This window comes from Phyllostomus hastatus, unplaced genomic scaffold, assembly GCF_019186645.2.
Source record: "Phyllostomus hastatus isolate PE091 unplaced genomic scaffold, TTU_PhHast_1.1 phas_contig_58, whole genome shotgun sequence".
Lineage (NCBI taxonomy): Eukaryota > Metazoa > Chordata > Mammalia > Chiroptera > Phyllostomidae > Phyllostomus > Phyllostomus hastatus.
Window position 1 is genome coordinate 25,077,559 of NW_025333916.1, and position 144,179 is coordinate 25,221,737.

Sequence of the window (144,179 nt, forward strand, 5' to 3'; positions counted from 1 at the left end):
ATGGCTGGCATTTACCAGTTTTCTTCATGTCAGGCACCATGCTAAGTTCTTTACATAGTTTTTGCTCCTCATTTAATCCTCCTAACACCCTAAGAAACAAGTATTATTATTATGCCCATTGTATAGATAAAGAAACCAAGTCTCAGGGAGGTTAAGTGAGTTTGTAGCAAATGTGTTACATTTCAGAATGCTCTAGCTGATTCCTGTGGAGAAGGTCCCGATGGCAGGTTAGTCTCAAACCCTCAGTGTGGTCAGTCCCCAAACTAAACTTCAGGTACAAAGATGACAGAAGAGAAACTATTCTAAGTGGTCTGTTGGCAGGGTGAGTAGGTTATGTGATGTGTGTGGGAACAGCACAAGACACAGAGCCACAGTCTGCCTGTCATGAGACTGTAGGGTCCTCCTCCTTGTCCTTCAGTCCTTGGTCTCTTCATCTGGAAAATGTAGTCATTGAGCTATATTACTTCCAAGAATACTGTCTACTGTGGAAGCCTATGATTATACCAAAGTAATGTTTTGGAAAAGCTAAGGCCCCACTTGCCCCTGACACCTGTGCCCTTTCTGTGTTTGTAAACACGGAGCCAAGGCTTAGCGCTGGATGGGCAGACCGATGGGGGATATGGCCTGAGGGAGCCCCATGGCTGGACCATTCCTGCCATGACGGGAGAACTTAGCTGCAGGAAGAAGCATTCTGACAGAAGTAGTTTGCTAAGAATCATATTCCAACTAAACCCCTAGTTTATTGTCCTGCTGATAGGGGTTGCTTACAGCTCTGACATCTGCTTCTCCTCTCTGCTGTGGTCTGTGCTGGGAAAACATGTTCTGCATCCAAAGCCTTGAAAGCTTCCCTCAAACCAGGGATTTATCAAGTGTGGGATGATCCAGTAGCCACATGGTATTTCCTCGTTCATGAAACCAAGGACCTTCTGCAAATGGAGGTGGCATTAGAAGAAAGTTGTGGTAAAGGGAATATGGAAAGAGAAGTCATGGGCACCATGGGCTTCCTTCTCTGTCCAAAACTTTCCTCCAAGCAGCTGGGAAGATCTTGGACCACGTGAGAATGACAGGTCACTAACATAATTGTGAGTGAAAACCAAGCATCTAGAGTCATCATCTTCCCATTATTACTTCAAAATACTCTTGAGAGAGAAAGAAAGATGACCAGAGGAAGACTGAGGCCTAAAGAGAGAGAAGGAAAGGAAGTTTGGTTCGGGAAGATCATGTGCGTTTTCCTCCCCCCAGCTCAGCTTGCGAGGCTCGGGAGCTCAGGATGCCCATGGCAATAAGGCGCTTATCTTTGCTCCCAGTGAGAGGCTACAGACCTAAGCTTGCATCTGCTTGAATACAACTCAGCCTTGTGGTTAGGCCGGTGATTCCTGCCCCTGGGGCAGGGAATGAGCGGAGAACCCTGGCGTCTTTGCTCTGAAGCCCCAATGGGACAGCAGAGGGCCAGGGTAGAAAACAGCCCAAACTAGAAATGAGATGATCAGGGGTCCCGCCGTGTGGACCTTGCCAGATTTCCTCGTATCTCTGAGCCCGTGAGCTCTCGACTGTGAAGTATAGATTGTTACACCTGTTTTTCCTACCTCACATAGGCTGGTTGTGAGGAACATCTAAGACAATAAATTGAGAGAATGAGCATATTAGTGTATTTAAATTAATGGCTTCCCCAAACAATAAACATGTGTTACCTCACACCATTGCAGTAGGGCAGAACTTTGGGGGCCGCAGGCCGAGTGGCTCAGGTCTGAGGACTCTTAGGAGGTTGTAGTCAAGATAGCTGCCAGGGCTGTGTCATCTGAAGGTCTGACTGGGGCTGGGGCACCTGCTTCTCAGATGCTGCACTCACCTGGCTGGCAAGCTGGTGCTGGCTTTTGGAAGGAGGTCTTAGGTCTTCAGCGTGGGGACCTCTAGGTGGGACTGCTTGAATGTTCTTATGACATCTCACAGGCTTCCCTTGGTGTGGGTCTTACCTTAGCTGAATAGACCAGCCCTATTCCACACTAAAGGGACTACGTAGTTGCCCTGCCCGGGAACTGGGTCAAGATGGAAGCATCTCAGAGGCCATTTTGTAAATTGGCTACTGTGGTGTCATTGGACTTATTGAGCTATCTCAGAATGTTGCTGTAAGTTGGAATTCCTTCTAGCTTAAGGGGTGATTTAGGCTCAAATTCGGGCTCTCAGCCAATAGCTCTTTCTGTTCTCCGAGCTTCTGACTGCAAAAGGCAATTTTTTAAAGGACACCTGGGAGAGCAGGGGTGGGCAGGGAGGTAGTGCAGATGATAGGAAAGAGAAGGAAAGTGGCATGGATGCTTAACAAGAGCGATGAGTAAAGATCGGTTAAGAAGTTCAGAAGAGTCTCAGGAAAGCTAAGCTGAGAGTGTCTCAGTCAGCCCTCACTGAGCCTGTTAGGAGATGGAAGTAGCAACAGAGTCCCCTGTAACCAATAGTTTCAAGTTTCCACCCCAGCCTACCTTTGGTTAGTCTCACCAACAAAAAGCAGATGTAAGTTTCACTTCTGGTGCTGCTTCCTGCTCGGCCTCCATATGGGTGTCAGCTGTCACAGAAATGGTCAGGCAAGGTGGCCCAGTCCGAAAGTGGTAAGCTCAGCAGCCTCCCTTATGCTCTGAGCTTTGCAATTTTTTTTTTCCACAATAGTGAAATACAGTCAAATCTTGACAGAACTTCTCAAAGGTTTTCTTTCACTTTCAGGGAAATGTCATCAGAAAAAATTTTACGAAATAAAATGTCAAAAAACATTTCTTGTGTTTCTAGGTATTTTATACCTAATAAATTCAATTGTGCAGGTATTTATACACTACCAACAATGTGCCTCAGAACTTGGCAAGATAATGATGAGAGCGGGGAGGGAGCACAATAAAGAGGGAATTAGCCCTGACTGGTGTGGCTTGGTGGGTTGGGTGTCATCTGTAAACCAAAAGCTTGCCACCAGTTTGATTCCTGGTCTGGGCACATGCCTGGATTGAGGGCCACGTCCCTGGTTGGGGTGTGTGCAAGAGACAATCCATCAATGTTTCTCTCATGCATTGATGTTTCTCTCCCTGTCTCTAAAAGTAAATAAATAAAATCTTTAATTAAAATATTTTTTACAAGAGAGAATTAAAAAGTCTCTGCTCTCAAGAATGTTATGATCTATGTGGAGTGACAAAGGATTTCTAAAAAGAGAGGGAGAGACTACAGCACCACAATGGCCGACACTATTGACTGGCAGACCTGGGAGCCGTTTCAGTACCTTTCCTCGCCTGCCTTCCACTACAGACACAGCAGTGAGGTGCCTTCCTCCTTGGCCTCACAGGGACCCAGGGTAGCCACACAACCTAGGCTTGGCCCAAGTCTGCTGAAGGCATTGGGCAGGTTTCCTTTTCCTTCTAAAAGGGACAGATGTGAGAAGAGAGCTCACTGGCACTACCCGCCCCCTTCCTTCCTGCCTTGAATATGAATGTGATGGCTGGAGTAAGGCAGTTATCTTGTGACCATGAAGCAATAGCTGTGAGAGCCAAATGTCCATATGCAGAGCAAAGCAATTCCAGCAACTGCCTACCTCTAGATTTCCAGTAATATGCATTCTGCCACTTTCAAGTATTTTTTCTTTTATTTGCAGATTAGTCCTAACTAATATGGAAGATACAACTTAAGACCAAATGAGTGTGTTAGAGAGTAAATGGCGTGAAAGATGAGGGGGAGGTGGATTCAGTGAGAGTGGAGAGGTCAGGAAGGGTTGGTTAGAGAAGTCAGGGGCCATGGCTAGATGGAAATGTAGTAGATGGGATGCAAAATGATGTTCTAGACGGGATGCACCAAGAATCTCTGTGCATCGCTGTCGCTGAATCTGCATTTCTAAAGATAACGTGGTAGGTCCTGTTCCCTGAAATGTAACACATGGCTGCAGACATCCTGTGTAACTGGAGGCAATGTATGGTTTGTGTGTGACCAAGGGCTCCGGCATTAGATGGACCTGGGCTAGGGTCCCAGCTCTACCACAAATGAGCTGCACAAATTTGAGCTCTTTGCATAGTCTCCTTACAGCTCCAGCTTCCTCATCCCTAAACCAGGGCAACAAAAAATTATTTAAGATAATGTGTAAAGCACAAAAACATTCCTCATTACATGGCATTCAATAACACGAGTGTAGTTATTATCATTTTTGCTGTCATCAGGTATTAATTATTTTGTCCATTTTTACATGCCACCACAGGGATCCCTTCTTAACCCTCTAGAACCTAATTGTCCCATCTATCAGATGGGAATGGCATCTCTCAAGTCTGTATTAAATGTTAATGAGGATACTTGTGACATTGTTTTTCTTTGAAACAAATTTGCCTGGACTGTGTAAATAACATATAGCATTTTGTTATCTTTAAGCCCTTTAAATATACTTTGAGCTCTAAATCACTGTGTGATTTTTTTCCCCAATAAAGTATACAAGAAAGATGTAAGGCAAGGATATCAAAACTTTAAACAATGAATGACCCTTAGACTCAGTGAAGGCTTCAGAGTGGCCATAGCCTGGAGTAAACTGGCTTAGACTCTGACAATCTCTAAAGAAGTTTGGACCTCAGGCATGGCCTGAGAAGTTCAAGGGCATGAAGCTGTCTCTTTTAGTAACTTTCTTGTGTTACACACAGTCCTCACTGTCAATAAAAGATGAGGAATCAATGGGAAGATTGAGGGTATGTGAAGGATTACTGGCCAGCAGTATCCATCTCGGCTGCGGATGTTCATCAAAACATGCTAAAAAACATACACAGAGACAACCAGGTCCTGTGGGGAAATAAGAACAGCAGGACCACTCCTCACGTGGGGAGCGCCTTGGCCACCCTCTCTCCTGGAGGGCACCATGGCCACTCTCTCTGGTGGGGAGAGCCCCTCATTCCCCCTCCGGAGAGGCTTTTTATTGGTTTTGTTTGCATAGGGATTCAGGTAAAGGCTCATTACTCATTGCTAGGAAGTAAGAATCAAACAATAGGTAACAAGGAAGTCTGAGGTCCTATTTTGAATCAGGATCAAAGGGCTGTAAAACTTTAAAGAACAAACCGTACTTCTTCCTTGGACCCTTATCATTCAACTGAGAGCATTCTAAACAAAGCAGGTTTCACAGGAGTTTACATATTCTTTCTTAGGCCTGATCACCCGGGGAACCGCCCTTTTCAGCACAGAGCTGCACCACCCTGTCATTGTTTCAGGCTTAGGGAATTCAGGTATTGTTTCAAGGGAACTAAGGCAACCAAGAGATAAGGAGATTTTCTCCCAGACACGAGGACTCAGGCTATATCACAGCCGAGGAGCCAGGGTCCATCACCCCTTTTTGCTGTAGCCCCCAAAGTCCTTTCTTGGGGGCCTCCCATGTGATCGTGCCTGTCTTAGATCGTTCCCCCCCTTGGGGAATCTTACCCATCATTGGCTAACCGACCAAGCTTTGGGGTTCACTTATGAATGAAGTAGCAGAAGCAGCATTCCTGCTAGGAAGATAAGCTTTTGTCTCCTTGCTGGCTTACAGTCCAAGGCCACTCCCTCAGCCTTAGCCTTGGCAGGGGTTACAGCTTCTGATACCAGGCAGGGCAGTTCCCAACAAGGGTAGGACAGAGATAAAATGTCAAAAAGAAATCTGGAAGCTGCCATTTAAATGTGCTTTTGAATTCTTGAAAATTCCTCTCCTTTTATCTAGCTGGTGGCTCTTCAATTAAGTGGACCCTCTGAGCAGGCACAGGAACCAACTCATGTGTACACACATGTGTACTCGCTTCCACACATTTCTTCTTGCTTCAGTTTGGATGCCTTTCCAAACGTCCCCCTCCTTATTTGTTATCTCTTAAAAGGCTTTCTGACACTCCTGGTCAAAATTTACCATTCCTGTGTTTACTTAGATATTTACTTTTAACTTTTAAAAATTTTGTAGGCTTTACATGCTCTCAGTGAGGGGAAGAAAGGAAGGCGGGAAGGGGAGATAGTAGGGGGAGAAAGAGAGGTGGTAGAGGGAGGGGGGATAGAAAGAGAGAGAGAGAGAGAGAGAGTGAAAGAGAAAGAAATAGCACTGAAGGCATGACCCATGAAGGAAAGGATTGATAGGGTGGACTCCTGCTCTGCAAAAGACAATATCAAGAGAATAAAAGACAAGCCACAGACTGGGTGGAAATATTTTCAGAAGACACATCTGATAGATGACTGTTATCCAAAATATACAAAGACCTTTTGTAACTCAATAGTTGGTGGCGGGGGAGTGGGGGGCGTTAATTAAAAATTAGGCCAAAAATTTTAACAGACATCTCACCAAGAGGACATACAGATTGACAAATAAGCATATGAAAAGACATTCCACATTATAAGTCACTAGGGAAATGCAAATTAAAAGAACAATGAGACTCCACTACACACCTGTTAGAACAGCCAAAATCTAGAACGCTGACAACACCGAATTCTGGTCAGAGGTATGGAGTAACAGGAACTCATTCATACCTGGTGGGAATGTGAAATGGTGCATTTTCTTTGGAAGATAGTTTGGCAATTTCTTAGTAAATTAAACATACTCTTACCACACCATTTAGCAATTGCTGTCCTTGGTATTTACACAAAGTTGTTGAAACTTATGTCCACACAAAAACCTTCACACAGATGTGTATAGCAGCTTTATTCTTAATTGCCAAAACTGGAAGCAGCCAAGATGTTCTTGAGCAGATGATTGGGTAAATACACTGTGATACATCCTGACAATGCAATTTATTCAGTGGTGAAAGGAAATGAGCTAGCAAGCCATGAAAAGATATGGAGGGACCTTATATGCATATTGCTTAGTGAAAGAGGCCAATCTGAAAAGGCTCTGGCGTACTATGTGATTCCAACTATGTGATATTCTGGAAAAGGCAAAACTGCAGAGACAATAAAAAGATCAGTGGTGGCCAGGGGTTAGCAGGGAAGGAGAAATTAATAGGTAGAACACAGAATAATTATATTGTTATTTATTCAACAAATTGTTTATTTAAATGAATTCCAATATTTATTATTAAAAGGAATGTATCAGTATGTCCATTCTTTCACATATGTCCAATTATCCATTACTGCCCCCAGCCCTCCAGATTATTGGAACATCTTCACTTTTATTCTATATTTTCTTTTTCATCACAATTTAGTTAATATTACATATATTCTCATTCAATAATTATTTTGTTACCTTCATTCTTTTTCATAGACATGTATATGTTAATAACAACAGTTTGAATGTTAACTGTTTTTACTGTTGTCACTGTTCTCTGCCTTTTTTTTTAAACAATTTTCCCATATTTGTGTTCTTTCTTTTGATTTACTTTGCTTTTGGCCAGGGATTTTTTGAGTAACTTTGTTTTTCAGAAAAATGTCTGCCCCGTGGAAGAATGATGAGAGAATGTGGTACCTCTCGAGGCTGGGCTGCAGACCAGACCTAGCTGATGTCTGGGTGAGGGAGTGCAGCATCCGAGCCTCCAGAGCTTGAGACTTGGCGCTGCCGGAGACGTCACAAGCACCAGCACTGCTTGAAAAGTTGCATTAACCGACTTCTGGCCTTAACTTTTATTATCCACACACCCAAACTAACAGCAAGTGGCAAGAGGGAGTTGGCATTGAGTTTCTGGCCTGGGACCGTCTGGCCTATAAGCTGCAGCCTATCCTTCTGAAGATCCTGCAGGTCAGCGTTGTCAGGGATGGTGAAGGGCAGCCCAAAGAGGGCCAGGAAGTGGACGTGTTGCACCAGGAGCAGGGTTTCAGAGCCGAGCCACAGAATCTCCTTTCTAGAACTATATTCAGCTTCTGACAGGGCTTGAATAAGAATGCACAATGTGGGGAATATTTCTAAAATAATTTTTAAAAATCAAGAACATTGTGTGAGAGGCACTGTCATTTACAAAGACTCCTTTGACAGGTTCCTCTCAAGTGGCAGAACGAGGGAAGTGTTTATCTCACAGTGAGCTAACAAGCTCCTCCTGTTGGAGCATTAGGACCATGAAACCATTGTGTGGTCCTTTTTTCGCCTGTCTGATAGGAAGCTCTGTTTTCCTTCAATTATTGGAACTTTCCTTAGACATGATTTGATTTTTACCTTCAATAACTTCTCCCTTCCCTTCCCTTCCCTTCCCTTCCCTTCCCTTCCCTTCCCTTCCCTTCCCTTCCCTTCCCTTCCCTTCCCTTCCCTTCCCTTCCCTTCCCTTCCCTTCCCTTCCCTTCCCTTCCCTTCCCTTCCCTTCCCTTCCCTTCCCTTCCCTTCCCTTCCCTTCCTTCCCTTCCCTTCCCTTCCCTTCCCTTCCCTTCCCTTCCCTTCCCTTCCCTTCCTTCCCTTCCCTTCCCTTCCCTTCCCTTCCCTTCCCTTCCCTTCCCTTCCCTTCCCTTCCCTTCCCTTCCCTTCCCTTCCCTTCTTCCACTACTTGTTTTCCATTTATGTTGATCTTTAAAAAAAAAGTCTTGTTATATTTGTGTTTAACAAAATGTTATACAGTATTTTTTTTTTCAGAATAACTACACAAATAGAACAGCCAAACAGTCAGGAACCAGTGATTCTAGCATGTCAGATTGAGTAATCCAATGTTGCATTACCTAACTGCCAATAAAGGTAAAAATAATAAAAATTTTCTGGATGTTGATAAAGGTATAAATAAATATTTTAGAAGCAGGTACATTTCAAGTGGGTCTACCATATGTCCAGTCCTATGCTAAGAAGTATAATAAATCAAAAGTTGTAGTTTCTTGAGATGCTAATTTTATTGGATAGGAAAGCCATAGCAACAACCATAATTATTGGCTTCTATTTATTACTTGCCAGCCACATTCCAGGGGCATTCTATACATTTTCTTACCTAATCCTCACCCTTAGGACTCCAATTCAACAGATCAGGTTTGCTACTAAATTGCTACCCTGGTGATTCTGATGTATAGCCAGGGCTGAGAATTTCTAATCTAATTATAAAAATAAGTATTAGGAATGTAATTTACAACACAATGGCTGTAGTTAACACTGTATGGTATGTTCAAAAGTTAAGAGAGTCAATCTGAAGGGTCTAATCATTTCAAAATACATGCAAGTCAATTCATTATGCTATAGACTTAAACTTATACAGAGCTGTATGGCAATTATTCCTCAACACGATATAAAAAAATTTAAAATCCTCTAGTGTTATCTTGTGTAAATAGATGTTATAATTGTTTGCAATATGAACTTCAGATAATGTTTTTAAAAGACAGCACTAGATTATCTCCAGCTTGGTATTATGTCATAAATCAGCTCAAGAGAAAACTGCTCCGATGCTTTTGAAAAAAAGAAGAAGAAAAATGAGTAACCACCAACGTGCTTATCTGCTTTTGCTTTCCAGAAGGAAGTTTAGAAATTCCCTGCTCTCTGTAGCATTCAATCACAACTGTCTGAAGCATGACCTCAGGCTTAGCTTGTTGTTAAATAAAGTATTCTAAAGCTATACCTCTCTTCACACATGTAAAGTTTTGGCCTTTAGTACAAGAACAGGACAGTCCACTTCCACAATTGCCACTCATCATATTAGCAGCAAAGTTCCAGAAGAACGCCATTCATCACCACGACTGCTCATTAGAATTATGGTTTCAACTGGAAAATACACCATGCGTTCTATGACTAACCTACTGGAATGAATTTATTTATGGAGCTCTCATTTCAGAGCTCAATGATTTATAGTCCAAGCCTTCACGGACTAAAAAATATGGATAACTTCATCATAATGGAGAAAATGTGCTGGTCACTCGATTTCATATTTCCTGTTGCCTTAAGAGAGGCCCTGTGCCACATGGCTCAACGGTAAAGAAGACAGGTGGCTGCCTTCGAAGATCTCAGCATGCTGGTGAAGGAAAGCTCTTAAATCATTGCCATCCATCGCAAGACGCAGAGTAGAGAGGAGTGAACAGTAAGCCTCAAAAGGCCAGAGGGAGAAGTTAGGCAATTAACTTCTCAGAAAGGCTCTATCTTAAAATGTTACATTAGAAAAACCCACCCTATGCCTGTTTGCTCCTCCGTAGTTGGCTCAAGCTGCCATCACAAAATATCATAGACCTGGCAGCTTATAAACACCAGAAAACCAGAAATGTATTTCTCACCAAGCTGGAGGCTGGGAAGTCCGAGATCACAGGGACGTCAGGACGGGCTTCTCGCCAGGCTTCTTCTCGTGGCTTGGAGGAGGTGCTTGATCCTGTGTACCCGCTCCCGCATGCATGGCACATGCATGGAGGGACAGCACTCTGGTGTCTTTCTTATAAGGGCGCGAATCCCACGGAGACTCCCACCCCTGTTACTTTATCTAACCCTAGTTACCTCTCAAAGGCTCCATGGCCAAATACCATCACACTGTTGGGGGTTGGGGGGCAGGGTAGGGCTTCAGCTTATGAACTGCCATGCCCTGAAAGAGGGGAAAAACCCTTAGTCCACAACACTCCTCCTTCCTCTGGAAAGCACAAATCTGATATCTTTTTCTATGAGTTTTGTTTGGTTGTTTTTAGATTCTTTGTACGAGATCACACAGGATTTGCCTTTCTCTGTCTGACTTCCTTCACTTAGCATAATGCTCTCGAGTTTTATCCATGTTGTTGCAAATGGCAGGATTTCCTTCTCTTGCTTTATTAACTTTTAAAAAGATTTTATTTATTTATTTTTAGAGAGAGGGGAGAGGAGGAAGGGATGGAAAGAAACATCAGTGTGTGGTTGCACACCCCCTACTGGGGACCCAGTCCTCACCCAGGCATGTGCCCTGACTGGGAATCAAACTGGCAACCCTTTGGTTTGCAGACCAGCACTCAGTCCACTGAGCCACACCAGCCAGGGCAGGATTTCCTTCTTTATGGCTGAATTATATTGGGTTAGCCAAAAGGTTTGTGTGTGTTTTTTTCCATTAAAAAAGAAGGCACGCTTTTCATTTTCACCAATAACTTTATTGATTTGGATATTTTGAATATTTTGTCTATCTCTCAGGTATTATAATGTTGATTGTTCTCAATTAATGTCTTCATTTGATTGCTGTCAACTTCAATTGGTCTACCCGACCGTGGAGTACCATCCAGCTAGAAATCTCCACCCTGGAACTTCACAAACCACTTTTGACATGTTTGAACAGTCACAGCACCTTCTCCATACACTGCACAAGTCTTTTTGTGCATTTCAGTTGTATTTTTACCTTTCTTGAAATAATAAAGCATAATATGCTAAAATGTATATTTTCTTCCATCCTCAATATTAAAATGGCTACACAAATATTCACTAATTTTGATGTTTTTTTAAATGCACACTGATATGACAGCTGTCACAATACCATCTAACAAAATTGTTTCAAATGAAATTAAAGACAACTAAGTGCTACTAGAGCCATCTTAGGGAAAAAAACAAACTTTGTCATTAACCCAATGTTTCATTGTATGTATATACCACTACTTTATCCATTCGTCTGTCAATGGACACTTGGGTTGTTCCCATGTCTTGGCTATTTTAATAATGCTGCTATGAATATGAGGATGAAGATACCTTTCAAATTTGTGTTTTCATTTCCTTTGGATCTATTTTTGGAAGTAGAATTGCTGGATCATATGGTAATTCTATTTTTTTATTTTTTTTTTGAGGCACAACCACACCATTTTCCATAGTAGCTGTACCTGTTTGCAACCAACCAACAACAGTACACAAGGGTTTGCTTTTGTCCACACCATCATCAGCATTTGTTATCACTAGTCTTTGTTTGTTTTGATGGCCATTCTCTCAGGTGTGAGGTGATATCATTGTGGTTTTTATTTGCATTTTTGTGATAATTAGTGATGTTGAACATCTTTTTATGTACTTATTGACCATTTGTATACCTTCTTTGAAAAAAATAGCTATTCAGGTCTTTTCCCCATTTTTAACCTGGATTATTTTGTATTTTGCTTTGAGTTGTATGAGTTCTTTATACATTTTGAATATTAACTCCTTAGTATATATATGGTTAGCAAATATTTTTTCCAAATTTTGTAGTTTGTCTTTTCAGTTTGTTGATTGTTTCTTTTGCTGTGCAGAAACCATGTTTATTTTTGATTATTTTGCTTGTTCTTTAGGTGTTACATCCAAAAAGAATAATTATAAAGATCCATGTCAAAGAGCTTTTATTCTATATTTTTTTCTACAAGTTTCTTCTACATGTTTCAGGTTTTACATTTATGTTTTAATGCACTTCAAGTTAATTTTTGTAAGTGGTGCAATGTAGGGTGCAGCTTCATTCTTTTACATATGAATATCCAATTTTTCAGCACCATTTATTGAAAAGACTGTTTTTTATTATTTTTTAATTTTTTTAAATGTATATAATCACAACTATTTTTTTAAGATTTTATTTATTTATTTTTAGAGAGGGAAGGGAGGGAGAAAGAGAGAGAGAGAGAGAGAAACATCAATGTGCGGTTGCTGGGGGTTATGGCCTGCAACCCACGTATGTACCCTAGCTGGGAATCGAACCTGGGACACTTTGGTTCCCAGCCCGCGCTCAATCCACTGAGCTACGCCAGCCAGAATGAAAAGACTGTTTTTTAACAAATACTATATGATTTCACTTATATGTGCAATGTAAAGAGAAAAATAAATAAACAAACAATATAGAGACAGACTCATAGATACAGAGAATAGACTGCTGGTTACCAGAGGGCAGGGATGTTGGATGGCTGAGTGAAAAATGTGAATGAATTAAGAAATACAGATTGGTAATCACAAAAAGGTCCTAGGAAACTAAAGTACAGCATAAGGAATATAGTTGATAATATTGAAATACTATGTACAGTGCCATGTAGGTACATAAAATATTGTGGGACTGCTCTGTGAGGTATATGATTGTCTGATTACTGTGCTGTGCACCTCAAACTAATATTGAATGTAAACTATAATTGAAAAATAAAATTAAAAAAAGAAATATCTTTCTTTTCTCCATTGAATATCCATGGCTCTTGTCAAATATTAGTTGACTGTCTAAGCTTGGGTTTTTTTCTGAACTCTCAATTCTGTATCATTGGTCTATTTGTCTGTTTTTGTACAAGTACCATGTTGTTTTTATTATTATGGCTATATAGTATAGCTTGAAATTAGGAAGTGTGATGCCTTCCACTTTGTTCTTTCTCAGGATTGCTGTGGCTATTTGGGGTGTGTTGTGGTTCCATGCAAATTTTAGGGCTGCCATTGGAACCTTGGTAGAGATTTCACTTAATCTATAAATGGCTTTTGGTAGTATTAATTCTTCCAATCCATGAACATGTGATACATTTTCAGTTATTTGTGTCTTCTTTGATTTCTTTCAGCAATGTCTTATGGTTTTCAGAGTAGAGATCTTTCACCTCCTTGGTTTAGTCCTAAGTATTTTTTATTATGCCATTGTAAACTATAACGTTTTCTTTATTTCTTTTTTAGGTAATTTGTATTCAGTGTGTGGAAAAACTAATGATTTTTGTATGTTAATTTTGTATCCTGCAATTTTAGTGAATTTGTTGATTAACTGCAACAATTTTTTAGTGGGTTCTTTAGGATTTTCTGTCCATCTGTGTTGTCACAGATTGCAAAATTTTATTCTTTTTTATGGTTGAATGATATTTCATTTTATATACATACCATAATTTCTTTATCCAGTCATCTATCAATGGACACTTATTTAGGTTGTTCCATATCTTGGCTATTGTAAATAATGCTGCAGTGAACATAAGGGGGCACATATCTCTTTGAATTTATATTTATATTGTTTGTTTTTTTCTTTTTAAATTGAAATTGACATACAATATTAGTTTCAGGTATACAACTTCATCATTAGACATTTATATAACTTAAGTGATCACCCTGATGCATCTAATACCCATCTGACACTTTATATAGCTATTACAATGTTATTGACTGTATTCCTCATGCTATACTTTACATCTCCATGACTCTCTGTAATACCATTTTGTACGTCTAAATCCCTTCACCTTCTTTACACTCAACACCTCTCTCATCTGGCAACCATCGAAATGTTCTCTGTATCTATGGGTCTGTTTCTGTTCTGCTTGTTTATTTTGCTCTTTAGATTTCATAGATAAATAAATCATATAGTATTTATTTGTCTTTCTCTAATTTCACTTAACATAATAACCTCTGAGTCCATCCAGGCTATTGCAAATGGTAAAATTTCATTCTTTTTTATAGCTGAGTAATATTTCATTCTATATATGCATCAGTTTTCTTTACCCATTCATTTACTGATAGACATTTAGGTTGCTTCCATATCTTGGCTATGCTAAGTAATGCCACAACAAACATACAGACATGTATGTCTTTTTGATTTAGTGTTTTGGGGTCTTTGGATAAATACCCAGAAATGGAGTTGCTGGATTATTCTTTGTCTCTTGTTATAGTTCTGTTTTAAAGTCTATTTTGTCTAGTATAAGAATTGCTACCCCAACTTTTATTTTGTTTTCATTTTCATGAAATATATTTTCCATCCCTTTACTTTCAGCCTGTGTCTTTCAATCTGAAATGACTCTTGTAGGCAGCATATGGGAGGATCTTGTTTTGTTATCCATTCAGCCACCAAATGCCTTTTGATTGGAGTATTTAACTTGAATTTAAAGTAATTGTTGATAGATATGTATTTGTCACCATTTTTTAAAAGATTTTATTTATTTATTTTTAGAGAGGGAAGGGAGGGAGAAAGAGAGAGAGAAATAAACATCAATGTGTGGTTGCTGGGGGTCATGGCCTGCAACGCAGGCATGTACCCTGACTGGGAATCGAACCTGCGACACTTTTGTTCGCAGTCCGCACTCAATCCACTGAGCTACGCCAGCCAGGGATATTTGTCACCATTTTTTAATTCACATTTTTATCTTTTTTTCCCCTTCTTCTTAAAGAAGACCCTTAACGTTTCTTGTAATACTGGTTTGATGGTGATGAACTCCTTTAGCATTTCCTTGTCTGGGAAGCTCTTTGTATGTCCTTTGATTCTAAATGATGGCTTACCTGGGTAGAGAAATCTTGTTTGTAGTTTCTTGTTTTTTATGACTTTGAGTATTTCTTGCCAATCACTTCTGACCTGCAAAGTTGCTGTTGAGGAATCAGCTGAGAGATTTATGGAAGCTCTCTTGATGGTAACTATGTGCTTTTCTCTTGTTTCTTTTAAGATTCTCTCATTGTCTTTAACTTTTGGCATTTTAATGATAATATGTCTTGGTGTGGGCCTTTGTGGGTTCATCTTGTTTAGGACTCTCTGTACTTCCTGAACTTGTATGTCTATTTCCTTCACTAGGTTAGAAAATTTTTCTGTCATTATTTTTTTTAAAGTTTTCAGTTTCTTGCTCTCTTCTATTTCTGGTATTCCTATGATGTGAATATTGGTGTGCTTGAAGTTTTTCCTGAGGCTCCTTACACTATCCTCATTTTTTAAAATTCTTTTTTCTTCTTGCTGTTCTGATTGGGTGTTTTCTAGTTTCTTATATTATAAATTCCTGATTTGATTCTCTGCTTCATCTACTCTACTGTTGATTCCCTGTAATTTACTTTTCATTTTCCTGTAATTTACTTAGTGTAGCCTTCACTTCTGACTGGTTCTTTTTTTATGGTTTCCATGTCCTTTTTATGATGTTAAATTTCTCATTAGGTTCCTTGGGCACCCTTGTAACCATTGTTTTGAATTCTGTATCTGGTAGTTTGCTTGCCTCTATTTCATTTAATTCTTTTTGGAGGTTTCTCCTATTCTTTCATGTGGGACCTGTTTCTTTGTCTCTCTATTTTGGATGCTTCCCTGTTTTGGTTTCTATGTGTTAGAGGTAGACCTGCCATGTCTCCTAGATTTGGTAGAGTGGCCTTGTGTAGTAGGTGTCCTGTAGAGCACAGCCTCTCTGGGCACTGGAGCTAGGAGCTCCAAGAGCATCCCCTGTGTGGGCTGTGTGCACTGTCCTGTTGTAGTTGAACCTTGATTTCTGTGGGCACATCACTGGGAGGGATTGACCCCCAGGCTGATTGGCTACAAGGACTGTTTGTGACTGCAGTGGAGGAGCTGCTGTATAGGAGCTGACCCCATGGACCAGGACTTGCTTCACTGGAGCTTTGCTGCCCAGTGAATCCACCCATTGAGTATATCACTTGTAGAGGTGGTTGGGTTATAATCTAGTGTGGTCTGAAACTGTCCACTAGGTCTACTGGCTCTGGGATGCCCTGAGAGGTGTAAAGTCAGCTACCACATGTGCCCTGCCTGGGACCATCCAGCATGAGCTACGACACAGTCTTCAGATGGCTGCTATTTTTGCTGGGCTTAGAGGTGCCCAGGAGAGACCAAGCAGCAGACTGTAACCAGCTGCCAGTAGTGCAAGGTCTGGGTCACTTAGCAAGAGGTATAGAGTACACCAAGGCCATATGATGCTTGTTTGAGAGATTTTAGGACAGTCCCAAATATGAGCCAAGAGGGGCCATTTGTATGGAGAAGCCACTGGAAAAGACCTGGGTGGGTCCAAAATTTGGGTTGGGCAGGGTGTCAGGGAATCACCAGAGCAGGTCAAACAGTGTTAGCCAGGTTGATTGACACACAGTTACGGTGACTGCCTGCTAGCTCTGTGTGTGCGTGCGTGTGTGTGTGTGTGTGTGTGTGTGTGTGTGTGTTGCAGAGTGGGGGGAAGAGGGTTCTAAGAGACATGGGGGGTAGTGTGGGATCAAGGGTGGGAAGTGGGTATGGCTGGGGTCGGGGGAGTGGTTGGGGGTAAATGGAGGCAACTGTATTTGAGCAACAATAAAAAAAAATTAAATTAAATTAGAAAGAAAAATAAAAGAAACAGCAGCCTCTGCTAGAACTTCTATCTGGGAGAATGCTGGCCTTCCAACTCTTGCCCTGATGCTGGACAATTCAGTTCCTCCCCACAGGTCCCTGGTACTTGTTAAACTGCTGCCCTGATGTGGACTCTGGTCAGCAGGGTCCGTGTGTTGTGGCGGCTATGAACGAATTCACATGGGCTACAGAAGTCCTGTGGGGAAAAAGGGATGGCATGGCCACTCTATAAGTGAGAGAGGGCCTCCACCCTTGACTGAACAGGCTTTTATTGCTTTTCTGGGTATATTACATCAAGGATGGTCCTCATTTACTATGCACAGGTTTGCTTTAGGTGGTTACCTTTTGCAGATAACAAAGGAAAGAGTTAATTACTTCAAAGAAAAGGATGTTTGCAAATCAAGAGGAAAAGTGGTTAAACTGGTTATACTCCCTCCTTGGGAGGTTTAGCACAGATTTTAGGAAGTTACTTTAAAGATATGCAGTAAACATTTGCTGCCTCAATTCAGGGTAAAGGAGTTTTTTAGCAAAAAGCAACCCTCAAAGCAGCTTAAGTACAATGCACAATTCCCTATAGGAAAACTGATCCATGGGCTCAATTCCTGTGTGCTGACTTGCTCCCCACCAGTTTTCCAAATGAGGGGCTGGGCTACATTCGCCACTGCCATGCGGATAGGTTCCCTATACTGCCCCAGTGCCAGAGCTCAGAGGGAGTGAGTCTGAGTAAGTCTGTGCATGAACCCTTTAACTTCCCAGGACTCCAGAAGCCCTCTGTCTCACTCAGCTACAATCTCCACTGGTTTTTACACCCAGAAATTATGGGGACTTCTCTTCCCAGCACTGGAACCCTCCACTGGGGGTTTTGATGTGGAGATGAGACCCCTCAGTCCTTAGGCAGGTCCTCTGAAGCTGAGAGAGCCCTCCCTTTTTAATTGTCTTATGTGGGTGTGGGACCAGCCTATTTCATGTCTCTGCCACTTCTACTAGTCTCAATGTGGTTTCTTCTTTATATCCTTGGTTATAGGACTCTGTTCAGCTACATTTTAGGCATTCTGCATGATGGCTGTTCTATAACTTAGTTGTAATTCTGGTGTTGGTGTGAGAGGTTCTGAGTGCCACATTTAACTACTCTGCCATCCTCACTGGAACTTAATGTTTTTTATTTTTAAGATAAATACCCATAGTGGAATTGCTGCCTCATATGGTAGTTCTATTCATATTTTTTTAAAACTACATATTGTTTTCCATGGTTGCTGCACTAATTTTATATTCCCTCCAACTGTGTACAAAGGATCCCTTTTTATTTACATCTCGACAAACACTTATTTCTTGTCTTTTTGATAATAACCATTCTAACAGGTATGAGGTGGTTTTAATTTGCATTTCTCTGATGATTAAATGATATAGAGCATCTTTTCATGTACTTCTTGGCCATCTGTCTTCTTTGGAAAAATGTCTATTCATATCTTCTTCCCATTTTTTATCAGTTTTTTTCTGCTATTGAGTTATGTGAGTTCTTTATATATTTTGGATATTAGCTCCTTGTTAGATACATGATTTTCTCCCATTAAATAGGGTGAACTTTTATTTTGTTGATGATTTCCTTTGTTCTCTGTGTAGAGGCTGTTTAGTTCGATGTACTCCCACCTGTTTAATTTTGCTTATCTTGTTTTGCTTTTGGTGTCAGGTTTAAAATACCGTTGCTAAGACCTGTATCAAGGAGCTTACTGCCTATGTTTTCTCCTAGAACACAGGTGGCAAACACAAGGCCCATGGGCCAAATCCAGCCCTCCACCTTGTTTTATCTGGCCTGGCACCTTTTTTCTACCTGGCGGCAGCACCGAGCTCTCACTTAACTGCTAAGGAGTAGTTACATTTACACAGTCCTAAAATTACATTCAGCCCCCTGAAGGCAACTGCAAGGCTGATGTGGCCCCTAGTGGAAATGAGTTTGACACCCCTGTCCTAGAAGTTTAATGGTTTCATGTCTTTAACCCATTTTTAGTTAATTTTTGGGTGTGGTATAAGATAGTGGTCTAGTTTCATTCTGTTGCATGTGAATATCCAATTTTCTTAACACCATTTATTGAAGAGACTATCTTTTCCCCATTGTATATTCTTGGCTCCATTGTTGTAAATTTGCCACATAGGTGTGGATTATTTCTGGGTTCTCTATTCTGTTTCATTGATTTATGCGTCTGTTTTTATGCCAATACCATACTATTTAAATTTTTTTTAATTTATTGACTTGAGAGAGAGAGAGGGAATTGTTGATTTGTTGTTCCACTTATTTATGCATTTATTGCTTGATACTTATATGTGCCCTGGCCAGGGATGGAACCTGCAACCTTTGCATACTGGGGTGATGGTCTAATCAACTGAGCTACCCCACCAGGCGAGCTCAGTAGATTAGACCATTCTAACAGGTACCCACCTCATACCTGTTAGAATGGTTATTATCAAAAAGACAAGAAATAAGTGTTTGTCAAGATGTAGATAAAAATCCTTTGTACACAGTTGGAGGGAATATAAAATTAGTACAGCAACCATGGAAAACAATATGTAGTTTTAAAAAAATATGAATAGAACTACCATATGAGGCAGCAATTCCACTATGGGTATTTATCTTAAAAATAAAAAACATTAAGTTCCAGTGAGGATGGCAGAGTAGTTAAATGTGGCACTCAGAACCTCTCACGCCAACACCAGAATTACAACTAAGTTATAGAACAGCCATCATGCAGAATGCCTAAAATGTAGCTGAACAGAAGTCTTATAACCAAGGATATAAAGAAGTTTTATTACTATAAAACTATAGTAATTAGATATTTTAATTACTATAGCTTTCTAATATAATTTGAAATCAAGGGATCATGATGCCTATAGCTTTGTTATTCTTTCTCAACATTGCTTGGCTCTTTGGGTTCTTTTATGGTTCCAAATAAATTTAGAATTGTTTTATTTCTATAAGAAATGCCATTGGATTCTTGATGAAGACTTCAGTGAATCTGCTTAGGTAGTATTCTATACATACTTTGAGTAGCATGGACATTTCAGCCATCTTAATTCTTTCAATCCATGAGCAAAAAATAGCTTTCCATTTGTTTTTGTCTTCTTCAATTTCTTTCATTAGTGTCTTGTAGTTTTCAATATACAGGCCTTTAACCTTTTTGGTTAAAATTATTGCTAGGCACTTTTTTGATGCAAATGTAAATGTAATTGTTTTCTTAATTTCTCTTTCTGGTTATTGATTATTAGTGTATAGAGAAAATAGCATATTTTGTGTATTGATTTTGTAGCCTCCAAAATTTGTCTATTAGTTCTAACAGTTTTTTGATGGAGCCTTTAGGGTTTTCTATTTATAATATCATGTAATTGCAAATAGTGAGTTTTGCCTCTTCCTTCCAATTTGGACTCCTTCTCTTTCTTTTCCTTGCCTAATTGCTTTGACTCCAATACATACTGTGTGCAATAAAGGTACTGATAGTGCACATTCTTGCCTTGTTTTACTTTTCACCACTGACTATGAATTTAGCTGTGGGCTTGTCATATATAGCCTTTATTATGTTTAGGTACATTCCCTCTATAACCTCTTTATTGAATTTTATCATAAATGGATGTTGAAGTTTGTCAAATGCTTTTTCTACATCTATGGAAATGATTATTTGATTTTTATCATTATTTTGTTATTGTGGTATATATACTAATCTGTGGATATTGAACTATCCTTGCCTCCCTGGATTGAATACCATTTAATTGTGATGTATAATTATTTTAATATATTGCAGAATTCAGTGTACTGATATTTTGTTGAGGATTTGTTATATCTATGTTTATTAGGAATATTGGCCTGTAATTTTCTTGTCGTATCCTTGCCCAGTTTTGGTATTAGTGTAATGCTATCTTGTAAAAGAGTTTGAAAGGGTTTCCTCCTCTTTTATTTTTTGAAAGAGTTTAGGAAGGATTGATATTAACTTTTCTTTGGATATTTGCAAGAAATCACCAATGATACTGTCTGGTCTAGACTTTGGTTTGTTGAGAGGTTTTTGATTACTGATTACTGTATTTTGCTAGGTATAGCCACACACTTTTTTGCTCAAATTTTTTAGGGAAAAGTTAGGATGCCCATTGCATAGGGTATAATGATTACATACCATGGGTGTAATAATGGATATAGTAATCCCATGTGTAATGCACACAAAAACCTGAATGAGCCCTGGCTAGCGTAGCTCAGTGGATTGAGCGCAGACTGCTAACCAAAGTGTTGCAGGTTCGATTCCCAGTCAGGGTACATGCCTGGGTTGCAGGCCACGGCCCCCAGCAACTGCACATTGATGTTTCTCTCTCTTTCTCCCTCCCTTCCCTCTCTAAAAATAAATAAATAAAATCTAAAAAAATAAATAAAAATAGCACAATATTTTTTTTTAAAATCTTAAAAAAAACTGTGAATGAGCATCATATATATGGCAAAATACAGTAAATCTTTTTACCTGTCTTTGGTCAGTTGAGATTTTTCTATTTCATCATGATTCAGTCTTGGTAAGTTGTATGTTTCTAGGAATTCATCCATTTATTCTAGGTTGTCTAATTTATTAGCATATAATTTTTCATAGTAGTCTCATCATTCTTTGTATTTCTGTAGTATTACTTGTAATATCTCTTTTATTCTTGATTTTATTTATTTATTTGGTGAGTAACTAAAGGTTTGTCAATTTTGTTTATTTTTGTAAAGAACTAGCTCTCAGTTTCACTGTTTTTTTCTATTGTCATTTTAGTTTCTACTTTATGTATTTCTGTTCTAAGCTTTGTTATTTCCTCTCTTCTACTAATTTTGAGCTTCATTTGTTCTTTTGCTAGTTCCTTGAGGTATGAAGTTAAGTTGAGACTTTTCTTGTTTCTTGAGGTAGTCATTTGTCATTATGAACTTCTATCTTACAACTGCTTTTGCTTCATCCTATAAATTTTGGTACAATTCCATTTTCATTTATCTCAAGATAGTTTTTGATTTCTCCTTTAACCCACTGATTGCTCAGTAGCATGTTGTTTAATCTCCACATATTAGTAAAATTTCCAGTTTTCATGTAATTAATTTCTAATTTCATACCATTGTGATCAGAAAAAATGGTTGATATTATTTCAATACTCTTAAGTTTATTAAGACTTTTTAATGGCTTAACATAATCTATCTTGGAAAATGTTCCGTGTGGAAAAAGAACATGTATTCTGTTGTGATTTGATGGAATATCTTAAGTTTATCTAGTATAACTGATGTTTCTTTAATGATTTTTCTTTCTGGATGATCTAGGCATTGAACTATGTGGGGGATTAAAGTTCCCCATTACTATTATTTTATTGCTGTCTATATCTTCATTTAGGTCTGTTAATATTGCTTCATATATGTTGGGCATACAATTACAAATGTTATATCTTGTTGGATGAGCTCCTTTATCATTGTATAATGCCTTTCTTTTCCTCTTATTACAGTCTTTGTTTTTAAAGTCTATTTTTTTATATAACTATAGCTCCTCAAGCTTTCTTTTCATTTCCATTTGTATGGAATATCTTTTTCCATTCCTTCACTTTCAGTCTGTGTGTGCCCTTATATCTGAAGTAAGTCTCTTATAGGCAACACATAGATCATCCTTTTTAAAAATCCATTTGGCCACTCTGTGTCTTTTGATTGGAAATTTTAGCCTATTTAAAGTAATTATTGACACGTACATGCTTATTGCCCATTTGTTAATTGCTCTGTGGCTGTTTTCATACTTCCTTTGCTCTTGCCCTTTCTTTGCATGTTAATCACTTTCTTTAGTTGTATGCTTATATTTCTTTCTCCTTCTCTTTTGTGTACTTACTGTAGGTATTTGCTTTGTGGTTACTATGAGGATTACATATAACACCTTATATCTATAGCAGTCTATTTTAAGTTGGTAACAACTTAAGTTCTCTCTTTTCCCTTGGGGCATTTAAAATTTTCTTTGTTTTTTAGTTTTGACAATTAAATTATGCATCCTGGTATAATTCTACTTGGATTCAGTCTATTTGGTGTTTGGATTCAGTCTTTGAGCCTCTTGGATCTGTATGTCTACTTCTCTCCCCAGATTTGGGAAGCTTTCAGCCATTAATGCTTTAAATATATTCCCTGTTCCTTTCACTCTTCCCCTTCTAGAGTTACCACAATATGAGTGCTGTTTCTTTTCATTGTGCCCCCTAAGTCCAATAGGCTTTCTTCACTCTTTTTCATTCTTTTTGGTTCTCTGACTGGTCACTTTCAAGTGTCTTATCAACCAGGTAGCTTATTCTTTCTTCTGCAGGGTTACATCTGCTTTTGAAGCTCTCTATTGAATTCTTCAGTTGAGTTGTATTTTCAGCTCTAGGCTTTCTTGTTTTTTTGTTTTTTTTTTAAATAGTTTATATTTCCTTGTTGAACTTCTCATTTTATCAATGCATTGTTTTCCTAATTTAATTTAGTTGTTTGTGTGTTTTTATAGTTCACTAAATTTCTTTAAGAGAATTATTCTGAAATCTTTGACATTTCATAGGGTCTCCATTTCTAGGGTCATTTATTAAAGCTTTATTCATTTCCTTTTGTGATGTCATATTTACCTGATTTTTCATGATGTTTTATTCCTTACGTTGATAACTGTGTTTGAGTAAGTGATCTCCTCTTTAGACTCTGCTGGTTCCCTTTGGCAGAGACAGTTTTTCACCCTTCAGCTTAGTCTGGGTTTCTAGACATGTCTGTTGGGAATGTCAGGCAGGTGGGGCTTGCTACTAGGTCTTATTTTGGTGTGAGGCAACTGTTTGACCTCTGAGGTTGGTTATGGGGAGTATGTGCCACTTTCTGAGAACTGCTGGGTAGGGCAGCTGGCTCTGGTTCCCTGACCAAGTGAGGCTGTAGAATGGGCTTCACAGTTACCTGGATTCTCTTGCCAGGCTTATTAGATAGTTAGCACTGATTACTATACTCAGCAGTGGGTGGGGCTATGAGTTAGCTTCCCTGTTCTGGCAGGGCAGCAGGATGGGATCCAGGGACTGCACGATGTATTGTTTAGGGACCTGAATCAGGCAAGAGCTTGCATTGAATATTCTAGTCAGGTGAGGCCACCAGTTTTGCTCTGAATACAGGAAGAGCCATGGGCTGTAGTCTCTATTTGAGTTCTACTGTAAACAGGGCTGTTGGATGAGCTATGCAGCTTCCTGTGTGCTCTGTTAAGATTCCTGGGTCACGCAGGCTGACAGCTGTATTCAGTAATAAGAGCTTTGAATTAGCTTCCCTGCCCAGGTGTGGTGGGAAAAACAGCTCCAAGGCTGCTCAGGTTCTTTCTTTGTAGTCTTGATTCAAGCTGACCTGTGCCCCAAATTTTCTGGCTGTATAGGGCCACCTGCTTTGCTCTGAGGGCAATCAGCTCTGTCTGCCTGCCTCTTGGCTGGAGCATTGCTTGGTTGCAAAGCTTCCCGGTGTTCATGCCAGCCCTTCCTCTCAGATGAGGCTAGGGGCCCGCACTCTAGAGTGGGTGGAGCTGTGACTCAGCTCTTCTGCCTGGGTGTGGCAGACCCAGCTCTAAGGCCAGCAAGCTCCTCACTTAAAGACCCAAATCAGGCATACCTGCCAACTACTTTGGTCAGACTGCACCACTGCCTTAGATTTGCAGAGAGCAAAGCTGCTGGTTGGGGCTACTATTTGGGCTCTGCAGGTAGAAGCTTGGTCTGCCAAGATCCAAGTGCTGGTTGTTGGAAGGCCCTCTTCTCCTCTCTGTCATAATCAGATGCCCAGTGCTAGAGTCCTGCAGATTGCCCTGTGGGGCAAGACCAGAGTGAGGGCTCCCACGAGTGATCCGCGATGCTAGGGTGGAGGCTAGATGTCCCCTCTGGGCTCTCCTTTCCCACTGGAGGCTCAAGGGAGACTTCTTGGCGCAGTACTGCACGGGCCTAGGGAAGGGGCAATGCAGTCAGCGTGTAGCTGTTCCTCTCCCCTTGTAACGCAGCCTCTCTTGGTCTCTGTGGTGCAGGGTTGCTTCCGCCTCACTCCCAGTCAGTGGTTTTTCTTTTTTTTTTTTCTTTGCTATGCAGGAGCTTTTTAGTTTGATGTAGTCACTCTGGTTTATTTTTGTGTGTGTGTGCTTTAGGTGCCATATCCAAAAAATCATTGTGAAAAGCCATACCAAATAGCTGTTTCCTGTTTTCCTCTGGGAGTTTCATGGTTTCAGGTTTTACTTTTAGGTCTTACGGACCTAAAAGACGGTCTTACGGTCAGACGGACTTTTTAAAGGGCAAGTTCAGTAAAAAGTTTTCGTTAATGAGTTGACACAGGATCAGGTCTTATCATGGAACTCTTACCTGCCTCCTGCCACATTCCAGGGCATTCAGTAGGCCAAGCTCTCTGACTCAGTGCCCTGTGCTTTAGACAGAAGCACAAAGTGTCATCTCCAAGCATATTCCGCTTCACATTATCAAGAACCTGGCTGTCCATTTGGATTCACCTAAAGTGTGGCTTTAAGACGTCATCAAGACAAACAGACCCTAATTCTGCTAATGCTTTCTTGGCTATTGTCACTGACAACACAAAGTGTCAGTCTCAGTCAACGGCAGTGGTCTGCAGGCGCCAGTCCCGTTGCGGGTTGTAACTGAGGTCAAATTGTGAGTGCAGAACTGGGCTCAAGCTCTCTCATTCAGTTCACCTGTCACAACACATGCCCTGGACTAGAGGCAGTCCTGGAGACATTCACACTCATAGCCTTATTTCACAGACAGGGGGCTGGAGGCCTAGGTGGGTAAACCGAGTTCATTACTTTTCCACAGCTGGTTAAAGACAGAGCTAGGACCAGCCTGAGCCTCCTAAGCTGGAAATCAGTCTATTTCTTTCCTGTCTACTCTGAGCATAAATTATATGAACTAGAAGGACTATTTTTCAGCAACCAGGTGACCTTAAGTAGTCTCAAACTTTAGTGTGGATTAAAATCACCTGGAGAGCTTGTCGAAACAGATTTGCTGGGTCCTGACTTGAGAGTTTGTAGGCCAGGGGTGGGGCCCTGGAGTTTGCACTTCCAACAGGGTTCCAAGCAATGATGCCAACACTAGTGCTGTCACTGGGGAACACGCTTGGGGAACCCCTGGGATAAAGCAGGCCCATGCCATTTCCTGCCATTCATCACTGCCCACTTGTGCACTGTCCTCCAGTTGGGAGCCACATGGTCAGATCCTCAGTGGGAAGGGTGACCCAATGAACTTTTCCTTGAGCATCTTAACAGGGTGTCCAACCCATAGCCCATGGGCCACATGCAGCCCAGGATAGCTATGAATGCAGCCCAACAAAAATTATAAATTTACTTGAAACATTTTGAGATTTTTTTGTGAATATGTGTTACAATGTATTTAATGTGTGGCCCAAGACAACTCTTCTTTCAGTGTGGCCAAGAGATGCCAAAAAGCAGGACCCCACTGTACCCGGTGGGTTTTCCACTGCGGGTTTGTTTCGGCACAGGGGCCAAGAGCTCTGGCCTGAGTCGGACCGCTTAGGCACTCCGCTCTGTGCACTAATTGCTGTATGGTCTGCATGATCGTAAGTCATTTAACATCTAAGTTTCAGTTTTCTCACCTGTGGAAGGTAGTGGGGGTGGGTATTATCTTCTAACTCAGTTGTGGAAGGTTTATATCACATGCTGCATATGAAGTGTTTAATGGAGAAAAATCAATTGCTATATCAATCAGAGACCAGTCAGGGGAAAAAAAAGAAATGACTTTAGTACTTACCAAGTTGAATAAAGAGAAATAGTTACTCAGATGATGGAAGGGCTCAGAAACCAACAGGGGATAATGAGGAAAACCAGAGGTTTAACAAGGACAGAAAGCAGCCACCCACCCACCACCTCTGAGGCTACAGTGAAAATGCAAGGAGGCCAGGTTGCCAGAGCTCAGAAGCCAGAGGCTTCCACTGAGAGTGAAGGCAAAGCAAGACTGCAGAGACCCCAGAGAGAAGGAGTGTCTGAGGGGCTGGAGCCGCACAGGAGACTGACTACCCAGAACCCAGAGTGCAAACAGCCTGGGAATACAGTTCTCTGCAGTACACGACAGAACAGGAGAAAAGCGAGAAGCGAATCTCAGGGCCATTGCCATGCGCAGAGATGCCACTGCTGCCATGACCGCAGTTATTTGTGTGCTCCTCTCATCTCCATGACTAGACCATGTCTCCATGCCCAGGGCCCGCACTGTGCCTACCTATAAAGTAAGCACTATACACATGCCAAATGGCATTGCCATAAATTCACTTGGCAAGGAAAATGAGATGGGAGCGTTATTTCAGATTAACTAGGTGCTACAATGTGAAGCCTGAATCTGGAGGGTGCTTAGCTCCCAGTCTACAAGCCCATGTCACACTCTGCATGCTGCACAAAGCCTCGTGCTGTCCCTGCACTGAGCGTTCAAACTATGCAAACTGCAGGGCAGAGACAAACCAATTCCTTAACCAGCCATAGCTTGTAGAGAGTGATTCTGACTGTCTGGAGGTGGGTGGTGGGGGACAGGCACTGAGGGACGGTGGGCAGTCTTCCGTTCTCTCACAGCAAGAACACGCCTTGAAGTGACATCACCTCGAGGTGTTTCATCGTTAAGCATGTGCTGTAATTATGTAAACAACACGGACCCATCATTCTCGTGACCACTCTTAAGGCCCTTCTCACGTTACAAAAGTGGGGTAACAGGATGAAAGGGGGTGGGTGGGAGACTACAGAAAGGGCAACTTTTGATAACCAAAAGAGCAAGAGAGTGGTTTCAGAGATATTTCTTAGGCAGTAATTGAAATTTCAAACCATCACTTAAGTTTCAAAACAACCTTTATTCTGTTTGAAGACCTAATACAATGCATCAAAGCAACTTAAAACAACAAGACGTAGCTCCATTAAATCTACAGCTTGAACCAATTGTCGAGGAGGCACGCTCCCCCGCCCCGGCCCCGTGCCTTGTGAAGGCAAAATGACCACTGACCATCACATCCTCCCTCTCGTCAAAAGACCAATTTTATTTTAACAATGTCATATAAACAGATTTGTAAAAACATTGAACAGATTGTAGCTTTAAAAAATACACACATATAAATGGAGTCTTTTTTTTTAATAGCAGCATCCTGGGTAGCTAATGCTATCTCATGGTGACAAGTTTAATGTTAAGTTGGATAGTGTTTCCAATGAACCCAATTCCGCTCCCTCCCCACTCATACTAGTATTTTATATAACTAGATTTTTAAAAAATAAGAATTTGGCATTTTGGAACTTTGTCCTGTGTGAGGCATTGTGCTTTAAACTGCCCCTTTCCTAAGTGACCCTGAACTCGGACTTCAGGGTCTGCTTCCCAGCTGACCTGGATACCATGCATAGCAAAAGCATAGTTGTTAAAACCAGCAGAATTTTCTCCCAATAAGGAACATCAGTAGGACTTCCCAAACACGTTACTACTTCATCACCAGCTATATGACAAAGCAATTGGTTCCCTACAGTGACAGCTCACATAAACACATTTTGACTTGACACATTGAAAACAAGGATTTCCAAGGTAAGCGAGTCATCCGGACTAGCTTCTCAAAAGGAGTAACTTTTAAAAACAGGAAAAAGAAAAGCCAAAGAATTATGAACTTCTCACTTCACTTGCAAACAATTTTCACCTTTATAAGACAAAACAAAGCAAATTCACAGGAAAGAAACAACCCATACACATATACAAGAACTGTACTAGACATTTGCTTGTTATGCACTTGAACTCGACGACTGTGGATCTCTTTTGGCTGAAAGGTGTACTGGAAACACAGTCCATGCACATATACATATATACATATATCAAGGGCCGTGAAGTTGTCAGAGGTTGCAAATACATGCTTTTTGCCTTTTCATGTGGTTGCGATTTCTCTCTCTCCTGTCTAATACCGGGTCCTAACGCTCCCACCTCCACAGCCCTGTCACAGTCCCTCTGCAACTCAGCCTCTGGCTTTCATTTCGGGAGGCGGTCTCTCTTGGGTGGGGAAAACCAATGCACGGACAGGAGCATGCACCAGTGTGCCTCTGCAGTATCTGTTCGCACTCGTGAGCCACGAGGCAGTGTTCGTTGGAGACGACTGTCCGAAGGGACCCAGGGAGCTCTGAGAGTCCAACATCTAGAAGGCCCACCACATAGGTGGTGGGCACGCTACATGCACTCAAGGCACCTGGCAGAGGTGTGACATCACAGGTGTGCTGTGAATCACTGTCACAGGGAGTTAGGAGTCCTGCCTTTGCAGTTCAAAGAGAATCTACCGTTTGTGCTCATGAGATGCAAAAATAAGGCAGATGCCTGATACCGTGTCATCTGGCAGTATGTTGAAGCAAAAACACTAATAAAACTTTTTATGAAATGTAATGATTAATGAAATATTCCATCTTAGATCTAATATTTTAGAAATTAAATGAAAAATATTTATACTTAATAGCATACATGGATGTGCTACCAAAAAACAAAACACCCACCCTAGTTTATAAACTAATATTACCTAGTTGTTAGACTTCCGTGTGATGTGGAAGCATGGTTTTAAATCAGACACTCAGAGACTCAAACCAGGAAAATCCTCAGCTGTTCACAGAAGAGAGGGAGATGTCAGATCCACAGTCAAGTTTGAGGGCTGACTGTCTGCTGTAAGACTATTGCTCTTGGTATGAGTAGCTTCATGTAAAGAGAAAAAAATATATTCTACAATTGACTAAGTCTACAACTGCTAGACGGAGTCTTTCAAAAGAATTTTAAAAGGAACATTAAAAAAAAAGCCCCTCAACCCCAATATTTGAAGGGAAGAGAAATAAATGTGAGTGAATCTAATGTTGAGATAAAAAAACTGAAATTGTAAGATTCATTTTAAACTACCAGCGTAGTGACCATGATTATAATTCTCCTGTTCTCCCAATACGTACACAACTTCCACTGAGCAGAAAGGCTCTGCACACGTGAATCAGGAGACCTCCCCCCATGCCTGCCCTAAATCCTGGAGATGACTCTAGCACTCTAGCAGCCCCTCCCGCTCCCCACAGTGAAGCACGCCTCCTACAATCACTCGGATGAGTGAGGACTGTTACTATGATTCCTGAAATGGTCATGACTTCCACAAGCTCCACACAGCCCAGAGCAGAAACAGTTAACGATCATGCCTGTTTGCTTTATGATGTAACATGAATGGGAAGCTAGGAAAATAACAAATAGCCAGATAAAAATCTTTTTTTCAGATCATGCTCTTTCTAAAATGAATGTTGGTTGTAATGGTAGTCTAACGTTAAAAAGAGACATATTTTCTAAATGTAGCAATTATACCTTGAAATCAGCGTTCCAAACAAAGGTGGGACACTGTTCTGGGCGCCTTCCTTCCTTCCTTCCTAAGAACTGAAAATATCTGACCAGCTACACTGTGTTAGAGTAGACTTGTAGTTGTCATAATTGATAATAACTAGCAAAGTGGGAAAGACTGGAGTATAAAGCAACTTCACTTCGCAGTAAGGTACTTTTTCTCCAATCGTGAGAAAGAGAAAGTGCATTCCACCACACCACCCCCCACCCCACCTGTACATCCCTTAGCTACATCCCCTCCCTAGATTCAAGAAGTTCACAATTCTTTATGAAACACACTTGCCAGGTACCGTATTTTAAGAGTCTTGAAACAACATTGTTGAACTCAGCGATACTTTGTCATATTCATATATCTTTCTCTTTTTTATTGAATAAAGCAGCTTTGAAGCTTATCAGGCACTGCCCAACAAAACATTTAGTTCAAAAAAAATCTGTTATGAACTTTTTAACCTTGGGCTAACAGCCAAGTACTCTGTACAAGAAAAACTGTAAAATATTTCATAGTTTTAATTCTGAAGCCTTTTTTTAAACTGGCATCCTGTACATTTCTTCTTTAAAAAAAAGTAGAAGAATAACAAAATGAATATTAACACAAAAACCAAGGACAACAGTATTTTCAAGCAACAAAAAGTGGGGTAGGGGAAGCTTATTCTGAAGGTACATTGAAAATTGAGAGAATGACTTAATGAAAATTAAGAATTGCATAGCACTGTGAATTTAGCCTTCAGCAAAACAAAACAGAAGCTATTTGGTATTGATTACAAATCCATCTATTTGATAGTCATCATTATGTACATATTTTATATACTGAAAATGTCATTTTAAGTCCTCTTTTCTAAGTTCCATTTTTCCATTGGTGGGTTTTGTTTTTTTGTTGAAAAGTTTAAACCAAACGCCTTCTGGCACTTCGCTACCACAGAATCTCTCTGAACAGACGTGGGCCGACGTTCTCCGGAAGTGTCCCTTGTAAGCCGAAGTGCCTTTCCGCTACACATCGTTCATCTGTTAGAAAGTGAAATAATCCACAGTGCGAAGTGCCTGGGTCCACCGTGCACAGCAACACCAGGCCAAACCAGGCTGGACCAAGCGCTCCCAGGCCAGGGCTCCTCGGCCCCATCCACTCTCTGGTGTACAAGGTCCCAACTTCGAGCTGGTAAAGCTTCAGAAAGCATTAACGAGCACCATGGGTAAAGGCCTCTTTGTCACTGCACGCAGAGATTTTTGCATTTCTTTTTCTCTTTGTGTTGTGTGTTGTGGTGGCTTTAAATTAAACCAAAAAAATTTTAAAAAAGGAAAGGAAGGAAGGATAAGCACTCCAGATGAGAAGCGTCTGGCCATCGCACAGTGCTAGGCTGCACGTCTTCCCCTGCTGCTTTTGTCGAAAGCTCGAGTCCCATTTGGAGACAGACGGCTTGGTTTCCGCAGCTCAATTCGCAGGGCAGGCTGGAGAGGAGCCCTGTGCTTCCCAGAGGCCTCAGGGTGGCTGAACTTCAGGAGGAGGGTCGTAGGGCCCGCGCCTCATCGCCTCTGCTGCGCATACACCGGGTAGGCTAGTGTGACGTTGAGGGAGTCGTTGTGCTGCACCAGGGAGGTGTGTTGGTAATGGAGCACCAGTTCTTTCAGGGAGCCGTACAGGTTGTAGGGCTCGGCAAAGCCATAGCCGGTCGCTGTTTTGTTGATGACGCAGTGCTTCACCTCGCCGTCCACCCTGGGGAGGAGAGAGCACAAATGCATTGGGACCTTGACAAACCAGAACACTGCAGGTGTTTTTAGCAAAATCATCATCATCCGACAGTGCACTTGATGCAGGCCAGTCTCCACGTGGGGAGCAGTGCCCGGTGGTGAACTAACTGTTAGACTCCTCTGTCCCCTACTGGCTGGGGGACTTGTGCAGGCAACGAAACCTCACTGAGCTACTGTATTTTTATCTTTAAAAATGGCTGAAAAGGAAGATGATAGTAATGTATGTGTCACAGGGCAGCTTTGAGAAACGGGATGATGTGCTTGATGGAATGCCAGGAATGCAGTAAGCATGTAGCAAGTGGCAGCTGCCAAGCACCGGCATCAGCGCCGCTGTGCGACCAGAGGCGTGGTGCTGCTGGTGACTGACAGGGTCCCTTCTCTAAGGCTGGCCTTAAGATGTCTGCGTGCCTCTCCACCTTGCCCTTTCCTCTCTACTCTACTCCCTGGCCCTCCCTCTAAGTTCTTCTCACTCCTCCTTTCCTATAGGGCTGTGTCTCTGCTTCCAGGGAGGGAGTCCCGGAACATAACGTGCTTTGAGGAGCCTCACCCTCCTGGGGGCACCTCGCCCTCTGAGGTGCTGCTAGTGATCCAAAACTCATTTTCCATCCCAAGTACTCACCAGACTACTAATTAGCAACAAGAAAGTGTGCCCTATGACAAAAATGTCTTCTCTTGGGTGTAATTATCTCAAGGACAGTGACCGGGGTTCTTTTTGCTTGTCGTTTGCCCCTGTTGCTGATGCGGACTTTTCCCCTGGGGGTGGTGCTCTTATGTGAGTTCCCTCAGGCTCTCACTCTACTAGCCTTGGGAGGCCAGCACTGTCATTCCCATTTTAAAGACAGAAAAAAAAAAGACTTAAAGTAGTTGCAACTAAAACGCAGGTTTCTTCCTACTAGACTCTCTTAACAGACTTCAAAGTACTATGCCTGTTTCATTTCCCCTTCTACATTGTTGTACTGTAAGGAAATTGTCCAGATCCTTGCCCCCTCGGCTGGCTGAACACAACACCTCTCCCGGAGCTGTGAAGGGGACCAGCAGTGTGCTGGAGATACGTACACCACAGAGCAGGCGTAGCAGCCCTGCTTACTGCTTTCCCGGACAAGGAAAGTGCCGTCCCGCTTCCCTCGCAGCAGGTTCTCAGCTTTGTTCCGGTTGCTGCTCCCGACATTCCACGTCTTCTCGTCGTGGTGGGGCAAGTCCTCGTCGTCTTCCACCAGCGAATATTGGCTGAGGAGCAGGAGAGCAGGCTGCTGGGTGAAGGGCATGGGGACCACCAGCCTGCCCCCCTGCCCCTCCCGAAGTGACAAGGTCACTTCGACCTTGTTTCTGCCCCTCCTGCAAGCACCTCAGGCCAGACGTCTTGGGTCTGACCCAACCAGCCTCTCTGGCCTGAGTTTTCCTCTCATCCAGTTGCACCTTCCAGGCAACCTCTCTGGACAAAGAGTCAGCAGCGGTAAGCCAGCAACTAAGCCCAGATACCTGGGAAGGCATTAAATAATCCTGTTTGTCCAGTTTAGATCAGGAAATTGATGGAGGAGGAGGAGGCTTGCCAGTGTTCAAATAATTCAAACAAAACATGGGCTTAAGCTTCAAACATATACTAAGCCTGTGTCTTTTTTTTAATCATTATTGTTCCAGACATATGTTAGGATTTTTTAGATATTTAGGGGCATCCTTATGGACATGGAACAGCATTATGGGAAAAACATACATCTCTATCCGCCCTCCCTCAACTTTCCCTTTAAAAAATTCTGGATAATGAGACTGAGTTTACACGTTTCCTCCTACAAGATGTTCCAAACTCAGTAAAATTCCTCACTTGTTCTCTAAATAAAGCAAGTCAGGCGTTTTCCTAAAATGAAGAGAATCTTGTGCCGCCTCCCATCTGTGGTAAGGACTTACTCTTCGGTGTTTTCGTTGCCCAGCCACTCGTTCAGCTTCTTCTGCCGAACACCTTTCTGAGTCAACCACCTGAAAAAGAGTTTTGAAGGGAAAATGCGTTCAGAACGTATCCTTTCGCCGTTCCCAAGCATCCCCTGACGGGGCTCCGTCCCCGACAACTCACATCAAGTATTGATCTCTGGTCTTTCTCAGCTGGATGAGGTCTGGTTTGATGCTGTTCATGCGTTTGTCAATCTCCCGATACTCAGCCGCCTGCTTCTTCAAGTCTTCCTCCAGTCGTCTTCTGCTGTCCACAATTTCACTGATTCGAGACTTTAACTTTTCATAATTATGCATAATCCTACAGGCAAGACAAATGTATCTGTAACTGCCAAAGTTCATCATGAAGGTTTCCCTCAGGTAAAGAATGCTTTCTCTCCCCGCTGCTTTTTAATCGTGCAAAGCAGCGAAAGTGAGATCATTTTTAAGCAGTTTTAGAAGATTCTGGTGATCTCTAACAAGGACAAAGGGACTACTCATGGTTGACCAACCTTTGTATTTCCTTCTCATTGCCTTCACGTTTAAACTTTTCTATGTACTCTTTGCTGTAGCGCTCCTGGGTTTGGCACTGTTCTTCAAATATTTTTATGGTTTCATTAAATGCTTCAATAGCTGTTCTTTTCATTTGGATTTCCTGCAACACAATTTTAGCAAGACCATGTCACACCTTCGGTAGATCAGGTAATTTCTTATTGCGAGACACTCCCAGGACATGTGATCTGTATAGTTAGTTATCTAGAATGTAAGTCCTTTGTTAGCAAGGTGGGACTCTAATTCATAAAACCCACTAAAATACTGTCACAGAAAAAGCACACATTTCCTTTGGGAATTATTCCAGTCCACAGAGGATGACTGCTTGACAATGTCCAAAGTTTTCATCTTTGTTAATGTCATCCCCCTTTATCAGCAGTTCACGGCATCCACATGGACTTCTGCTCCCCCTGCCGGTCCCAGATGCAGGACGGCCCTGAGAAGACTGCATCTCCAGGAAACAAAACAGTGAGTGCCGCCCTTGTTTGTCAGGGCAGAGCACATAATGGTTAAATGTCTATTTCTGAGATCAGACAATTCTGTGGAACTTCCAATTAGTATTAGCTCCCAATTTAAAAAGAATTGTTCAATCAAGAATGATCTCAAATCAACTTAAAAATCAGCAACCTCTTCATTTATTTTGTGAACTTATTTTTCTGATTCTTACGGGCTTCATTTATAAGGTCCCAAGACACAATGATTCACAAACAAATGATCTCTCCCCCTATTTTATTTACAAAAACTCTCCCTTCTTTACTCTTTTTTTGAAGCTGACTATAATATGTGTTACGTTTTAATGACTAAGACTCCTAAAATTTAATCTGATTTTCACAGAAAACTCACCTGGGAAGTACGGGTATAATCCTCATATAGTCTATCATATTCCCGACTTTTTTCTTGAAATTGAGTGTTATATTCATGTAATTTTTTCCCTACAGCTTCGATATTATCTTCTTTGACAACTTGATCCTAGAAGGATTAGAGAGCATAAGGAAAAGAAATTCAGTTGATAAAGTATTTAATCAATTAAGAACTGTTTAACAAGATATCTAACATGAAAAAAAATCCTTGAAGTATTGTATTCAGCTACTCCAAATGTAATTTTGTGATTACAAGTACAAAGCTTTTCAAATTTCATTACATGTAATTCATCTGCTTCAAAATGTTTCTAAGCATTGAAAGTATCTTATTTAAATAATATAACAACATGAGTATTTGATTACCTGTTGGTATTTGGATACTGGATAAAGTAATTTCACATCCAGCTTGGGATTGTACTGAGCTAGAGATTCATTCCGGTAGTGGTTTATTAATTCAACCACAGAGTTGAAGGTTAATGGGTCGGAGAAGCCATATTTCCCATCTCGGTGGAATATTTTGATTAATTTGTTATTTCCTCCTTTCCTGTAAATACAACATAAACATAATGGCATTACAATTTTCTTTAAAGAAATATGCTTGAATGTCAACCTGAGCCACCCCAATTTTACCTACACTCTTTGGCTTACCTTAGTGTAAGAGTATAATCACCATGCATTTTAGTAGATGCGTCTCGTACCAAGAAGGTCCCGTCAGCTGTGTCTCGAAGTTTTTCATTCACTTCTTCCCTGAGGCGAAAAGAACACAAGACAATGCTCACCTTGAGGGCGTGGTGATTCTAGGAGCATTTTTTTAATAGACTTAATTTTTAGGGCAATTTTAGGTTCACAGCAAAATTGACCAGAAAGTACAGAGAAAGTCTCTATATTCCCTTGCCCCCATAGATTTACATTTATTAATTATTTTCAAAGCTTAACAATTTATTCTGCTTATATAAAAAATGTTACAAGCTCCATCTCATTTATAAACAAGTGCATGGGAGTTGTTTTTTTTTAAACCTACTTTCACTATTGGTACAACTGTGGTACAAAGTTTTAATTTATTTCTTAACCAAACACACTAAAAAATCAGCAAAGCAAGCCATGATCCCAAAGAGGTTTCCTCCCCCTCCTCCTTTTAAAAAGCTAATAATAAAAATACCACTTCATTTCATTATGTGTAGGATAACAATAATGTTAATTCTCAGAGTTTTGCCTGCTAGGCCGTGGGTTTCCCCACTGCTTTTAGGCAGCCTCAGTTCATATCCTGGTGCTTCCCTGATGACTCGGTCGATGACGGGACTTCTCGGGTATTTACAATAATTTCTTGTGACACCCAGCACCTACAGTTCCCCAGTGGCTCAGGGACTTCTCTGATTGCCTTTGGAAGAGAACCAACTATGCTTCATGCTTATGTTGGATGACATCCTAAAAATGCAACTTAGCAAGCTGGTGCTTTTCTTTCCCTTAATGTAACCCCCTCTGCCTCTGGTGAAAACTAAGTGTTTCTGTAGGCTTACCGAGAGATGTCTCCCCAGTACCATTCGGCATCTTGTAAGGACATATTGTTATTCATACCGTTGTTGGCTACAGTAGTGGGTTTTGGTGGTTTAGGAGGCAGTGCTGTAGATTAAGGAGAAAGAAAAAGTTGTTTGCAACCCCAAACTAAAATTAAACATTTCAAAGTACACCTCAATTTCTTTAGATAAAAGAAGAGTAATTGTGAAATACAGCAATCATTCAGCATTCCATGAAACATGATAATTTTCTTCCAAAAAAAAGAAAGAAAAGAGAAAGTCAGACACCTCTCACGGTATGGCTCACAGAGGAAAGAAACTGAAAAAGAGAACAGTTTGGAGAGCAGCACACAAACTGGGCTGGCCACGTGAATGGACTTCAGAGTAAATCAGGAGTCATGCCCTTTGCCACTTCCAGGTTCCAGTTATATCAGAGGTTCATGCCTGCTCAAGTCCGCCTCACACACAAAACCGTGAGCAGACGAGCAGGAGGAACCACACGGGTTGGCTTTAATTTCCCCCTCTTATTTAATTGTCTGAGACAGACTCGGTCTCTGCCCTCCACAAATGCTGCTGAGGCAAAGCAGCTCATCCACGGCAGTATGTCTTAAGAGGAGAATTAGGTTTCTCTGATCTTAGTAACTCAGGCACTGTGCTGCCAACAGCCACTTTAAGAAACTCATCTGTGACCTGAACCTCTTCAGTATTCCTGTTAATATTCTACTGAATAAGCTGAGCTCTATATGCCGACGGATTAAAAACCATATTCCTCTCCCTCAATGTCAAATCAGTATTCAGATACCAACTGGTGACAAACGAAAGGCTACAGTGTTCCTAAAATTTTCTTCATTGGGAGGAGGGCTAAGAGAGGGGTGAAATAATTTAGAAAGCAAAATAAGTCTAGGATTTTTAGCTAAATTCTAAGTCATAAGTTTTAAAGCATGGTTACTATTTTAATGTATGTAAAAATTACTTCAGGAGTCTACCAAGAATATTTTATAAAGGCTAGGACTAAGGAATGAAGAGCCAACTTCTTTTCTCATTACAGTAGCTTAATAGAAGAGAGAGCAGGCAAAGTCTCCCCATTTGATTTAGAATAGTTTCAGGTCACCTGGAACTGAGTTGCAATCACTGCTGCATTTTACAGGCGTTCTAAAGTACCAAGGACTATCGCTGCAAAAGTACACCACTGTTCTCACCCACTGTCAACAGAGAAGAGCAGCACAAAGGAGGCATAATTTTAATTAAAGGAACCATACACAACAATATAACCCAGAGAGCAAAAAATCTTAACAAAAGACACCAGTGAAAACTGGCATTCCATTCATATCCATCCAAGTAAGAATAAGCATTTACCACATACAGCCTCATCTGCTTGCTTCCACAGTCAGTCAGCTGGTTTAATTTTCAAGCTATGATCCAACTAATTCTTATTAAATTAGAACAAATTAATAAAAATAGAAATCTAAAGAGGCTCTGTTACAGTAGCTGTCAGAAACAAAATAAAATGCCACAAAATTAACTAGCGTTCCACAAGAATACTGCAGTATTACCTGGTGGATCCATTTCTATATAAAACATCAAGTCTGTGCCACAATTTATATCTGTCTTAGCATATTCTAAATCCAGGTCTTCCATAGTCCAAACAGTGTTGTACATTTGTGCGAGAGTTTCCTTGGCTGAGCTCAGTTATAAGAAAAGAGTCCGGCTTTCTTTGTAATGGTGTCTTGGAATTCATTTTAAAACCTATAAGGGGCTGCACTGTAACCTATTACATCACACACCCCAGCCAATCAAGTCGGAAAAATGTCACCAGACCACTCCTGCTTCATCATTTCTCTTCTGTACCAGCCTGAGCACAACCCCAACCTCACCGAGAACCTACATTTAATAGATCTGCAATGTATACATGCTCATCGTTTCAAAAAGGTGTTTAATCTGACTGTTCTCCTCCAGCAGTGAGCCGCCTAATTCCTTTTTTATTGCTCCGTGCAGCACGGTCTGCTCCGCCGTGGGCAGGTTGACAAAAGCTGATACGCTGCAGCACGTAGCTTCTCTCCCCCCAGTGCATCTGGGTTTTTAGATAGCCCGGTCACTCCTGGGTTTACATACCTCACAAATGCATCAAAAGGGCACATTTCAGGCATATTTTACAATCCTGAAATACCTTCCCTGTACATTAAAAGCAGAAAGGACTCTGGGTATTTCAGTCCTATATAATTCACGGAAAACTCAGAACTTAAACCCTGTCACAAATGCACCACATCAGAAAGCACAATGAAAAGGAAGCACATAGGAAATCTCCTCTACCAAGCATTGCGAAGTCAGAACTAGACTTTATGAACTAACATGGAAAATTCATAACAGGAATGAAGAAGTCTGTTGGCAGATATAACTGACATAACTGTCAACATTATTAATGAGAATTTTAATGCTACTGCCTAATAAGACTGGTCAAGGTAAGCTGTGCCTTCCAAAAGGAAAGAGACCATATGTATCAGAATGCACAGTTATCTTGGCAAAGTATTTCTCACCGATGAGCCCATCCTTGGATTTACTGTGCTAATACTGCTCGAGGGAGGAGTGATGTAATCATTGGGGGGGGGGGGGCTTTTATCCCCTCTATCTCAAATGCCTCACACTGACGACAAATATTACTTATTCCTTCTCGGCAATATTTAACGTAAAGAAATCAATTCCCCTATAAACCTAGTTATTAATCTTTGTTCTTTAAAGCTGTTCCTGCATGTGATTAATCCTGCTGCTCTTATGGGAGCCTACCGTGCATTCCCCGTGTGAAACGGTCTCTCTTTACATTATGATGAGAGGAGAGGAAGAGGAAAAAAGCCCCCCCCCCCCCAGTAAACGTGGCTGACTTAAAAAACTAAACTGGGCTTTGTAATCTACATCCATATTTGTGTGATTATTTAAAGAGCACAGAAGCCCTAAACATTTCCTCTTAGACTTTCTATCAAATTTGGAATCATAAAATATATAAAACAGCAGAGCAAAGGCAGGCCCGTTCTCTGAGCACTGTTCGCTGGAATCCCCTCTCTAGTTTAATTCATTTTCCCATTAACCAGGAATGCTGACTTAGCCTACACCCTCCCACCCTCTCCCATTCACTTTTCTGTTTGCCTAAGGGTTTAAGTAAACCTAAACCCAAATTTAAATAAAAATGGGAAAAGTGGTGGTGGTGGGGGGGTGCCTTTAGATAAGATTCAGAAAAAAAATCTCCTTAATAAAAAAATATTGGTGCCTCCCCTCCCCCCAAAGAAAGGGAGACAAGCTTCTGGGCTGGTGTGGAGTGTCCCACAGAGGGATACCCCACGCCCCTGGGAGCACCTGGTGCAAACCAGTCCTGCTGCTGGAGCCCATGTGGCACAGCCACCCAGGGAGGAGGGCAGGGAGACAGGTGATTTTCCACGTCTCTCCCAGGCCTGGCCCGTCACCAACTTCCAGCAAAGCACTTTGTAATTACCTCCTTCCCCATTTCCAACCTAACCCCTACCTTTCCCTCACACTGTGCCCCTCCAGGAAAGGGGGAGTTATCTCCCCTAATCTGCCCTCTCCAGGGAGTGCTTACAATCCCCCCCTTCTCTGACACACACACAGACACACACGCACACAAGAACCTTTCAAAGTGCAAAAAAAAAAAAAAAAACACCACCCTAGTGCAACAGCGAAAGAGCAGAGAAGTGCACAAATTAAAAGCAACTTACTTTGCAGGTTATGCATTTCAATGGTTTCTCTTTGAATGCCTGTATCCGACAATGAAAAAAAAAATCCAAGAAGCTATTCTTCCAGCAACCGGGAGCAGCCCCCACGTCTCCCCCCTCGGCTCCGGCAGGCGGTGCTCGCGCCCCCGAGAACGCGCAGGACCCCGGGACAGACAGGACAAGCACAGAGCCCAAGCAGCGCCCTCAGCACTGCAGCTGCGCCCTCACCGCCGGCTCCCCACGGAGAAAGCCGCTGGATGTGGGTACAGTACTGGGGAGGGAAAAGGCCCAGGAGCTTGCACCGCTCTCTTAGATAAAGATCGCGGCTTCATGATTAACTTGGGCAGGTTCAAATATTTGCTGAGCTAGGGATTTCGGGGCGGGGAGGCGAGCCCAAGTCAAAGTCAAAGTTGTCATCTGCTAACAAGTGGCCAATGCCAGCCCAACTCGCTCATTTTCGCCGAGGAAATGAGAAGGCCATTGTGCGGGGACCTAAAATAGTCTAACTGGCTGTGGCAGCGCGCTCGCTGGCTCGCGGGGCTCAAGTGGCCACAGTGAAGCGAGGCACTATGCACAGCCAAACACAGGAAGTGGCTGAGCTAGTTCAGCAAAAAATAGAATCAAAGCCTTGCTTGTAAAGGCCTGAACCTCTTGGAATGGCCCAGAACACCATGCCTTGCTCGGGTCCACCTCCTCCCACACACTAACACAGGCAGCCCGCAGGTGTAACAGGAAAGCCCTATGCAGCAACTGGGCAAGGAACAGGTTTAAAAAATATTTAATAGTCCTAGGGAAGACTATTCTAACTCTGCACGGATACTGCACTCCACCACCACGTGAACACCGAGAAAGAAAAAAACCCTCTCTGCAGCTATTTTTGTAAAGTCAGTTTCAATTCAGGCTTGAACAGCCATAGGACTTTGTAATAATTAAAAGGGGCTCTGCCTTCGGTTCATGTGACGGCCACATGGAGTGCAGGATGGGAGGGCAGCAGCATGGCATATGGGACAGCTTTCTGGAGGATGTTTGTCCTCCATTTGAGAGAGGTGCAGTAACCAGACTTAGTGGGCTGCTATCAAAATAATTAAAATTCCACCTGAGAAAATTTTCACTTGCAGCAGCTTTACTTATTATTCCAAGAACCAAAACCCAGTGTAAAATCACAGAACCACCACCTTTAAAACCAGAGAGCAACTTGGAGATGACTTCAAGCAATTCCCTCACGCTAGAGGCATGCAATGCCGACCCTTAGGGGCACGTAGTTTGCACAGGATTTGTGCACCAGGGCCAGGACCCAGCCTTCTGACATTTGGTCCTAAACTCCTTTTTCTCCCCCCACTGGCCCTGCTCTTCACTTCCCTCTGCCAGAGAAAGTAAAAATTAACAAGTGAAACTGAAGCTAATTTCTTTTAAGCCTCATGCCAAAAATCTCACACCTACAGCAAAACTGACTTTTTGCTTTCTATTTTTAGCTAATTTAAATTTTTAAAAATCTACCCTCTCATTCTCTTTGAAGTAATATGGGTTCTGTCTCAGATTCTGTATGGAAAAGTGACCCAGTGGCCACAGGCAGTGATGAAGAAAGAGCAAGGTGCTGACACACAGTCTGCACAGCCAGGGGCCAGCTCCGGGATTACCCGCAACATCTGCGAAGTACTACTAAACTCACAGCGAAAGTGACTTTACAAACTTTCTTTTAGTGTCATTGATGTCACATGAAAAACCGCTTTACCAAGTGGGGTGGGGAACCAGTGTACAAGTGAACCTTCCAGTTCCCGCTGGCTGATTACAGGGACACAGGGTGAGTTCAGAGAATACCCTTGCATCGAAGCAACATAATCTTGGTCTATTTAAAAAATGGTCTTCCTAAAGCTAGAAACCTTGGAAACGTCAGTCTCTGAAGCATATCTGTCTGGATGCACAGGATGATTCAAGTCAAAACCTTCTATGATTAATATGCTCTCTAGTCCAACAGTATATTTTCTGTTTCAGGGAAAAATTATCCACTGCAAAGCAGTACACACTCTACTTACAGAGAGAAAGTCTTAAAATAGATTTGTAAACTTTGCTTCCAATTTCTCACAATATGTACAATCATCTACCATAGAAGTTCTATTATATTACTGAAAGTGTGAGCTGAGTCTTTTCCCATTCAATTTTCGTCTTGGAAAAGTGATCTATAGGACACATGCTCTTTATTAGCTTAAAAAGGGAGCCCTCTGCTGGTAGAACAGAGTCAGTGACCTCTAACTTGGGGTTGGGGGGATCACGTAAGCTTCTGTGTATTTCATTCACCTCACACTATGTCCAAAATTTCACACAAAATATTTGCTCAACTGTCACTTAACCTGTATGAGTCACTAGCAAATAACTAATAAATCAAATGCACAAATGTCATACAACTTAGGAAATATTTTTTTATGTAGCTGCTATGCTCTTGAAAGAAAACTTGTATGTAAATTTCAGCATTTATCCGAGACCCAAAGACTCAGCCATACTGGAAAACTTACACACATAATTGAAAACTAATTTTAGCCTTCTGAGTTCTTCAAGACAGTATGTGTTACTACTTTTCCTTTCCCCAAAGTCTGGTAAAACTCACTTCAGAGGCAAAAATAGGTCATATTTCACTTCTTAGCAGGTCCCTAATCAATAAAATATGTTTGAAAGTTATAGACTGAACACTGTATTCATATGTGCAAATCACCATCAGATAGTGAATGTTTCACAGCTACCTTTCATCCTGTACTTCTTACATGTTTTCGTGGGCTATCATGTCTGAACAAAAGACCACTTTAAAAAAATCTGTGTGAAAAAAAAATGAACCCAAACCGCCGTTTAAGGGTTAAGTGAATGAATGCCTCCCTTTATACCTCTGACTTAAGACAACTTAAGACAGAAGAAGGGCTTTTCAGGAGGACGCAAATTCATCACTCCACATCCAGCTCTCTTAATGACCCTGAACTGAGAACAGTGTCCATTTGCCTTTCTAAAGAAACTCAGGTTTACACACGCACAAAAACGACACTTCCTACAAAATATCTGAAAAGGCGTGCCCTGTTATTTTCTTCTCAGACACTATCCCTTGAAAGAGAGGCTGCACTGTGAAAACAGAAGTAAAACAGCTACACTCCACCAATACACGCACCCTGAAATATGTCTCTTTTTCAGAGCACAGAGAAAACTTCCTACTTGTCAATGCATAACCCTATATGGCTCGCCTCTCTTTATTCCTCCCCATCTAAATGTACGCATGCATTTTTTCAAGGTTTCATTTCTCACCTTTGAAACAATCCTCTAATGTCAGACCACATTTTAAACTCAATAAAAAATAAATCAGAGAAGAGTAAAACTCTTTGAAAGTCATTTCCCTCTACCTTAGTGCTTGCTTTAGTCTTGGGTGAAAAGCAAGCCCAGAGCATTTAAAACAAGATTTATGAATCAGGCTCTTTAGGATGAATGTTTTGCAATGTGCCAGTGGTTAAAAATTAACTCTGACAGGTGTAGGAGAGCAGGGGGGAGAAAGACGCATTTATTTTCCACTCTGGGCTTGAGGGTGCAATATCAGACTTCAATTATGCTACATTAATATTTCTGAATGTATCCATGAAATCTGAAATATGTAAATATGCTTATAATGGGTTCCATTCAAGGCACCCCATGTTAAACAGTCCTGTTTTTACCTTAGCTGCACTATAGCAATCTACCTTAGCTACCTAAGTATTATAGCGTAGACATAATACAATGATTCCAGAAAACCTGCTCTTCAGCTGTAAATATGTTTAAGATTTTTAGTAACAAAGGAAATAGCACTTACTCTGTGCATAACCCCTCAAACCTTACTTTCCCCACATAAGGGGAGAATCCTTGCTTTGCAGATTTGCTAGACGCATTAAATGACGTGGCATGTCAAAGTTCTTTGAAAGTTGAGGCACTTATATATTTAAAAACAATTCATTTGGATGATTATCATTCTGTGCCCTGTTCTATGCTGGGAAGAGCTCAAAAGGAGTGGCCCTTCTCCATGAGAAATGTGATTGAGCAGCTGAGAACAGTTAAGAGTACAAGGACAAGGGGCTTTGGGGCAGAAACACACTGACAGGTCATCAGCCTGCACTGCAAGCAGGGGGAGGACCCACTTGGCCACAGACAAAGCGGAGGGCACTGTCTGGGGCTGCTGTGTACAGATGTACACTCTGTGTGCTGGGTAAAGGCACCTGGGCAAAGTGGCAGGAGGAGCTGGCACTAAAATCCAGGCCCCTCCATGCAGCACACCACACAGAGAGGAAAGGGCATCATACAAGGGCACCTTCCTGCCTCTAAGCATGCACCCAGGAGGCAGCACCTACCCAGTGAATATCTTTTTCACATTTGCATTAAAGCCCCTGCAGGCTCCCAGGGGCCTGTCTCTGCTGGCTGGGAATGTGGGGTCAGTGGGGAGAATGGCCCGACAGGATTCCGACAGCACTCACCAGGAGTGGTGGAGTCGAACTGCAGGGTGAGGCGAGCTCTGGCAGGGCCTTAAAAAACTGGAGTTGCCGCAACAGACAGTAGAAACATACTCTCAGGTCATGAGCTTCAGTGCCTAGCACCTCATTTAGTTCTCACAACAACCCCAGGACAGAGGCATTATTCCAATTTCACAGACCGGAAAACAGTTTGGAAAGGTTGAGTTACTTGATAACAAACTTGGCAAGTAAGGAGGAAGAGTTGAAATTCAAACCCAGTTCTATTTGACTCACAAGGTTCTTTCCATGGCATTAACCGACAGAGGGAGTGATTTGGAGCCTTCTCCCAAAAGTTATAAAAGCTGCATGTGGCTCTTTACTGTGTGACCCAGGGGAGCAAATGTCACCTCTTCTTAGTTCACGACTTGCTGGAGACTCGGACGCTGGTGACTGGACACTAGAAACAGCACCATTCGTTGCTCACAAAGGTTCCAAAACCCCAGGCAGTGGGGGCAGCGGACGGGGCGGCCGCCAGGAGTCCTTGCACAGGCCTGGCCCTGGCACACGTGGGCTGGGTGACGCCAGGTGAAACGCTTAGCTAGCCCTGCTGGCTTTACCTTCTTCACGTGCGCGCGGAGAGCTGGACACGGCTTTCAAGTCTGGCGTGATGCTTTTTATGATACTGTCACTGAAAATATTTCCTGCTCTTTAGAATCTGATAAAAATTTCAAGCCATTATTTTTGTACTTTGCAATTTATCTTGAATAAATCTTTGAAACTCCTTGGACTGAAAACCTATTTCTCCTTCCTCTATTCAAATTGTACCTATTATTCAAAGCCCATTTCAAGTCTTATTTTTTTCATGAGCTTTTTCTGTCTACTCAATTACTCTAAAAGAGCCCCAATCACATCCCTAAAATTCATTTTGTACTTGCAGTACAGGCCCTTCCATCTAGTATTTAATTAGGTGCCATGTGCTAATGGGTCCTCTCCCAACTGACGCTCTGCCTCAGTCATCATCAGTGTTGTCTCTCCCTGCAAGTTCTACCTGGGAAAAACTCGCCAACATGTCTCTCTGCCCTGTAACAGTCTTGCTATCCCTTCTGACAAATGTCATTCATGTGTTCATTTCTATTCATAACAATAAAGTTATTGCAAGTGAATGATTTGTGACTGGTTGGGGAGATGCTGGGTGTTGTACTTCTAAAGTCCTCTGGTGCCAGCACAGGCAGGGGCAATGATGGAGGACTCTACGAAAATGTCACTTTCCCACCAGGCCTAAGAAATCATTTCTCCGACCCAGGGCCTCCTGCCAATCATCTGCACTGGAGCCATGCCTGCGAACTAAGGTGTTCAGGATGAGGCGGTTTTCCTGGACGGGGCAGTATATTTTCACAAGTGAGAGACACTGAAGTATCTGTTTAATTCCAAAGGGCCTATATAATTTCCAGAACAGCACTAAGAGATATCACACAAAGGGGAAAATGGCTCAGACCAGGGTTTAAAATGACTTGCATTCATTTTTTTTGGATGAAGCTGAATGAATTCTGGGATGGTCTAGCAAACGTTCAAGGCTTTATTTATCATTCTTCAACAGAGCTGATGAAACTAATCTGCCTTTGCAATCAGCACACCAATTTCTTATACAAGCATGTGGGCAGGGTCCATGACATATCGAGCAGTTTTAAGTGTGCATTATGAAAACGGTTGCAGATGAATCTTTTCTGTGGCAGAATTAGGCAGAAACTGATAAAGACATTTAACCAGTTTACACTGGTCAGACTCATTCATCTCCACTATGGATCCTACTATACCCTGTGTAGTGGAGATTCTCAAAAATTCCATGTGATACATTCATTTGTGGGTATCTGTCACACCCTGCCTGGCATTCAGCTTCTACGTCTTCTCTCTTCAGAGGGGGAGCCACTAAGGCCTGGACCGCCACTCAGCCCTTCCCTGCCAGCAGGGCCCTGCTCTCCCTAGGGCCTGAGTCAGACTGCCACACCAGTCAGGGGGAAGTGAAAGATCGTAGCCCAGCCCTTGGCCCAGAGATTTGCTTGGTTCTTGTTAGCCCTCTTCCTCCCCACCCATGTGATTAGTTTAGGGAAGGCCACCAACGAACACCTAAAGCACCACGCTCCACACCTGCCCCAACCCCTTATCAGAGGGTCCTTCTAATGTCACTGCAGTCTTTCCTGCTGAGCCCAGAGGCAGCCTCTGAGCATCAACACAGAGCTCCAGGACCCATAAACAATGACCCAAGTGCTCACAGGAGATGAAATCTTTGGGCCACGCCCTGGACTTCAGCCCCAGGCCATCCCTGTGGACAACCATCTCTGATGCAGTTTACCTACAATTCGGGGTCTACCTACGGGACATCCTGCTTGCTGTGGAACATACCACACATGCCTTACATATGGTTCTGCTGCCCTCCTCTTACTGCTGCAGACCATATCTTGGGTTTGTCCACAGAAGGTCTGCCCAATACCTGCCTCGTTTTAACCCAACCCTACAGGTGGGTTTTCAGCACAGGCCCTCACCTCTCTCAGTATGCACCTTCCAAAAGCAAACAACCAACCCTGGCCATGGAACACCTGAGAGAGCACAGCTCCGGTCTCCACTGCATGGCATTGACACCTGGGTCCCCACGCCTTCACACACAGAGATACATGTGGTAGCTCATAGCAGCCTCCTTTGAGGTTTTATTTAAATTCCAGGCATAAATTAAAATTACAAGCAACACCTTTTACTGGTCCTGAAACTTTCATGTACAGGACCTTAATCACTATTCTAAATGACCTGCTTTTAACCAGTATATATAGCAAACTAAGGTTGTTTAGGCTTTCCACAGTCGAAGAAAAGTGCATCAGTTTAAATTAAGCCCACTGCTAACACGGTCTGTGTTTCCTGCTTTGTTAAATGGCTAGCTGAATGCCAGCCTGCTTTCAAAGAAGTGCCTAGCTTGCTCTGACTTGCCACAGCGAGCACCCTGGTTCCATACTGCTTGCATTATTGAAAATGTTTACTTTGACAGACATTTCTCAGCAGACCTGCTTCCAAAAAACACATTCCCAAATACTTTAAATTATATAGTAATTATAAATCCCCTACTTTCTAAATATTAGAAAGATAAACAAAAATGTCAACAGCTAAAACGAGCTCCATAATTTATGCACGACGAGAAGCATGAAAGGTGATGGGAACAGAGAGCTCTCCCAACAGGCATCATCTAAAAGCAGGACCGTTTAAAATCCGCAGACACTGAAATATGGATGACATACACCAGCCACACTACCATGCAGCTACTTTTTCTTTAATCACGAGAACCCATGTTATTGTGGATCTCAGTTCCACAAGAAACTTATGTTATTTCAGATGAAGTTCAAAGCCACCATTTTTCAGGCTCTCACAACCAACCAATGAGAGAAGCTCGAATGTTCCAAGGGCATCATTACCTGGTGCAGGCTGTCGTTCGTTCCATTCTGTTGAGATTAAGATTTCTACCGCTTTTATGAGGTGTTCAGTATTCTCAGAGCTAAAAAAAAAAAAAGAGTTCTATTAGAAACATTTTCCCTAAATGACACGCTCATTTTCATTTACCCACATCCCAGTGTTAACATGCACATGCATCAGGGAACCAGTGTTTTCAGAGCAAGGGTAACAGCCCGTCAGCCCAGGACCACCCTCACCACCCAAAAATACTCGTTTCTCTTCTCTCACTTACCTGGCTGCTGGGAATCTGAAAAGCAGAGGGCTGAAAAGTTCAGAGAGCACTCTTGCAGTCAGAAGGTTTTTGCTGGAGCTTTGGGAGAGCTTGAAGAAATGTTTCAGCAAATACTGAAGCGTAAGCCAATACTGATGAGGTATGTTAGGTGACCTAATGAGCTTCTTCAACAGCTGGATATATTCTTCTGAGCTTTGAACTTCTACAAGTTAAAATAAAAACAGAAATGAGGAAAAAATAAGAGACTGTTTCTAAGTATCACTGAATAAATGCCTAGAAAATTTCTGTTCTAGCTATAGAAAAAGGAGTCATTCAGAACAAAGTCATCAGGAGAAGCAGACAGTCCATTTGTTCTTCTCATTAGAAAAGGCATTGTGAGAAAGTAGAAATCTCAAGTCAAATGGAAATGTAAGAAGCTCTTGGTGTAAAAAAAAAAACACAAGAGGTTCAGGGTGTTCTGGTAGAAATCTGCCCTCTATGGAGCAGCTGCAAGTGTGATTGGCTGAGTTGGAGGAACATCAGATAAGTATCACAGGTTTTAACTTTGAAGGTTACAAACCACAATTTCCTGTCCCCAAAGCACTTTAACTGAGCATTAGCTCCTAAAACTGAGAGTCCTCTCCCTCAACACTTCTGTAATGGCCACTTGAAGAATATAAGAACACCCCCAGTCACTGGATTCTAGCCCCCATCCCTGAACCCAAGGATGCCACTTGGAACACTGTGGCCTCCACTGACATAATGAGCTTTGTTAATGCTGATAAAGGTTAACAATTAGCCATTTGAACATGTGGACAGTCTCCCTGAGCAAATGAGAATTTTGGGTGTTCTACTATAGTCCTCAACATTTTTGGCACTAGGTACTGGTTTCATGGAAGACAATTTTTCCACAGACCAAGGTTGGGGAGGGGGAGACAGGAGGTGGAGCTCAGGTGGTCATGCTATGGATGGGGGCAGAGGGAGGCTGGGGACCCCTGTTCTATTGGATGCTAATGGAGAGAAGTTGAACTGGTGGGAGTAGGGGGCAGGGTGGTGGGGGAGGGGTCAAGGGTAGGCAGGGGTGGGAGGAAAGACTCTTAACATTTTCTAGAAACTACCTCTTCATATGCAGAAGTTACAAGCACATCATCTCAGTATGTGTTCAATGAGGCTCTCAGAAGAGAAAACAAACCTTGGGCTAAAGAAATCATCTCATTGTAAACAGCTACTGGAATGACGGGATTCGGCAGGTCCAAGAGATAGCGTTTGAAAGCGTCTGCTAAAACTTGAACATCAACTGTTTCCAAGTCCATGGAGGCGGCATCTATGATAGAAACATTTAAAAAAAAATTACTTCAGACATTTTATACGTTGGTTGGGCCAATTTTCTGAATGTCTGACTTCAATATGACATATGAAAGGAAGCAATGAGGACCAGTATGGGTTTCTCACAGGGGCTGCTCCTTGCATTTCGAACAGAACAATTTTTCTTTGTATGGGCCTGTCCCCAACACAGCAAGCATTTAGCAGGATGGCCCTTGCCCAGGACGCCAGGCGCATATTCCCAGACTTTGTGCCCACAACCCATAAGTTGAAGACCCCACTCCCAGTATCTCAGAACGTGACTGTATTTGGGGGCAGGTCTTAAAGAGGCTTTAAGTTAACATGAGGCCACTATGGTGGGCCCTGACCCAATCTGACTGGTGTTCTTATAAGAAACAAGGAAATTTAGATGCACAAAGACACCAGGGGTGCACGCACAGAGGAAATGCCACGTGAGGACACCGCAATAAGTCAGCCATCTGTAAGCCAAGGAGAAAGGTCTCAGAAGAAGCCAAACCTGCCTTGATCTGGGACTTCTAGCCACAGGAATTGTGGATAAAATAGGATGCTATTTTTTAAGCCACTCGGTCTGTGTGATTTTGTTATATCAGCCCTAGCAGACTAATGTAATCCCCCAAAACATTTCCAAATACCCTTTAGAGGGTAGTTTTGCCCCACTGAGAGTTCTGCCTAGGGGTTGGCTAATCATATAGTAAATGCTTCCTAAAACCTCAACAAGAAAATGTGAAATGCAAATCCACAGAATTCTGAAAATTTGAGTTGCTAAATCCTTTATTTCAGAATTAATATAAATTTAACCTGACAGAGAGACTGATTGGACAGTAAGGTATAGAATTTTAGCAATCTCAAGAATATCCATGAAAATAACTTGAGCATCTTTAGAACATCTCTCCCTAATTCTGACAGGGCCTTACAATTAGGGTGTTACTAATCTTTTTTTTTTTTTAAGATTTTGTTTATTTATTTTCAGAGAGGGAAGGGAGGGAGAAAGAAAGAGAGAGAGACATCGATGTGCAGTTGCTGGGGGCTGTGGCCTGCAACCCAGGCATGTACCCTGACTGGGAATCGAACCTGCGACACTTTGGTTCACAGCCCGTGCTCAATCCACTGAGCTACACCAGCCAGGGCGAGTGTTACTAATCTAACCAGTGGGTTCTAACTGTCTCATAAGAATGAGAAGATGAGCGTATCTGTCCAATAAACCCTTCTGCTGCAAAAGAGATCAGGTCATTCAGTAATGCAGTGATGTGGATCGAAGTGTCTCTGTAAGGGCTTGAGCTGGAAGAGACACAGGGCCCAGCAGAAGACGGCAGGAATGGCCATCTAGAAACGAGAGGCATTTGGCTGCTGCTGATGGGTGCACCCTAGTGACACGAAGGGTCACTTGAAAACTATCTGGAGACTCAATGGAGAAAAGGTGAGCTGATGGGCAAAATGCCACATTTTTAAACAAGACATTAGGAATTGTGGTGTTACAAATAAGTTGAAAAGCAGAGCTGTTGGAAGTGAAGATAACACTTTTGTTAATTTGAATTCTGATACAGCTATGAATGTTTGAGACATTAGCAAGAACTAACATACTGTAGTGACTGATTGGAAGAGGTTGGGACCTAGGAGAGAATGAGAAAGAATCAAAGTTTACTCGAGGGCGTTAGAGCATGAGCAGGAGAAGGTGGTATTCTAGATACCCAGACCCAAGTGTGATATTATAAATCACGCTAGGTTGAGCCTGAAGCTGCAAATGTTCCTTGGACACATACTTATCATAATCCAAACTCGCCCAACTAACCAGGCAGATTTTATAAAAGATAACCACACAATACCATATAGCTCAGAGGAGTGCATCTCACAGAAAATGGAGATAGGTTAGTTTGACTAAAAGAATTATTAAACCTAACAGGGAGAGAATCAAAGGGTTAAATCACTTAAATGTCCTACAGAGGACCGATGAGAGGCATGGCATCCCTAACAAGCCCGGGGGAGGTGACACCAGGTCAGTGCGTCAAGCAGCCGCCTCGGAAGGAGTGCAGCTCCTCACCGGGGACTGTCAGGCAAAACCATGCGTGCATCACCACAGGAACATTCCTCCACAGCCCCTGGTGGTGGGCACGCCGCTGCCTGCCCCTCACACTTTGCCCGTACACTTCACTTACCATGTCTCTTTGCTAGCAAACTAAAATTGCTTAATTTGTCATCCTTTAAAGTGTGATACACCCATAGGTGATGTGGTATAAACACTGAGACAATAAATATTCCATGCATCCCTCCAGGAAACAGGGTTTCTGCTACGTTCTCTGCACGAGAGCAGTGCTGATGAGTTGTATCTCTGCGATGACACTTCGTGAACAGTATGCTAATGATGTGTCTCCCTGCCACACTGACAGCACCTCAAGGGCACAGACTGCGGCTCTTACCTGTCCCGCTGGCTCCCCCAGGCCCAGCCCAGCACATAGAATGTGCCTGTTCGACGTCTGTGGACTAAACTATAAAAAGTCCTTAGAGTAGGGCTTTGGTGCATTAACATTGTACACGAGGGGCATCACAAAGAACCTTTGTCGTCTTTGGATGAAATAGCCTTATCTCAAGTCTTTGGCAAGTCTGCATAAGCTCACCTTATGTCAAATTCTGCTAGAGTTTGTGACATAAGATGTTCTATTATCTTTTTAATGTAACTTCCAAAGCTTCTCCGAGTTTCTGATTTCTGTCCTGTGTGTCCCTTTTTGCATTACACCTCTTCCAAGAGCAATGTATGACTTTTGAAGCTAGCTAGGTGAGAGGTATACACTCTTTAGGTCTAGGTCAGGGGAGTGTACATCCTCTCCTCCCCAACTTCACAGTGAGTCTGGTCATGGCAGGGAACCAGTAAACTCTCCAGTGCTTCACCCTTCCTCCAGCTGGAACAGTGTCCTCTCCTCAGCTGATCTCTAGCTGTGTTAGTAGTTCTTGGTTTTGCTGGCAATGTATGGAGACATTTTTGGTCCCAATCAGGGAGACAATGGCATCTAGAGGGCAGAGGCCAGGGATGCTGCTAACCATCCTATCTCACAAACGACAGACCCCTACAACATAGAATTATCCATCCTAAAATGTCAATAGTGCTGAGGTTGAAAAGGCCTGATTTTTAAGCACTGACATATAACTGACATATAATACCGTATTAGTTTCAGATGCACAACAAAAGGATTTGTTTCTGTGTATACTGTGAATGACTGTCCCAGTAAGCCTTGTTAATGTATTTTTTTAATGAAAACTTTTAAAGATAAAGCCTGATTCAGGTTAAGGAAAACCAAAACAGTCAGGAAAAAATTCCAACCTTTAAAATTTAAAAGAGAAATGAAAGAAATAATTCATTTTGGGACAAGATAGTGGGGAAAAAAGCGTAAGGACTTTTGGAGTCAGAACCATTTGGGTGCAAGCCAGACCTTCGCCATTGGTAGAAATGAGTCCTCGAGGCACAAGGTTCAAGTGTGGACGAAGGGAAAGACCTTAGCAGGTGGCAGCCAGAGTGGGCTGCTGCCTTCCTGCCTGTCCTTTCCAGACGCTGGTAATCCACAGGGTTGGTTAAAAGGTCATGTTTCTTCACTTTGCTTAGTGTAAATGACTCATCTATGAGCTTCTTCCAGCACACAACAATATTTTTATGAATTGAAAAATTCTCAAGCTGCAAAGAGCTCTGGTGGATCAACTCCTATATTTAGATAATGTTTACTTTTTTTTTGCCACAAAATTCATTTTCATAGTATCGTATAGAATCCAAATGAGACCAGTGTTCTATGTGTTTTGGTCTCAGACAGGGAAGGAAATCTGTCTGTCAAAATAGATTGTTGACGTGAATTTGGTTGTTTATTCCACCTCACAAGTGGTGTAAAGGTTTTTTTAAAACTAAACTGCATCATTTGTGTTTGGTCACATTTAAAAACTCAACCACTATTTCTCAAATAACTCCCCTTTCATCAGTCTCTGATGTCTGAACATTTCCTGTGACATGTTCAACTTGACCGATTTTCTGACCAAAACAAATGTCACTATTTCAATTGGCTAAAAACAAAATTCAGTGTTTCCTTAACACCCTAGTAAAGCTGTTAAGAAAAAAGAAAAACATGTCTTTCACCTCTAATTTTATGCCAGTTAACTTCTAGTGACCTACTCTGTGGGTAAGACAGGAGACACAGCAGCAAAGAGGATATACCCTGCACAAGGGTAACCTGATTTCCATGTACAAAGGAAAAAAATAAAAGTTAAAAAAATTATTTTTAAGCTTCAAACATTGGGGTGGAGCATTTCAAGTGAAACTATTCACTGATAAAGATCTAATCTCCTTCTTTTTCCCCAGAAACCTCTTTTCTAAAAATTTTCATAAGCTGCCTCATTTTGAAGCTGCCTCACACTTTAAATTTTCATTTGTTAACTACCAGGTAGACCTTCTTTACACACATGTCTCAAAGAGCTTCTTCCAAAAATGGGTTTCAATCTTTTTCATTCAAACATACATCAGTTAAAATAGTGTGAGGCATAAAATTATTTTTCTAAAGTGAAAACCGTTGGAAAGGAATGAAGGATCTGAGAGATTCTAGAAGCTGATAAAAAAAGATGCCTTGCCAGAATGATGGCAAGTGAATGTACTCACATGTGTACAGTTTTATTCTGATGGCAAAGGAGGGAAAGGACAAATAATAGAATCACCACCTGGCTGAATAAATTGATGTCATTTAACCAATGGTGTGCAGGAGCTGGGCTGCACCCACTCACAAGGGCCACTGGCACTGTGCCCGATTCTGCCCAAGTTGGAGTTCAGTGGTAACATGAGAGCTGAAATTGATCATGATGAGGATATTTACACCATGGAAATGGGCAAATGCAACAAACCAGGGTTTTTTCTCCTCCCTCTGAATTTTTAAATTCAGAGCGGGTTTACCGGTACACCATGGAACACAACAATATTGTGATGCTAATGTAAATATGGCATGAACAACAAGCAAATGAGAAAGGAAGAAAGCAAGATAGAATGAAAAGGAAAAAGAGAGAGAAAGGGAAAGGGTCAAAGGAGACATTTGTTAAATGACACAGACTTAAAAATATTTTTTAAACTGATCCAGATGAATTGGATGTAGCCAGATGCAGGGTCAGAGAAAGATGGTAGATATGCAGAGTCACAGAAATCCCAAGAGGCTGTTTCTCTCCCCTGTAACTCCAGCAGGAGCCAGAGGCTCCTGGCTGTGATGACGACCAGCATGTGTACAGGCAGGCACGCACACACGCCCCAGCACAGGAGACAGACATCAAAGGTCTGCATTGCTACCGTAATAGGGCAGAGGGAACTAGGCTTGATTTCTGGGCTCCATTCAAACTTAGAATGTTGCATGGTTTTAAATTCAAGTGTTTCGTGCTTGACCCGACACAGAAAGGTAAGAACTGTCCTTGTCATTTGTATCTGTAGTTCCAAGATACTCACCACAATCAAGAAGCTGTCGTAATTCTGCTGGGTTGCTGGAGCTCTGTGTTCTGTATAGAGTTGAACATTCCAGACCTAGGACACAAAACAGAGCGAGTATGCAAAACACAGCTCTCTGGAGAACCTGTGAGCCGGCTGCCAGAAAGACATTCCAGCTTCCATCCAGTATCTATTCTAGACGTGTACCAAATATTCTTGGAAGTCAACTCCTACTATTCATCTTATCTGGCATGCATGTCAATAATTTTGGCAAAATCTTCTGGCCCCTAAGGAACCAGTTGATTATATTTCTTAAATTATGGAGAACTTAATAGTTCCCATACAGGAACTACACGTTAATATGGAGCTAGAAATCAGACCAAGATTTTGTCCCCCGTACACAGCACAAACCGCTGAGTCTAGCACAGGTATTTAATGAGTGCCCAAAAGACAAACACAAATTTTAGCACCCATGATACAAGGTTTATAACAAGTTAACTCACTCCCTCTACCCGTCGAATTACCTTTCTTTTCGATGGCTTCTACTAGCTTGATAAGAAGAGGTGGAGCAATGTCAGGAGGGGCAAACTGTTCTGCGAGATCCGGAAGGGCCAAAGCTGCAAATAAACAAAATCCGATGACTATGTTTACACTTTGCGGCCATCAAATGCATTAAACAACAATGAAGAAAATTTAAATACAAAATAATGTAATTCTATCTGACAGCAGCAACTCAGGCCCCGGTTAGAGACAGCCCTGTGCCCGGCCCTGCCCTTTAGAAGGCTCCTCTCTGGGCCTCTTCCCACAGTGTCGGGAGTTTGGGGGGCCAGGGAGACACGGCCTTCTCTCCTAGGACACTCTCAGAATACTTACCAGGAATCCCAAAATGCCTTGCCCCAATGGCTTCTCGCGGCCTCTTCCCCAGGGCAGACCTCCCTGCTGGGGTGCCCTCCAGCCCGAGGAGTCAGGATGGAACACGTTTGGATATGCAAGGCCCCTGAAAAGCCACGCTCTGGGGCAGAACTTGGGGCCCAAGAAATCTAAATTCAAATCTGGCCTCCTGGTCATTATGAAGAAATGACTGTCCAGGAAGGAGACTAGAACAGATTTCATCGAACAGTTTGTTAGCATGACTTATAACTTTAACATATTCAGACACAGGGTATGCAGGTCTCCTTTTGTACTCTTGGCCCAAGCCCCACGAATGTCAGGGGTGGGCCAGTAGTGGATCCAGAAGCCAGTGCACATGACCACAGGCCACCTGGCCCTCAGGAGAAGTCCCCATGTGCCTGCTGTCAAAGCCTTGATTTGCTTACATTATTTTGGTCCATAAATATCTTTAGAAACGTGATGCTTTCAGAAACCCATTTTCCAATGCTATATTTACATGGTTTAGTAATTATAATAATACAGAAGAAAAAATCTTATTGGATGACACAAATGTCTGTCAACATTATGTCGATAACTGTATTCTTACTCCCAAAAAATTGAAACCACTTTAAATAAAAGCTTTTTCTCATAATAAACCAGAAGAGGGAGCTAAATATATTCACCTCAAATTTCTCAAATTGCAAATATAGGTAAAATGACAGTATTTATGAAAATAAGTACATGTGCATCAATTAAGAACTTTTTAGACATTACCATTCATCACTGTGTACTCCTATCTAGAAACAGTTTATATAATCTAAGAAAAACTAAATATCTGTGATTTTGTTTCAGTGAGATTGTAGGTGTGTGATTACAAGCCATATGTCATGTTAATAAGCAAATTTCTTATGAGGGCCATCTTTCTAATACTACTACTCCACCAGGACAACGACAGATTTATGATACAAAAGTAAAATCATGTATTAAATTTTGACCTCAAAGAATCAGTGACCTGGTAGCACTTTGCAAACCCTGTACTCTACGGTCAAAGGCCCTTTTAGACTGCAGTATGCCCATGACAGACAACACGTGGTCTTGCCACTGATCTCCATTCGCCACTGCCACTACCTGGGATAAATGCAGAAAAGGTAAACCATGGAACGAAACTGTACAGCAGCACCATCCAGCAGAACTTCATGTGATGATGGAAATGTTCCAATCGCTATCTATGCTCGTTAATAAAGCATATATGGCCACTGAGCACTTGAAATGTAGCTACTGAGACTGAGAAACTGAATTTTCAATTTTTATTTATTTAAATTGAAATAGCTGTATGCGCCTAGTGACCACAGTATCGGAGAGCACAGTCCTGTAGCCTGAGCAAGGGCAAATTCTGTCAGGAGAGATGAAAGATTCCTCAGTTGGCTTTGTGCTAGAGACCTCACTAGAAAGTCATCCTTGAGGTCAGGGCATCTGGACAGAGGACTGACTGACATCTGAACCCTGGGCTACCACGCAGTTTCCTGGGTGACGCTGGGCTACATCACTGAACGCATTTTGGACTTCAGAAAGGCAGATCAGATATGCCACTGACTTTCCGGAGGTCACTATCCAGAGAGTTGAGTGAGAACTTTAGCTCTCCTGGGTTTCCTGTGTCTGCCTGAGCCCATGGACCACCTGGAGAATTTGCCAGGAAATCAAAGTACTGCCACAAACCTCTGGAACTGGAATGTCCAGGAATGGAGTTAGTAATCTGTTTGGGGTTAGTAATTAAGTCTTAGGATGTGCTGTTACGATAAGCAAGTTCATGTGGGTGACTGCCTGAAAAAATCCTGCAATGACACCCCCAAATCTCTAAATGTTACAACGTGAGTGGATCTGAAAACCACTTAAAATACAAATGTCTTGAAAGTTTCACATAGACTTTTTAATTAAAAACACTGCAAAATTAAAGAACAAGTACTATAAAATGAAAGAGCACACCATTTCATTTCCTCTAACTAGAAACTACTTCCCCTTGCCTTCAACGAGTATCAGCTCACAAAAGTGTCCTCCCTGATCAATGCGTTCTCCACCAAATGGGGTGAAATATCCAATCAGCATGGGCAACAGAAGCAAAGCATAAAGGTAGAGCAATGTACAGAAAGGTTATTACTTAGAATTCACTCTAGTGTCTTTTCTTAGCCCTCTCAAACTCACAGGGCTGAGCACATGCCAAGATGCAGAAAGTTAAAGATTAAATTGTAAATACATGAACCCACATATTTATCCAACATTCATCCAATTAACTAGCCCAGTTCCATTTTCTCTTCCCTCATACATTACACAAGCATTATGCCTTTTAAATTAAAAAACAAATCCCTGAAGTTGGCAACTGGAAATGGAATTACTTAATAAAGGTTTATCTCCTTCCAGAATCTTATCAAAACAATCATTTCTGCAGGCAAATATGAAAGTTAAATTAAGTGATAATTAAAGGTTTCACCTCATTGCGATTGGAATATACACCCAACAGCTGTTGTATTACCGGGCTAGCAAATACTACACGTGAAAAGTGTTTCTATCTTTGTATTATACTTCACTGCAGTCTGAAAGGGGAAAAATGATAGTTTACTTTCAGTATCCTGAGTTACAAAGTATCATTTGTTTCTCTCAGAAAAGTGTTACATGAGGTTTAAGCAGGTGACAGCCATCAGGTATCTGGGACTTTTCTCAGAGTGCACAGCAGGATACTTCAAAAAGAAAGAAAATGGGTGTCTACAGTAGGGAGCACAAGTATTCCTTTTGAAAATACTGAATTTCCCACTGAATTTTTAATATTGAAAAAAGCTTTATTACCTAAATGTATGAATCATCATGGCTGATCAAGCTTTTGCAATGGGAGTTGTAAAAGGTAAATTTTACAAGGAGAGGCGATTTTTAAAATAACAATGCAAGGATTTCCTATTCTGTGACTCAATCCATTTCCCCTCTAAAGTATTACAGGGAAAGTGGCAGCTGTACCCAGAAACCTTTGAAGTTCACATCTCTTATTTCGGGCAACAGGATCAATTAACACCAAAAGTCTAAAAAAATATTCTAAAGCACAATATTAATTATTATTAATTATTTCAACGATCCTAAAATCAACTATTCCTTTAATTACACTACATACGCAAGGTCAATATTTACTTTTCCATATCTTATTTTAAGAAATTCCAACAGGAAACAACAATTGCCAGGAATTACCAAGTTTGGCAAGTCGCTCTTTGAAAAGTCCGTGATAAAGCCCCACATCACACAGTTCAATGAACCAAAACATAATGGAACTAAAAATATATATACAAACTATATGGATCATATATAGAGACTTGCACAATCCTCACATAGTCTGCATATAGATTCTCATTAGATTTCATCTTCCAGACAGATTTTTAAACCTTAACGAGGAATGTGTTTTAGCTGTGAATCCTGGGGTAGCCGTTGTATGAGCCTGGAGAGCCAAGCCCACTCTCAAGAATCTGGTGAGTGAGAGTTCTATACTACAACCCAATACCACTTTTTCACTTGGCTGAATCATTTTTTTCATCAGAAGAAATCAGTATCACTCAAGGAGAAAGACGACAAAAAAGAACAGCGGAAGGGTCTAAAAGCGGTGAAGCCAAGATGCATTGTTTCCTTAGAAAAGAGGAATTAGTCTTCCACATTTAACCACGTGTCCCAGGTTGTAGAAAGAATTTTTGATGACACATCAGATTCTGTGTTTTCCACTAGTGCTATTTTCCCCTCTTTGCCCTGGTGACAACCAATCACACGGAACGGAAGGGAGCCTTCTCTCCAAACTCAGGCCCGTCCCAAACCACTAACGTGGACAGGCCTGAACAGCCCCTGGGCACCGGCGGTGTGTGGGAGACAGTGGCATTCCTCGCACCGAGTGGTGCCAATGCTGCTACAAAGTGCAAGATGAAACCAGCACACAGCCGCACCTTTTGGAGGCGTTCTCTATAAAAAAAAAAAAGATATTTTAGACTTAGTGCCTGGCAGGGACGAATGGAAAGTTTAAGCCGAAATTCTGGGACTCCAGAGACTGCTGAAGCCAAGTATTTCATTACTGATGGAAGCAACTTGGAAGTGTATGAAAAACTGCCACTTAGCTTTTAAAATCTAATACAAATATACAGAAAAGAAAGAGAGCATGCAAAGTGTGGATCAGTATTGAATCAAGATGTTTGTCTAATCACTGTTGCTGAATCCAAACTTGATTTCTGTCTGAAACAATCTCTCTCATTATTTCAAGTAAAAAATGTATATTCTGGTGGGCAAGAATTACTTTTCTTAAACCTTATAAGCACATTTATATGCATATAATGGTGATATGCATATAATGGTTAATACCTTGAATATTTAAACTTCGTAAGCTCTAAGGGCAAAGCCATAACAAATGCTAAGATACTACAGCTAAAAAAAAATTAAGCAAAGCCAAAAAACAATTATGGGTTCTTTAATTTTGGAGCACACTTATTTAACTAGCAGTAGAGAAATTATTAAAAACACAGGTTTAAGGCCAAAGAGACCTGGGTTTTACTTGTGGTTTTGTCACTTACTGAACGTAATCTTGGGCATGTTAATTAACTTGAACCCCAATTTCTTCATCTGTAAAATGGGAATAATTATTAGTGTAATACTGATTCAATCAATAATGTAAATCAACATGGTAGGCTTAGTGCCCAGTATGTAGAAAGCACAAATACATGGGTATTTATGATTAATTTAGAATCATTCATATATTCTTTTTCATTATTATTGTTAATGGATTTTTAAAGACTCAACTGCAAAGACATTTTAAGACCAGAAACTATTATTAAGAGAGAATTCTCGATACTTTTTTTAAAGATTAAAATTTATTTTTTAATAATCTTTTTAATCCTTACCCATTGATATGATTATTGATTTTAGAGAGAAAGAAAGGGAGAGAAAAAGACAGAAACATCAATATGAGAGAGAAACATCGACTGGTTGCCTCCCATACATGCCCCGAGCGGGGATGGAACCTGCAACCCAGTTATGTGCCCTGGCTGGGAATTGAACCGGTAACTGGTGTACAGGACAATGCTCCAACCAAGTCACCCAACCGGGACTTGACACTTTTTAAAGATGGCAAAATGGAAGCATATAAGAGGGTAGATATCTGCATTTTGATTTTCATTCTATACATAAATACATTAAATATTTTTCAGAAATCATTTAAAATATCACATTATTTCACAATATATCACAATATATTGCACTTTTCCCCTACAAACACCATCATGCTAATTTATTTAAGTTATTATATTTCAGTTTTTCCAATATAAAAAAATGAAGTTGAAATGATACTGAACTTGTTGGAAACAAGCTTTTATTGGGAGGGGCAGATAAAAAGAGTTGATGTAAAATAAATCTTCAGTCATTACTACATTATTACCAGCAATAACTAGTCAAAAGGAATTAAAAGGAGTTGCCAACAGATTTAAACAAGTCGGTAAATCTTTTCAGATACCCTAAACTAATTAGTCTTCAACATCTTTATCTTTTCCCACTTATCTCTTCTGCTCCACAGCTTAGAAACAAATAAAGGGGATCTGAGATCCTCTGCCCATTTAGTTTTATTTCTAGATACCAGACTGGTATGGAGAACAAACACCAGGCAAAAATCTCATGAAACATAAGCAGAAGTTACAGCTTTGCTTCCGATGGCCTCTGCTGAAGCCTCAAGAGTCTGGAGATAACTGAAATGCAAGGTTACACTTAATCTTTGACAGGCAAGCCTAATTAACTGTGGTTTGTATCACCTAAACTGGAGTTTGATTGGAAGATTACCATTTATAGTGCATAGGAACTTAAAATGTTGGATAAGAGGTAAATGGGGAAGAAAGGGACTCCCCTCTCTCCCCACCAGGAAAATAATTCATAGTAGAGTCTGTGGGATCCAGGAGGTGAAAGATTTGTAAGGGAAGTTGGTCTTTTGGTCTGTTGGCTTTGGAAAGATTCCACAGGCAGTGTGACTATCAGGCCCCCAAAGGGAAAGAAAGAAGGAAAAGTCACATGACACACACAATGGATGCTGGGCCATTTGTTGAATAAATAAGTGAAATTACTGAACATCAGTTAGGAGCCACACCCTGACAGTATTTTATAGACATGCTTCCACTTCTTATCCATAGCTGTTTAAAGGCATCTAGTCCTCATTATCCCCAATTTCAAGGTGAGGAAACTGAGACAGAGAAATTAAGTCATTCGCTCCAGGTAACAAAGCTCATAGGCAGTGACCTTAAATTCAGCTTGGATCTCTTTCCCTCTACCAAAGTCTACATGTAGGCCCCGTTCAAGGAAAGACACCTATAAGGAGTTTGATAAAGATTCCTGCCAAGTCTCCCTCATCTGAAGGGTGAGTGTGATAAGGGGGTTACATGACACACGGGTTATTGGATACTTGATCCCACATGTAAATAAAGCTACCCCGTTTTATTCCACCAAATAAGCAAGTCAGTACAATTCATACAATTCTCCCTCATGATAAAACATTTTCCAATGTAGACAATTAATACCATAAGGAGAAAGCAGTGGGAACCCCTTTAATAACAAGAGGGAGATGGGGGCTCCAGGTGAGCCTTGCTATCTCCCTCAAGGCTCGGGGTGAACCTGTGCAGGTGCTCACTTCTCTCCCATTTATATCCGACAATAGATTTCAGTCAAATGTATAAAGTATAATGTTAGAAATGCTTACAAATAATTAAACAGGGTCTTCCAATGTAACTTGAGAAGCCCAATCTGCGAAGAATTAAAGGGTCCTCCTTCGATCAGGAGAAGGCAGAGGAACTGGACAGAAAGGTATTACTGGGGAAACTGGAGACCAGAAAGAAGCGTTCTGATCTAGGCTGGAGGCTCACTAACTGCGCAGAAGCAGGATGTTGGCTGACCACGGAAAGAGTGCAAAAAGAGGGTGGACTGCCAAGGTGGAAAAATCTGTCCAGCTAGATGGAACAGGCAGTTTGCAGAAAGCCTGGATAGAAATCAGAGAAAAGAGCCACTACTTCCATTCTAATAACTACAGAAAGAGCAGGGTTTTCTCTCTGATGTGTTTAAATATACTACCAAAAGTTGAAAGAACTGTAGTGAATGCCCTTATATCTTCATCCTAGAAGCCAAAAGTAACATTTACTGTTTTATTACATATCTATCTATCAATCTCTTTTTTTGACACATTTCAAAGTAAGTTACAGAAATCGATTGCTATGGACTGAACTGTACCCCTACACACACACACACACACACACACACACACACACAATCCACATGTTGAAACCTCAACCCCCAATGTGATAATATGTGGAAATGGGAACTTTGGGAAGAAATGAAGTTGAGATGAGCTCATGAGGGCAGGGCCATTATTATAGGATTGGTGCCCTTATAAGAAAAGATGCTAGACAGATTCCCTTTTCTCTCTTTGCTATGTGAGAACACAGAAGACACCTGTTTTCCAGCCACCTGAACTGTGAGAAACACATTTCTGCTGCTTCAGCCCCCTGGCCTGTGCAATTTCATCATGGCAGCCAAAACTGCCTAATACATCAATACACTACACCCAAAGAGAGGAAAGAAACCTTTAGTCTAGAATAAAATCAATGTCAAATACCAATTCTACAGGTATTTAGTACACATCTCTTGTTTGCCAGAGTATTCCTAAGGGCAGTACTTCCTAAACTCAATGTGCATAGTAATAACCTACTTCAGCAGGTCAGGGTGCAGTTCAGTGTTTGCATTTCCAACAAGCTCCCAGGTGATGCCCATGCTGCTAGTCCTCAGACCACAATTTAGAGGCAAGGATTTAAGGATGAGTCCATTGATCACAGAGAGAAAATCTAGATCTCAGTGGGAGATGGAATCCTAACCATTAATCTGCATACTTCATACTTGCTGCCTAAATGCCCTGGGCTTTATGGGCTGGTCTTATAACAGGTCCCAGTAGTCTTGCATGTGTATTGGGCAGATGATGCTGATTGATGCAGAGGGTCTAGCTATGAAATCTAATTAGATCTGATATGATACCTAGTTAGTGGTAGAGGCTCTGCTGCTCTGTGCATCTCTGTTCCCATGTGTGGAAAGGGATCATGTGGCCACAACTTGCCTAGTTCCCATTCAAGCCAACAACTAGCACTCAGTTCTCCTGATGCCCACACCAGAGCTTTTCCCACCTCCCACCATATTCAAGAGGACTCAGGTGTTTACACTTTGGTGGGGAGGTAGCTGGGTCGGGGAAGGGGTGGCAGGAGGGAAAGCAATAGAAAATATCAGAAAGGCTGATCTAACAAATTACTAGTAGTAGTACTACTACTGGTAGGAATCATATACTCAACACTTAGTACTGACAACTGTGCTCAGCGCTTTGTCTCCATTAACCGTTACAACCTTGGAGGTACTGCAATTGTGCCCATATTACAGATGAGCAAACTGAGACTAAGAAAAGTGAAGCAAGTTGGCCACAGTCATGCTGGCAGTAAGTGGTAAGGTAGCTCTTTAAAGAACTGATCAACTTCAAAGCCAGCTATGGCCACTCTGAATCTCGGTTGCCTCATTAAGCAGACACACCACATGGCAACACTCTGGTAGTTACAAAGCTGGGGAGAGGGTGAAAAGTCTTTGCAGGATATGGATGGCAGAACACTTGGCAATAGGAGATACACACAATTACAACTTTAGTGATGAGATGTGCGTGTTCCCCTTGAGCCCAGACTGGTGGGCCATATTCTCGCCACCACCTCTGCCCTATCAGGATTGAATCCTTGCCAGCCCACTCAGCCAGGCTAAATATTTTCAAGGCAGCATTTATTAAATATTTTCTCATAAGGCTAAACTAAGCACATTCTTCCCCAAGGATGTAATGGGTTTTATTCAGCTAAATATAGCTGGCTAACTTATCACTTTCAGCAAGGTACAAATGGGCTATTCTGGTTAATCATTGGGTAGACAAAGGGCCCAGCAAGTGATTTATAAATACATATTTTGTAACCTATATTTCAAAGGATCCAAAATGAAATCTTACTATGGTATGCTTAATAAGTATATGAAAGAAGTTAAAGTATTCATGATTAGAGGGAGAGAAGAGGAAAAAAATTAAGTCCATGGGACTGAAGAGAAAAAAAATTCAGTCCATGGGACTGAAGAGAAAAAAAATGAAGACAAAAAAGACAAGAAGCCAGAAAATGTATAAGACAGAAAATTCTCTAACAGCTAATACATAAAAATTACCTGGAAAAATAAGATATAGTCCTTAGTCAGAATTTTTCAATTAAAACATTTTTTAAAAATCACTGATAAAAACTACACTATCCATCTATAATCAAGGGTACAATTTTTTGAGATAATAGTAAACATAACTTTAAACAATTGTGTGAGGAATCAGTTATTTTTTTTAATGAGGCAATATTCTTTCAGTACCTCAGACAAATGTGGTTAATTCTGGTTGGCTAATAAATTTTCATATCTTGCAATATACTGTGATTGTCAGTGAAATGAACAAGAAACTATTCACCTCTCAGCTAAAGAAATTCATGGACTTATCCTGGTTATGATTTTCTTTTTAAGGATAACAATTTTGGATGGGTCGACCTGGGCAGCAGTCGGATCACATTAAATTCTCAAACAAGCTTTGGGAAATATAGCACATGCTACAGACACTTACTGGTGTCAGACCAAACTACCCTTCAACAAAAGCCTAATAGACAGCAGGCCCCACAGATAGAACAGAAGCAAAATAAAAAATATGTATTGATTACAGAAAGAGGACTGCCCATATCCCCAGAGAGTCTCAGAAATAAGCTAAAAAATATAGAAAGTGATAGTAGAAAATTGGGTGTGTTTTTGTAATTGCTTGACAACCAGCAGAGAAAAGGTGGTTTTGTCAAACTAGAGCTAACTGGTGAAAGAAAAGGAGTGAAGTCAAAAACGGAGCTGGAATTAGATACAAAACTACTCAATCAGTCATTTTAATCAACGCTTGAGTTTCTGGTGAGAAAATACATTGGTAACAATTTGTAGATGGCACATGACTACAACTTCCCACTGAAAAGTGGGAATGGTAAGGAAAATGCTAGTTTCCCATAATGCAAATACCTGTGATATTGTTAATGGAAAAGGACCCGGCGGCTCCAGCTGGGCTGGGGGGCAGCCCAGAGGTGAAAGCAATCACTGATCACCACAGGGTGCTCCCTCCTGCACACTCATCTCAGAGTCCCCTCTGTCTTAACAACTGTAACCACCTGGGCTCCGCCTTGCCATTGCGCCACTTGCTCTTCGGTTAAAAGGGAAGTGATAGGGCCTGAGCCACGGGAGGGAGTTTTGTACATTTTGTTCTATCAGATTAGGCTTCAGTAACACTATGAATTATGAGCTGTCAACTTCTTTTTCATCTGCTATAGAATATACTTCTTAGAAATTGTGGCTATAAATAAAACAACAGATGCTTTTTGCTGGCTTCAATAGGAGCTTGGGTAATTTTTAAAAAGCAGTTAGAAGTTAAGCAAATTAATCCAAAAGGCAGTATTAGGTTTCCCCCTGTTGGTCATTTTTTGCATTATCCTTTTGAAGGCGCAGATTCATTTTAGTCCATAAGATCTAAATTGGGGGGGGCCCATTTAATGTTAGCCTATTGAAGAAAGTAGAATGGGGTTCAAAGCACACTAAATCCTTTCTGTGACGTCTATATAAAAAACACTCCTTACCTGTGCATGATTGTTACTACAGTGTATGAAAAACTGTTGAAAAGCCACTGTGCAGTAACAGAAAAAGAAATTACACAACAAATGAGGGCATGAGTTCTAGACCTGTCAATGACAGGTTGGGGAGCTTTGGGGAAAACATTTACTCTCTCTGGGCCTTCACGTCCACATCAGTGAAGTGGTAAGGGTTAGCTAAAAAGATCTAAAAGAGACCTGCCTGCTGTAGTTCAGTGGATTATGGCCCGCCCGAAAACTGAAAAGGCCACCGGTTCAATTCCCAGTCAGGGTACATGCCTGGGTTGCAGGCCAGGTCCCTGTTTGGGGGCTTGTGAGAGCAACTGATCATCAATGTATCACTGTCAAATTAACCTTCTCTTCTCTTTAGGCACTAAGTTGTTGCAAATATGGCAAAAATCACAGGAAGGCACCTGGGAGATGACTAGAGTTGGTACCAAGCAAAAAATTACTTCAAATATTGGGTGTAGGGGGGATAAATTAAATGAATTGCATTAAATAGATTAAAAATGGCAAAATTTTATATTTCATTGGGCTATTTTAACCTATAATTTCTAATGGAGGGAGGGAAAGCTTTTTTGAAGTAATACATAAGGGAGGTACAAATTTTCAGTCTGAAAGAATGAACAAATTAGAAAGGACTAAAACATTTCTTCAATTTCTGTATGTGAATCTAACAGAAGACAACTTAAATGTATACCAAAGTCAAGACTACTACAAATCAGAGGCTGTAACTTGAACTCGGCCTCTACTTAACATGATTGGGGTGGAGGGGGTGGAGATCATGGAACTGAGAGCACCGTGCAAGTCAGGCTGAGGGAGGGAGGAAAACCGTCACTGGCCCAGATGCTGCTGCAGTCACTTCGGGCATTTCCTTGAGTCATGGTACCAACAGCCCTGTGAAGGGCAATAGTCCCACTGGGTGTACGGGGGAGACCAAGAGGTTAGGTGACTACCAAGGTCACTTGACTGGTGTGTGGCGGAGCAGATACCACAGCCCACGTCTGTCTGAAATGATCTCATTAGGAGGAAGGTTCTATTGTCATCCCCACTTTACAGAGGGGAACACTGAGGCTCGGAAAGTTTAAGTGACTTTTCCAGGCTCACACTGCTGGACCAGTCAGAGCCAAGATTTAAGTGACACAGGTTATCTGGCTTAGAGGACACAAAGGCATCTTCCCTCCAAGGAATCCTTATGTAGTATTGAGTGTCATTATCCCACCACACCGCAGAGACTACACCGTTTCTTGGTACAGCCCAGTGAGTTCCTCTGGAAACAGGGGCTGCCAAGAGCCAGACAACGGAGTTAGAAAAAGATCAGAGTTCTCTATTTAAAGAACAGACCTGGAAAGCGGAGAGCTCAAGAGTAGTCACTCCTTGGTTGGCCCATTTCCTTACATATTGTATTTTTAGAATTCTATGATATTCTACAGGATGTTGAGCATATCTGATCTACGCCCACTGAATGAGAGCAGAACTTCCCACCCTGAAAATGCCAGTATGAGGCCAACCATCTTCATGGTCCCACCTTCGACCAATTGATCACTTTGGAAGAAAGGACACAGGTGTACATGAAAAGAAATCCAGATGATGCAGCATAGAATTGTACACTTGAAAGCTACATAATTTTATTAACCAATGTCACCCCAATAAATTTCAAAAGTTAGGAAATTAATTAGATTAAAAAAGAACGAAATCCAACAAAACATACAAATCAGCACTAAGTAGGATTTATACCAGAAATTCAGAGAAAGAATGACTTTCAGTACTCTGTAATGATGGGTTCCAATAAAAGCCATATTTGTAATTTTAACATTTTCTAGTAGCCACAGTACCAGTAAAAATAAACAGGTTAAATCTTTTATTCAACCCTGCATATCCAAAATATTATCATTTTAGTATACAGGAGTGGGCAAAAGTAGGTTTACAGTTGTAATACAATAAATAATACAGAATAAGCTTAGTTTTGCATAGTCACAACTGTAAACCTGCTTTTGCTCACACCTGTATAATCAATATAAAAGTTATTAATGAGATATCTTACATTCTTCCTTTGTTCTTCTACACTCATAGCTCATCTCAGTGTGAACCGGCCACGTTCCAATGGCTCAATGTGACGGTGGCACATCGGCTCCTGGGTCCTGCCCTGGGCAGCACGGTTCCAGCAGACACACCCAGTCTTCTGTTTTTCTCAGTGTGAGTATGGTTCTCTGCAGAATGAGTTAGCTTTGAAAGCAAAACTAAAAAGATATACAAAGAAGAACCATATTCCTTCTATCCTGAGAGGGTCAAATGAGAGTCCTGTGTTCTTTACTCTCAGAGTGCAATGACTAAAAACAGCTTCACGCTACTGCAGAGGTGTTTAGTCCGGGTGGACGGGGAGGGAGCTGGGGCACCAGCAGTGCTCATTATACACTAAGAATCCCAGGAAGCAGGTATCCTGGTGTCCGTCACAATGCCCGGCGTGGGGTGAGGACATTAAGCTGACCTATAAGTTGATGCTTCAGAAATGCTGTGATTAGTAAAGCTGTTTCATCTGATGGCTGTCTGATACTGGCTACCCTTAAAATGAGTATGAAATGTGTCTGTGTGTCTCCTGCTAGAGACAGTCTGTTGACTGCAGCTGACATAAGGTCCCATTACCAGGGAAAGGCTTTTGCTGTCTAGCTATTATGTCAGAAAATCTAAAGACTGCTGATGAGGTTCACATTGTGACAGCATGGGCTGCAATAATTTCATTTACAAAATTAGTGATCATTAACATGTCTGATATTAGCTATAAAATAAGTGAACAGAAGTTAAAATAAAAGGAGTGGAGATAGAAACATGTACCTAGTATTGGAGCCAGAGGCAGGTGCCTTAGAGAGCTGTCTTTCTTCCTGGTAAGATGGTTCAAGGGCCTATATTTTTATACCTCGGTATCTTCAAATTCAAAGTCTCTAACAAATCCCTTCTTCCAGAAGAAGCAACTTAATAAATCCACTCTTATAAAAACTTGGAAACTATTTCTCAACTATGTTGGTAACAGTATTAAGCGCATCCTGGGCTTCAAACTCTTGTTAAAAAGGCAGCACGAGGCGGGGCTGTGGATGAGGGTGGGGCAACCCGAGGGACAGCTAGTGCTGTCCAACGCTGCCTGCCTTGCACCGGGTGCCCGTGCTGCTTGCTCTCTGTCCCAAACCTTCCCTCTTTCCAAGTGCATGGGGTATGAGGCTTAAGCACAGCTCCTAACTGAGACTTCCAAGACAGAAAACATCAGTTCCACAGCTCAAATGTCTGCTTCCACTTTGGGCCCAGAAGGAAAACTCTTAAAAAGTCAAGCAGCTATTGTCTTCTCCAAATGTTAGAGTGTTTTATGCGTGTCAGAACCAGAAGTGTCAAGCAGTTCCCAATTCAGATTATACGATAACATTATAAATCGCTAAAAGGTCCTGAATCAAACATTTTTATTCAGGAAAGGCAGTAAGAGAAGAACAAAGAGTGGCAGTGAGCGAGCTCCTCAGACCTCTGGACTCATTCTGGTGGAAGGGCTCAGAGTCCGAGGTCACTGGCCCTGAACTTCTGAGGAGGGGTTGGGAAGAGCCTACCTTATGAGACAGTTGACATAGAGAGTTTATCGATTCAACAAGATTTTTGATGTGTCAATTTTAATGGTTTGCGGGCTCGGTAATGCAGGTCATACCTTGGTATCATGTGCTGCTTTATTACCATACCCGGGAAACTGACTCTCGGAAGGAAGTGTGCAGTCTGTAAAACTGTGTCCATTCTGCCTGCATTAAACAGCTGGAAAAGATTAATTTCAGATGTAAATGAACATTGTAAAAAAGAAGCTCAAAAATGTAAGCGTTGGGAGGTCACTCATGGAATCTGTCCCAAACTCATGGTACCAAGACACAGAGGGTGTGATCAGTGAGTATCTGTTGACACTCATTTATAAAGAGGCCCATTCCTCCCAACATGTTTGAGAACCCTCGGTCAAAGAGGACAATTTGAAGATGAAACTTAATGCTGGATTATGACACATGTGAGATTCCAAACTAAGAGACCTTAGGTAATTGACTTCATGTAAATGACAGAACGATCACTTCAGATTTTGTCTGGCCTGGGTTCAAATGACATGTCTGCTTCTTCTGCACTTGGTGGAAGTCTCCAGATCAGGGACCTGGAGCAAGGACATTAATCACTGTGCCCTGCACTGTGACACATGGAAGGTTTTTTTCTGATGAACACTGGCTGGACTCCTCTAAGTGGAATCTTTCCGGACCTTGGTTTTCTTAGATGTAAGTTACATGGATTGGGTTATCATTTCTAAGATTCTTTCAAATGCTCTAGGAAAAAATTTTATGAATTGAACTTGTTGCTGGAAAAGAATTAACAGTCGTGTTTTGTATTTCTAATTATATTGACCATACACAGTGAACTAATGTATCACCGAGGTTTTAACGCCCGTAAGTAACAGCCCTTTCCTTAGCCAGCAATTGAGAATATAGCATGTGAATAATTACGAGGTGACTGATGAACAAGAAAAAGATGGTGTGGTGTTAGGAAAAACAAAACCCATCCAACCAACCAAACACAACACCCCAGATAACATATGACGTATACAACAAGTGCTAGAAAATGTTACTCAATCTGTTCTGAAAAAGCTGTCTGAACAAAGGAAGGAGAAGACCATTTTGCAGGACACAAGAAAAAGTACGTGTAGAACGTACTAACTCCATAGTGTGGTATGCCCATTTTCCCAGCCCGAACTGGCTGTCAACTATATTTCTCTTTTTGGGGAGTCTTTCAACAGACAGCAAGCCAAAAGCATAAACAGATCAAGGTTAAATTACTAAAGGCCCACCCATTGTTAACAAGGTTTTTTCCCCTCGGGTTATGTTTACATTTCAGCAGGCTCTGTGGTAAACAGGAGGGGGTGAAATTTGTGGGTAGAGGAAACTTCGCAGCTCCTCCTAACAAAGAGGCAGCTTCTACTGGCCATCTGTCCATGTTTCATTGAGTTATGAATCCCTTTACTTGCTGAAGTAGGAATAGGATGTGGAGGTAAGATGGGCCTGGCTCAGGCACGCAGCTCTCACCTTTTCAGGTGCTCCCACCTCAGACTGTGGGCCACATAGCATCCTGCATCCCTGGTGGCACATCACAGTGATGGCCAAGGAGACACCACAAAGCATGCCTGCCATCCCCTGGTGTGGCCAGGCCCTGAGGAGGACACTCTGTACCCAGGAGGGGTACTAATGCATCATGGCCCCCACTTGGCAGGTCGTCAAGCTCCAACAGTCTGGGTGAATACACTGAACATCCACATAGGGAAAAGCCTGGCAAAACTGAAAAGTAGGAGGCTTGTCCTGAGCATCTCTGTCTTCCCTTCCCAAATGTTCTTCCTGACTTGGCAATATCTTTCTTTTTCCATTACCTCATTTTCTTGCTAATCCCCCTTCCCAATCAGTGAGATTGCTCAGTGCCCTGTGGGCCCCCTGGCGTCCCCTGCTCAAAACAGTCACACTGAAATGGAAATGACCAATGAAGCTTCTGGTGTCATCATAGCAGAAGAATGTGGCAGATTTTAACAGGGTCTCCAGCCAAATGTTGCTACTTGTAGAATTCTAAGCATAATCTTCTCTGAAATCACACATGCACATATATATGACTCTTCACTACTTTGCTATGAATGAATCATTAAAACGTGTTTAATTATGATCATTAAAACACTCCAGTCAATGACAGATGTTGCAAAGCTGAGACCAGATGACCAAGCAGGATACCCAATCATGCTCAGGGTTAGGGTTTCAACAATAATCAGCTTCAGACCACAGCAGTAAAATTAAGAAGTATAACAGTAATACCTTAATTTCTATAGCACTTAAAATACTACAAAATGACTTTTATATCTTTTTTTAAATCCTAAAAACAGAGAGAAGAAAAACTAGTTAAAGAAAAAAAGTGGTGGAGTTGAGGTAGGATGAAAAGGACAATCGGTTAATAAATAAGTTCAGGCTGCTTTCATTAAGAACAGAAAAACATCTAGTTGGGGCAATCAAAGTTGCTTTGAAGGATGTGCTATTTTAAGTAAACAGGCACTTCGTTTTACAGATTTCTGTGAATACGCTCCTATGAATTTAGTGTCCCAAACTTGCAACTGGGTGCTTCAGAAAAAAGAGTAAAACCACACCACAAAGGCGCTCATTTACCAAGCCTGCAAAGCCCACGTCTTTGTGGGTTTTGAAGATGTTATCAGCATTTTAATGTGAAATGTCTTGCAGACCGAAGTCCTAAACCTTAATCATTACTTCTTAGGAATTTTGCAAAGCATAAATAATGTTCCAAGCAACATAAAAACATTCATGAATGTGCATATTATAATCTCTCCATTACAGGAGCAACTAATGACAACAGTTACCAATAGTGGAGAGGAAGTGGCTGCTTCACACTGACAGTATACTTCACTTTTGCCCTCTGATTCCCTCCTGAGATATACAAGCAGTGGGAACAAGTCAGGGTGGGGTCCTAAAAGAATACAGTACCAGGAGAGGAGTGAGGCTGAGAATCAAAAGGAACATACAGCTGTTTATAAGCAAGCTTAAGTGTTTTCCCCAACCCCCATTATCTTTATAAAATCATTAACTCATTTCCCCCAAAGACTATTTCACAGAGCATGACTTCAAATTAATGCTTGGTCCATAAGGGTCATAAAGAAGTAGCTGACAAGTAACATTTGTTTAACCCACTGCTGAAGGAGATGATGAGGCTGAATTGGAGGCTGACCCAGATAAAGATGCTATTCGCCTACAGTCTGGTCGAGGATGAATACCTCCAAAGACCTCGGAAGAGCCCTGAATTCACCACTTGTTCCTGTACAACACTAAGCTCCCTTTATAAGGGAGAGTGGGCTATTCCTTCCACACCAGTAGTATGGGAAAACCCAAAAATTTCAAGAAGACTAAAAAGTGAGTACTTTGCAAATCAGGGGCTGAAACAATTCTTCTTTGGTGAGTTTCAGAAAATTAGAGGCTGTTAAATTTCATCATCCACTTAGCAATCTCAGAAATTAAGCTCTGAAAAGCTCCTGGAGCAGCCCAGTGACTACAGTTCCAGGCCATTCCAGATTCATTTCCCTTGGAGGAAGTTCTCTCCCCAGCAAGTGCAGCCTCGGGCAGTCACATCCATTCACACTCTACACTACATGGCCTGACTACTGTCACCTGGGGAGAAACCCAAGAGAATGATTTGGCGGTCACCCAGTGGAAAATTTAGGAATAAGATCCAGAACCTCAGGAAACCCTGACTTAAGATACTGCTTCCTTTAAAAAATTAAAAAAATATATATATATATACACACACACACACACACACAATCTGCTCTCCTATGTTATATAAAGTTTTTAGATCTAAAAGAAACATGATTATGGGTATGAACCATAGGTAAGCACTTCCAAGTATATCTTTACTTAAACCACATTAAAGTTGTAAAAAGTAAGTTACAAATGGTGACTAACTCAACATTTATCAGTCCATTCGGGCCAGCTCTGCCGTAAAAATGACCTACATAGTCAACCAATGTTCCAGAAACACACATAATGCTATCCTTAGAATTCCTGACACAGGGTCATTTTTTTTCATTGAAGACTTCACTAAAACAAAGGCTTTAAAAGATGTCTTTTTGGACAGAGATTTCTGATGAAATTCAGATGAAAATGCCATAAGATGACTTCTGCTTTATAGAGATTCCAGTGTCCAAATACTACATCATTCACCTTTTTTGGATTTTTTTTTTTTTTGCAAATTGGACTGAATAATCTCTGGTCCTTTTCGAATCTTAAATTCCACTCAAAATCTTTTCAGCAAGCTCTCAATTTTCCGTGGTAATTAAAGTGGGGAGAGAATAACAGAAGGGAATTAACTATACAAAAGAAAACAACTAAAAATTTATGTTTAGATTTATAATACACAATTATTCTTTTGCTGAGATCAGCTCTCTCCTGGTGTAGCTTCATATGTGCTGACAGTAGAGAAGAATAGGAAGTTCACAGAAAGAGCGTCAAAAGTTTGCTCAAACAAAAAAGTTTGGTCAGCTGACTTACATATAACATTTACGTGCCACATTTATGACCAAATGGCAAAAATTTAAAAACCACTCAAGATTCTGGAAAGGTTATAAAAGTACAAAAACAAAAAATGGGATTCATGGGAAACTCAAAGGAAAGACATTTAATAGCCCTTTCTTGGAAATGAAACAGATGGGTTTATAGCTCATTGTTTGTGGTCATTCTGACTGAATAAACATTCCACCTGCTTAGTCAAGTGCTGAGAGAATATGACTAGACCAAAATACATAGGAAGCATGCATTTCATTTGTCATAAAGAACTCTAAAGGCAAATGTGTGCAGCTGGAAGTAACTTGTACCACATTTCACCAATCCCCCCAGCTCATGGTAGGTATTTGCAAACACCTCTGTAAGTCCCAGCTGCTTTTAGTTAATAGCTGATGCTGGGAACATCTTGACTAACTTACTGGACTATCATTTTATTTAAAATAGGATTCTGAACCTTTTCTTTTATAAGGGCTAGATCCATTTATTTTCAAGTCAAATAAATGACCCCAAAAATAAATTTAAGTTTAGCTCTTCTGAAAACAGTGATAATTCACATTGAATGTGCTCCTGAGGCCAGAGGAAATGTTCTTTCCTTTCCTAAAATTTCTAGCCAAGTACTAACAAACCCAGTTTCTTCCCAAGAATATTTGTTTTCTATTTCTCTAAGTCTAGTTTAAAAGGGCTGGAATCTTTCACAAGAAAGAGTTATTCCATTTGCTAGTTGGCTCTTTCTCTAAGTCCAGTTCGAATCCTATGAGACATAAATCCTTGTCTGCAATGCAGGATAAGTGTCATGAAACAGACTTGGAAACTGGGAAACCACAGCTCAATGTATAAACACAAAGATATAAGTGAAGACCCACTTTAAATCAAAACTGTAGCAATCACATATACCACCAACCATTAATGTTTTAATTGAAACAAAAACATTCAAGGAAAAAGTCTGCATATTATTACTAATTTGGGGAGAAAAACGAAAATGCACATAGTACTGCTAGGAAGAAAAGACAGGTAAAAATAAATTCACATTCATCCTGCATTACTTAAGTCATACATACAGTCATTTTTCCCGTCAAATAATGTGTCAGGTATTATGTGAAAAACAAAAACAAAAACAAACAAAACAACAACAATCAAAGTAGAAGGAAATTCAGGGAGAGAAGGCAGAACAAGGTAGATTTTGCAGCCACTAAGTGGTACAGGCAGCCGCCACTGGATGGCAGCGGGCTGTCACGCAGGTGAGTTGCTTTCAGAGTCAGGATGGGATGGGCTTCAGGAAATAACAGGTAGCTCCTCTCCACAACAAAGGTTGGGGGCCTCTGGCCTAGGAATTGTGAACCTTTGCTCTGATCATCAGCAAGTCCCTTGAGAAATACTGATTTAATATCAGAATATGAAATTGGGGACTAAAATTAAAACTTGTAAATAACTTATAGGATTCAACACACACACACACACACACGCACACCGTACAGTGTACTACTGAAACATTATCATCCCAAACCAGTACAATAAATTAAAACCACATTTTTTTCTACTTTTTCTTGTTAACTTGAGGGCTTCACTACACTTAAATGCTACACACTCCCTTCCCTCTCTCCCTTGGCATTTGGTTCTTTCTCTGTGTGTGTGTGTGTGTGTGTGTGTGTGTGTGTGTGTGTGAGAAATCAGTAATCTCACCAGTGACAAGCTTTACGTTCAATAACTCTATCTGCCAACTTAAACAGCATCTCCTAAGGCAACCAAATAATGAAAGACACATGTATGTACTTGCCCGTCATCAGACACAAACTCCTCACGTCCGCCTGAAATTGGGCCTGTAATTCTGCTGGTCTTGGGTTTGGGACAGCGTGCCAGCAGGGGTCTGGGGTGGTCTCAGTCTTTGTCTGAACAGCAGAGCAAAAGACACAAGGGTCTGACCTTTGTTGTCTCCACTGGACTCACTGTGAAACAAGTCACAGCTCTCGTTTCGATGGGGAGATGTGAGGAGTTGCTGAAACATTTGGCAAACATTAAAGTCTTAAAACACCAAATCGTGAATTCTGCCTCATTCCTGTTGGTGAACCGGAGGCAGTGCTTTCCAAGCCCAAACTCATGACCCAACCAGAACACCTCCAAGACCAGCCCTTCACTGTGCACAGGGCCAAGGCTCCACCAACCCCCACCCGGGCGGGACCCAGCACAGCTCTCAGAGCTGAGACTCTCCCTGGACGATACGCAGTTTGCTCCTTTCCCCTCTCACAGTGCTGCCAACTGCGGGCTTTTCCTCTGTGGGTATAGAAAGGCTGTTTTAAAAATTGCAAAGTCTGAAAATTGGAGTAATGAAAAGGCTGGAAGATTTGAAATAAAGAATAGGATTTGTAATTCTAGCCCATGAGTAAAGCTCCCTACTGTTGGAAGCTGGGTCGGTCATCAGAAATCAGGGGCTGATTAATCCCGGTCTGCAGGAACCAAACTTTCCACACACCCCAACCTCAACCTGGAGACTGACTGAAGCACCCCTTCATGCATTTCCTGTGAATGTTAGTCAACTGCTCACGAACATCAGCTCCCTTTGTTCTGCCAAGCAAGTAAAAAGCTTGAGGATCATTAGGGCTCATAAAGACATACTTATTTTAAAAACTTTCTTTTTTCTCTTTAACATAAAATGATATGTTGATAAACCAACTGAGAAAACACTGTTTTCACCTTTCATCTTCTGAACCAACAACCTGAGTCATCTCACACATGATAAGACTACTAGAGATGTGTTGCAAAGGTTTTAGCAAGAGGACATTTCTAGCACACATTAGTAAATCTCGAATTCTAGAATATTTCAAAACCAAATCTGGAATTCAGGAATTTGAACTTCCATAATGACAAAGGCCATGTTAGCCAACAGAACCACTGCATCACCTACCTTAAAGAATCAATGTGGCCAAAAATTTAAAAAACCCTAGAACAGTTTAATCGGGGTCCTTATCTGAAAGCAATAGCAGTAACTCATTGTATGCTGACAGGTGTAAAAGGTGAATCTGAGTACTTAAAAGTTGGTTACTGTGTCAGAAAATTAATCATTCCTCTTCTCTTCTCCCTTGGGGAGTCTCAGGAGCACCAGGTTAATTTTAATATTGCATAAAAGGTACACACGCACCCTTGTCACTTAAAAGGACCTTTTAGGACATGAATTAGGTGTCCCTTTGCTCAGTGGCACTGGTAAGGAGGTTTTGGAATCACCCAATAAACCTTATGAACTCCAAGAGAGTCCATTCGAAGTCTCCCCACAGCACTGCTTTTAGAACAGAAGGCTCGGGCCATGCGAAGCCGGAGTCTCACAGAAGGCTGAAGGGCAATAAGGAAGTCTCTGACTTACATATGGATTGTGTTTCCAAAGCTCATTTGTAAGTTGGTTGTGCAAAACTAGGAACACATTTCCCCCCAGAAATATTATAATGTTTGGTGGTCCCCACATCAGACCACCAAAGTCTGTTTCACTGGAGTTATTTAGAGTAACTTCACTAGTGATGGCTGTAAATGGGCGTATTTGAGTAACATTATGTGCGATACACATTTTAGTAAATAAATGTGGGAACCTAACTCACTCATGATAATCTCTATATCTAACTATGTCAAGACCAATGGGAATAATCTAATCCTCCACCCTTTGCAAATGACATCAGAGGCCAGGGTGGTGACAGAGCAGGGGAAATTACAAGGCATGGGGCACAGGGCACAAAGAAGGTCTGGCAATGGCAGAGAACATCACATGGGTTCCCGCTGCCTTGCCTTATCTTGCCTTGAATGGGGGGCTTGTCGCTGAGATCCCAGGCCCTGTGGGAGGTACTTCGGGAGGGGCACTGTAGCCCCAGCCACCTGGACCTCAGAGAGAAGCAAGGGCAGTGATGCGTGAGAGGATGAAGGCTGGTGCCTCTTTCCGTTTCCAAGGTCCACTGCTCACACAGCTGGGGTGGCATGCGTGCTCGCAGCTTCCCCCCGCCAGGTTCTAAGCTTCCGTGAAGGTGGTGAAGCTGCCTCCTTATTTATTGTGGTGACCCCAGCACCCAGCCCAGTACATGACACAGAGTTAGCACATAATAAATGACTGTGAACTGGGATGCCTAGAGAGTCACCTCCAGTTCTTCAGGGGAACAACTGAAGGTCACTAGGAGGCAGGTATTCATCCATTCATTCCTTACTCACCAGATAGTCTAGCAACTGCCTTCTGTCTGCAATGTGTAAATGGTGGCCTGACTGATAAAGAAAATGTGTTAGCCCTTTTTTTCCCCAGCAGTTTCATTCAAAGAGCACTTGAAATGCTTGGTAAGTGAGGCCTATAAACACCCATTAAAAAGCAGCTTTATGGGGGGGTTAAATAATTTTTACAGTAACAGGAGTTCCTGGGGTATCAGAATTCCTAGAACTTAACCTATGTCACTAGGAGAAAGAAGTTGTTCAGTTACAAAGTCCAAATGCCCAAAACACTGTTCTTTAAAAAGAATTTGCATTTAAATGGTTTAGTCACGTGTGTTTAAGTACTAGATTTTGTGACAGGCCCACCTAGTGCCAGGACAGATAATCTGTCTGGGTGACATTAAAAAAACACCCTGTACATCTGTTTTTATGGAAATATGCTACAAAAAAGACCAAGGAGAGGTACCACTATTCAGACTTGATGGTTGAAAGAGTAGAATTAAAAAAGGGATAAAAGTTGGATCACTGGAAAAAGCAGAAATTTAAGAGGGATAAAAGTTTCACATGTACCTAGTTCTATTCTTCTTTTAATGGCAGGAACATAACCAACCGGAACAGGAAAATGACTCTGAATTTTAAATAATGAGTAAGCATATATTCCTTTTCCCAAAGGAAGGGACAAAAATAGAAGAGAAAGAAGGTATCATTACTGGTAAATGCGCAGGTTTTTACAGAAGGAAATTACACAGACTGATTATAACAATGCATTTCAACTTTCCTACATAAAATGCTCGTGTCTTAAATTCCTTGACAACGTTCACAAAGTCACCTCTTCTCCATCTCAGAATTCCAAATTATACAGCAACACTGATGTAAGCCTACTGCTGACACCCATAGGAATCTGCTGGAATATAAATGTTTTATCTCCCTCAGAAAACATTCCCTGATTTATTATGACCTCAACTCTAACAACACTTCTCTCTGGCTTTTGCTTTTATTGTGCCTACTCATTAAAATTCATCAATATGTTGCTTTATAACAGTTTATACATATTTTCACACATATATAGGTGTACTATGTAAAAATTAAAGCAAATAACATATGGTTCTTGCAGTTTCTCTTGTACTACCTCTTTCTTTAGCTGTTAGAGGACTTAGTTCCCAAATGGGGGGGAGGAGGGTAAACTCTGCCAAATTAATTAAGCAAATATATAATGCCAACACAGGGTATCAAATGGTTATTTGGAAAGTACCTAACATGAAAAAGCTTAAAATTCCAAATACAGGAAAAGTGGTGGCTTCATTCCTAACATGGTTAGGATACATACCAACACACACACACACACACAATCACAGATAAAACACTATCTGTGTGAGTTTTAATTTTCAAGATTTGAAGGGTGTTTAGATATATGGAACACAGAGGAAAGGTGGATTTAAGATGATACAATATTGCAGTAAGAAACTGCTACACTGGTGTTGCATATTTAAATACAAGTATTCTTAATCACTGAATTTATGTATCTATCCAAATATTGGGGATATAATTATTTAAAATTGTTTTCCCCAGTTTGTAACCACTTCAGACTTTTCAATAAAAAAAAAAACAAAGAACCTTTTTAAAAAAAATTATCAAATGCTCCTTACGGATGGAGGTCCCTGTCCCGTGAGTGGGGAGACTCGGTTGCTCAGGGCAGCATTCTCGGCACAGAGCTCACGATCTGGAGAAACAAATCCTGGCAGGCATCGAGTGGTGTGAGAGGCTAATGTCGGCAGGCCCATCCCACTTCAGTGGGACAGGAAACGCTGGGTTTCAAAGCCTGGACTGAATGAAGGCAAGCCCAAACTAACAACAGAGTTTAAAAAGTGTTTTCAAAACCAGGCCTCCAACATCTGTCCACTTAAAAATGCATGTTGTCCACCTAATATCCATTAAAATAAAATTATTTTAAAATATGCTTTTAAAAAGAGACTCTGAGAGCTGCACACTTTCTTTCCCTAAATATATGATATGATTTAATGAGATTGGCTGAGAAATTCAAAGCGCAGAACAAAGATTTCTCATTCAACCATACATTTCCAAATACCTCAACCGAGAGTACTATCAAAATAATTCTCTTATGATCAGATTGGCAAATGATTTTTAAATCATTTAAAAGTTCTTACTTTTAACCAATAGGTGGCAATCTTTATTGCTAAGACTATTTAGGCAAGAGATCCAGTTTAGGAGTAGTTTTTTCTCTCTCCTATCTTAAGAGCGAACTAGCTCTAATTTATTAAGTTACTGTAATTTTGGCCTTGAAAGAGACAAAAAAGACCTGAAGATCTCCTTAAAAAGAAGCACACTAAATAAACAAAAGCAAAATGAGCCTTCTTTTTGGGCCCAGCATGGTTTCAACAGTTTTATTACTCCAAGTAAGGCATAGATTAAGTATAGAATATATTCAGATGGCATGTTCAAGGCTCTGGAATAGCTCTCCACTAAAAAGTACAGGTGATAAAGACATACAATGTAGAAAGGATACAGCAGGTGACTTAGACAACACCTTCCAGGGGACAAGATTTACAAATGCAAATGAAAACACCATCTCAAGAAACAGTGACTGTTCCAGAGGTATTTCTGAGGCAACAAGTAGGAGCTGTCTGGCAAGCTCACTGCCCCTTTCAGAGAAACTGAAGAGAACAGTGTCTTAGAAGGCACAGGTCAGGGCCACCCCCACTGCTGCTAAGTACGCAGTCCTGCTGCCATTTAGCCTTGTTTCTTCTATGGGCAGACTCAGAGAAGCTGGAACAGAGTTCATTGCTACTCTCCGAAAAACACTGCTTCGTGTAATTTTTAAATGTTTAAAATCACCCCATCATCCTTATTTCCTGTGACCAAACAATTCCAATCTTTTACTTTCCTTCAGGTTTAAACATATCACTTAGGTCCAAGAAACAGTTTATGTGTGTGTGTGCCTGTGCCAGATGGTTTTAAAATCATTGAATGGCATCGACAAATATTTGGTTTTCTCTAAGTACCTGGTTTTTAATACTCCAACTAGTTTTTTAGGGACTTGGTTGTGGTTGTGGTGCCTCACTGAAATCCTCCTCTTGGTAGACTGTCATTTATTCAGTTTCACAGACAGGAAAACCAAACTGAGGTATGTTACCATCTTTGGGTCGCAACAAATTCGTCACAGTAATTAGGACTAACAGTTGGCTAAGGGCATTGTTCAAAGCCCTGAGATGCCCTGGGAAGCAAGAACAATGAAAAAAGACGTTGAACAGAAGCGCAATAGCTGCACTTCGGTGCTGCGACACCATCAATCACAAACCCATTCACCAGTGCCTCTTCCACATGCTCTCGCTAGGACCCCAAGTCAGCATATTCGAAACTCAACGCGCTTAAAATGAAAAAGGAAAGAAAGCAAGCACATTTATTGGAATTCCAAACCTCCCAAGAGGTACAACTACTGTTAAATATATCCATTCACAACATAGTAAGTAATCATGACTATAATAAGGATTTGCTAATGTACTCAAGTAGTTCAAAATTTCCCTCCAACCAGAAAGTTCTTTTGATTAGAAAACAGGTGACAGTTAATAAGACCATCACATATTGCACGCTGTGTTCTCTTCGGATCTGAAACATACTTCTTCCTTTTGAGGGTAGCAGCTGAGTCTCAGAGAATCAACCCGAAGCAGAGTGACTTGGATGCCTGATTTAATCCGGCAATTAACTGTGAGTCACTTCACCCCTGTTTTGTTCCCTCGATAACAAAAACAATTCCTGTGCCACAGGGATGTAAAGAGGTGGATAAAACTACACACTGCTTTAGATTTCTTAGAAATTGTCTATAAAACCCATGGGATATATTATGCAATACAATACTACAGAATTTTAGGTGATGTTCAGTTAGAGTTATTATTTCTTACCTCCAGTCTGATTGCCATATTAGATTGGAGAAGTTCAAGCAAGTGCATTTTTCTAAAACACACATTGTCTTAAAACTATTGTTAGAACACAAAGGGGGAAATCTTAAAATTAACAATGGATCTGACCCTTCATTCAGTGAACAGCAACATCAATATATTCAGCATGAGCTACAATTATGGTTCCAGCAAAAACTCCTCACTGTACCACAGAAATTAAACTTATTACTAGATATAAAATATGTGGTTAGAAGAAAAGTTTTCACAGGAACTAGTGAGTGAGCTTAATGTTCTAAATCCAATAAATTGGATTTATTTCTTTTAATGATGACCCCTTTAGGTAAGAAACTTTCAGTACACGCTTTCTGTTAAGCCCCACTGAATGAAAGAACAGAATCCCAAACACACTCTTCACAACTGGGCTTCAGGCTCATTTCCTTTATCTTCTACCTCATTACAAGGAAAAAAAATCAAGTCAAATTATTTCAATTTTACAAGTTTTTAATGTATAAATAAAAGATCAACAAGGATCAGTGGTTAACAGAATTTGGGTTTGCCCTGGACAAACCACACTGTTGCTTACTGCATCTGTCAAATCCACAGGACTGTAATCTTAGTAAAGATATAATTAATGCAGCCACAGAGCACTCTAAATTAATGCTACAATTTAAGATACAGCTGTTTAATCTTCTCATTGTAAGAGACCAAAATATCTAATGCTTGATTCTAGAAAAGCAGGAAATAAACAAGGGTAAAGAGAGGAAACTGAAGTTACTCAATGGTCCATGAAGCTCAAGGAACCATTTCATGAAGTTTCAATTAAATAAGTTCCCTGTCACTCTGGTCCCTGTGGCTGTTCAAGGGCAGACTCCTCAGAGAATCTGGATCCCCGAGCTAACTTGCTTCTGCCCCAGACACCAAAGTTAATTGAGCACTTGCTTCATGCCCTGGCCTGGGAGCTAGACTTGACTGCACTTCTTTTTGGTTAGCAAACTAATCTGCCTCTAAAGTAAAAAGAAGACTGCAACAGTGGGATACGTAGGTTTACCACCGCCGGTTTACAAGTCTGTTGTCTGGCGAACATTTTAGGGAGAAAAGAGAGATCCAACTATCAGCACGAATTCCTCATGGGACCCCAGCCTACCTCTCTCTTCCACTATGAACTGACATCAGTGACTTCTGTAGATATATTTGCTACAAATTATGGAACTGCCAAGAGTGAAATGGTTTCTTCAGCTACAGCTGTAATGGAATGGAACTTTTAGCTTCTGAATTCCACCCTCTTTTAATTCCCTTCAGAAATGTTCTAGGGTATGTCCTCCATCCATTGTTCTTCCCAGAGCTGACTTTCTGAGGAAGAGCCTCTTGTCTAGTCAGAGTTCATAACAGAGGACAGACTGAAAACAAACAGACAAACAAACAAGATACAGATCATCAAAACCTTTCCATGTTTGATGAGTCTAGTCATAGCAGCAAAACAAATCTTTTCTTAATCAAAATTATTACTTTAACAGTTACAGAGCATAGTAGGTTTTACATGCCTACCAGAGAGGTTCAGAAAGAATTCTTCCAATACTTAAGACAGACATGTTATGTTTCACGTAGCACAGAAGCAAAGGCCTCAGAATGGGCCTTCCTCTTTCATCGTGGCCTTTTGTAAAAATTGCAACAGTCGACTAGTGGGAATTCTGGCAGGAAAAAAGTCCCACCAGAGACTGGCTTTTTGTTTAAGAAAAAAAAAAGAAAAAGCCTTGCTTAGGCAGAAAATTCTTGCTTTTTCCATTATGTGGTGTCTGGGGGAGGGTGGGAAGAGGAAGGCTTCTTTTCTATATCTGTAGAGCACTGTAATTTAAAATGAGTCATGTAAAACATAAATGAAAATGTAACCTCTGAGACAGGGTCAGCAAATTTTATTCCCACTTAGATCCCGTCTTCTCTGGCAAACTTGACTAAACCCAAACCAGGGACTTTCCCTATCTATACATACACTCCAACTTACCCAGAAACTGAGGTTCAAGTTCGAAAGGAGGCTCAAGAAGGAGGCTTCCCAAATTGAGAAATCACTGGTTACAGCTCAGCCTTGGGCTATCCTTAGGTCATCTGGTCAACCCAGCATAACTCATATTTCACAGGAAAGATCTTCCCCAATCCCAGCTACAGAGGAGACGCTAACTCCTAAGAAGGGAAGAATTATCTGTCTTAGGGTTAAGCCAGACCAAATAGTACTTCATACTAGAAAAGCATATGAGGGTCAGTCTACCCATGACAAGACCTTTCCAGGCTCCCGAAAAAGGGCCTTGGCTCACTAAAATCATTAAATCTATCTTGATGATTTAAGGCAACCATCTAGCACCTAGGACTTTTCTTCTGACTCTGTACATCATGACTATAACATGAACCAAAGTTTGATTGCTATGTTCCCCGAGCAAGTCTCAACCTGAGGTCACATGGAAAAGTTCAGACTCTGATCCATGTTCTAATCTCAGCTGCTCTCAGTGAAGATTAAACTTTTATTGAGTCAATGAAAACATTCTTCTCAACTGCTATAAAGGAATCTAGTCTAGGTTCAAACACTGATAATGTTCTAATACCACAATACTTTTGCCTGAATGGAATGAGCTCTTGCTTTAAGATATTTGATATTCTTCCCTCAGTATTGCAATAAAAGGTTTAAAGAAGTTGATGATTTCATGCAAAGTCTACACAAACTGTCTCAGATAAGTCTTTGGTTTGATGTATGGTTCAAGTTCATAATCTTTGACAGAAACAAAATCTTGACCAAGCATTTTAAATATCTGTACCTTTAAGTTTTAGATAAGTTTGAATGTAACTGCAGTTTTGGCAAAGATGACAGATATGTGAAACTATATTTAAATGTCTACAATTTATAGGCCGCTACTTCCTAATATTTATTTGGTATTTGCTTTCAGAATCTGTGATTGCTTTAACATGACATGGCATGACCTCTGGAAAAGTGAATCCTACTAGGTTCCTATCTCCCTAGCTCCATTTCATTTTGAGGGTGGTGCAGCGTGACGTCTGCACGCAAGTCCCAGCTGTATGCCATCTGCCACTGTTTGCCTCTGGGCAGTTTTCTTTTCCTCTCCAAGCCTCTACCTGTAAATAGGACGAGTGAGATAACGCAGGCAGAGCAAGCAGCACCGCGCCGGGCACAAAGCGAAGGCTCTATGCATGCCAGCCAGCATATTAATAAAGGATCCTGTTGAAGAAATTTCAAAACTTTCATGTCACAGGTAAATCACTTCATCCTACACGTATTGAAGAAAAGAAAAAGGTAGCATCCAGAGACAATGAACTAAACGCAGTAATATAAAAAAATCACAAATACAACCTTTTTAGCAAATCAAAAATTCATGTCATCACTCAGCTACATGTCCATAACCGAGAAGTCCAGAGTGAGGTCATAAAATTAATCAAAACCTACATTCCTAAACTCCATGAGATGGATTTCTGGGAAATGGCTAAAGCCAATCAGTAATGGTTTCTTCTTTTCAGCTCCTACACAGAAAACTTTTTCCCTTCATTTTAAGAAGCTGTAATAACTATAACTACTTCTACCTCTCAATTACCTTCTTTTGGAAAGTATACATTAATGTGAGACAACATAATCTGAAGAGTACCAACTACATTTGCTAGGCTATAAAATTTAAAACATTTCAAAATGTGAACTAAATGGAGCATTTAACATTGGCATAAGCTGGTCCCTTAGGGATGCAGTGAATCAAGAGACTCTTAAGTGGAAGCCTCAGCTGTATTTTAAATGTGTTCTAGCAAGTGGATTGAGTGGGAGTAGCCTGAGAGGTGAGAGGACAGTGGTTTTATATTTTGGGAAAATATCACTGTGAAACAGAAGAAGAGTGTATGAAAGGCAACTAATCGCACAGCTACACTAAAACTAACCCTCTCCCCACCAACAAAACAAGGCAAAACTATTTTCACTCTTACAGTTACGGAATATAAATTACTCAATATATTAAGAGGATGTAACAACTGGGTTGGAATTCACCAAAAGCAATTATGGAAATAAAGACGGTTAAGTGATGAGAGGCAGAGGTCTTGGAGTCTGCTGCATGGACTCCAGAACCTGGCAAAGAAAACAAAAGTCGACATTTTGTGCATCTTGTGAAACCTTTCCTTTACGTGGGCCCAAGTTAGATGATTCCAGTCACAGAAGAGCTGGAGAGATGTGGTCTGACAAGAAACCAGAGGTTCAGGCTAAACAACTGTGAATATTATGCTCCAGTATGTTTAAACTTCCTCTAAGTGTTCAAGCTCGCCAGGTTTCTCAAGTTTCCCTTCAAGGAAAGATCAGACCACAAATGACAGTTACAATATAACTGTACATGTAACTACAAACAATGATGGCTAGTAAAGTAGCAAGTTAGAACTAGCTTTCAATTCTTTAAAGCTGATTTTAGTGAAATAGCAAAATCAATTATAAAGGTTAGTTTGGGTAATTAACACAACAATGACTTTCCTATACAGCCTGACTTACTGGCTGGAAAGATATATGTTTATATATAAAACATTATACGTAAATACTATTATATACTTATATATGCTTTATGTAAATGTTTCTCTCTACATATGTTGTATGTATATGTGTGTGTATATACAGAGAGAGAGAGAGAGAGAGAGAGAGAGAGAGAGAGAGAGAGAGAAGACACACACTAGACAAGTGAGGACCAACTTGAAGGTTAGTATTTGAATTCTTTAAGCTCTGTAGGTTCCAACATGTCTTTAAACTACTCTCTTCCAAGACTGTTGTTCTGATAAGGCTCTTTTGATGGAAGGGAGAGTAATTTGTGCATCTGCATTATTCTCTTTAGTTTTTCTTGGGTCTATTTCCTGAGAGTGGAAAAATCCAGCAGTTTAATTCATTTTCAAATATCAGGCCATATTACAGGAACTGGCAAGCCAGGGGGATCACCTGCTCAGGGGTGCCCTCCTGGTCAACCAGCTCCCCAGGAATAAAGCCGTGTCACACAGCACAAACACGACCACCAGGGGCCCCTTCACAGTATGACACTGTTGCTGAAGGACACGGGTCAACAGTCAGATGGTGGAGACAAAGCCCGAGGCCCCCACCAGCTGAGTGACCCTGGGCCATCATTCAATTAAGCCGGAATTTCTTTAGCTTTACAACAGGTGTAATAATGAGGACAATGTCACAGAATTCTTCTGAAAAGTAACAAGTTAATGTAGTAAAATATTATCACAGTATCTGACACAGAACTAACATTTGCTGAACACACAACTATAGGTAGATCCAGTTCCATAGGAAATATCCAGTTCCATATTTATGGATGTATACATATGTACACACATATGTTCATATATATATTTCTTTAAAGTGTTCACACATAGTAAGCATTCTCCCCATATCACTAGTATTTTTACACTTCCTCTGTTGCTTCTTTTTTGCAATATATGTTATATTTCTAAGTAGTTGAAAAAAATACATTCCTTATAGCTTATTCTTTTGATAATTGCTGGAAGTTATTCAAAATAAATTATTTTTTTAATCTATGCTTTTCTAATTAGAAAGTTGAAGAATGAAAAGGCAACTTTTAAACCTTCCCTTATGGCACAAGAAGTTTAATATGCCTTTCTGGGATCTTGCTCTCCATGGAATGCTCTCTGGGAATGTCTCTCAATGGACTTTCCACATGAAACATAAGGAAGTAGCACAGTAAGTTCCTGAGTCACCATCTTTTCTCCTCAGAACTCTGCAGAAAGCAGCAGTCTATTATCGTTTGCATTTACTACCACCAAGGAGAAGAGAGCCTGAATTTTGTTCCTTGGTAGTTAATCAGATATTCTGAATGGATGCTTTAATGGTGTTCTTGTAATTTAAAAAAAAATTGCCAAAACATCTCTAGAGCTGGCCTTTCATTGATTTTATGCAATGGGGAGATCGCTTTCAAATCTGTACACACGCACACAAACTTATTTTGCTGCTCTTTTTCACTTGATACAATTTCCTGTTTATCAACACTTTTAAGTCCCATGTTAGAACTTCTTTCTATATATCTACCATTTTCTCCCTTGTTTTTACCTACGTTTCTCCTTTACAACACTAATTTTATTTTCAGCTGTGTTAATTCTACCCTTGACTGCCTCTCATATGGATTTTAATGTGCTGGTGCACTTTCAATTTCTTTACAATCATTCTTCTTAACGGTTCATTTCTATTCAATCCCACGCTATTATTGTCACTTCAACTCATAATCATCCATCTGCTTTCTGCCCCTCTTTCATTAGGGCCACATCTTTTTTAGTAAGGGATCATTGTTGGAGATCTGTTCTGCCTTCAAATCTTCAATATAATCTCCCATTTCCTTTATAGAATAACAATTTACAGCGTGCTTGAATTTATTTTTCCTGTTTATTGATCACTGAACTGAGAGAGATCTACCCAGACCTGGTGTTTGCTCTGAACTACTCTTTGTTTTAGAGTTTTTGTTTTTTATTTTCCCATTACTATTTCTCTTCCAACTCTGAAGCACTCTTGATCCACATGGGTGCTTGCTTTAGACCTCAAGTTGGTCAGCAGGTGGAGATGAATAGTTTCCGGCCAATTCCCAGCATGGTTTTCATTTCAATGTAGTTCTGCTAGCCTGAAAGAAAACCTTCTGCCTCCAGCGCCTGGCTTTCTGAGGCTGTGAGTGATGAAGAACTCAGACAAACAATACCCAAACCTTCAGTAAACACAGGTCTTTCTAACTCTAGCCCACTTACAGCAATTTACTTTTTTGGAGTAAAATTCTCAGGATGCAAGAGTAACAGACCCTGTCCCACCCTCCCAGTGCTGCCTGGCTTTCTGAGCTACAAACTTGTACTTATAAAAAGGTGCTGTTGGGGGAGAAGACAAAGGGAGGGAAGAGCTTTCTGGGACAGCTGCTTGGGTTTGCTGAATTATGGGCAAGAGAGTTGAGGGGCAGATGGCTCTGCCTACCTGTTTTTAGGTGGTCAAATTTTACTCTCCTTGTGTCTTTAAACCCAGCTCTGTTGAGGTCCTGGTAGACATTTCTCTCACTAGTTCCTAGTTTTTATAACTGGTTCGGCTCTCTGTGCTTTTCTCTATCTTCTTAGGGACTCCAGTGAGAAGTCTCAAGAGGCTGTGTCAGGACTACCAGGCAGGAACCTTTTAAAATCGGAACATGTTTACATAAGTTTCTTTTTTAGCTGGAACCACCCCCCGCCAAAAAAAAACATCAGCAAAAACAAAAGCATCCAAGAAGTGTTGCCTTTGAAAGACTCTATGCAATGTCATGCTGTGCCTTTAAACATCTAGAAATAAAATTCACCTGTGCCTTTTACCTGCCCTCATCCACTCTGTCCTTGAAATTCAGGTAACAGAAACACAATGTTTATGTTATAAACTTGGCAGTGACTGACTTTTCTGAGAAATACAGTTTGACATTCAAAGGAATTTACCTCATCTTTTAAAATGGCATTTACTGCTAACTTTGACAGAAGTATAAGACTTCACGTTCATCTGAGACAACCTGAGATTTCTTATGCTCATGGACTTCCAGCAGCCGCTATCCACATGCCAAAACACATACATTTTATGCTGGACACCTTTAGCTTCTTGGCTTTTAAGCTGGTAATAACTATCCCGTGTTGCATTTTAATCAAAATGATATAATTATGAGTCAGAAATAAGAAAATTTGAAACTCAGGGAAACAACTGAAGTAGGTATCGAACTTCAAAAAAATAGAAGGAAGATCATTTATCAGTGGTATAGAACTTTGGAGTATCTATCATGGCACAGTTCTTCCCAAGAGAAGCTGCGCAAACACACACCCAAACTCTTAGTTTCATGGCTGATCAGTCTTTTTGTCACTCAACCCTTTAACATATTTAGCAAACACAAGATAATGTTGTGAGTCACATGTAAAGCAAAGGTTATATGTTATGTGGTTGCAGGAATGTAACAGCCAGTGAAACCCAGAAACAACAGACATAATTAAAGACCACCCCCAAAGCAGAAAATATGTGGTTTCCTTAGTTACTGATAACTTCACAAAGGACTGCTTAACAAGACCCACACTTCTGCCTGCAGGAGGGTTCTTGAACCCTGTGAATGAAACCCCTTCTTTTTAAACATTTACATAATCATTTGGGTGTTCCTTTCTTAATCTGGACAATTATTATGAATAACACCACCTTTGCAAGGTGGTTGAGGAGCAAATGAAAAATATCTAAAATACCTAACAGAATGCTTGGCAAACAGTAAGTCTGCAAATTTTAAAGGTCCATTTTGGAAAGGACATTTTCAACATTTAAATAGGTGCAGGGGGAAGTGTGGAGCAATGACTATAATATATACTTCGCTATGTTCTAACCAAACTCATTAAATCTCATTCTTTGATACTCAGCAGATATTCAGTATTAGTTAGCAATAAAGTCATTTTACTCTACTCTCTTTGAATATCCTTCAAAATGGATAATTTCCTTTTTGCTACCTGGAAAAAAGCATGGTAAGACTCAGAATGTGAAATATGTTGAAATTATAAATAAGGACACAAATATTCAACTGTGTTTCTATAGTTAGGACACACAGACAGATATTTCAAGTAAACTGTTTATTCATTAAAGAAGAAACATTCTTAAACATTAAAAATAATTCTAAGAAATAGGTTAAAGTGTTTAATGCAGATTCACAATAGATTATCTTACTAACAACCTTAAGTAATTCTGAAAATGGCACTTTTCAAACCCAGTCGCCAGCTGGGACAATGGTGACTTTTCTGGCCACCACAGTGGTGCACACGGCCTGGGGTCTGAGGGCCTACGGCAACTTGCCTCCTTGGGGTAGAGCCTGGAAGATGCTGATGGCCCCTCCCCAGTCCTACAGGCTTTACAGTGCAGCCTTGCCTAATGCCTATGCTAATAAATTAATACTTAGATACTTTTAGTTCTTCTGTCACATAGAGTTGAAGAGGTATAAATAAACAAAACTTTATAACCTGAGTAGACAAATGTTATAACCGCCACCCTCTACCTGCCTCGGAAAATTCAACCAAAACAAACAAAAAGCCCCACTAGGAAAATCTTTAGGAACTCTGAAAGCATATCACACCAACAAATTTAGTTATACCACACAGGCGCAGTACAAAGAAGACATTCCATGAATATCTTTTAATTCTCTCACGGACTGCAACGTGTGACACTAAAAGATGGTTTAAATGGTTTGAAACTGAGAAACTGCTGAGTTCTCAGCAGAAGGTAGAACATAAATTCTCATGCTGGTGAAATATATCTTAAAATCATACAGTATGTAAATCTGCAAAATCTTGGTACCAGTTGGGCACTTCCATTATTAGCAATAATTCCACGAAACAATCTCTAATCAGACCTTGCAATGAGGTTGCTGAGTGCATCTGCCCAACCACCCCAGCCTGTTTCTCTATATAAGAGCCCTTTCTTCTGGCTTCAGGGTTGCATTACTGGGGATCCACTACTGGTGAGAACTGAAATTATCTGGGTTTTGTTCTCCAACAATTCTTATGAGTAGGGATGGAGAAACGTTTACCAATCAGGTATAATAGGGCAGAGCCACAACTCAGAAGAGGCAGTGTCTACTTCTTTTACAATAAGAGGACGTTGGGAATAGAATGGTAAAGCAACTTACAGGAAGAAAAGCAGAGTGAAATTTCTGACTCAAATAATGTATCACAGAGGTTGGTATTTCACTAACTAGAGGTTTATATATCATAGAGGTTTATATTTCATTCTGTATTTCATCTTTACACTCTCGAAATCCAGATTTGATCACCAAAATACACAGAGTCTCCTACCATACAGTATAATAAATTCACAGTTGGAACTTCAATACGCATCAGACTGTGACAAGACGGAAGAATCTATAGGCACTGCATGATACGCGCTACCAGCTGAGGACTGGCAAGTAGATGAGTACACACGCTGCCAAGCGAGAAACAGCCCAGAGAAGGTGTTCCTGAAAACAACAGCCATACTGTAGGTGGTAAAAACACCAGGGAGAAAGTTCTGCATACATAATTAAACAAAAAGAGCTGCTGTTTGTTTGTTTTAACTGTGAAGTTATATTCTATCAGAACATTTTAACAAGGTACACTGTATGAAATTATCATAGTAGGAACAAAATACCATCACCCTTTACATAAATCAGTAAGTAGGAATAACACATTTGTAAAGTATTCCGACAATATTTTGTTAAACTTGACATTTTAGGGAAATCGTACCCAAGTAATTCAAATAAAGCCAATGCCTAGTTCCCCTTGACCTCATCTATTCAAATTAATTTCATTGAAAGCCTAAGGACTGTTTTGATATGGAATACTATAAACCCAATCACGACCTCAAAACATTAAGATATAATCCATCAGGCAATTACGCTTCTTCTCATTTTTAGCTATCGCACCAAGTCATTTTCCCCTGTTTCAACCTTCAAACCAGTTTTCTGTTTTTCCTCATGGAAATCTGTTAGCGACAGAGACACACACATACGGGATGGCCAGCTGTACTGCTGACATCTGTTTCCTTTTACTAAGAAAAACGTGGATATGTAAATGGCACCATATACTTGGTATTCTTACTTGCCAGAGTTACAAAATTCTCCCCTTTTTGGATGCTACTTAGCAGATGTAAGGCACCAGTTGTTGTTGAATTTCAGAATTTTGAATGTTTATTTTCTTAAACTCAGACTTACTGGAAAAGTGCTTATTAATCAGATTTTCTCCTGTTTTAGACAAAGATGCGTTCACCTAGAAACCAGAAAAGACTGACATCAAAGTTATCAAAGACTCTACTGAAACTAAGCTAAAAAGGAAACACTTCTCGCATATAGAGTTCTCCTTTTATGACAATTTTATTAGAGTGTCAACACTAGCTTGGTTGCAGGTAACAAAATAGGCTCACTCCACTGACACGGCTCCTGTTTGAACCAGAGGTGTGAGGGCTTTATTTAGGCTGCACAGATAGGGATATCGGACCTATTCTGGAAAGAGAGCATAGAAGCCTTAACAAAAGCATCCGAAGATATGTCTGTCTTAAGGAATAAAATACAACGTTCGTACCACCAGCTCTGTGATTCCAAATGATCCGGGTCACGGTGGCCTGGCAGAAAGGTTTTCATCAAACAATGTCTTGTCTGTGACCCCGAACTTAACTGTCACCACAAGTCCAGGGAAGAGAAATTCAAGTCCCTCCCTGGAGGAAGGAGGGAGGGATGTCGTCCTCTGCCCTGTGGGAGTGCCAGGGGAGCTCCCTACCCACTCGGGGTCTGCCTGTAAATCCTAAGTGGCCCAGCCAGTTCAGGGCAGGAACCTCCTGCTAAAAAGCAGCAAAAGTGAGAAGGGTCTTTTCTCTTCTTGTAAATTTCCTTTTCAAATAACCCTGGATGTGTGAATTGTTCCTTAGGGTAACTTTCCTGTCTCTGTCACATTCCTGGGAAAACAAAATAACTAAATTTAAAATTAACAGGAAAATGTCTTAAAAATTAAGAATTTAGTAAAAAAAAGCTGGTTCTCATGAGAACTGTCATCACATGTAACAATACATGAGGACTGCATTCTGTGGGCATAAGAGGAGAGGTGAGGCTCACCTGACTTTATCAAAACTAATTATTACATTTGTTTTCTCCAGATGTACTTAGTTGTTAATCAATCATACTGTTACATCTTCTGGAAATGTACTTCATGGTGTGCTAAAATACAGAGGGCAAACACTTACATTTTTATACCTGGGTAAAAAATCTTGTGTTCTGATTAATTTTTCTGGTTGGACAGAAGTTAGGGGCAGAGCTCCCAGGCCCCTATTTTCAAATACCCTGAAAACATCTCTGCTTTCTCACAAAGCAGAGCAGTTGCCTGTGTGTGTGTGTTTGGGGGGGGGGGCGGATAGCAGCATGAGTTGGCAACGTGACCCCATCATTCCAGGGGCTATAACAACACAATCCTCCAACTTCAGAGCACAGTCTCATTTAAGTAGGGGAAAAGGTGAGAGGAGTTATGACAAGGCATATTCTGAACGAAACAGAATTCATAAAGGCAGGGGTTTGTGAAGCAAAGCACATTACTTTCACAGACGCTGCTTCTGTGAAGAACAGTGACACATTATGACCATAGGGCCCAGCAAAGATGTGTGATTTGGGAGCAGGTCGCTATCTTCTGTGACCTCTGTCCAGTGTTGCCAATTTATGTGACTTATCACAGCCTTGCTTTCTAGATGGGCAGCAACAACCATGGAGGGACACTCAAATGCTGGGTGTGAAAGACGTAAAATTAACACAGCTAGGGAAACCAGGAAAAGCAAACGCAAATTCCATGCTTTTTTCTTTTTCTGTTTAGAAAGAATTTTTATCCAAATTTAAACTAACTACACCAAATGCACGCTTTACACTTTATGTGTGAAACCAGCCGGGACCTGGGACCCTCTCGTCAAGAGTCACAAGTGCACACTGGGAGGAGCGTGTGGGTGGCGGATGGAAATGGTTATGAACTCAGATTCTTAAGTGATCTCTGAAGTTAGCAGATTTCAACATTCCAGACAAACTATCATGGTCACAGAATCTCACTGGTCTAAATACTCTGCATTAGCATCACTTTGGTGAAAGGATCTCAAAATGCTGTTCTGAGAAACAGCCCCACAGGACAGATTACTAATGAAAGGAAGAAACACGCTTTCATTCCCCTATGCCTACACCTCTACCTCCTTCATTTAACTCACTTCCTTGTGCCCAAGAGGAAATACGGAAGGAGGGATGAATGGGGTTATGTGCATATGAATAAATGCCAGAGTCTCAGCAGCCTAATGCAGAAGCTAGGGTGCTGTCTTTCAATAGGATGTTTCTCGTAAGGGGAAGGAAACACACCTACCAACACCCTTCATCTGCACAAAACACAGAAGAGGTTCTCTCCAAAGAAAGTAAAATGGAGTTTTACTAGTTGTGGAAAAATGAAACGTGATCCTCATATGAAAATTTTAGCTCTATGCATAGGGAAGTTGATAAAAGGAGAGGAAAAGGGCAAAAAACCTGCACCAGAGGAAACTCTCTGACCTTCCTTAACACACATTATACTCCCTCTGCTTAAGTAGTGGACAGAATGCACCATTGTCTTAACACACTTTCCCACCAACAGAACTACCTCTTCTAATCATGGGGTAGAAATACAGTTCTGGAGACATACATAGCGGGCAGTGGTCCAGGTCAAGGCTGCAAAGATACCTCAGATGTGAATGATGCAAATAACAAATACACCAATGCTTCAAAAACAGGAGTGGGCTATCACGGGCTTGTGTGCATGCCTGCTCATGACAGACAGTGCATGTGGCTCATTTCCAGGAACACAGGCCTGAAATAGCTAAATGCTGAGCTTCAATAACAAGCATTAATCCGCTTGCGGAGAACCTACTGCACTGTTCTAGAAACTTGGGATAGCGGAGTGACAATGGACATCCCTGCCCTCAGGGAGCTTGCAGTCTACACAGAACAGGCAACACAGGATTGACATGGTGAGTAAATGAATGTTTACATAATAAACACTTTTCGAAAGCAGGGCAGGTTGCCACATGAAATAAGGACAGCAGAGCCAGCCTCCATGAGAAAAATTTGGGCACGGTGGGAAGAGTGGGTTGGGCAAAGGGATGTCTGAGGAAGTGTCCAAGGAGAGGGGATGAAGCACAGCCCTGAGGTGGGAGGGGGCAGGTGAGGGCCTCAGAGGGCAAGCTGCCTCTCTAGGGTCTTAATTTCATTGTGCATCCCTGCTTCATAGCACAAAACAGGGATGCAGTCCGTGTTTATTAAATTACTTAAATTCCAATAAATACCAGATTACCCAATGAACAAACTGAATCCAAACTATAGGTTAGGGCTTTGTAAGAAAAATGAACACAAAATGTATTGGTGGAACATATGAGTATATTTTCCTGAGAGGAGCTATGTATCAGATTCCCAAAAGGGCTTTTCTGACTCTCTCCCAGGCTCCCCCAAAGTTACGCATCCAGGCGTTATTTCCAGGAACGTACAAGGAAAGTGGAAAAGTGGGTTTTGTTATATAAGGAGGAATCCTTCACACAGAATTTACTTTTGGCCAGAGTCTCACGATGACTTCCTTTTAAAAACACAGAAGGTAGCAGGCAGAGGGAACAAGGTGCACATGATTAGTAGGCAGGCAGGTCCCAGCACCGCTTCCCCCAGACCCATTGGTGGGGGGATGCCAACAATCCACAGGACACTATCTCAACGAGAGACCTGCAGGTAGTCTGCAGACCTCAGAGGTCAGCTCCTAATAAGACAAAGGCAGGCAAACACGAAAAACAGGCTAAGTCACGTGGGGGAGTAAAAGGAGAAAAAGGCCAAAGAATTCAGTTAAAATAGGAGAATAGAACTACCCCTTCTTGCCCTCATACATGTTGTCACTACAAAGGCTTTTCAAATAAATACAAGCTTAGGCAAAAGAAATCAGAGACCTATAGGTTTTAACTTCTAAATTTCTCCTTACAACTACTTTCCACATCAATTTGACATATAACTAGTAGGAGCTACCAAATTCTCATTTCCTAGGAATTGTATTTAAATGAGAATACGAGGTTATGCCTTGGCTGGTGTGGCTAAGTGGACTGAGGGCCAGTCTGTGAACCAAAAGGTCGCTGGTTTGATTTCCAGTCAGGGCACATGCCTAGGTTGCAGGCCAGGTCCCCAGTAGGGGGCGTGTGAGAGGCAACCACACATAGATATTTCTCTCCCTCTCTTTCTCCCTGCCCCTTCTCTTTTAAAAATAAATACATAAAATCTTTTTAAAAAGATAAATAAAAAATAAACGCTGCTTTAAAAAACATAAATGAGAATACAAGGTTAACGTTTCTGGAAAATCCAATGTTTAGTTCTGTGTTCCCCCACTGACACCTCCAACACTGTCTTTTCAACCTCTCAGTTATTCTTACTTTCTCCTTTATATCCAGGCGTGTTCTTTCTAAGCCTTTAATGCACACTATCACAGGTCTCTTTCTTAAATTCTGCTCTAAGTTTTCATGTTATTCTACATTTCTGTGATTAAAAAATTTTTTAAGTTGTTAAAAATTTCAATTGTCCTGGCTGGCGTAGCTCAGTGGATTGAGCGCGGGCTGTGAACCAAAGTGTCGCAGGTTCGATTCCCAGCCAGGGTACATGCCTGGGTTGCAGGCCAGGTCCCCAGCAACCGCACATTGATGTTTCTCTCTCTCTCCCCCGCTCCCTTCCCTCTCTAAAAATAAATAAATAAAATCTTTAAAAAAAAATTTCAAATGTCACATTGAATGAGAAAGAAAGCACTATAAAGGAGTTTAAGACCTAATCAGATTCTTGTTAAAAAACAAAGACTTGTGTTCCTGTATAATATATCCAAAAGCAGTTATCAAATGCAATTTTGTGTAAAAGTTATTTTTAGCCCTGGCTGGCGTAGCTCAGTGGATTGAGCGTGGGCTTCAAACCAAAGCGTCACAGGTTCGATTCCCAGTCAGGGCACATACCTGGGTTGCAGGCCATGGCCCCCAGCAACCGCACACTGATGTTTCTCTCTCTCTTACTCCCTCCCTTCCCTCTCTAAAAAATAAATAAAATCTTAAAAAAAGAGTTATTTTTACAAAATCTTTTTGTCGCTAATATTGACAATATCTCTTTCCACCTTTTAAACAATCTTCTCTAATCCAATTCAGATATATTTTATGTTCTGTAATCTCTTGTATTCTGGGATAAATTAAATCATTTTTCCTTTTGAATTAACCTACTTATTTATGAAGATGTGTTTCTAACTTACAAAACAAAAGGACAAATTAAAAATATGTATTTTGGTGGGGAAAAAACTATGTATATACCTTTGATTTGTTAAGTGAAATTATGCAAAACACAGCAGTTGACGAAATGTGTGTATGCACCAAGATTTTAACTCACCTGAAAAAAATTAAATTTTGCTTTTGAATGGTACAGTAAAACACATGTGGACATTATTGCCAGGGACATTCATGAAACCAGTATCTCTTTTCAGTCGGGTGGCAGAGGGAAATGCACTTTCCTTCAGGCATCCTTAGTAAATTCTTTGACTTTTACAAAATATTCCCAATCCCAGTATTACTCTACACTAAAAGGCAGCTATTTCCCCTTATTTTCTGCTTCTTATTCTCACTGCCTCATTAATTTTTGCTAGAATAAGCCAACATTAAAGACATAATACTGTCAGAATCTCTTCCAGAAATACATTGTGATGCCCCAGTCAGTTCTAGTCAACACATAACCACTGCCACTGAGTCCACCTGTTTTAAACATACCTTTCCATACCTATCTCAGTCTCAGAGGGCAAAACGATTACACAAGGGCAAAAAAATGCTTGAAATTTACCCTTGGGGAAATGAACTGACAAAGCTGACAACAGCAAAGCTGAGTACAAGGCTTGTCTCTGTGTGAAACTGAACAGACAAAAGAAACCCTTAAATGAACAGCTGTGCACAAATCTCAAATGTGGACCATTTCCAACAATAAGGAGTGGTTTTCAAATCAAGGTGGTTTCCATTTAAGAAAAGTATTCGGTTATCTTTTTTCTCATGAAGGCCAGGCACACGCTCTCGGCACTGATGCTCCAGCTGACACTGCCCACGAAGGGAGAGAAATCCCTCCACTTGTACACTAACTGGGGGACTGGGTTTCAGCTGCAGGCACTGCGTTCCTGGAGAGGAAACCGAGGACCGACACAAGGTTATAAAAACAACGGTTTCTTCTCCCCTGAGTTCTGTGGTCATTTTATTACTCTCTACATTTTTCCATACAGATCACATTAATGTTAAATATACTTATATTAGACTTACCCTCTATTTTCCTAAAAATGATTATTGAAACATACTACCATTTATAAGAATAAAAAAGCAGTAAGTATTTAATTCAATAACAACTACAAGAGCAGTGTTTAAAGACACTCACTAAACAGGTTCTCAGATACCATCTGCCTAGAACTAAACCCTCACCTCACAAACACAATTTCTAGTTAGGCACCATATAGAAGTTCAGGTAAAGTTGTCGAAACTTCTGCCCAGAGTATTTCAGTGCAACCCATTAAGCAATCCCTCATCAATACTGACCTTGCTGCTCACTTTCTGCTTCAGTTTTCGAAGAACCTGGTGCAACAGGAAGGGGTCGAGGTGGCCGGGGCTTTGGGGTGGGAGGTGAGATTTTTTTCCTTCCAATATATTCTACATAAGTTCCTGGAAAGTCCCCTCTCTCCCCTGTGGTTTCATTGTAGCCATTTAACCAGCCAATATCTTCTGGCCTGGCTTCCTGTCCGTCACTGAATCCGAGAGCTAGTAAGGACCCCTTATTCACCGTCAATATATCACCCAAGTGCAAGTCAATATCTTCTTCTCGTTCCTTTTTATAGTCATACAGTGCTCTGTACTGGTACGCCTCGGCACTCATGCTTGCAAACCTGTGACCATGCGACAGGTGAGGCTGTTCCACGCTGCAGGCTCGTTTACGCTTCTGTGGAACGTGAACTCAGAGAGTGTGTTAAGATTCCTAGTATGTGTCCAGCAGAGGACAAAGGACAACTCTCCAAAGGTTTAAGAGAGGTGACTGGCCATTGGCTGTCCATCTGTCCTCCATCAATGGTGCGACTGAAGACAGGGCTCCGCTCCCTCTGCAGTCCACAGTTCTTGCACCGGCTTCCTTTTCAGCAACTTGCCAGCCCCGGGGCTGCAGGCTGACTCTCCAGGCGAGGCCCAATCCTTTCTGACACGCTCGTCACACTGTCCATCTGTCGTCTGATTTCACTGTTGCACTCGATGCGCGAGCTTCACCTAGCAAAGGGAAAACAAGACTTATGAATGAGTATCGCACTTTGCCATCTGTGTGAATTTGAATTTCTACTTCCATTCAACCAGTACTTAATCAGTCTGGCAGTTGTACACGGGCCAGCGTGCTACTGTTTGACAGCATATTGACAACAAAGATTAATGAGATGGTCCCTGCCTTCCTAGCGCACTAGGCAGGGGTGGAAATAGTGCTGGCGTGTGGCCCTGCCACACCAGAGATAAGACTGGTTGGTACATGAGGAAACGGCACACAAGAACATTAGGTTAATACCAGAAAACAGCAGAGACGAAACGTTGCGGAGTTCAGAGGAGGGAGAGACAACTTCTAACAGCAGGAACCTGAAGACAGAATGGAATGTGTGGCATGACCTTAGACACAGATGTGACTAAGCAAGTATCACATTTGGGAAAGAGCGAGAACAGGGAACCTAAACGTCGAGACGCAAAGAGGGAGCCTCGCTGACGTCTGAGAAAGCAGGCTTCAGTCTGTTAGTGTTGAGGAGAGTAACGAGAACTCAAGGAGTTAAGGAACTGAAGAGGAAGTAGAGCCGGTGGCTGCAGATTACTCTATGAAGATAGTTTAGTGGAGGGAGAAATGGGAAATGAAAGTTTTTTTTTCTTTTTCTTTTTTTAACACAGTGGAGACAGAGGAATTAGAGTCAAAGATTCTCTAAGTTAGTGAGTTAGTAAGTTCACGTTGGGCTGCCAATACAAAAGTGTGCACACGTAGACACTTTGCACTCCATTTATTTTTCAGCATTTTCTTTATTATAAAGAGTCAAAGCAACCTAAAGGTTTCAGTTAAGCTGGCTGAATAATAAAGCAATAAAATCAATAGCCACACAATTTCTGTGTGCTGTATCAAAGAGAGCTTGCATAAGTTTTACAGCGTGGAACACTTTGGAAGTTTAATATTATAGGCACTCTTCAGTGTAGGCATCTTAAGAAGCAAAATCTAATCACAGAGTAATTGTTATGTTGGCATTCAGAAGTGTAAAGTATTCAACTTTATATGGCTAAAGCCTCTTAGCTGTAATATAATAACACTCGTAGGAGAGTTACATATTAAAAGAAGCAAAACAAACACTGGAAATCTTTGTGTAGCAAGAATATTCATTTGGGTTAGTATTCTACTTTGTATTTCAGTTGTTAGAGAAAAAAATTAAGGCAACCAGCAGAGTGGATGAAGAAAATAAACTATATTATGTTTGAAGACAGCCTCTCTTTTTGCTAGATCCAGAATCAAATTAAATATTCACTGCATAAATTCACACAAAAATGTAGACTTAGCAAATCTCATTTTTAGTACAAATGTACTCTGTACAAATGAGACACAGAGCTCTAAAGAATATAAAAATTTACATATCTGTAAATGCCTGGAAACCAGGCAACATGCCCAAGAATAATGCAATTCCTCCAAATCTGCCTTGAAATTTTTGTTAGCTTTTCCAGGCAGTGTATGTCTTTTTGGAGGAAGAAAAAAAAAATCCTCAACCAGTAGGCTGGTAGATCTTTCTTCCAACTGCTGCCTATGGCTTCCTCTATTTCAACAACCCAGTGGGCCAGTTTGGTGAGATTCTTAACAGAATTTCAGCAACCACCAAGCCTCTGCTCACCACATACCTATGTAGCTACCCATGTTCCTCACCAGGGGACACTGTAGTAAGAAAGGCTCTGTGTCTGCTGAAGATATTACAAACCTGAAAACTGTGCTTAAGTTGGCCTGAGGCTAAATTTGTTCGAAGACAAAAATAACCCTGAGGAACCTTCTGGCTTTAATGAGGCCAGAGTAGCAATCTCTGCCATATATGCCAGAGACCCCCCGAATGTCTCTACAAATTCCCCCTCCCTCACCACTTGCAAAAAGAAGCCTAACAGGCTGTGTAAGATAAATCCTGTTCAGAGCCCTGGGCCCTCGTCTGATAAAAAGAACCCCAGATCTCCTGTGACTCTAGGACTGAAGGCTGAACACACCATTCCTATCTTCTGGGACTTCACCATCAAGGCTAGGGAGATCAATCAAAACAATTCAAGATCGGCCAGGATTCAGTGCCAAGTAAGTGGCTGGAGAGCAATGTTGTAAAAGAAGAGGGAGAGTTGACTAGTCACTTGGGCGACGACTGGATAGTGTCCTAGGGCGAGGTACACAGTGTCCTTGGCTAAGAAGAGGCAGGCACCGCTGTCCTACTACACACTGCACACTTGCTCCTGACCACCAGGCCCGTTTAAACGATCGTTGTTGTCGTCGTGGTCACCATCTGATACTGGGGAGCTGTTCAGTCATCATCTAATATTTGTTGGGAGCCATATGTGTATTAACACATTCAATACAATACAATTAACACATTCAACAGCAAGATAATCACAAGGCAGGTACTATCCATAACTCTTACTTTACATGGGAGGAACTGAGGTGCAAAGAATTTAGTGTCTTGGCCATGATAACACTGAGCAATTGACAGAGGGAACCAGGATTCAGATCTGGGCAGTCTGGCCCCAGAGCCACCACTTTTACCACCACTGGAATCTACTGCCCAAACTCGCTTCAATGCCCAAGGACAGCCCAGATACGTCCATGGGGTCAACAATGCAGATTCCTTGCCCACACACTCTGACCTCTGTTTTTTACTCTCTGTGACAGCAGCCTTACTGCTTGTGTGTGTGGCTCTTTCGCAAACACACCTGCATAAAAAGAAGCCATTATAACTCAGCAGCAGTTCAGTCAAGTCCAAGACCCAGCATTTAGGACCATGCAAATTTCCTTCCAAAGAGACTTCATTAAAATGCGTGGTTGCCAAAGAAGTCCATAAACTAGTGAATAAAAGAATATGGGCACATCACTTCTGGAAGGCTGCCCACTTCTGGAATCCTGCCCATTTCTGCTCTGTGAGCTTAAGCTTCTGCCACCTGTATCCCTGTCGGCATCTGTGCCCCCTGTGGCCATCCCAGGCTCCGCACTGCACAATTTCTAAAAACTCAGTTTCCCCTTAGGGGGATATGTGAAGTATCAATCCACAGTCACAAGGGCGATCACATCTGGAGGCCTGACAAGTTCCCTATTCTCTCGCCCTCTGGTTCTCCACAGGAATGCAGAAGGCTCAGCAGCCTGAGGCGCTGGCAACAACTGTGTCATCCTCCAGAGATCAGTGGAGCCCTAAGCAGTCAGATCTGCAGCGTCTGTGTTGCCCAGATCCACAAGATTTCACCTCCAGTCTCCTTGGCTACACACAACTGTCCATTGAACTATCTCCGCCCGGCGCTAGCATAATTATTCACAAAGTAAAGGTTTTTTATATGTGGACAATATCCACCATCCACAAGTTAATGTTTTCAAATAAACAAGGTGATGTTATGATATCTAGTCTCCAAGCTAATGCATATGTATATTGCTATAACAAAAGGTATAAAAGAATCTTACGAATAACAAATTAACTTACTCTTATATTACATCACATAAACAGTTCAAACTTTCCTTTAAGGGAATGATTTTGCTCCAGTCTTTCAATTCTTTTAAAGACTACACACAATACTGTTAGTTGGAAGTATATTTCCTCGCTCTGCTAAGATACTGAGCAATTCTCATTCTGTTTCTCAAAATCAATATTGTTTCTGATGCCTGACAAGAAGCAACCATGACTTTTTAATGTACAACTGCTTGAAAGTAAAATTTCAATTTAACCCTATAACCTACAGGGATTTTGGCAAAGAACTAAACAACATTCCTTGACAAGTCCTTCGATTTTGTTAACTTACTCATTCCCCTTTTACAAAGGACAAGGATGTAGCAAACTTGGTGAGAGGCAGGAATAAAGGATATTTTTAAATCACTTTAAATAAATCAAGACTATATCCTGATCATATGATTCTATCCTGCGATAAAATGAGCAATTTGGCACCGGGTCTCAGCACAAAATGGGTCTGCAATCCAGATGCAAAGGCTGTGGAGGGTTCCTGGGCCCTGGCCTCATCTCCCTGCATCCCATCTCTCCCTCCTCAGCGTGCTACTTCTGAGTGCAGGGCAAGCTCCCCACTTAAGGTCACAGTCTTTTTTTTTTTTTTTTTTAAGATTTTATGTATTTATTTTTAGGGATGGAGGAAAGGCAGGGGAAAGGGAAACATCAATGTGTGGTTACCTCTCAGGCACCCCCTACTGGGACCTGGCCCACAACACAGACATGCGCCGTGACTGGGAATCAAACCAGTGACCCTTGGGTTCACAGGCCAGCACTCAATCCACTGAGCCACACCAGCCAGGGCCTAAATTCACACAGTCTTTAAAAAACAAAAATCATCATTTAAAAATCTTTCCACTTTTCAGATATGTCCCAAAAATCATAAAAATCAAACTGAACCGAAGTCAAAATTTCCAAGTAAACAATGAATTTCAACTTAAAATGAAGTATTCTGGATAAATTTTATGGCATATGAATTTTACCTTAATTAAAACAAAATTTAAAAGATGAGATCAGATTAATCCTGAAGTCACAGTCATCAATTATCTCCATCAATTTTCAAACCAACCAGAACATGCTGCTACCTGCCATGCTCAGGGCTGAGTTTGCTCTGTGGGGAAGCAGGGTATCCAGGTCAAGACTCCTGCCTGCAGGCCTTTTTGGGGGTGGGGATTAGGGTGGGGGCCCAGGACAAACCCAGGTGAAACAAGGAGGAAGGTTAAGGCGGAAAGACTATCCAGAAAGCAAAGTGAAGGCCTGGCGCCACAGCCTGCAGCAGGGGCAGAGGGAGAGACCCAGGCTCAGCTGGAGGCAGCTCTTAAGCTCAGAGATCATCACCTGGAGGCAGGAAGAAAGGCTGATGATGCAAGCACTCAGGCAGCAGCTTCCCAGGCCTGAGAGGGCCTGAGAATATTGTACTACCCAGGAATGGCCACCATGCTGACCATTCTGGCTCTTTGCACTATCACCGAAAAGAGGCCCTGAGGAGGCGCCACAGAACCAGAGGGCTGAAGTATACAATCTAATTCCCTCCTCTTGTTAACAAACAAAGCACTAAGCTTTAGACTCAGCAGCTGTCCCCATCAGTGCCTCGATTTGCAAATTTGGGCAAGTTACTTAAACCTCTGTGTGGCACAATTTTAGTATCTTTGAGGTAGATACAAAAAAAGCAAGCCTATAGCTCATAGGGTTATTATGAAGATTAAATTAAATTGCATATATAAAGCACTGAGCTTCATGCTTGATAGTTAGAGCTTAATAATTAAAACTGACACAGTGCTTACCATGAGCCAGGCTTAGTACTTACAAGTTTTGTGCCTACCCAACTCATTTAATCCTTACAGACACCATAGGTACAATTATTGTCCCCATATCACAGATGAGAAAACAAGCAGGGAAGTTAATTTACCCGAAGTTACATAACTAGTAACTGGCAGCTATGGTATTATTACTATTGCTACTACTGTTAGTAATAGTATTGAATGGAACTGCCATTTATACGATTCCTATTTAAAAAAAGGAACTGTTTGCCAGGAATTTTCTTTTGGGTTGCTCCTAAATGCTGCAAACTGTTCTACAGGAGTCCTGAAGCTAGCCACAATAAAACTCTCTGCTGTTTTAAACTCCCCTTAACTCCTCAGAGTAAACAGATACACACAGGTAGATAAAGGCTGCATGTGGACTTTGCCCATCTAGTCGTCTGCACGTCTGAGGCAGAGGGTGTCTCTTCAAAGGTCAGAGCAGAGGAGACTTAGGAGGCAGCAAGGGTGTGTGGGCGTGTGTGTAAGGTAGTGGGTGGAGTTAGGGGACAACACAGCACTCCAACAGGGTTTGATTGCACTCGCTAGCTGTCTGAAAAAGATGAGGGCACAAATGCAATCTTCCAGGGACTGAAGGCAGCAGAGTCCTCATGTTACAGCCCCACCTCTGGGGGCTGAGCCCTGAGTCTAGACCACTGGGGGTCCAGTGAGGGGGCAAAGGGCAAGGCACAATGGCCCAGGCACCTGGCTTTATAAAGTACTCCACCCACTGGTGGAGTCTCCTTACATTTTGGCCAGATTTCTCTGACTTAAATAATAGGGGGAGGAGAAGGGGTTCGTTAACCTGAAAACTATTTTGACTACAGGTGCCTGTAGGTATGTCTTTGATTTACCTTAAGAAAAACAATGCTGGGAAGATTTTAAAAATCTCCAAAGACGTTTTTATAGTAGGATTTTTTAAAAGCAAAATCTATACTACATTCATTTTACCATTAAAAAAAAAAAACTAACATAAGCCAAAGAGACAAGTTTATGCGTGATTACAGTCTATTTTTCAGCTCATCTGGTATAATGTACATGAAAAGGCTTTTAATTGCCACACTTTTTGGCAACTTATTCCAATAAGAGCATTGGTAGAATTGTGGCAAGTAATCACATTAGGGGGTATAGGTGAAGGAGATAGGGGTTTAAAAGGCAGTAAATAATATAAATATTTTAAAAACTAATTACAGGCTAAGTTTTTGGTTTAAAAATGTTATATAATTTATATTATGCCTTCTAAGGTAAAAACTAATTGATAACCCCTTCCTTCTCTTAATAAGTAACTTTTTCACCTTCTTAGGGCTTCCCTGAGATGCTCCATTCCCTTGCCTTCACTGGCCAATCCCTGTGCCCTCCAGAAAAGGGAGATCTGTGAGGAGCCTCTCTAAAATGTACAGTATACTGAAAACAGTACTTCCCATTTTGTCTGCATTGTGTATGCCTCAGATGTGAGAATTAAAAGCAAAACCCCAAATGCAAACATTATCTCAACTTTCTACAGTCTACCTGGCCACAAAATGTTTTTTCAATCTGTTCGTGCACCATCTCTTTATTCAATAAAATACATTTTGCAAATTATAAGATGCAAGCACAATAAAAGCTAACCTAGAATTGTTCCTATTTCAATGAACAATCTTACAGAATATGGCTTTTTAGAATATTCCCCTAAACTACCAAAGGAAAAAAATTTCAACCAACATACTAACCTAAAACTTACACGGCATTCATGGAAAAGCTTAATTGGAGGTTTGGCCAACACTTTTAACACAAAATTTGGGTAAGTGCAGTAGGTTTGCATTTGAGACACAAAACTCTTCTAAAATCAGCTGTCCAATGGATGACCCCAGCAGTTAAATGCATACTCCCTCAACCACTGTCAATAACCAAAATATGTATTACCTATAATTTACTGTATACACTTCTGTTTCCCAAAACCAACCTTATGCTGTGGGGATTTCCTGATCTTAATAAATTTCAATTTCAAGAAATAGCTAATGGTAGACAATAAATCAATGGGAAGTGAAATGCTTTTTTCACACTGGCTGTCATCATCACAGATGTGAAAAGACACAGTGATATCATCATTTTACAAAAGTAGATAAAACAGCAGATAACAGTGTGTATGTACATTGCAGAGTTCTGTTATGCAACTGGCAAGAACAGGCCCCAAATCAAGATGAAAGTTTAAAAAAGCAAATGCATGTAACACTTTGAAAACCAGTATCAGATACCTAAAACTTTCTTCCAACCATAAACACCTATACACTTCAACAGAAAAGGTACGACTCTTTACTACCTACCAGCAACTGGCATATAAAAGCAGAGGCAGCCAGCACTGGCATGACCCAACTTCTGCAGGGCAGGCGGCCTCCTCCACTGGCCTTCCCAGTTTGAACTTTGATTTTGAACCAAACACACCTTCCCAAACTTCAAAAGGAACTCCCCTCAAAATCACTCTTAGGGTATTTTGTTTGTAGTGATCGAAATATTTGCTTCCCAAAGTTTAAGCAACTTTTGTTCCTAAAACACCCATCATCTTCTGCTTTTAAACTGATTATTTCAAGAACAGTGAAATCTGTCAAAAAATTATAGCTGGGGGCAGGGGGTGCTTTTAATTTTCTTTTCAACAACAAAAGATGTTTGTAGGTTTCTGTGCAAAAGTCACCAAAGTCCCAATGATACTACACCTTGAAGATGCATTACTGATTGCCTGCCTCAGAAATGAACCTGTTAACCTACTCCAACCTTTCCTAGCTAATATCTCCCTGTCTTAAAAGTTGCCAAAATGCAACACAAGGTAATGAAATATTCAAATACAACTGCACCTTAAGCCCGAGTCAATAAGCTTTGTGAATGTCCCGCCTAACAACTCAAACTTGAAATGACACACTGAAATGACAATCTCATGCTGCATTCAAAACCCGGAACTGCTTTATCCATTCGTACTTCGTACTGACAAAGAGGAAAAGGAAAGAAAAAAAATCCTATGGCTTCTAAAGTCCTAAACCCCACCTCCCAAAAGAGTGAACTCACACTCAGGTGCCAAGAGCGCTGCAGCTCCACCAGGATTCACGTTGAAAGTGGGACCTTTTCGATATTAAGAGCGCCCAGAGAAGCATAAGAATGTCCCCCAATCCAGTTCACACACATTCTGCATTCAACGTGTAACAGCCATTCTATTTACACCCTTAAATTTCATGCTCCATTTCTGGTTACCAAAGTACATTTCTGGACTGGAGTGGTTGGCCTGAGCTTTTCAGTTCTCTTTGTCTGGTGATCTGCCGGGCAGTTTCTGCCCATGGGAAGTGAATGTTAGAGCTGTGGTTTCCAAACTGTTCCCCACGATATTTTAGCTCGGGCTTGCATGCTCTCTTGCGCTCCCTAACCGGCTCCATATTGCTGAGCAAGTCCCTCCAGTCTCACTCCGCGCTACAAAAAGCTGGATTTCCGGCTGTTCCAAGACCACACTAAACGTGTCTCCAACAACCTGCCCAGGCCCGGCCGGCACTAGACACTGAGTTGGGGCCCCAGCGATCAGCCGCCCCGAGGCGCACTTCCTCTACCCCGGAAGAGGAGGGAGGCAAACTTCGGAGAGGTGGGGGTGGCTGGTTGTGAGCTCTGGGGACCACCACCGCCCCGCCCGCCGGGGTAAGGGCCGGAGTAGCGACCCTGGTTGCAGCTGAGGGCGCGGAGGAAGGCAATGCTCCCTCCCTCGCGCTAGCGCAAAGGCAGCGGTCAGGAAGCTCTCCTCCGGTGAAGGACCCCGGAAAACTGCATAAAGGCGACAGTGAGGAACCTCAGAAATGTGCGGAGACTGAACGGTGGGGGAAAGCCGGAGGTTTCCTGCAACTCCAAGGACGGATGCACCCGGCAGCGTGCAGACCCAGCTCGAAAGGACCGGCAAACAGAAGCCAGAACGTTGGCCACGAGCCGGGCCCAGGGCAGGCGGGAGATGCCGGGGGCGGTGAGGAAGACGGGTGACCCACTGCTTTCCTCCCGCTCAGCTCCACTGAAAAAGCCGCTGCCGGTGACAGGAAGAGAGGCGACAGCCGCGCGCGCGCACGCACAGCCTCCCCCTCCCGAGCACACACACCCGGACCCGGTGCCACCGCCTACCTCCCCTACTGGCCGGCTTCCTTCCTCTCGCTGGCCGGGGCTGCAGTGGCGGCCTCCTGCACACACAGCTCTGACACGCCTCTGACCCGGCTCCGACCCACCGACGTTCGCGATCCGAGTTCTCGGTCTCCGACCCGCTCGCCAGCCGCTGCAGCCACCGCTTCCTCCAACTCCGCTACAGCTGCTCGCGACTCCTCTCCGTCAGCTCGCAGCTCCGGCGCCCAGCTCGGTCCCCGCCTTCAGTCCGGCCCCGTGCGCCCCGCCCCCGAGCCCGCGCCAACCAGCGCCCGAGTCTCCGCCCCCCTCTGCTGGCGCTGCGCCCACCACTGCTGCCACTCTCAGAGCCCGGCTCCCAACCCGGCAGCCAGGAGGCGGAGCTCCACCCCTGCGGACCTTTCCTGTTGCCCAGCTAGCCAGTGGCCCTGCTCGCCTACCGCCCCCTCCACTGGGATGCCCTGGCCGCTGGAACGTGTGTTACCTCCACTGTGGAGCGCTCTGGGTTTGAGTCCTCTGGGATGGCCAGGCTGCTGTTCGCCTATGGTGGAGCCGAGTCGCCTGCTGGGTGTCTCCCAGACCAGAGACAGTGGGGTTGGAGGAGGTCGAGAACAAGTTCAGACTTAGAGGTTGCGTCTCCAATCTGAGTGTCTTGAAACAAACCCCAGCCTCTTTCGAGCTTCCAGCCCCCCAGCACAGTGGCTGGGAGGACACAGATTCCAGAGCTCGCCAAAGCCCGGAGGCCCTGCAATTCCTAGCCTCGCCAGCACAGCCTCTGTCTGGAGTGAGCGGAAAAACCACGCCACCCCGCGCGGCTCCTGGGGGTGAAGGAGGGGTGAAAGGGTGAACCGGAGGGACGAGTGCCCGCAGCCTGCTGTGAAATCCAAGAGCCTGGCACCGCCGCCACCGGGAGCCAGGCGGGTCCGCGAGAAGAGAGTTTTATGAGGGCGCACGCTGGCTGATCCCTTCCAGTCCTGAGATGACGGAGCAAATGTAGGTCGCTCAGGCAGACTGGAGCCCTTTAGTTGTTCATAGGGTCAGCTGAGGAAGCTCACGTGAATTATATTGTCCCACAAATCTGTTACCTTTCAAAGGCAGATTCTTTAACTAATAATCATTGCTTAAGTTGACCCCCCAAAAACCTGATTTTGGTTCAGACCTTCCACTGACAAGTAAGATGGGATGCCAGCACCTTATGTTCCGCTCTTTTCCTTTAAATCATTTAAGAGTCGCTTTTTAACAAGCTCTTTCCAGATTCCTCCTTCTGCAGTTTTGAGATCTGTGCTCGCCCAGCCTGCTTGCACCAGTGCCCTTTTTACAGCTCTTTCCCAATTTCCTTGCGAGAATATTACTTTCTTTTTTTTTTTTAAACCAAGCACTTAGACTTTTGTCAAACTTTGAGTTTGGTGGTTTATTCCAGTGGATGATGGAAGCAGAAGAAAGAACATTCTGAAATGTATTGACTGTCATTAGAAAACATAGTAATCATTTTTAAAGGTGACTCACATTCTAACAGAAAAGTTCCACTTTGGGTTATTCAGGCAATAGCATCTCTATTATTCCAGTATGTCTCCTGAAGTGGTGATGCAGAAGCAGACAGCTACCAACATGTTTAAGAATCCACTCTATCTAAAAGTATTGTAAATATGAAGTCTACCAAGCTACATCCTTTCCACCCACTATGTAAAATGAAAGACCTCAGATATTGTTTGTCTGAGCGTGGTAAATAAGATGAGGTTCCTCACCCTGTGGTTGAATTGCTTTTATCCAATGCAATAGGCTGAGATGTAACTGCTGTGATGTTTACTGTATTTCCTTTGGACTTGAGTCCAAAGAAACCTTCCTTGCAATCTCCTGCTGTAGATGACCAGCTCCTGGAATGGGACTTTGGTACTGCTACAACTGGGGTTCTCTTCCCTTCAACCTAAAAATACCATGAAAGCCTAAATTGAACTTCTTTTCTAGATGGTCTTTCGTGACTTATTTCTAGTGTATGTTTTACTTTAAAAATGTTTTTTTCCCCAACATACTGGAACACATAGCATAAGTCCAAAGAGTGTCTATGGAAGGGCGATAGACCTTTTTTCATAAACTGAATAATTTCAGTCTGTGTCATCTATATTAAATTGGTACCTGTCATGTTACTAATATTAACATTTTTATTTCTTCTCATTTGCCATTGATTTCTATGAAATAATAAAAACAAAGGCAAAAATTAGCAGTATTCAAACTTTTAAAAAAGAACAACTTTTTCTTTAATAAAATCTTCTGTGGACTCCTAAAACAGAAGTATTATAAGAAGCCATGTGGTCAGGCCAAGAATGCTGGTAGGTCTTTGGGCCAGCAAGGTCCATATCTCCTGGCAATTTGTTGGAAATGCAAATTCTCTGTCCTCACTGAATCAGAAATACTGCGGGTGGAGCCTAGAAATCTGTTTAAATAAGCCTTCCAAATGGTGTGGTGCATGCTAGGGTTTGAGAACCATTGCTCTAGGCCCATGGCATCTGGGAACTCAGACAGAAAACAACTGTAATAAAACACTCAAATAAATGTGCAAACACCACAGTTCAATTAGTAATGACCAAACTGTTGGTTGACAGATGGTGCCATCACCAAGGAGCTCAAAATGTCAGAGGATGTATAATTTACCAAGGGGAGATTGTCACATACCACTGGTGACAGTGAAGGTGTTTTGGAAGTCATACTTAAGGGAGTCAAGGCCTTCTTCCCCCACCCATCTCCCTGTCACCTTGAAAGGCTGTCAGTGGCCGCCACAAGTGAGAAGTGTCCTCCCCAAAGAGGACCAGTAGGGAATTCTCATTTGCCACTATCACTCTGGCTTACCTCATGTGTGCGTGCTAGAATATGCTTCCATTAGACTTGAGTATGTATTTTAGGGTTCAAAAGAAGCAGGTAAAACAAATACAAATGCCTTAGGGCCTTCTTTCCCACAGAGAGGACCAGCATCATTGGCACCATCTAGAAGCTTGTTAGATAACCAAAATTTCAGGTCCTATTTCAGACCTACTCAATTGTAATCTGCATTTTTAACAAGATCCCCATGTGATTGATATGCAAATTAAATTTTGAGATGCTCTGTCTGAGACAGGGGTCCTCACCTGTGGCTACACATTTGGAATTGCCTGGGGAGCTTACAAAAAATCCCACTGCCTGGCCTGCACCCCTCGATGGATTATATCAAAACCTCTGGGGGTGTGACACAGGCATCAGTGCCTTTTAAGGTTCCTCATGTGATTCCATTGTGAAGCCATGTTTAAAAGAACCACTGCCTTGGAGGAACCAGTTAGGAAAGGTGACATCAGAGAAGTCAGCTAAGGAGAGACTGGAGCCCAAGTGGCTGGTCTTACAGGAAGCAGCTGATACTAGAGTTTAGCGATTGTTGCCACACAGAGATGCGAGCCCAGATTTGCCAGACCTTTCAATTTTCAGAGAGAAGCTAGAAAGAAATCCAGATTTGTAAGGGCAGTATCTCAATTATTAAATGCTGGTAATTAATCCAAAAATTTTTGAAACCTGGATTAGGCCACATAAGTGTGACAAGCACCAGTTTATGGTTTTATGATGCTGTATATCATAAAATTAAGTGAGCCTAAATATATATGTGTATTTGGCCAAGAAGAGAACTGACATGTCAGAGTGTCAAAGTGTTGATCTACGGGCCATGTATTTTGAATCTTCTGTTCACTGCAGCACCAACATTGCAGGCATTCAATGACTGAGAGTCGGTAATAGGTGAAATACCAGTGCTGGCAACCCTGGGGCAAAACACTACAGAATTTTGCCTGATATTTTTATTTGTCCCTCTCTGCTCTGATAGCTGAAGTGTTTGGGAGGGGGAAAAATCAACCTTTGTGTTGCTTAGCTTAAAATCTACTTTTGTGAGCTAACCAAGTTAAACATATATTTAAAAAAACATGAAAAAAAATTATTGCCTGGAATACTGCTTAGCATTTTGTTGCTTCTGGACTTGTACAAACTGCTCCTCTGATTGTAAACTCTGCTCTAGGCATCCTTATCTTTTGGAGCTCTTCAGTCCTTCTTCTTGGGGAGTAAGACTAAATAAGTCAACCAGTGTGAGATGGAGGTAGGTGAACCACCACAGTGACAGTTTCAGTTGAATTTTACTTTACTTGGTGTCTGCTCTCAAAATCCTTTGTAATACAGAAGCCAGACTTAAAGTTACAATGCAGTAATGTCAGCTGAGTTGATAAAATATAAAGCATAGAAACAAGTATTTGTGTAGTCATTTCAAGGGCCACTTTTTATTGTTGAATAACTCCAGCAGCTAATAGACTTCCTGGTACATAGTAGGCACTCAGTAAGGGAGAAAGGTCTGGAAGGTTAAACAAAACTCAACTCAGAATTCTTACATGTGTGATTGTTAAAGCAAGAAAATGCAAATGCTGTTCAGATAGGACCTCTGAGGGTCTGAATGGGTCAGAGATAGATTTAGGGACAGAGCAACCTGGCCACCCATGCTGCCAGTCTACAAGTGGTGCTAAAATATCACCGGGCATGGGGCAGTGGGAAGGCCACGTGCAAGGAAAAATGAATCTTGATGCTGATATCCCACCACATAAAAAACTGACTGGGAATTTGAATCTTCAAGTAGTATAGTATAGCCAAATAGTATTCCATTGTATGTATATGCCACAGTTTGTTTATTCATCTGTGATGAACACTTGGGTTGTTTCCAGCTTTTGGTTATTGTGAATAATGTTGCTATGAACATTGGCATATAAGTATCTATTTAAATCCCTTCTCATTGTGATTTTCATTTGCATTTCCCTAATAATTAAATATGTTGAGCTTCTATACATGAGTTTATTTGCCATCCATTTATCTTTAGTAAAGCATTCTAACCTTTTGTACATTTTTTAAAAACTGTATTGTTTGCTTTTTATTATTGTGTTGTGAGATTTTGTTACACATATATTTTGCAACTATTTTCTGTGGCTTTTTATTTTCATAAATGTCTTTTTAAAAATAATTTTTATGTTTTAATTACAGTTGACATACAATAGTGTATTAATTTCAAGTGTATAAGATAGTTATTAGACATTTATGTAACTTTAAAAGAGATCAACCTGATAAATCTATTAACTATCTGATACCATAATTAGATATTATAATGTTATGACTATATTCCTTATGCTATATTTTGTATCCCCATGACTATTTTTTAATATTTGTTTATTTTTATTATTTATGTGATTACTGTTATTCCCATTTTCCCCCCTTTCCTGACCTCCAGGCAGCCCCACCCTCTCCCCTCCCTAAACGAACATGCTAGTGTCTTTTGAGGAACAAAACTTTTCAATTTTGATGAAGTCCAATTAGTTGCTTTTTTCCTTTTTATGGTTCATGCTTTTTGTGTGCTAATATTTAAGAAATATTCTCCAAACCTATGTTTTCTTTTAGAAGTTCTACAGTTTCAATTCTTAAATGTATGTCTATGATCCATACTACAGCATGGATGAACTCTGAAAACTTTCAGAGTAAATGATGGTGTGGCTCAAGGGATGTTTCATTCTGGTTTTGGAAAACCTTTGTGCAGTGTCCTAAGCACCAAAGGAGCACATCTCCCTAGTGCACGGATTGCTTGTATCCTGCATCTCAGGAACTTTCTCCCTGGTACTGTCTGATAAACGTGGAATCACTCCTACTCTATAACATCTCTTTTTGTGGGCTCCATGAAGCTACCTTGCTTTGATTAAAAAGGTTTTACAGTAAACTTAGTTAGCTTTCAGCTTCCTGAGCTAACATCACATTCCCATCCTGCCTTTGAGACTAAAACGTAATCATCTTGTTTAGATGGAGTCATGCAAGACTTTTTTCCATCACTACTTACAGAGTCTCTCTCTTACATGGACTCATCGTGTGTTGTTGCTACATTGATTTCTTTCTTGGAGGGTCACCCATCCCCAAAGTTGTGAAGCCACTTTACTCCAACAAAGCAGTCACAGATTGTAGGTCCACGAGCATGTGTCATTTGAACTAAAGAAGTGGTTCTGAAACATTCTATCTTTTTTTTTAATTTGAAAATGAGCTTGCATTTGAAACATGACAAAAAACTGTAAATACAATGAAAAGCAAACTGATAAACTCTATTTGTTACTGATTCAACTAATTGGAAATCACTGGTAGGGGATTATAAACCTCACCCAAGCTTGGCGCACTGGCCCAATTGTTAGGGTGCTGTTACAGCTGTCTGGGTAAAAGGATTGGCTCAGATATGCTCGTGTTGGCACTGCTGGCATAAAAATTAAGGGCAAAGTCACACCGACAGATAATGAGCCCTTTATCAAGGAAACTGTGTTGGACAATCTCGCTGCTCAGAAAGAATTTTTCAAAAGAAACACCAGCCTTTGTTTCCGCCACTGGAGGGGATCCAGAACTGTCAGTGCTTCTGACAGAACCTAGCCCCAAGTATTCAGCCAGCTTTGCAGAATAAAGGAACACATTACCATCAGCCTCTCCAATCGAGCCCCTATCACACAGCCTTTTCTCGGGGTCTTGCCAAGCTATGCGTGCAAAGAAAACACTTTAGATCAGGTGAGGCTGTGTTGTGACAGTAACCATTTTTCTAAAATTGGTTAGAGTCTTCCTTTCATTTTAACACTCAAAAAACCCTTGTTGGGTGGCTGTATCACAATATTCACAAGGATTTCCTTTCTCCAGGTTTGAATAAAATGTATTTGGAATGCATGGCTACTAATAATTTAAGGTGTTTGGTAGGTTATTAGTTTCTTTAACCACTAATATGTTGGAAAAGCATATCTTATGTTTTCTGTTCTAAGAAGGAAGCCATGCTTATGGTGGCTTTTGTACTGAGTGTTAATGTTTGAAGAGGGCTCTTGTATGAATTGTCTTAAGGTGCCCACCTTGGGTGGCCAGCAGAACACATATTGGGATTGTCATCTTACAGAGGAAGTCGTGGACGCAGTCAGGCTGTGTGCTTTGGCCTGGGTGGCACAGGTGGTAAGCAGCAGAACCGAATCTCCACTTGGGCCTCTGACTCTAAGACTGCAGCACATGCCGCCTCACTGTTCAGGGACGCCCGCCTTCAGGTGAAGGAGCTGTTCATTTTGCACCAATAAAAATGAGCCACTTCTGCGCAACTTGCAGTCGAACCACTGATTATGAACTGGTCTCCCACCACTATACATCGAGGAGAAACTCTGAGAGGGCCCAAAGGACGTGGACTGATCAACACAGAATTTCAGGCCTCTGGGATCACCTCATCTCTCTCTCGGGGGAATCTTGAATTAGAGTTGGCAAGTGCCTCAGGCACAGAGCTTAATGCTCTAGTTTTTCAGATAAGGAAACTGAGTCCCAAAGAAGTCAGGTAACTGTCCTCATGTTACAAAGTTAATTGATGCTCAAGTCACACAGCTAATTAGTGACAGAATCATAGCAAGAAGCCAAGTCTGCTAAGTCCAGGCACAGGGCTCCCTGTTCTAGGCTGCGGCCTCACTGCTATCATTCTGGTTTAGCTAGTGCCTGGCAAATACTTGCCAAATATAACAGGCACCGTTGACTTATTAAAGAAAAGATTTATGACTCCCATACATGATTACAGGTCTGTCAACAATACCCTTGTAAAAGATTAATAATCGTGTACATAATATAGGCACTGTGCCACATGAAAAACAGGAGGAACTATGCAGGCTGATGATGCAATCTAAGGCAAAACTCCTTTAAACCTGAAATGCCATAAAATATTCTACCATACAATCCCATGGCAAAGTAGTTGGCAATTCCTGCTATATTTTTTAGTCACTGAATTCGAAGAGGAAAAAAGAATACACATTTGTGCCCAAGCCATTTGGGGCTTGGTCTGCCACAAAGGTCGGCACGGCCCCAATCCACTGTCACCATCTCTTTTCCACAGTCCACGTTGGACCCCACAAAAATCATTCCCTAATAGCTCCCTCCTTTGGGGAGCCTTCCGTCACCAATACCTCGGTGATACTGAAAGCCTAGCATTCTTCCTCAGGAGAGGTGTCTTTGCTGAGCTTTTCCTCCTTCATTCTTTCTGGGAAAGGAGTTCAGAAACTTCTTGGCTTACCGACAGGCTACCTTGCAGAAGGCTACATGACCATTTGTGTTTAGATTCAAAATAACACCGTACAGACAAACATTAGAGCTATTATTAGTTTGAGGCAGTGCCAGTGAATGTGCTTTTGCTCTAGACTGAAGCTCTGAATGTATCTAAGATCACTCACAAGGAGAAAGTTTGCCTTACAGGGGGAGGTGTCTCTTCATCAGCAGGCGCTTGCCCTAGTATTCCCCTCACTGCAGAGGAGGTTGTTGGGCCAAGCTCATCGACAGAAAAAAAGTGTAAGAAAACACAAAAGGAAGCTGAAGAGAGGGAGAGTAACAGTAATTAATAGCACTTACTATGATTCAAGCAATGAGCCAAGTGCTTTCCACACGTGAATTTGTTTAGTCCCCTCAGCCACCCTGTGAGGTAGGCAGAATACAATTTCTCCTATTTTACAGATAAGAAAACTGTGAGACATGTGGGTAGGTAGCTGCTAGCACTCAGCTTTGAACCCAGGCAACTTGGTTCCACACGGCACATTCTAAACCAGGGAGTCTGCAAATGATTCCCTGCAGGCCCACTCTGGCCCACCACCTGTTTTTGTAAATCACTCTTGTTGGCTGGGGCTGTTTCCATGCTACCACAGCTCATCTGCAGTCACAACAGGGACTGTATGGCCCTCCAGTAATTTTAAAGATGAGGAAACTGAGATCTTGGGACACAAAAAATTACCCCTAAATCATCCTGAGAGATAACAGCAAAGCCAGGTCTAGAATCCAAATCCCTAAACCACAGGTGGCAAACACAAGGCCCACAGACCAAACTGAGCCCTCCACCTTGTTTCATTTGGCCTGGCACCTTGTTTCTAGTCAGTGGCAGTGCTGAGCTCTTGCTGAACTGTTAAGGAGTAGTTACATTTATACAGTTCTAAAATGACATTCAGCCCTTTGAAAGCAACCAGGAGGCTGATGTGGCCCCCAGTGAAAACGAGTTTGACACCTTTGCCCTAAACCCATAGTTCTGCTGTGTTTGCAATTAACACCTCCATTTTCAATTAGCAACTTAGCAAGGGTTAGTTGAAATGAGTTGAGGACAAGACTGGAACAAATTATAGGTACTATCCAACAGATGGAAAAGAGAGGTGAGAGGAAGTACAGAGTGGACGACAGGGAGCAAACCCAGTTTCAAGGCCCCTGAGACCAACTGCACCTGCTTCGCAGCTTTGTCGAAGGCCAGCCCGGCCAGGCCACTCGCACCCACTTGGACTCCCAGCCCCTCACTTCTCTTTAAACTCCTGCAGATTGTGGACTGGACACTCAAGAATAAGTTATTTTATAAACATTATTAACTACGTACTTGTTTAATCATAACTGGATTGTAAATTCCTTGAGGGAAATTCCAAAGGTCACGAATACGTGAGGTATAGAGTCTGTGATGGTGCCACACCCTGGGAAGTCAGAGTGGAAATATTGACCTGATTATATTTCTCAGTATTTTCATAAGAAAGTTCAAAGAGATCTGTATTTATGATCATTTTCATCGCCGGTAATTTGCAAAGACCTCCTTTTATCTTAGAGTTTCAAAAGAATACACTGTCAAAACCAGCTCCTTCATGACTTGTCATCCAACACGGCCTTTATTTCTAAGGGAACAAAGTACATATTTCCCCAAATGTAACAGAGATCTCAACCTCTGCTACTTCTTTTAGGGCTTTGGGAAGTCTTAGTGTTAATCAAATACTAGTGAGGATCAAAAGAGCTAGACTCTGCTATATAATTTTCCATCTACACAAATGCAAATGACATTCTGAATCAGTAGCATTTCAGAACTGGCACCGTGTGTTGTCGAATCAATTCAAAACCTCGTAGTCCAAATCATAGACAAGTGCAAATCTATTTGCATCCATCACTGTCTAAAAGGAAATTTTAGAAATTTTGAAAACTTCAGATGCCATAATATCACCAGTCCAGAGAAATGAAATATTTCGTAAAATCCTCAATCTTCTTGGAATTGTTTTCAGTTAGATCTGATGATAGTGGTTTGCTCAGTTGAAACGGAATGGCAAACTTGCACAATTTGCCCACTCTTGTTTTTCTAAGACTTGCAATCCCAGTCCCAGCGCAATCCTGGTGGACTGTCACAGAAGCATCCATTTTAGCTACGGTTCTGTGGGGTATAGGTATCAACTCAGCTCTTACTGCCTGGCCACTGTTGATTGGTCCACTGAAGGGACACCGGGCTCAAGGGAGCCAATGAGTGCCGAGGCAGGGTAACCTCCCTGATGCTGCAGCTGTAAGGTTTACACCTCAGAAGCATGAATTGCCATGTTTTCTTTCATCTTGACAAGAAAAGTGATGGAAGGTGGTTTGTGAGGAGAGTGTAAAGAACAAAGCAGATGTGTAGAGAGGAAGAACTTAGGAGAGAGACTGTGAAGTCATGAGTTCATGATTTTAGTTTTTCCTGAAACCTAGCAACATGTTCATCTTTGTATTCCACGAGATACCTTTACAATAAAGTATTCTTTTTTTGTTTATGCTTGTTGGAGTAAAATTTCTCCCCCTGGGCACTAAATGTCTTAAGAAATATACGACATAAATAAAGTTATGGAAAAGATGAAACAGTAACAATTTTCCTAGGAAAACATGGGCATGTACTAGGAAACTTTATTTACTCAGCAGTAAGCTTCTAAAAGTTACATTTGAAGACAGATTAATTAGGCCAAGTTCTTGAATGTAGCAAGTGCTCAATCATTTGTGGTTATAGTTATTGTTGTTGGTTTTAATGAATAAGAAATAGCAAGGATTCGTGAGGGGCATATAGATGTTCTAGAGAAAAGAGACGTAAAGCACATGATGAAACAAAAGCATACTCCACATGTCCAAGGTAAAGCCTCACCGCCACTCGAACTATATCTGGGGCTAATCTTTGTGCTTATTGCAACAAATAGCACAATTATCCAGCCTGTTGTGTAAGCAGAGCCCTGGTAACCATGCTCTCTTTTCACCCCCATACTGAGTTAGTCTGTATCATTTCATCCTTCCACCAGGCCCAGCGGTTTCCCTCCTATTTATCCTCTACTTTCATCTCCACGGCTGCTACCCCATCTATCCTTGCATCCTTCAGTAGCCAATTAATTGTTCTCCTTTCTGAAAACTCTTCATTCCTCACTCCAAAGGATGCTTTTTGAAATGTAAATCTGACTATGGCATCCATTTACCCCTAAACACACACAGCATACGCATTATCTTTTAAACATTTAGGGTTTCCTGTTGGTGTAAGGCAATGATTCTCTCCCCTGGTTTCACAATAAAATCACCTGGAAGCTTAACAAACAAAACAAAACTGTGTTTGGGTCTCATTTCCAGAAATGTAAATATAATTGTTCTGGAGTGAGATCCTCTTAACAGTCTTTTCCAAATGTCCCGCAGGTGATTCTGGTGAGCAGCCAGAGTTGAAAGAACTACTGCAGGTAGGTAGGTAGGCCAAAATCTTTAACATGGGCTGTACACAGTTTTTGTCCCTGCTGCTGCCTCTTCCCTCATCATCGACCACATCCCCATCTTCTGGTCTCCAGCCACACTGGGCTTTCTCGGTTCCTCAAAGACACCACACTCCTTCCTGCCCGCGTGCAGGGCTCTGAGCAGGCTCTTCCTGTGACGCACTCTCCTTTTTCTCCAGATCTGCACTGTGGACCTCCTCCTTAGGGGAGGCTCCCTTGACCTCCCTGAGTAGGTCAAATGTCCATTCTGGGCTCATCGAACTCTGCTCCCTTTACAGCACTTGTCATAGGACAGCTTTACCTTTATGTATGACTCTTTGAATGTTTGTCTTCCCACTAGAGTACACACTCTGTGTGGGCAGGGCCCTTAACTGCTCGGCTCAGCAGCACATCTGCCGTCCCCAGCCTCCGTCTGGGAGACGAGGCCCTCCTTACCTATGATGAGACCCAAGAGAGAAGACGGATGACATTTACTGAGGGCAGCACTAGTCACTGGCTGTGCAAATTAAAATTTAGGCCCAAGATTCTTGTTATAAAAGAAACAAAACTTGAAAGGGAACCTAAATCTTGATTGGAATGGATAGTACTTATTTTTAAGAGGCATATGATTGACGGTGGTTTGTAGGATGGGGGAGTCAGGTGTAAAAAAGCTCAGGCTAGGTGAAGAAGATCTTTGGGAGAGGTCTCTGACCCCAGCAGTTCTGCTCTTCTATTTCTTCCCCCAGACTGCCACCTGTGGCTTGAGTGGCATGGCCTGAAAGCAGAAAAAGAGAACCTTTGCCCAGTAAACCCCATGGGACTTGGCAGGGCAAGGTAGCAGTCCTGTGAATCACTGGGGCAGACTGTGGCTTTGTCTGGGTGGCAGAGAGAAGACTCACGCAAAGAAGAGGTATCTAGTTAGGTGTGGAGCTAGACTCTCTGGTTTCAAATCTCGCCAGGGAGCTTGCTACTTACTTGCTCTATGACCTTAGGATAAGTGACTTATGTTCTCCATGCTTCTGTTTCCTGACTGTAGCATGGGGTGATAACAGCACTTATTTCATAGCTGATACGTAAGATTATACAGGTATAATCTCTTTAGCATAATAGCTACAAATATAATGAGTTCTGGCTGGCATAAGCCTTCTTCAGCCACTCTTTTACTACTTTATTCCTATTCCAAGAACTCTACACGCTTCCCATTTTTGCTTCTGTGTTGGTGGAACTGCAGCTGGAGCGCTGGTAGTTGCATGGTCTTTACCACGGCGGCATGTGGTCCCCACTGAGCAAGCCAAGCTCCGACCATGAAATGAGAACAGGCTCCTGGCTTCAGAATGAGAGCAAAGTGCAGCCCATTTAGGATTTCTAAATTTTAGATAGATCATAATGTGCAGATGGTGACCCTTCTAACAGTGTGCACTACAATGCCATCGCTGCCTGAGAATGTCTGGGAAACGGTGCTGCAATCTCCGTGCCCTGTCACATCTCTAAGGGCAAGTCTGTCACTTTTGGAGTAAAGAGGAGGGGGCTTGCAGCAGCATCCCTTCCTGGGATGGCCACAGAGGAAACCAGGCAGCAGAGAACTCCAGCCCTGCATTATCACTGCAAAGGCACTCTCAGGGACAGCGGTAAGAGGGCATCCCAATTATTCACATGCCCTGAAGCCAAGTGTTCTAAGCACATAGTAACACCTAGAGGCTCAGAGAATTGGACTCATGTCACATCCTTGGTAAAATATCCCTTTTAACCAGAAAGTCCTTTCTCTTACAAGCATGCACATTCCATCTGAAATTTCAATTTGACTAGCACTCATTAGAAGAGTAGCGTGATGGTTCATTTCCTGTGCTGACTGGACTGGGCCATGGGGTGCCCAGACATTTGGTCAGCTATTATGCTGGGTGTGTCTGTGAGGGTGCTTCTAGATGAGATAAACATTTGCATTTGGTAGAATGGATAAAGCAGATTACCCTTCCCAATGCTCATGGGCCTCATCCAATCAGGTGAGGACCTAAGAAGAACAAAAAGACAGACCCTCCTATGAGCCCCTCCTGTCTGACTGCCTCCAGCTGAGAAATTAGCGTTTCTCCTGCCTTTGGACTGAAACTGAACATCGGCTCTTTGTAAATCTCAAGCCAACAGGCTTTCAGACTGGAGATACACCACTGATTCTCCTGGTTCTCGGGCTTGTGGACTCAGATTGAAACTGAACCATCCCTCTCCTGAGTCTCCAGCTTGTTGACTGTAGGTCTTGGGACTTGTCAGGCTCCATGTCATGTGAGCTGATTTGTTATAATAAATCTCTTTCCATATATATTCTATTGGTTCTCTGGAGAACACTGACTAATACAGGAAACTTAGGAGATTTATTTATCTGCCTTACTAAATTCAGGAGGCCAAATGTTACTGATTTTTTTCCTTGCTAACAAAGTTTCAGAGGATTTTAGAGAAATACTGGGCTTGAGTGAACATGACTCACTCACTAGACAGCGCTGAGGGGGACAAAAGAGGGATTAACGTCTAGTGAGTGCTCGCTTGAAGTCAGTCACTTTCACAAACATCAGTTTAATGAGTTAAAGGAATATTGACCTAAAGAATTAGTTTAAGAACAAGTCCCAGACACCAGTTTCTATCATTTTCTTTTCCCAATTAATACGGAATGTACTAAATTGAAAAAGCCTCCAATTTAGCCATGGTACGGGATAATATAAGGCGAAGGCCTCCGCTTGCTGAGGGAAAAGCGGCAGAAACTTCAAAGGAGAGGGTGTGATCACTTTCCTTGTGTTAATTAAGTGGGTGGTCACTTTAAACACACTATTCTTCCTGACAAAACTGCATTATTGTGATGCAAAATAGGTGGCTTGACTTTTTGCCTTCCTGACCCAAAACAGCGAGGGTGGTGTCTCACACTATATGTGTGGTCACTCCCTGCAAATAGGATAGGTCTCTGTCACAGGTTTAGGCAGGCTCAGGGACATCTCCACTTCCTCACAGGTTTTTTGTAACTCACAGGAAGCCCTCCAGACTCAGTACTGCCCCAGAAGTAGAAACTTAAGGTTTTATTTGCAAGGTGTGAGGAGAGGGTCAGGAAGTTAGTTTTTCTGACCTACATCTTAGAAGCAACTTAGAGTCCTGTGGCCTCCTGCTGAGATCTTTCTGCAACTTTTTCTGCCAGGTGGAATGCTTAGAAGGTCCATGAGGAAGAGGACTGCAGCTGAAATGAGCCTCTCTCTAAACACTCAGTGCCCCTGCAATTTTCCATAAAGAACTCCAAGCAGTGACGGACACAACAATGGAATGGAAAAGAATGCATGACTAGAAGATACCTGTCAGTCATGTTACTCAGCTTCTCGGGCCTCAGCTGCAACACTGGGGTGGGGTCAGAAAAGACGGGAAGGGAAGGGGGTTGGGGCTGCAGGATTTCTGAGATACCTTTACCTTAAAAAACTCAAGCTTGTTTGTTATCTCTATAGAGTGGTTTTATCAGCATGATAAGCCTTTCAACTTACCAAAGGTAAGTCCCTTCTCCTTCATTTGGATGGCAAGGTTCTTGGCTTCTCAGCCCTCTGTTTATTTTAACAAACATTTTGGAGCATTTGCTATACTCTGGACCCTGTGCCAGGATCTCAAAGTACAAAGTAAACTCATAAACCTGTGGGGTCTTAAGAGGATCCTGGTTGCTAGTTTAAGATCACACACACACACAGATAATGTATATTAAGTTGTTCTTTTAAAAGAAAAACACACCTGGCTGGCGTAGCTCAGTGGACTGAGCTCGGGCTGCGAACCAAAGTGTCGCAGATTCGATTCCCAGTCAGGGTACATGCCTGGGTTGCAGGCCATGACCCCCAGCAACTGTACATTGATGTCTCTCTCTCTCTCTTTCTCCCTCCCTTCCCTCTCTAAAAATAAATAAATAAAATTAAAAAAAAAGAAAAACACAAAAACACTTATATGGCAGTTTTTAAACATCTTTGCAAGAGGAGGCCAATATCAGGGACGCACTTGTAACTGAGTCCTTTGATAACAATGCTGTGGGATGTCCGAGGTTAGGCTGGAAAGGCTGGGGCCTGGTTCTCTCGGGACACTCAGTGTGGGGGAAGCCATCCACCAGGCAGGAAGTCTGACTAACCTCAGACCTCATGCTTGTGTAGGGGCTCTGTCAACTGCCTCTGTGAGCTCCCAGGGGACCCCCTCAACCGTGGACCTGTGAGAGCACAGTGGAGCCTTTGCCGAGGGGAGCCCCAGCCGCCATCTGACTGTAGGGGGTGAGAGAGCCCAAGGGAGACTTGCCCAGGCTGAGCTCTTCCTGAGTGCCCAACCCACAAAACTGAACAAAATGAAACGGTGGTTTCAAGCTGCTGGTTTGGGGGTAATTTGTTATACAGCAATAGTAACCAGAACAATATCTCCACCAAGATTATTCTTAAACTGATCTAGAATCAAAATAATGAAGACATTTCTATCACAGTGCATCTTTCCACTGAGTATACAGTCCACATTCAAGGAGAGGAAGGTGACACTGGCATAAGCGACCTAAAAGCCTCGTTGGTTTTCTCAAATGTCTTAGATTTTTAAAGCATGGCCTTGAAAAGTTGAGATTTCCTTGAACTAGAAACATATCCATGAGACACTACATTCTGAAAAGCAAAAATTCACTTTAAGAAAAATGAAACCAAGATGACCCTTTAAGTAACAACTGCAGTTATCCTATTTCCCATTATCAGTGCTCTTACAGGACAACTGAATTTTTTGTTTTTGACTTAAAAAAAAGTCATCCTGTGCCTTTATTTACTCTAACCGTAGTGAAACCTATTCTGGCCTGGTGATCAGGGGAAACAGACAGGAAGGCAAGAGTAAGCTCCTGCCTCCCACTCCTTCAGCCGGATTGCCTGGCACATGATCCTCCTCATCTTAAATTCATAGATATTTTCAACATCATCAAGATTCAAGTACTCTAATTCAGTCAGAGAGTGGAGTGTGATCCATCTCCTAAGACTGATGGCTTTTTGACTCGATGGACTGAGAGCCTGTGAGAGGATGCAGCCCCCAGTCACTGCAGAAAATATCTCCGTTTTACTGACAGGTAACAGCTGAAGGGCCTACCTGCAAGAGCAGCTAGCCAGGCCTCTTCCTTTTGGTTTCTCCATTTGCAAAGTTGTGATGGTAATCCTGACCTACCTTAATGGCCACCATATCTATTGGGGTAAGCTGCGAACCAGTTTTTTGCTTTTGTTTTTTTTAAAGAGCCTGAGAAAATACTACATCAGCTTTGCAAATATGGTAGTTTTCAAAATCAACTACACTTGTTTTTTTTTTTTAATTTGCATTTGCCCTGGCCATCTCTGCCTGTCTTTTGTTATCCGAATGTTAATAGTTGCTTTATAAGTAGAGTAGTGAATGTGTATGGAGGTGGGGAGGGGTGTCAGTAAATAAACATAAAACTCACCCAAAACCTTTGGGGTTTGGAACTAATGAATGGAACAAGTGGGAAGACATCTATTTTCAGGATTGTACTTACTATAGGTGGTACATAAAGTCCCATGTGAGAAAAATGAACAGGTGAATTAGGGATTATCTAGATAAACAAATTCACAGTAGGGTTCTTTTAAATGGCAAGTCCCTTTATTTATTTTTTGGAATACGCTTAAAAAGTATCAGTTTGTCTAATGCATAACTTTCCAGGAATATTTCTATCACAGAAAAAAGGGCAAATAACCCAATGTCTATCAAATAACATTGGGTTTCAAGGCTATGAGAAAAAGACATTTTAAAATATAGCTGTTTTTCTTTGCTAATCCAGCTGTGAAACATTCTCCCATCATTTCTCCTCCCCCCCTGCGTTTGTGGGGTCTCATTCTTCTACACTTGCTTCCAAGGATGTTTCCTCTCTGAGACTGGCTGAGCTGTGGATCCTGGTTTCTCTTGAGCTGGGCTCCCACTGGACTTCATTCATTCCTCTCTACATGCAAGTCCAATGTGGTGCTGAAATAGCTTGTTTACATCATGTCTCCTCCACTAGACTGTGAGGTCTATAGGGCCTAGGACTGTGGCTCATTCATTCATCTTCAAAATCCACTGAACAGCTCTGTATGTAGCAGGTACTCAGTCAAAGCTGGATGGCTGCCTGTCCTGGGATTTGTCGGTCATCCCTTTGTTTCCTTTGCACTTTTAATATGTAACATGTCTTTTCCTCTGAATGTTTGTGATTTTCACTGCATCCTTTTGAGTTTTGATTTGAGGTTCTTAATGAAGAGACAGAGATCACATCGGCTAATGCCAGGCCTGCAGAAGTCTCTGCATGTGTGAGTCAGCTGAGTCACTGTCACCCATAGCTGGCTTTGCTCCTGGCATCCACACCCCACCCTTATGCTCTACTTTCATTCCTCCTTCTCATTTCCCTTTTGGAGTACACGTGAAGGTGAGAAAACTTCATGTTATTACTATATTTGTCCTTGCCAAATACTATGCTGAATCCAGCTGCAATTTTTACATTATTCTGGAAAAAGTGGTATGCATCTAGTGCAAAATACATTTCTTTGTAATCTCTAGTGGTACAATTTTTATTCTATTTTTTTAAAGTATGCATGGTGTGAGTAAAGCCCTATTCTGAACTTTTTCTGGCACTGAGAAACACAGGGTGAAAGAAAATATTCAAAGTCATCATAAGCTATCACTTTAATAATATCAAATGGCATGGGCCATGGTCACCAGAGATGGGGGGGGCGGGCAGAGCATGGTATAAAGCTAAATAGAACTGGATTCCATTTAGGTACATTACACATTTCTTTTTCTTCCTCTGTGTGTATGAGTGTATACAGATTGAAAGGAAAGACATAAAATATTAACAAGTGCTAATTCAAAGACATGGGACTTACATTTTCTCCATTATACTTCTTTTCTGCTTTTTTCCACTTACCATGATGATAATGTACTTTTTTTATAACTAGAAAAAACCAGAATCCTGGCATGTTAATTTAAAGAAAAAAAAACTGAAAAAGCTAAAAAGACAGAATAAACTGGTATACTCATAAGAAAATCTAAGTTTTATACTGTAGCCTGGAAAAAGGGGGGAACACAGTAGTTTTTTTATGGTAGTGCCTTTCTTGTGAATACAACTTTTAAATTCTCAGGAGTACAGAATAGTATAATAAGGTCCCAGGGGTCCATCACTCAACCTGTTAACCACACGGCCACCATTCTTTCATCTGATTTTCCCTCCCCACTTCTTCTTCAAACAAGCATTTTTTTAAAAGGATCCCAGTTGTCCTTTACTTTGTTTGGATATAGTTTACTTTACATAGCTTGGGTTTTGTCTCCTTGGAAAGCTTACAAAGCCTTAAAGCTTCTGAACACCCACTAATGTGAGACAGCATCTTGATTCTCCAAGTGTGTGCCCTTCAACCCCACCCCCGACGAATCCTATTGAAGTCCCTGAGAGCAAACATCTATCAAAAGCAGAGCGATATGGTATTTATTCAACTTTACTCCTGTCCGGTGGGTCCGAGAACAGACTCCAGTGTCCAGGATAAAGCCAAGCCTGGCCAGGCCTTGGCAACTCAAGTCACCCCATTGTGATCCAAGATTCGGGATGCAAACACATGCAGTGTTTAACCATTGCCAGTTTGATTTGAATATTTGATAGCCGTGACTGGGGCTTAGGAAGAACACAGTACTGACTTCTTCCCTGGAACTGAAGTTGAGGCTTTATTTAGTATTTGGGCAAGCGGCACCGGCAGCTGCAAGCCCTCAATGGGTGCTTTCTAGTCCCAGAGTGGGCTGCCCTGCCTTGCTGGGAGCTGAAGGTCTGGAGCTGCCCAGGAGCTGGTGGGGGGGGAGGAGGAGGAAGCAGGACTGCCCCAGCCTGGGCCATCCCCCAGCTCAGTGACAGGTGCTGAGGAACAAGGAGAAGGAGGAGCCCCTCCCCTTCCGCTCCCAAGCCCAGGCCCAGTGTCAGACACTGACTGCCCTTTTTATTGCGTTTTTGTTTCAGGAACAGGGATGTTGGCAGCCAGAGATGTACCCTGTGGCTTGGTCTTTCTCTGTTGGGGCAGTGATGAGAACAATAACAAAGACCCTGACTTTGCTTAATGACCAAGACTCACTGAGATAACAGACCAGCGCGGGTCTTGGCAGAGAGCCCTCCGTGTTTGATGCAGTGTGACCTATTAGAGTGGGAAGGGGGACTGGAAGGGAACAGCTCTAAGTTGTATTTTGGTACTACCAAAGGACATTATCTTCTCTTGATTTGGACTGATGACCTTGTTTGTCATTAACTATCATTTACTGGGAACTTTTCTGGGTCAGGTCCTGAATTAGATACTTTATGATTATTTTCTCGCTCACGCGAAACCCGCAAGGTTTTATTGTTTCTCTTTCTCTCTCTCTCTAGCAAAAGAGAAAATTGAGTTTCAGAAAGGTTAAGTAATTTGTTCAGTTATTATGCAGCTTATAAATAGTACAGCCAGAAATCTAATCTTGGTGTGACTATGAAATAACTTTTACTTTTTCTTAGGAAAACACATAGCTCATACCCAGTACATTTTAAATTCAAGGTGCCAGGTGGCTGTGGCCTAAAACAGGTGAGTTGGCCATCAGAGTACAGAGTAAGCCAATAATTTATATACATAACAATATCTACTCTGTATTGCAGAGAATTACAGGAAAATTCAGATGAGGAAGAATCATTAGGCAGGACTGCAGAAGGGTTCCTTCTCAGTGCTTTAAGAAAACCCCTCAGTCTGGGCTTGGTGAGCCTGTACAAATTTTTTCAATGCCACTAGGACATTGTTTTTATTTTTAAATAATTGCTCATTGATTTTTAATTTTAAAAAATGGACTTCATTGTTTAGAACAGTTTAAGATTTACAGTAAAACGTAAGGAGACAGGACAGAGTTCCCATACACCCTATACCTTGTTTCTCCTATTATCATCATCTAATAATGCACATTTGTCATCATTAGTGAACTAGTGTAGATCTATCATAAACTGAAGTCAATAGTTTATTCTGATTTCCTTGTTTTTCTTGAACTAATGTCCCTTTTCCATTCCAGGATTCCATCCAGGATACCACAATTTCACTTAGATATCTCTTTGCTGTGATAGTTTCTCACAGTTTCTTAATTTTGTTGAGCTTGACAGTTTTGAGATGTGCTTGTGATTTTGTAAGAGGTAAGAGAGTGTCCCTCTTTTGAAATGTGTCTGATGTTTTACGCATTAGATGAGAGTAATGGGTTTTTGAGTAGAGAATCTCAGATGTAAAGTGCCTTTTTCATCACATAACATCCAGGATATATACTAGCAACACGATCTATGACTGTTGATGTTGACCTTGATTACCTGCTGGGGTAGTGTTTGTCAGGTTTCTCCCCTGGAAAGTTATCAGGCCCTTCTCCTCCCTCTTTCCATACTGTGCTCTTTGGAAGTCACTACTATGCACAGCACACACCTAAGAGGGGGGCCCGTCAACTTGTAAAATAGTCTTACTCATTTCTGTCCTTCTCTCAAAGTGATTTCTTTGTGTTTGACCTGATTTGATACCATTTATATTTATTAACCTCCTCAGCTCTACTTCCACTCTGCAAATTATAACTATAAAATCATAGCCTTTCAGAGCTTGGAGAGAGTGTAAAGTGCACCTGGCTGTTTTAGAACTGGATTATCTGATAGCCAGATGAAGCAGAAATATATATATATATATATATGTATTGAAAGAATTTAATATTTCCCCAAAGCAAGGAAGTAGTCATCATGTGATAGGGATTTGTTGTGTGTCCTGACATTTATTTTAGAGACTGGTATTATTTTTACTTTGAATAATATTAAAGAGTGGAATAATGTTTTCGGCATCAAAGTTCTAAATACCCCTCAGCTTTTACAGAAAAGTTGGAGAGGTGAAGTGAGTTGTTCCAGTTTACAAATGTAGTGTCTCAACCCAAGGAAACAAAGTCTGCTTGCTACAGATAGGAACAGACATCTGCTGTGAACACAGATTTCCCAACAAAACACAAAGGCAGCTGATCCTTTGATGATGAGGAGGAAAATAAAGATGATGGAGGAGGAGACAAGTTTGAGATGGAGGCAGTATCATTTCTTTAGTATTATATACACAAGCATTTGTTTGGACCTCTGCAGTATTTATAAGAGAAAAGAAAAAATAACCCTAAAATAATGTCAGATGTAAGCGCAACTTACTTCCTAAACATTTCAAATTTTAATCACCTCATCTATGTATTAATGAGGGCAATTTTTCTTTATACATTTCTATTCCCTGTGAACATTTTACAATATATTTTTTATAAATTAAAACAAATTTGAAACAATTAAAATTATGTTAGGAATATAAAGATTGTCTGATAGTCAACTTACTTTAGTGGAAAGAAAATTGAACAAAGTTAGCAGTGTGACTTTGACCTTGAACTGCTATTTGACTAGCAATCTGAGTGGCACACTCTTTAACATGTTATCAAGGTTCCAGATTACTTGGGTATATCTTGCCTGTAAGTCATATTTGCCTAATATTTTGGTGATTGGGAAGATCCAGAAAGCAGAGTTCAATTTTCCCCAGAAGAATGTATCCCCAAATCTATATAAAGAGCTGGTTGGCTAGATGGATTAGGTGAATTTGCCCCAACGGTACTGCTCAAATGAAAATACACTGAGGGATATTTTAAAGGAAGGTTTTAATAGGCATATTTGTTTGATTTATTTTATCCAGTGTTCAGAAGAGGATGCCAAATAGATATTCTCTGGTGGTGAAGGTCATGGTGGGCACAGGGATCATATTCATAAAACTGATTGAAGCATGTGGCAGTGGTGAGGAATAGGCAATGATGTAGCTCAGTGTTTGCAGTCTTTTCAAGAAAGGGAATGTCTTTTGAAAGTCAAAATATTTTCATTGGTCCCCATATGAGAGTAGTTTAATTTTATTATCTATTCAGTTAGAAAATAAAGAATTATAAATTAGGGATGATATTAATCACATAATCACACTACAGCTTCCATATACACTTGAAAATCCAGTGGCACCCATGTGTGAAAACATGTATCTGTTAAGTCTATAGGTAGAGCTTGCTGCATAAAGCCTTGAATAACTCTTGGGACCCCTAATTAGGAAGGCATGTACTTCTTCTGCTCCCTTGTCCCCACTCACTTCCCATGCCTATACCTAGGCTCTTGACCTAGGTCTTCTCTTCTAGTAGAGGAGCTTTTCTACTTGGACTTCCAGTTGCTATGGATCCCATTCCTCCTCATATCTTCAGAGAACTCTAAGAAACTGTAGAGGCAACCCCATGTGGGCTGGTACATTGACCTGGATGGAGTTCTGGTGTTCTAGAGTTGAAGCAACTCTTGGCCACATTGGCCAATGCCTCCCCCTAACCCCTACCACTTTGGAATGTGTATCATCCCTGAGAGCAGCGAGAATGGGCATTAAGGAGTACTTATATCTTGGTGCCTTGAATCTGTCCCTGCCCCACAAAACAAGCCACTTCAAATCAAAAAGGTGTATAGCTCTGGGTTCAGACTCACTCCTGAGGTCACTCATGAGCCACTGTGTCCTTTTTTGGCTTCAAGATACGATGTATGCTTTTTGGGGGTCCTCAGCAAAGGCCTTGCTTCTTGGTGGATCTGCCATCTACCTCTTCCCCTTAGTTCCATGATACAGTTCTGATTTTCTACCTGAGCTGGCTGCTTCAGGAAACCCTGGGGAAAATCCAACACATCTTTCCCACCTGGTTAGTTCACTCCTATCCCAAAGGGTGAAACCTAAATAAGACAGGGGTTCCCCTCCTTTCCTTCTCCACTTTCTCCACCACTAGCAAAACAAAGCCAAAATGCAAACCTGTACCACCACTCTTGACTGATACCAAAACCTTAACACTAGAGATACTTTGTTTTAGGTTTTAACCTTTGGTAAAACTGCTAAATGCCTCTAAAAGCACAGGTAAAAGACTTATCAGTAGGTTACCATTAAATGAGCTTATCAGATACTTTCCTGATGGCAGATTTCAATCAGGAGAAGGTAGAAAGAGAACACCGACCCTTCCCTCTTTTACTTCCACCAACAGTTAGGAAAAGTAAAAATGGAAAATACAAAGGTTAGACAGATTAAGACTAAAATTAGGGTTCTTATCCTATTGTCTTTCTTGCTTCACAATGTAGTAATTGAAAGTTTTTTTCCAGAGCTGATTTAGGCAGATAATTGATAGATTGTAATTTAGTTCATACTGGACATGACCAGGGGTTAACAAGACTTCTGAGAAGAGCTTAAGATGGGGCCAGGATGGGGAAAATGTCAGTGTAATTGAGGCAGTGGGCTGTGATCTGGTCAATGTAGAAAATGCAGAGCACTCACTTTGTTCCCGACACTGTTTTATGTGATTTATGTCCAAGACACAGGTGCTGTTATTATGCTCCATTTAACAGGTGAGTAAATTGAGGCCAAGAAACATTAAATAACTTGCCCAACCCACTCAATAAGTGGCAGGGCCAAGCTACTGAACCTAGGCAGGGTGTTTCCAAAATAAAATTTTTAAAACAACACTGTGCTCTGGGCCAGAGAGGAGAGCCAAAGCACACTCTGGTTCTGGCTCAAGCAATGCCTCTTGTTGTGTGACTTTAGGGCAGATCATTCCAGCTCTCTGGCTTTATTTCCATCGAATGTCAAAGGGAAGTATCAGAGTAAATGACACAGGGTTCTCTCACTGCTCCAACATTCAGTGATTGTACGTTGAACACATGTGGCCATGAGACTTGACAGCCTGTGCAACTAGTAGAGTTCAAGAGTAAATCTTGTCCCCTCCTTCCAGAGATATCCATGCTCAGAGTTGTTTTTTTTTACCTTCCTTTCCTTATCCTCACTGTTAATTATGCTTGATGGTGATAAGAAAAATGTGAGAGGTGCTTTGAACCTGTTAAAGGAGAGGAGAAGGAAGGAGGAACGTTGAAGCCAGAGGGAAAACTTGCTTGATGTTTAACAATGACATGGACCAAGTCAGCTATCTTCTCTGAGTCTCAGCTTCTGCATCTACAGTGGTAATAATAACTACTCAAAGGGTTTTCTGTTGAGATTCCATAAGATATTGAACAACCAGGGCCAGCATCTGACACATAGTAAGTGCTTATAGGGAACCTATCTGCACGACAATGGTGAATGTAGCCCAACTCCTGATTCGGAAAACCAACGGGGAGCAAGTCGGCACACAGGAACCGAGCCCATGGATTGGTTTTCCCATGGGGAATCAGGCCTGCATTGTACGTAGGCTGCTTTGAAGTTTGCTTTTTGCTAAAACTCCCTCACCCTGAATTGAAGCAGCAAATGTTTACTGGATATCTTTAAAGTAACTTCTTAAAATCTGTGCTAAACCTCCCAAGTAGGGAGTGTAACCATTTCAACCACTTTTCCCATTGATTTGCAAACATCCTTTTCTTTGAAGTAATTAGTAGCATTCTTTCCTTTGTTATCTGCAAAAGGTAATCACCTAAAGTGAACCTGTGCATAGTAAATGAGGACCATCCTCGATGTAATGTACCCAGAAAAGCAATAAAAGCTTGTCCAGGCAGGGGTTGGGGCCCTCTCTCACTTAGAGAGTGGCCATGCCATCCCTTTTTCCCCACAGGACTTTTGTAGTCCATGTGAATTTGTTCATTGCAGCCACAACGCACGGACCCCAAGGGATGGAGTCCACATCAAGTGCTCATTAAGGTTTAGTTCCAGTTACTTTTTCTATAATTCTTCCTTGCTAACAGGTGACAAGCAGAACCCAGATTTATAAGGACACTAGGGTACCATGTGACATCATATCCCCTTCTACTGTTGCAGGTAGAAGGGAGTTATTTCCTCTTTTGTAGATACCTCTTGAGGTATTTACCTGGCTCATAACATTTCTCTCTTATTTGAGAATGGCCCTGATGCATAGATGAATTCAGATGCAAGTAACAGAAAACACAACTTAGAAGGATTTACGTAATAAAGGAAATTTACTGTCTATATATGCCTGTTAAGTCTGTTTTGTCTAATAGAGCTTAAGCTTCAGGTGAGGATTATTCCAGTAGCTGAGTGATAGTACTGAATACATGGTATCTCAGGGCTCCTCAATGGAAATGCTTCCTTAAAATTTAGGACCCAAACAGTTACAATGTCATTTCTGCTGCATTTCTCTAATTTAAAAAGAAATTCACACACACACACACAAACCTACAGAAAAATCATCTAATCACAAGAGAGCAAAAGAAGAAACAAAGGCATTACAAAACAGCTAGAAAACAATGACCAAAATGGCAATAAGTCCATACCTATCAGCAATTACTTTAAATGCAAAATAAATTCTTCAAACAAAAGACATAGAGTGGCTGAATGGATTAAATAAATAAATAAAACAGACCCATCTATATGTTACCTGTAAGATATCTACTTTAGATGTAAGAACACACAGAAACTGAAAGAGAAGTAATGAGAAAAGATGTTCCATGAAAATGGAAACAAACAAACAAAAAAACCAAAAGCTGGTAAAGCTAATCTGTATCAGAAGAAAAAATAGACTGTAAGACAAAGACTAGAACAAGTGACAAAGGAGGGCATTATATAATGATAAAGGGGTCAATTTAACAAGAGAATATAATACCTATAAATATTTATGTATCTAACATAGTAGCACCAAAATATATAAAGCAAATATTAACAGACCCAAAAGGAGAATAGACAGCAATACAACAGCTGCAGGGGACTCTAGTGTTTTACTGTTGTCAAATGAGTAGATCACCCAGACGCAAAACTAGTAAGGAAACATTGGCCTGAAATGACACATTAGACTAGACTAACTTAACAGACATGTGTAGAACATTCTATCCAAAACCAAAAGAATATACATTCTTCTCAAGCACACATGAAACATATTTCAGGGCAGATCATATGTTAGGCTACAAAATAATTTTTAATAAATATAAAAAGATAGAAATTATATCAAATATCTTTTCTGACCACAATAGTGTGAAACTAGAAATCAAGAAGACCAAGGGATAAACTGAAAAATCCATAAATATATGGAGATAAAACATGAAACTAAACAACAAATAGGCCAAAGAAGAAACCAAAAGAGAAATAAAAAAAATCTTAAGACAAATGAAAATAAAAATAAAGGATGCCAAAACTTATCAGGTGAAGCCAAAGCAGTCCTAAGAGGAAAGTTCATAATGATGAACACATACATTAAGAATAAGAGAGATCTCAAATAAACAGCCTAACTTTAAACTTCAAGGAACTAGAAAAAGAAGAACAAACTAAGCCTGAAGTTACTAGAAGGAAGGCAATAACATTTCAGAGTGGAAATAAATAAAATCAAGACCAAAAAGGCAATAGGAAAAAAATCAAGAAAACTAAGAGTTGTGTTCTTTTGGATTAGATAAACAAAATAGATAAATCATTCGATTCACCAAAATAAAAGAGAGAAGACTCAAATAAAATCAGAGATGAAAGAGGAAACATTAGACTTGATGCCACAGAAATGCAGAGGATCATAAGAAACTACAATTATAAACCCAAAAAACTGGATGGCTTAGAAGAAATGGGTAAATTCCTAGAAACATACAACCTGCCAGAATCAACTCATGAATAAATAGAAAATCTAAGAAGATAAGCAACTAATGAGATTGAATCAGTAAATAAAAACTTCTCAACAAACCAATGTTCAAGACCAGATGGTTTCACTGATGAATTCTACAAAAGCATTTAAAGAACTAACACCAATACTTCTCAAACTCTTCAAAAAAGTAGAAGAGGAGACGTCCGGCCGAGATGGAGGCGTAGGTAGGCACACTGTGTCTCCTCGCACAACCAAAAGAAGGACAACAACAAATTTAAAAACAAAAAATAACCAGAACTGTCAGAAAATCAAACTGTATGGAAGTCCGACAACCAAGGAGTTAAAGAAAAACATTCATCCAGACTGGTAGGAGGGGTGGAGATGGGCAGCCAGGTGGAGAGGACTCACAGCAAGGCAGAAGCTGGAGGACTGGGGTAAGGCAGTGGCTGGCAGACCTGGCAAGATGGCAGATTGCGGACTGGGTGGCCCCACATTCGTGTGTGGATAAACTGGAGGAACAACTGGGGAGCGAGAGAGACCACACAACCCAGGGTCACAGTGTGGGGAAATACAGCCTGAAAGCCTCTGACTGAAAACACCTGTGTGAGCTGAGGTGGCAGCGGGAGAAACTCCTAGCCTCACAGGAGAGTTCATTGGAGAGACCCATAGGGTCCTAGACCATACACAAACCCACCTAGCTGGGAATCAGCACCAGAAGGGCCTAATTTGATTGTGGGGTAGTGGGGGAAGTGACTGAAAACTGGCAGAGAGTGGAGCAAATGGCATTGTTCCCTCTTGGACATCTGCCCCACATACAGCGTCACAAGACAGTGACATGGTTGCCCCGCCCTGGTGAACACCTAAGGCTCTGCCCCTTACTACGGTAACAGGCATGCTGAGACAAAAAAAAAAAAAAAGGCCCAAATGAAAGAAGAGTTCAAAGCTCCAGAAAAAAATACAACTATGCGATGAATAGATAGCCAACCTATCAGATGCACAGTTCAAAACACTGGTAATCAGGATGCTTACAGAATTGGTTGAATATGGTCACAAATTAGAGGAAAAAATGAAGGCTATGCTAAGTGAAATAAAGGAAAATGTACAGGAAACCAGGACTCAAATCAACAGTTTGGCTGAAAGAAACATTCAACCAGAACAGAATGAAGAAACAAGAATTCAAAAAGTGAGGATGGGCTTAGGAACCTCCAGAACATCTTTAAACATTCCAACATCCAAATCATAGGGGTGCCAGAAGGAGAAGAACAAGACCAAGAAATTGAAAGCTTATTTGAAAAAATACTGCAGGAGAAATTCCCCAAACTGGAGAAGGAAATAGACTTCTAGGAAGTCCAGGAAGCTCAGAGAGTCCCAAAAAAGTTGGACCCAAGGAGGAACACAACAAGGCACATCATAGTTACATTAGCCAGGATTAAAGATAAGGAGAGAATCTTAAAAGTATCAAGAGAAAAGGAGACAGTTACCTACATAGGAGTTCCAATAAGACTATCAGCTGATTTCTCAAAAGAAACCTTACAGGCAAGAAAGGGCTGGAAAGAAGTATTCCAAGTCATGAAAGGCAAGGACCTACATCCAAGATGACTGTATCCAGCACAGCTTTCATTTAGAATGGAAGGGCTAAATGCTTCCCAGATAAAGTCAAGTTCAGGGAGTTCATTATCATGAAGCCCTTATTATATGAAATGTTAAAGGGAATTATCTAAGAAATTGAAGAAGATCAAAAACTATGAACAGTAAAACAACAACAAACTCACAACTATCAACAACTGAACCTAAAAAAAAAAGAGAAAAAATGAAACAAAAACTAAGCAAACAACTAGAACAGGAACAGAATCAGAGAAATGGAGATCACATGGAGGGTTATCAGTGGTGAGGGGGAGAATGGGAAGGGAAAAGTTACAGGGAATATGAAACATAATTGGTAAGCATAAAATAGACAAGGTGAGGTTAAGAATGGTATAGGAAACAGAGAATTCAAAGAGCTTATATGTATAACTCATGGACATGAAGTAAGGGGGGGATACTGGAGGGTTGGGGGGTGCAGGGCAGAGGGGGGATAAAGAGGATAAAATTGGGAAGACTGTAATAGCATAATCAATAAAGTATACTTAAAAAGACATGAAAACAACCTAAATGTATATCAATGACATAGAAAATGCGGTATGTAGATAAAGTGGAATATTATTCAACCACAGAAAGAAAGAAATCCAACAATTTGGGACAACATAGATGAACCTTAAGGGTACCATGCCTAGTAAAATAACTCAGATAAAGAAATATAGTTATCTCACTTATATATGGAATCTAAAAGAAATAACAAATTCATGGATACAAAGAACAATTTTGTGGTTGTCAGAGGTAGAGGATAGGAAGTGGGAAAAATGGGTGGAGGTTAAAAGATAAAAACTTACATTTATAAAATAAGCCCAGTGTATGTAATGTACAGCATAGTGACTCTAGTTAATTACACTGTGTTGCATATTTAAAAGTTGCTATAATAGTGATCTTAAAAGATCTAAACACAAGGGAAAAATTATAAATATGTGTGGTGAAAAGCGTTAACTAGACTTATTGTGGTGATCATATTGCAAACTATACAATTATTAAGTCATTACATTGTATACCTTAAACTAATATGATGTTATATGTCAATTATGTATCAATTTTTAAAAAGGAAAAAGAAATTGTGATACACCCCTCCTCACATTGATTTACTATTGAGTCCCCAAAAGAAGGATATTCTGCCATTTGATGGGAATGGAACTTGAAGGCATTATGCTAAGTGAAATAAATCAGATATAGAAAGACAAATACTATATGATCTCTCCTATATGTGGAGCCTAACACACACCTAACTAATAAACATAGAGAACAGGTACTGGCCGAGATGGAGGTGTAGGTATATACACTTTGCTTCCCACAATCAAAAGAAGGATAACAACCAATTCAAAAACCAAAAACAACCAAAACTGCTGGAAAATCAAACTGTGTGGAAGTCCAACAACCAAGGAGTTAAAGAAGAAACATTGATCCAAAATGGCAGGAGGGGAAGAGATGGGAGTGCAGACAGTATGCATGACAAGGCAGCAGCTGGTAGATGGGGCAGGTGAAGTGGTGGCTTGCGGACTGGGCAGTCCCACATTTACATGTGGACAAAAACAAGGAGTAATAACTGGGGAGTGAGACAGACCACGAAATGCAGGGTTACAGCACTGGGAAAATAAAGCCTCAGAACTTCTGGCTGTAAAAACCTGTGAGGGTTGCAGCAGGAGAAGAAACTTCTAGTTTCTTAGGAGTGAATTTGAGGGGCCCATGGTGTCCAAGAACATACATAAGCACACCCGCCCAGGGAATCAGCACCAGGACAGCACCCAGAAGGGCACAATTTACTTGAAGGAAGAGGGGGAAGTGACTGAAAACAGGGTGAGAGCCGGGCAAGAAGCATTGTTCTTTCTCTGATACCTCCTCATAACCTTTGGCTATAAAAACCTGTGGCAGTTTTGGTGGCAGAAGAAACTTCCAGTCTGTCAGGAGAGTCCATTTGGGAAGCCCACAGGGGTCCTGGGACATACACAAGCCCACCTACTTGGGTAATCAGCACCAGGGCAATAACTGGCAGGGTGTCAGTTGCTTGCCAGAAGTGGGGGATGTGACTGAAAGTGGAGCGAGAGCTGAGCAAACAGCACTGTTCTCTCTCTGACACCTCCCCCACATACAGTGCCACAACACAGCAGAGCAGGTTGCCCTGCCCTGGAGAATACCTAAAGCTCCTCCCCTTACAACATAACAGATGCCCCAAGACAAAGAAATATGGCTCAAATGAAAGAACGGATCAAAACTTCAGAAAAAGAATTAAATGACAAGGAGATAGCTAACCTATCAGATGCAGAGTTAAAAATACTAGTAATCAGGATGCTTGGAGAAATGATTGAGTATGGACACAAAATAAAGGAAGAAGTGAAGGCAATGCAGAGTGAACCACAGAAAAATAGACAAGGAACCAACAGTGAAGGGAAGGAAACTGGGACTCAAATCAGTGATTTGGAACAAAAGGAAGAAATAAACATTCAAATGGAACAGAATGAAGAAACAAAAATTCCAAAGAAATGAGGAGAGGCTTAGGAAACTCTGAGACAACTTTAAACATTCCAACATCCAAATCATAGGGGTGCCAGAAGGAGAAAAACAAGCACATGAAATTGAAAACTTATTTTAAAAAATAATGAAGGAAAATTTCCCCAATCTGGTGAAGGAAATAGACATACAAGTGCAGGAAGCTCAGAGAGTCCCAAACAAGTTAGACCCAAAGAGGGCCACACCAAGACACGTTATAATTAAATTGCCGAAGATTAAAGATAAAGAGAGAATCTTAAAAGCAGCAAGAGAAAAGAAGAGAGTTTCCATAAGACTGTGAGCTGATTTCTCAAAAGAAACTCTGCAGTCTAGAAGGGACTGGCAGGAAGTATTCAAAGTGATAAAAAGCAATCACCTACAACCAAGATTACTCTAGCCAGTAAAGCTATCATTTAAAATGGAAGGACAGATAAAGTGCTTTCCAGATAAGGTCAAGTTTAGGGAGTTCATTATCACCAAGCCCTCATTATATGAAATGTTAAAGGGACTTATCTAAGAGAAAGAAAAAAATCAAAACTATGAACAGTAAAATGACAACAAACTCACAACTATCAACAACTGAATCTAAAAGAAAACAAAAACAAACTAAGCAAACAATTAGAACAGGAACAGAATCACAGAAATGGAGATCACTTGGAGGGTTATGGGTGGGAGGGGGAGAGGAGAGAATGGGGAGAAGGTATAGGGAACAAGAAGCATAATCGGAAGGTATAAAATAGACACGGGGAGGTTAAGAATGGCATAGGAAATGCAGAAGTCAAAGAAATTATATGTACGACCCATGGACATGAACTAAGTGTGGGGGATGCTGGAGGGAATCGGGGTACCAGGCAGAGGAGGAAAAAGGGGAGAAAAAATGGGACAACTGTAATAGCATAATCAATAAAATATACTTATAGAGAACAGATTGTGAGTGAGTTGGGGCATTAAGTAAAAGTGGTCAAAACATATAAACTTCTAGTTACAACATAAATGACTTATGGAGGTGTAAATTGTAGCATGGTAATTTTTTAACAATATTGTTTTGCATATTTGAATGCTGTTAGGAGAGTAAATCTGAAAAGTTTTTATCAGGAGAGAACGTAGTTTTAACTATGTGAGATGACTGATGTTGACTAAACACACTGTGGTAATGATTTTGCAGTATTATACCCGTGTCAAATAAGTATGTTGTACACCTTCATCTTAGACAATGTTATATGTCAGTTATATCTCCATGAAGCTAGAAGAGAAGAAACAACAAAAGAAGAGTCACAGGGCCAGCCAGGATTCAATGCGGACCTACCCAAGGTCACACATACTAGGATGGGTGGTTCAGGTTGGCCATCTTTGGAGATTACCTACTGCAATTTGACAACCAGAATCCTTTATTAATTTCTTTCTTTATTCTCTTTAATTAAACTGAGTCAGATTAGGATGCTTGAAACCAAAGTCTCTTTAATTAGTATGTCCCTGAGAACATCCCTAATATTAAAGAGTAGAATAAGGAAAGAGAAAAAAAGTGGAAGAAGTTAATAGAAGTCCATGACCAAAAGTCAACTGTATATTTGTGTATGCTGGTGCCTGTGTGCATGATTACCTCCAAAAATCTCATAACTTTTTACAAAATAAAATTTTACTGTTTTTGGTTTTTAAGACATCAATCATATCATTGTACTTATAAGTGTCTGTATGCATTTCTAAGATACAAAGAGTTCAAAAAATCCACAATACCATTATCACATTTAAAAATTAGTAATTTGGTAATATAATTTAACAGCAAATTTCTTTAGTTGTCTAATAAATGACTTTAAATTTTATATTTTTAAAATCTCTGATGGGTAAGAATAAGGTAGCTAAGAAGTTCAAGATTATATAATATGATGCTCATAAATTAGGTAGATATTCAATTCAATCAAAATATTTCTTAAACATTACCTATGAATTAATAATGAGGGTAGGTATATTGGTGGTTAGGGGAGGGAGTCCCCAAGAGGTGCCATGCTCAAGGAACTCAAGGATGAAATAAAACAGACACTGTGTAAGAGCCTGTCCTTTCTCTGCCTGTTGTACCCACCTACCCCATTCTTCCCAATCAGTTCAAACTTGACCTCTTCTCTTACCCTAACTCTATCCATTCCACTAGGCAGTTATTTGTTCTCTTCTGTGAGTTGTCATAGTAATGTGTAGCTATCTTCAATCTGTCATTTACTCTGGCAGATGTACCTTTTTGTTACATGTAGTAGGCAGAATTCTAAAGTGACCTCCAATGATCCCTGTGTATAATTCCCTCTCATTGCATGTGAGCAGGATTTATAAATGTGAGGATATGTTATTATCATGATTATATAACAGTATATATGGCAAAAGGGATTTACAGATGAGATTAAGCTGTCAAAGAAATTGACCTTAAAGTAGTAAGATTACCCTGGACAGGGCTGACCAGCCTGATCAGGTCACCTTTGAAAAGAGATGAGGCTTTTCAAAAGAGACTTGGAGTGTGAGAGTGATTTGATGCAAAGGAGAT

The 144,179-nt window shown here is 41.3% G+C and overlaps 1 protein-coding gene across 3 annotated transcripts; it reads right to left on the bottom strand.

The window, feature by feature from the left end:
* Positions 1-27,604: 27,604 nt before the first annotated feature.
* Positions 27,605-110,632, bottom strand: PIK3R1 (phosphoinositide-3-kinase regulatory subunit 1). 3 transcript variants are annotated; one of them, XM_045847720.1, is made up of 16 exons: positions 110,403-110,632; positions 100,304-101,017; positions 55,905-55,997; positions 55,402-55,476; positions 49,798-49,929; positions 48,627-48,828; positions 48,358-48,437; positions 36,739-36,841; positions 35,870-35,968; positions 35,585-35,765; positions 35,205-35,330; positions 34,322-34,464; positions 33,955-34,131; positions 33,792-33,860; positions 32,946-33,116; positions 27,605-31,854 (listed from the first exon to the last, which is right to left on the bottom strand). In XM_045847720.1, the coding sequence occupies exons 2-16, from the start codon at positions 100,635-100,637 to the stop codon at positions 31,665-31,667; spliced, it is 2,175 nt and encodes a 724-aa protein (XP_045703676.1). In that variant the 5' UTR covers positions 100,638-101,017; positions 110,403-110,632; the 3' UTR covers positions 27,605-31,664. The 3 variants fall into 3 exon arrangements, with proteins under 3 accessions (XP_045703676.1, XP_045703678.1, XP_045703677.1); XM_045847722.1 differs by lacking the exons at positions 48,358-48,437; positions 48,627-48,828; positions 49,798-49,929; ... (2 more) ...; positions 100,304-101,017; positions 110,403-110,632 and adding an exon at positions 40,458-40,804; XM_045847721.1 differs by lacking the exons at positions 48,358-48,437; positions 48,627-48,828; positions 49,798-49,929; ... (2 more) ...; positions 100,304-101,017; positions 110,403-110,632 and adding an exon at positions 38,289-38,463.
* Positions 110,633-144,179: the final 33,547 nt, after the last annotated feature.

Bases quoted from the DNA above. Each gene is read 5' to 3' on its own strand.
- PIK3R1 (XM_045847720.1), bottom strand. From the start codon at position 100,637: ATGAGTGCCGAGGCGTACCAGTACAGAGCACTGTATGACTATAAAAAG. The intron at 55,477-55,904 runs GTAATTCGACGG...TTTGTGTCCTAG, and splicing joins AGAAGCCATCGAAAAGAAAG to GTCTGGAATGTTCAACTCTA. The intron at 34,465-35,204 runs GTGAGTTTTCTG...ATTGTGTTGCAG, and splicing joins ATTATACCCGTACTTCCCAG to GAAATCCAAATGAAAAGAAC.